The following is a 144,179-nucleotide window of genomic DNA, read 5'->3' as shown; positions in this document are numbered from 1 at the left end:
AACTCTTAGTTTGAAGGAGAGTTTAAACTACTGTTTGGGAAAATCAATGGTCTATAAGCCAGTTCCTGTCTGTCTACCTGTCCCAGGTCACTAAACTTAGGAACTTAAAGTTCCTGATAAGAGATATAATGGTTGAATCCATAGTTTGTCTGCTACAATATGATTTAACAGGAGAACCATGGACTGTGAGACTATGCAAAGCAATTTAATATCACAAAGGAGACAGCAAAAACATGTAACACCAGGAATGTTCCATTTGTTAGCGACAGTGTTGGCCTCTAAGACTTTAGGGGAAAACTATTGAAATATTGACTTTGAAACATCCCAAATAACCATTGATGGCAGAGAAGTTGAGATATCAATTATGTTTTTCATTAGTATATAACACAGATAATCTGCCAGCAGATTCACATCTCATATATATGATGATGTGAGTGACCGGGTTGTTTTCTGCCTCAGCCAGAATCTTTACCATTTCTTAAATGAGAACCAAAGGCGCACAGTGGCGCACGCAGGGTTTCTGAGTCTCCAGTAACCCCCCCCCTGCGCTAACTAAGTGGCCACCATAGCGTCACTGTCCTATACATCAGCCGCAGCGCTGTCAAAGAAGCGTCCACGGCGGTGCTGTATTGTATACAGCACTGCCGCAGACGCTTCTTTGACAGCGCCGCGGCTGCTGTATAGGACAGCGCTGCCGAAACGGAGCTGCTGCGCATGCGCGCAGCTCTCTCTCGTGTTTTGTTTTGTTTTGTTTCTTGGGTCGGGGGGGGGGGAACCCCCCCTGACAATCCTACGTGCACCCCTGGTGCAGTGCTGCGCTATTGATGTAAGTAATTGCCCCTTGTTATCTGACATAATTTCGACATACTTAGTCTTCAACAGAATAAAGAAATTAAAGATATTTTATCCCAACACTCAGTTTGAGAATGTTTGAGTGGAGAATAGATCCTGAGCTGTGTTCCCTGAACAGCTGATCCTTGAAGGCTGCTTCCCAACCTATTTTGGAAATCTCTGTGAAATATTTCCCACGAGGTTCTTGAAGAAGACATCTTCTGCCAGGATCACATAACTTTGCCCACCAGAATATTTCCCAGTAATCTCAGAGATGGTCCACTTTGAGGAAGGTAGATTTGTTGAGGAATGCTCAAGTGACCCCTGAACAATGATACCTTTCCAAAGTGAATTTCATTTGTCCCAGAAAAAGGAAAAATTTGTGCTTGGCTATGGCATTGAGATTAGAAAGCTTATACAGTTGACATGTGGATTGGAAATTAACTTCTCCTTCTACAAAATGAAGTATCATTTGAAATCATTAGTTTACCAGAAAATGAAAATAGACATTATAGTATAGGTAAATAGTCAACATTGTTAACTACAGAAGTGACTTAATGGAGTTAATGAATTTCATCTTGAATTTCTGTGGGACAATACTCTCTATACAAAGTAGATTTAAACCAGAATGAGCCCAAAGGTCCAAAGTGGCGTAGAGCCATGTTCTTAAAACTGCTTAAGTGTGGCCTCAACTCTTCTTCGTCAATAAAAATCTGTTTAATAGGAGAATGTAAGAAAGGACTTCCCTTTCTAAACATATTGACAAATATATTCCCTTTTGGGACAGTAACATCTTGGAGTGAGACCATAACATCTGGCCAGTGCTACAACTTCGTTACTGGAAGGTCTGCAGTATAGAGCTTTGCTAGATTGCCTCTTATCCTGATGAAAGAGTCATTTTCTAAATATAAAAAGAATCCCCTATCTGCTTGAATATTTTTTCTGGGTTCAAAAAAGAGTTGACCATGAGAAGTCAAAATATATAAACCATTTTTTCTGGTCTCCAAGAGGAAAGCCAGATAGGTTCTTTGGCAGACTCTGATGAGGACACCGGTCCTGCTGCCTTCTCCACATTATTCATCCACACATACAAGGCACTGTCTACAAATAGCCCCAGTGACCTTATACACCTTCTTAAGATCTGCTTCCATACATTTTTCCATGAGGTTCTTAAAGGTCATTATGAGTACAGTTTTTTGCCAAGCTGAATTACAGCAGGTGCAATTCTTTAAAGGGATTGTATCATGCTGCATCTATTAACTCAGCATCCTACTTTAGGAGAGCAAAAGCTGAAGTAGATTTCCTTGGAGAAGGTAGAGGTCTCCTATGTTCATCAAATACTGACAGTCTCAAAACTTCTTTAATGACATCAATGAACCAATTACAGCAAAATTCTCTTCTTTATAATTTGGAAAAGTCAGGTCTGATAACTGAAAGGCTTTTACAGAGTAGTAAGCGTAATATGGCATTGCAAACGTCACACAATTCTTAGTGACTTAGTAGTGAAACTGGCCTTAAACAATAGAACACCTAGGAGGGGATGTATCAAAATGTGCTTTATTTTGTAATTTTGAAGTCACCATGACCATCAATCGTATTCAGAGGTATTTAAACACTAAAGATCTTATGTATTAATCTGTGGTTTCCGTAACATTACATCCAACATGTTTTAAAAGACTGCTGGTTTGCAAAAGCATACATTGTGCAAAAATTGTTGGGCACTAATTTAACCCTTTATGCTTTGACTAACATATCTTTAATATACGCCATTTTAGGAGGTATATATTTCTGTGTCCCATTTAACTGGGCCAGTTTACCTAGTCATTATGATTATCACATCTGTGCACTGGATTCATCTGTCTGCTGCATTTAAAGCATACTTACCAACTTGATGGCGCTGTCTTCCGGGAGCCTGCCGAGGGAGGTGGGCGTGAGGGGGCGGGGCACCAACAATTTGCGTCATTTTGGACCCGCCCTCTGTGACATTAAGCATTTGCGTAATTTTACACCAGGGGCGGGGCCAAATGCCGCGATTCACAGAGAATCGCGGCATTTTGGACCAAATTCTGCCCACTTCACTAGGAAGTGGGCAGAATTTCTATACTCTAATACTCTATAAGTGTTAGCACTTCCGGACACTCTTGGCTCTCCGATTTTACAGGTGAACATGATCCCTGTTGAGGGGGTGTGCTGGTATTGTTGACAGTACAGTTAAGCTGAGGACTGACTGAATCCCTTGTGGACCGTTTTGGAATATTTAGGCCCATTGAACAGTATGGTGGTATCGTGTTCATAGCATGACTCCTGTAATCTGTGAAAGTACCTTTTACCTGCAACTATCCTTGCTGGGCTGCAACCAATCAAATGAAGCTTAAAACGTTAAATACTTATCTTCACTTATTGTGAACATGACTCAAATCTCCATTCTTTGGCCACCGATCCAGTTTACCAGAGCTGAGGAGCGAACTGTCTAAACCGCCTTGTACCACCTAAAGCAGCTAGCGGCAGCAATTTACATAATACTTCTGGTGTTCTGATGTAGACTATGGACCACTGAAATAGAGAGATTCAGGTAAGCCACATTTAGAGTTACATTATATTGATCAGTAAATCATCATCATCATCATCATTTATTTATATAGAGCCAGCAGATTCCGTAGCGCTTTACAATTGGGAACAAACAGTAATAAAACAATACTGGGTAATACATTCATAGAGAGGTAACAAGGCCCTGCTCGGAAGCTTACAATCTATGGGACAATGGTTTGATACACAAGGATAAGTGCTACATCATATTGAATATTTGTCCAGCTAGAATGCAAAGGTTACAAAGTATTTAATGGGCTGTATGCTCAGTCACACAACTATGTTGGTCAGAGGGTTGTTGTCTTGTGTTAGCTGTGAAGAGGGTGGTAGTAGTATAAACTAGGAAGATTAAGCGGGTGGTAGAGGAATACTATAAGCTTGTCTGAAGAGGTGGGTTTTCAGAGAATGCTTGAAGGTTTAAAAACTAGAGGAAAGTCTTGTGGTGATTTCCATAAAGTGTGTGCAGCCCGAAAAAAGTCCTGTAACCGAGAATGGGAAGATGTGACGAGAGTGAAAGAGAGACGCAGATCTTGTGCTGAACGGAGGTGTCGAGTTGGGAGATATTTTGAGACAAGTGAGGAGATGTATGTTAATGCAATTTTGTTGATGGCCTTGTATGTTAGTAGAAGAATTTTATATTGGATTTGTTGAAAAACAGGCAACCAATGTAAAGAATGACAGAGTGACTCAGCAGATATAAAATGATTTGCAAGGAAAATTAATCTAGCCGCAGCATGCAAAATAGATTGTTGGGGCTTGAGTCTAATTTTGTGAAGACCAGTAAGGAGGGAATTATAATAGTCGATGCGGGAGATGATGAGTGAATGAATTAGTTTTTGCAGTGTCTTGTGTGAGATATGTACGCATTCTGCAAAAGTTTCTTAGATGTATGCAGCATGATGTAAATATAGAGTCGATGTGGGGAATAAATGATAGTTGTGAGTCAAGGATTACATCTAAGCAGCGAGCTTGCAGGGTGGGATTTATGGTCATGTTGTCAACAGAAATAGAAATGTCAGGCAGGAAGCTTCTATTGTTGGGTGGGAATATTATTCTGTGTTTGAAAGATTGAGTTGGCGAGAAGACATCCAAGATGAAATGGCAGATAGACAGTCAGTATCGCGAGACAACACAGATGGTGAGAGATCAGGGGATGATAGATTTGTGTATCATCCGCATATTGAGGATACTGAAATCCAAAGGAGCTTATTAGTTTTCCTAGAGATGTGGCGTAGATAGAGCATAGCAGAGGACCTAGGACTGAGCCTTGTGGTACTCCAACTGATAATGGAAGCGGAGCAGAGGTTGTTTCAGAGAAATTAACACTGAAAAGGGGGTATTCAATTGTTAGCGAGATCCCCGGAAAACGAGCGCTCTAAAAATATTAGCGTTAATACGGTAATTACTCGCTGAATTTCATCTCCTAGCTCCCTGAGCTGCGAGATGAAATTCAGCGAGTAAACTACCGTATTAACGGTATTTACGCGCATATTACCGTATTAACGCTAATATATTTTGAGCGCTCGTTTTTCCGGGGATCTCGCTAACAATTGTGAATACCCCCCAAAGAGCGATTAGATAGGTAGGATGAGAACTAGGATAGGACAGTGTCTATAAAGCCGAAGGATTGTAGTGTTTCTATGAGGAGAGAGTGGTCAACATGTCACGATTTGCACTCTGCAGCTGCTGTCTGCAGTGACTCTATTGGATTTGGTATGCTTTCCACTTGTAGTACCACTGCCCACCAAAGGGGCCACTGTGCTACTTGATTATTCTCCTTGATCACTGGGAGTGGTTTCAGCTGCATGAGGCCTATTTATACCTGCCTGCTTCAAACAGTCTGGGCCAGATTATCAGGTCATTCTGAGGAGCATTCCCTGTGCTCAGCTTCTATCTGCTATTTGGACTCCTGCATATTTCTTCGTTGAAATCCACTATTTGCTGTTACCTGTGTCCTGGACTCCTGCATCTTCAACCATTATACCTGGTACTTGTAGTTCTACGCTGCCTGTTGAAATCCACTATTTGCTGTTACCTGTGTCCTGGACTCCTGCATCTTCAACCATTATACCTGGTACTTGTAGTTCTACGCTGCCTGTTGAAATCCACTATTTGCTGTTACCTGTGTCCTGGACTCCTGCATCTTCAACCATTATACCTGGTACTTGTAGTTCTACGCTGCCTGTTGAAATCCACTATTTGCTGTTACCTGTGTCCTGGACTCCTGCATCTTCAACCATTATACCTGGTACTTGTAGTTCTACGCTGCCTGTTGAAATCCACTATTTGCTGTTACCTGTGTCCTGGACTCCTGCATCTTTAACCATTATACCTGGTACTTGTAGTTCTATGCTGCCTGTTGAAATCTACTATTGCAGTTACCTGTTTCTCATCTGCACTTTGAACTGTCTCATGAGTTACCTTGTCATCTCTGTTTATTAATAAACTCATTATATTCCTTATCTCCTCTCCGTGGTCATACCTGGGAAATCCTGACAGTATGATCTGGCCCTAAAACCAAGCCTGCTGCTGCACGGCTTTCATCTCTTTTGGAAAGGATTTCCAGGGAAGTGACCTACTCCGTTTTCAACATTAAGACCATGGCTGCTATTTCCTCAGAAAATTCCCTGTTCCAGTTGCTCCAAGTGGACATTCTTCAACTTCGCACTCAAATAGCGCAAGTATCTTCCTTGCTGAACCAAGTGCTTAAGCAACTTCCAGTTTCCACCCCTAATACATCCTGCTGTAAGGAGTCTAACTATGCTGCTAACATTTCATTACCAAATTTGTCTGCCTTTGACTCTCTGCAAGCAGTACCTCCCAATATTCCTGTAACAAATTCCAGGTTTTCAGGTGCTCCACGCCCTCACCTGACCGAAGAGGAGCGATGGCGCAGGATGACCCACAAACTGTGTCTTTACTGTGCCAGTGATGTACATTTTTTACAGGATTGCCCGCTCCGTAGACTCCGACCATCTTCAACCTCTATCTCCAGCTCTAAATTACAAGCTTCTGTCTTCATTCCAGACATGTTATCTGCTCCCATGAGAACCCAGGTTCCCCAGTTCAACCCAGAGGGGGCGCTGCCCTTAAAGTCTGCTCCAGAGGGGGCGCTGCCCTTAAAGTCTGCTCCAGAGGGGGCGCTGCCCTTAAAGTCTGCTCCAGAGGGGGCGCTGCCCTTAAAGTCTGCTCCAGAGGGGGCGCTGCCCTTAAAGTCTGCTCCAGAGGGGGCGCTGCCCTTAAAGACTTCTCCAGAGGGGGCGCTGCCCTTCCAGTCCGCTCCAGAGGGGGCGCTGCCCTTAAAGACTTCTCCAGAGGGGGCGCTGCCCTTCCAGTCCGCTCCAGAGGGGGCGCTGCCCTTCCAGTCCGCTCCAGAGGGGGCGCTGCCCTTCCAGTCCGCTCCAGAGGGGGCGCTGCCCTTCCAGTCCGCTCCAGAGGGGGCGCTGCCCTTCCAGTCCGCTCCAGAGGGGGCGCTGCCCTTCCAGTCCGCTCCAGAGGGGGCGCTGCCCTTCCAGTCCGCTCCAGAGGGGGCGCTGCCCTTAAAGTCCGCTCCAGAGGGGGCGCTGCCCTTAAAGACTTCTCCAGAGGGGGCGCTGCCCTTCCAGTCCGCTCCAGAGGGGGCGCTGCCCTTCCAGTCCGCTCCAGAGGGGGCGCTGCCCTTCCAGTCCGCTCCAGAGGGGGCGCTGCCCTTCCAGTCCGCTCCAGAGGGGGCGCTGCCCTTCCAGTCCGCTCCAGAGGGGGCGCTGCCCTTAAAGTCCGCTCCAGAGGGGGCGCTGCCCTTAAAGACTTCTCCAGAGGGGGCGCTGCCCTTAAAGTCTTCTCCAGAGGGGGCGCTGCCCTTAAAGTCTGCTCCAGAGGGGGCGCTGCCCTTAAAGACTTCTCCAGAGGAGGTGCTGCCCTTAAAGACTTCTCCAGAGGGGGCACTGCCCTTCCAGTCCGCTCCAGAGGGGGCGCTGCCCTTAAAGACTTCTCCAGAGGGGGCGCTGCCCTTAAAGACTTCTCCAGAGGGGGCGCTGCCCTTAAAGACTGCTCCAGAGGGGGCGCTGCCCTTAAAGTCTGCTCCAGAGGGGGCGCTGCCCTTAAAGTCTGCTCCAGAGGGGGCGCTGCCCTTAAAGACTTCTCCAGAGGGGGCGCTGCCCTTAAAGACTTCTCCAGAGGGGGCGCTGCCCTTACAGTCTGCTCCAGAGGGGGCGCTGCCCTTACAGTCTGCTCCAGAGGGGGCGCTGCCCTTAAAGACTTCTCCAGAGGGGGCGCTGCCCTTAAAGACTTCTCCAGAGGGGGCGCTGCCCTTCCCGTCTGCTCCAGAGGGGGCGCTGCCCTTCCCGTCTGCTCCAGAGGGGGCGCTGCCCTTCCCATCTGCTCCAGAGGGGGCGCTGCCCTTCCCGTCTGCTCCAGAGGGGGCGCTGCCCTTCCCGTCTGCTCCAGAGGGGGCGCTGCCCTTCCCGTCTGCTCCAGAGGGGGCGCTGCCCTTCCCGTCTGCTCCAGAGGGGGTCCTGTCCCTCCAGTCTGCTCCAGAAGAGTTGCCAGTCCATGCGGTCCAGCCCGAGTTGCCAGTCCATGCGGTCCAGCCCGAGTTGCCAGTCCATGCGGTCCAGCCCGAGTTGCCACTTGGTGCTGTCTGCCCTCAGGCTTCTCAAAGTGCTGTCTGCCCTCAGGCTTCTCAAAGTGCTGTCTGCCCTCAGGCTTCTCAAAGTGCTGTCTGCCCTCAGGCTTCTCAAAGTGCTGTCTGCCCTCAGGCTTCTCAAAGTGCTGTCTGCCCTCAGGCTTCTCAAAGTGCTGTCCCTGCCAGGCCTGCGGCCCAGTCCGGGCCTGCTCCCAAGTCTGCGGCCCAGTCCGGGCCTGCTCCCAAGTCTGCGGCCCAGTCCGGGCCTGCTCCCAAGTCTGCCGCCCAATCCGGGCGCCCTGCCAAGTCATCTGCCCAGTATGGATTGTCTTCTGCCAAGGGGGTCCTACCCAAGTCCCAAGGGATGTATGTTCAACCCGAGCTGGTCGAGTCTCATGCTAATTCGAATTCACCTTCTGTTCAAGTCTTCCAACCACCTACTTTCAATGGGGATATTCAGCAATTTCGTGCTCTTATTAAATTCTGTATATCCTATTTTCCCTCTGTATCCAACCTCCTTGATACTCAACGAAAGCAAGTGTTTTACATGTTGGCCAACTTTACAGGGGAAGCTCTGGAATGGGCAGAGCCCTTAATTGAAACCCAAGATCCCATTCTGTCTGATTTACAGCTTTTTACTGAGGCCGTGATCAAAGAATTTACACCAGCACCTGCTATTCTCACTCCCAGTGCTTCATCTATGCCACATGTTCTATCTCCAGCTACTCCCACTTTGAGATTATCGTTTTCTTCACTCCATTTCCAGCAACCCTCTAAAAACCATAAAAAGAAAGTGAAGAGGAAGAAGAAGAAGAAAGATTCTCCTAGATCTCAACTCCCCTGTGGTGTGATTTCTATACCCTTCCCGTCCTTGCATGAAGACTTCTCAAATACATGCCCAATTCTGGACTATGACTCTGACTTTTCTGACCATTTCTAGTATTTGGGCGTCTGGAATCCGCCCTTCAAGGAGGGGGTACTGTCACGATTTGCACTCTGCAGCTGCTGTCTGCAGTGACTCTATTGGATTTGGTATGCTTTCCACTTGTAGTACCACTGCCCACCAAAGGGGCCACTGTGCTACTTGATTATTCTCCTTGATCACTGGGAGTGGTTTCAGCTGCATGAGGCCTATTTATACCTGCCTGCTTCAAACAGTCTGGGCCAGATCATCAGGTCATTCTGAGGAGCATTCCCTGTGCTCAGCTTCTATCTGCTATCTGGACTCCTGCATATTTCTTCGTTGAAATCCACTATTTGCTGTTACCTGTGTCCTGGACTCCTGCATCTTCAACCATTATACCTGGTACTTGTAGTTCTACGCTGCCTGTTGAAATCCACTATTTGCTGTTACCTGTGTCCTGGACTCCTGCATCTTCAACCATTATACCTGGTACTTGTAGTTCTACGCTGCCTGTTGAAATCCACTATTTGCTGTTACCTGTGTCCTGGACTCCTGCATCTTCAACCATTATACCTGGTACTTGTAGTTCTACACTGCCTGTTGTAATCCACTATTTGCTGTTACCTGTGTCCTGGACTCCTGCATATTTCTTCGTTGAAATCTACTATTTGCTGTTACCTGTGTCCTGGACTCCTGCATCTTCAACCATTATACCTGGTACTTGTAGTTCTACGCTGCCTGTTGAAATCCACTATTTGCTGTTACCTGTGTCCTGGACTCCTGCATCTTTAACCATTATACCTGGTACTTGTAGTTCTATACTGCCTGTTGAAATCTACTATTGCAGTTACCTGTTTCTCATCTGCACTTTGAACTGTCTCATGAGTTACCTTGTCATCTCTGTTTATAAATAAACTCATTATAATCACTTATCTCCTCTCCGTGGTCATACCTGGGAAATCCTGACACAACAGTGTTGAATGCAGCAAAGAGATCCAGGAGAATTAGAAGAGAGTAATCACCTTTATTTTTTAGCTGTGATCAGATCATTTACAACCTTGGTCAGTGCAGTCTCTGTGGAGAGCAAAAGCCTGATTGAAGAAGATCCAATAGGTTGTTTGAAGAAAGGAAGCGTGTGAGGCGAGTGTAGACAATTTGCTCAAGAAGTTTGGAGGGGTAGGAGCTGAAAGATGGGGTGGTAATTTGAGAGAGAGTTTGGGTCACAATTTAGTTTTTTTTAGAATAGGAGTAATCACTGCATGCTTGAATAGTGATGGAAAGATACCAGTAGAGATAGATTACAGATTTTAGTTAGATGGAATGGGATCAAGAGGACAGGAGGTAACGTAGGAAGATAAGAAGAGAGTAGACACTTCCTCTTCATTTGTGGGATCAAATGAAGAGAGGGTGTCAGAGGGTACTGGGAAGGAATTGCGCTCATTGCTAGTCGAGGGAGATGATACCATTTCAAGCCTGATTTTACCACTCTTGTCCTTGAAATAGGAAACAAGATCCTGGGCACTGATGGTAGTCGAGGGTTTGGGATGGGAGGATTGAGAAGAGATTTAAATGTGTTAAAAAGGCGTTTGGGGTTAGAAGCCTGATGTCACTCACCGGACCGTGAGTGCCTCTGCGCTGGTGCGTGGTTCTCTATCCTTCCTGCTGGCGCCTGTCCTGAGCCGCGGCCGTCCGCTATCTTGATGGACTGCGCATGCGCAGGATCCATGAACTCATATGACCTTGCTTTTAACCTAATTGGTGGATCATTCACCTCTCCCTATTTAAGGCACCTGTGGCCATTGTATCGTTGCCTGATCTTGAGTCTCATTCTCTGCGAGTCTCTGAAGGTGTCTCCTGTGTCCTGCTGGATTACCTGCTCTGCTCATCGGCGGTTCCCATACCCGCTACTGACTCCTGTGTCCTGCTCGTATCTTCAGCTTCCTGCTGGATTACCTGCTCTGCTCATCGGCGATTCCCATACCCGCTACTGACTCCTGTGTCCTGCTCGTGTCCTCAGCTGTCTGCTGGATTACCTGCTCTGCTCACCTGCGGTTCCCATACCCGCTACAGCCTACCAGCTCTCCTGCTGTGCCTGCATATCCTCGTTGGACAAGCTTCTCTACTCCGCAGTGGTATCCATACCCGCTATAGACTATTAGCTGTTACGCTGCATATCTGTTTGAACAAGCTTCTCTACTCAGCAGCGATATACATACTTGTTATTGACTATCAGTTATTATCCTGCATATCTGCTTTGGACAAGCCCCTCTACTCAGCAGCGGTGTACATATCGTTATAGACTATTAGCTGTGACGCTGCATATCTGTTTGGAACAAGTTCCTCTGTGCTCCCATTGTATTCATACAGTTATAGACTCTCATCCTTCCTCCACTTATCCGCACCTGGACAAGTCCTCACCTCCTCGCAGTGGTACAACTTGCTATCCGCAGACAACTGACTCTCCCGCTACATACCTGCACCTGGACAAGTCTTCTCATCACAGCAGTGGTACAACTTGCTATACGCAGACCACTGACTCTCCCGCTACATACCTGCACCTGGACAAGTCTTCTCATCACAGCAGTGGTACAACTTGCTATACGCAGACCAGTGACTCCCCCGCTACCTACCTGCACCTGGACAAGTCTTTCCTCCACAGCAGTGGTACAACTTGCGGTACGCAGACCACTGACTCTCCCGCTACCTACCTGCACCTGGACAAGTCTTCCCATCACAGCAGTGGTACAACTTGCTATCCGCAGACCACTGACTCTCCCGTTACCTTCCTTCACCTGTTCACGTCCACTCTGCTCTCCTTGGTTGAAACCTGCCTTTCCACTATAGCTGCAAGTCGCTGACTCTCCTACCAGTATTGCTGCAAGTCACTGACTATCATCTATTCCATTGGCATTCTCTCTCCATCTGCTGTTATATACGTTCCTACTATTCACTCTACTGCCCAGAGGACCGCTGTGCAAACTCCGTCCCTCTGGTAAGCATTATCAACTGGTGAATCCTGGGCAGAACTCCTAGTGCCCGTGACAGTAAGATCAGGCGATGACAGACCCAGGATCAGAACCAACAGCTAAAGAGATGCTGCAGTACCTGGTTACTCGGATTGAGCAACAAGATGTTCGACAGCAACAGTTGTTCCAATGTTGTCAGGCTTTAGCCTCCCGAGGAATCCCTGAGCAAAATGTAGCAGCTACTGTTGACCCTCAAGTACCTTCTTCTTCTTCCCCAGTGCCATCCCAGGTGTCTACCGCTTCCACGCTACACCTGCCTACTCCCTCTAAGTATGATGGAGACCCAAAAACCTGTAGGGGTTTTCTTAACCAATGTTCCATTCATTTCGAACTCCAACCTCATAACTTTTCTACTCATCGTTCTAAAGTGGCCTATCTCATCTCTTTGTTTTTCGGACAGGCTCTCGCATGGGCCTCCCCTCTATGGGAAAGAAATGACCCCTTATTGGAAGATAGTGCCATGTTTATTTCTACGTTTCGAAGAATTTTTGACGAACCTGGTCGTGTTATCTCTGCGGCTTCCAGTATTCTCCGACTACGCCAAGGATCCCGGTCAGTAGCTCAGTACGTCATCCAATTTCGGATTCTTGCCTCCGAGCTCCAATGGAACACTGAGGCGCTGATAGCTGCCTTCTGGCAGGGGCTTGCCGACAAGATCAAAGACGCACTGACCTCACAAGAGTTACCCTCCTCCTTGGACGATTTGATTTCTCTATGCTACCGTGTAGACATGAGGTTTCGTGAGAGAGATTCCGAAAGAGTAACTTCTTCCAAAGCGCCTGTTCGCTCAGCATCTCAAGTTCATCATCTTCCACCTCCAGTAGAACCCATGGAGGTAGGATGTTCTAAACTAACATCTGAAGAGAGGGAGCGACAAGTGAAAAATAGACTCTGCATCTATTGCGCTGACTCTACTCACATGCTGAACTCATGTCCTAGAAGGTCGGGAAATGCCAGGCCCTAACCAGTTCTGGAGAGGTAAGGTTAGGGTCCCTGAAGTCCTCTCCATGTTCTATGGATTCTAAAATCTGTGCTTTTGATGTTACCGTTTCCATTGCTACCAAATCGTTTATGTCTCAAGCGCTTCTAGACTCTGGAGCTGCTGGAAACTTTATCTCTAGTTCTCTAGTGAATCAATGGTCCCTACTAGTGATTCCTTTAAAAGCAGCTATAGCTGTCACCGCTATCGATGGTTCACGCATAATTAATGGAGTCATCACTCAATGTACGACTCCATTGTCCCTTCAAATCGGAGCCTTACACCAGGAGAAAATTTCTTTGCTGGTCCTTCCTGTTACCACCAGTCCCATTGTACATGGCCTTCCATGGCTTCAATTTCATTCTCCTCAGATTGACTGGAACACTCCTCAAGTCACTTCCTGGGGTCTGGATTGTCGTCATAGATGTCTGTCTCAAGTTGTTCCACTCAAAATAAATCAATCTTCTTTTACACCCTGTCCGCCGGGCTTTCCTCCACAGTATGCTTCCTTCGCGGATGTGTTCGATAAGATCCAGTCTGAACACCTTCCGCCCCATGGGGCGTGGGATTGTCCGATTGATTTACAACCTGGCAAGAACCCTCCTAGGGGTCGTGTGTACCCTCTCTCGCTACCAGAGACCCAAGCAACATCTGATTATATCCAGGAGAACCTCCATCGTGGATTTATCCGTCCTTCCACTTCTCCCGCTGGAGCGGGGTTCTTTTTTGTTAAGAAGAAAGATGGGTCATTACGACCCTGTATAGATTATCGTGGACTTAATGCCGTTACCATTAAAAATCGGTACCCTATTCCGCTAATTACCGAGCTCTTTGGTGAATATCCGGGCTCCCTTAATGCGGTCAAACTTGATCTCTGAGGCGCTTAAAACTTAATCCGGATCAAGTCCGGAGACGAATGGAAGACAGCTTTTAACACCAGGGATGGACACTATGAATATCTTGTTATGCCTGTCACTCACCGGACTGTGAGTGCTACTTCTAAGGTAGCTAGGAACCGTGTCCATCCATTATAATGAGGTACTGCGCATGTGCAGTCCCTTTTAACCTTCAGTTCTGTTCCTTTAACTTAATTGGCTGATCAGGCAACACTCCCTATATATAGCACCTGTGGTCAATACCACGTTGCCTGATTTTGGAGTCTCATTCCTCATGAGTCTCTGAAGGTGTTCCAGTGCCTGCTCGTGTGTTCAGTTGATGCTGATTCCTGTTTGCCGTTTGTGGTTTCTAGACCACTTCTACCCCTCGTGTTCCTAGTGTCTTCAGCAGCTGATTCCTATCCGCTGCCTCCGTATATCTTCAGTTACAGATTACTGCAAACTCTCCTGTGTTTCATCGTGACTCCAGCAGCTGATTCCTATCCGCTGCCTCCGTGTATCAACAAGTTACAGATCTCTCCAACTCTCCTGTGTTACATCGCTACTGTTCCAGCTGATTCCTGTTAGCTACTTCAGCGTGTCTACAGAGTCCTGCTCGTCCCAGCGCTCCAGTCTGCATTCTACCTGCCGTCAGCCAACCCGCTGCCTACTGCTTCTACAGTGTGTCCATTGGTGTCAACTTGCCTGTTAGCATCGAGTCTACGCTCCTCGGCTTCCAGCTCTGCTTCATCGCTTCAGCTCTCCCGTGGTCTCCTGCTGTTCAATTCGATATACTACTGCTTCCTGAGTATTTGTCGTCCTTGCTGGCCTACCTACAGTGCGCTGCACCTACCTGCCGCTTCCATTCTGCAAGGACTTCTCATCTCGTCAGTTCCCTGCCGCTCAGGTATCCCTGCAGCTATCTCTAACAGCCTGCTCATCTGAACCACGGTATGCATACTTCTCATTGACTGTGCTGGTGTATTGCATATCCATCTGGACTGAGTTGTTCTCCTCCGGAGTTTCCATCCTCTGAGACTATTGCTATTATTGACTGTGTTTCCTTTTGCTGGACTAGTCTAGTGACTTTGTTTATCTGTGCAGTGCTGTTCATTCATTATTATTATTGTGTGCAGTTCAACGTGGGATCAAGTTCAGTGTACCCGTGTAGACTCTGCATAGCATTTATCTCCTCGTGTCCTTCCTCACATATATATTCAGTGGTACAACTTGCTAGAGGCAGACCACTGATTCCTGTTTCCCTGTGTCACCAGTTGCATATATCCTCTCACATAAGCAGTGGTACAACTTGCTACACGCAGACCACTGACTTCCCCGTTACCTTCACCTGGATTCCAGTCCTTCACTACAGACAGCGGTACAACTTGCTATACGCAGACCGCTGACTTCCACCTCCTTATTACTCCTGGACATTCTTCTCACTATAGCAGTGGTACAACTTGCCGTGCGCAGACCACTGACTACCCTCACGTGCCCTTGTCCATCCAGATCCTCGTGTTCAGTTACCTATTGTTTACCAGTGCTGCTAGTCATAGACTTTCTGAGCATTCTCTAACCATCTGCTGTTTCCAGTTCCATTATCACCCTGCCATCAGAGTATCATATACCAACTCTACTGCTCTGATAAGACCATCAGCGGGTGATACTGGGTAAAGACTCCTAGTGCCCGTGACAATGCCCTTCGTGTTGTGTAACGCCCCAGCTGTCTTCCAGGGTTTCGTGAATGAGATCTTCCGGGACTTGTTGTATGTCTGTGTCGTCGTCTACCTGGACGACATATTAATCTTTTCTCAGGATCTGCCCACTCATCATCAACATGTGGCAGAGGTCCTTTCCAGACTCCGGAGAAACTCATTATTCTGCAAGTTAGAAAAATGTTCCTTTGAGTTATCCCAGATTCCGTTCTTGGGATATATTGTGTCCGGAGTTGGTCTGAAGATGGATCCGGAAAAGGTGAACGCTGTACTACGTTGGCCCCAGCCAACTACCCTCAGAGCAATCCAACGCTTTTTAGGGTTTGCAAACTACTACAGACGTTTCATTCAAAGTTTTTCCTCCATTGCTTCTCCAATAGTGGCTCTGACCCGGAAGGGCGCTAATACTAAACAATGGTCCTCCGAGGCCCTTCAAGCTTTTCACTTCCTCAAGAAGTCCTTCTCTACTGCTCCTGTTCTTCGACAGCCTGACGTGACCCTTCCTTTCTTTCTGGGAGTAGACGCCTCTAATGTTGGTCTAGGGGCCATTCTATCTCAAAGATCGGAGCAACAAAAATTCCATCCTTGTGCCTTCTACTCTCGAGGTCTTCTACCTGCGGAGAGAAACTATACCATCGGGGACAAGGAGTTGTTGGCCATAAAAGCAGCATTCGAGGAGTGGAGATATCTGCTGGAGGGGGCTCGTCATCCTGTAACTATTTTTACCGATCACAAAAACCTGTTATATCTGCAGTCAGCTCAGTGTTTGAATCCTCGTCAAGCAAGATGGTCACTTTTCTTTTCCCGTTTTGAGCTTATCATAACCTTCAAACCAGCTTCCAAGAATAGAAAAGCAGACGCCTTATCTCGGGCGTTTGTGGCGTCCTCTGACGCTGAGGATTGTCCTAATCATCCCATATTGGATCCCAAATGTGTGACTCTGGCCACTTCTTCCACCAAGGTGCTACAATTTGGGAGAACCCTCGTGCCTCCATCTTTACGTAAAAAAATATTATCGTGGTATCATTCTTCCCGTTTTTTTGGACATTCGGGAGAACGCAAGACATTAGAAATCCTTTCTCGAAGCTACTGGTGACCCTCTATGAGGATAGATGTCAAAGAATTTGTGGCCGCGTGTGAGGTTTGTTCCCAGTTTAAAAACCCCCGCAGAACACCGGCGGGATTACTTCAACCACTACCCATTCCTTCCAAACCATGGACCCATATTAGTATGTCACCGATCTTCCCCTTAGTAAAAGTTGCAATACCATCTGGGTAGTGGTGGATAGATTTTCGAAAATGGCACATTTTGTTCCTCTGACCGGATTACCTTCCTCATCTACTCTGGCTGACCGTTTTATCAAGGAGATCTTTCGGATCCATGGATGTCCATCTGAGATTGTTTCGGATTGAGGAGTGCAGTTCGTCTCCAGATTCTGGCGAGCCCTTTGCAAGACCGATTGTCGCTATCATCCTCCTACCATCCTCAATCAAATGGACAGACCGAGAGAGTCAACCAAGATCTTGAGACTTTCATAAGGATGTTCTCCTCAGCCAACCAAGACAATTGGGTAGATTTACTTCCATGGGCTGAATTCGCCCATAACAATATGTATCACGAGTCATCTTCAAAAACTCCATTCTTTGTGGTATACGGTCACCATCTGTCTCTCCCAGAATTTCCTGCCCTCCCTCCCACCCAAGTTCCTGCAGTGGAGCGTTTATGTCAGAGCTTCAAAACTATCTGGTCTCAGGTTAAATCCTCCCTGAAGAAGACATCTGCCAGATACAAGTGTTTTGCTGATAAAAAGAGGCGAGCTATTCCACCACTTAAAATTGGAGATCGCGTATGGCTTTCTACCAAAAATATTCGCCTGAAGGTTCCGTCCATGAAATTCGCTCCCCGTTTCATTGGTCCATATAAAATCACTCATGTGATAAATCCGGTATGCTTCAAACTACTATTACCTAAGAACCTTCGTATCTCCAACGCCTTCCAAGTGTCATAACTCAAGCCTCTTATCATCAACCGTTTCTCTGTTCCTCCTTCAGCACCTCGGCTAGTACAAGTTCATCAAGAGGAGGAGTTTGAAATTACTCATATTCTGGATGCCAAAATTTTGCGAGGAGTTCTTCGCTTCCTAGTGCATTGGAAGGGCTTTGGTCCAGAGGAGCATTCTTGGATCCGCGCAGATGATCTCAACGCTCCAGCTCTTCTAAAAAGATTTTACTCCAAGTTTCCGGGCAAACCCGGCTCCAAGTGTTCTGTGCCACCTTTAAAAGGGGGGGGGGGGGGTACTGTCACTCACCGGACTGTGAGTGCCTCTGCGCTGGTGCGTGGTTCTCTATCCTTCCTGCCGGCGCCTGTTTTGAGCCGCGCCCGTCCGCCTTCTTAATGGACTGCGCATGCGCAGGATCCATGAACTCATATGACCTTGCTTTTAACCTAATTGGTGGATCATTCACCTCTCCCTATTTAAGGCACCTGTGGCCATTGTATTGTTGCCTGATCTTGAGTTTCATTCCCTGTGAGTCTCTGAAGGTGTCTCCTGTGTCCTGCTCGTATCTTCAGTTTCCTGCTGGATTACCTGCTCTGCTCATCGGCAGTTCCCATACCCGCTACTGACTCCTGTGTCCTGCTCATGTCCTCAGCTGTCTGCTGGATTACCTGCTCTGCTCACCTGCGGTTCCCATACCCGCTACAGCCTCCCAGCTCTCCTGCTGTGCCTGCATATCCGCTTTGGACAAGCTTCTCTACTCAGCAGCGGTATCCATACCCGCTATAGACTATTAGCTGTTACGCTGCATATCTGTTTAAACAAGCTTCTCTACTCAGCAGCGATATGCATACTTGTTATTGACTATCAGTTATTATCCTGCATATCTGCTTGGACAAGCCTCTCTACTCAGCAGCGGTGTACATATCGTTATAGACTATTAGCTGTGACGCTGCATATCTGTTTGGAACAAGTTCCTCTGTGCTTCCATGGTATTCATACAGTTATAGACTCTCATCATTCCTCCACTTATCCGCTCCTGGACAAGTCCTCACCTCCTCGCAGTGGTAAAACTTGCTATCCGCAGACCACTGACTCTCCCGCTACCTACCTGCACCTGGACAAGTCTTTCCTCCACAGCAGTGGTACAACTTGCTGTACGCAGACCACTGACTCCCCCGCTACCTACCTGCACCTGGACAAGTCTTTCCTCCACAGCAGTGGTACAACTTGCTGTACGTAGACCACTGACTCTCCCGCTACCTACCTGCACCTGGACAAGTCTTCCCATCACAGCAGTGGTACAACTTGCTATCCGCAGACCACTGACTCTCCCGTTACCTTCCTTCACCTGTTCACGTCCACTCTGTTCTCCTTGGTTGAAACCTGCCTTTCCACTATAGCTGCAAGTCGCTGACTCTCCTACCAGTATAGCTGCAAGTCACTGACTATCATCTATTCCATTGGCATGCTCTCTCCATCTGCTGTTATATACGTTCCTACTATTCACTCTACTGCCCAGAGGACCGCTGTGCAAACTCCGCCCCTCTGGTAAGCATTATCAACTGGTGAATCCTGGGCAGAACTCCTAGTGCTTGTGACACTTGAGCATAGATGAGAGATTGGAAGTACGCTTGTTTAGCAGTGTCCAGAGCATTTTGATAGGAGTGGTAGATAGCAGTATATGCGCTGAAATCATTAGCGGTACAAGGTTTACGCCAGTGATGTTCAGCTTTACGAGAAAGTTTATGTAGATTTTGTGTTACTTTAGTGTGTCACGGTGGACAACGAAGTCTACACGGAGTAGGAAGAGTCGCTGGAGCCACTTGATTAAGGGCAGTTGCTAGGGTTTGGTGAAAATGAGGAACTTCCATATCAGGGGAGGAGCATGCAGAAATTAGGGAGATAAGGTGTTGGAGAGAGGTGGAAAACTGTTGAAAATCAAGAGTTAATATTCCTGCGGGTATGAGGAGGCTTTGAAGAGTTTGACAGCAGGGAATGAGCGAGTAACTATTAAGGTGATTATCCGAGAGGGGGAAAGGAGCGTTAAGGAAATTAGAAATTAAGCATTGTCTAGAGAAAACAAGATCAAGACAATGGCCATCCTGATGCGTAGCGGATTCAATCCACTGGGAGAGGTCAAGTAAGGAGGTTAGAGAGAGCAGTTTTGAAGCAGCTTTGGAACCTGGATTACCAATAGGGATGTTGAAATCACCCGTGACGATGGTCGGGATGTCAGAGGATAAGAAGTCAGGGAGCCATGCAGAGAAGTGTTCAAGAAATTGTTGGTGGGGTCCAGGGGACGATAGATGACAACAACATGCATAGGAAATGGTAAATGAAGAAGAAACAAATCCAATGGCAGAGGCCAAAATAAATGAACAGGATGAGTAGGTTGGGAGCTTATGCAGAGAGTTATTAGGACTCACAGACATAGCAAAACTTATAGAGTAACCAAGTGCCAACAATAGAATTGTCAGGCAGGCCAGGTTCAGGAGTCCGGAGCAGTCAGTTATAGAGCTAACAGTCAAAACATCTAGACAGGCAGGAATCATTACCAAGGAGTAATTGTATCAAACTAAGAGTTTCCGGCAGGTTTGAAAAGTGTAGATATTGCCTATAGCAACCAATCAGATTCTAGCTGTCATTTTGGAAAATGTACTAAATAAACGATAGCTAGAATTTGAGTGGTTGCTATAAGCAACATCTCCACTTTTCAAACACGCTGGAAACTCTTAGCTTCATACATTTACCCCCAGGAGTCAAATGAAAACATGAATAAGAGAGAGACATGATATATATACAATATATATATATATATATATATATATATATATATATATATATATACACACAATATATACTATATATATATATATATATATATATATATATATATATATATATATATATATATATAATGTGTCAGGCCTTATAGACTCCGAGAGAGTGTTAGGAACTCATTACAGCTTCCTTGTTATAGTGGAGACAAAATGATGAAACTCTTAACTTATCAGAGGTGAGCTACATGTGTTACCTATAGATTACAGTTTTATTTTATTTACAATATACAGCCAATTTATGAGAGATAAAAGTGGCACTGCCAGTCGTTTTTGGGGTGCAAATGTGGCAGCCTGTAATTGTCAGCACAAGCGGAGTTTTTCCTGTCCTCCATCATAGATCATCTGCTGCTGGCGGTGGGTAGTTGCACATCACTCACTTGTTTAATCAGGGTTCAGAAGTTGGCACTACATGCAGGAATTTTATCCCTGCACTGGGACCAATGAAAACTGTACATATTTAAGAGGGAAAATTGCCTGAGTACCATACAGGCTGCTATATGCAATATCTTCCCAGTCTATGTCCAACTATGATTATATACCATCCCTTCTATTTTAAAATGTCAAGTTTACTGGATAATAAGTGTATTCTACAGATGCCCAGTACACAGGACAGTTCCTCTGGCAGCACCCAGAGAATTAAAGTGCGAACAAACATATATCAAAATACTCTCCCTCCTGCCCTCTTAGATCTACCTCTGACCTGCGCCTTGTCTCGTCTTTGGTAATCACCTCTCAATCCCGCCTATAAGACTCCTCCCGTGCTGCTCCCCACTTATGAAATTTCTTACCGCACTCAATCAGACTTTCCCACAGCCTTGAAATCTTAAGATGCTCTTTGAAAACCCATCTCTTTTTTAGAGGTGACCTTATCCCCAAAAACACTATTCACACTAATGCACCCTCACAACTATCCCAATCTAAACCGAGACACACTTGCTCCCAAGGCTGGATTAACCCGAGGTCTAACTGGGCTACAGCTCAGGGGCCTCGGGCATTCAGGGGGCCCTTGAACGTGCTCAACAGCATTATTAATCGGCGCGGGGCGGGGGCGCCCTCGGGCCGATCAATGCTGCTGAGCCTGTCTTTGTACTCCTTCCGCGGCGCTCAGTAATCTCCATACTGAGATCTCGTGAGAGTGTCACGAGATTTCCTCAGTAAGGCGCTTACATCGTGCTGCGGAGGGAGTACAGTGACAGGAGGAGGTAAGCGCTTGGGGGGGCGAACAGGGGGGACCTCACGGGGGATGGCAGGCGGCAAACAGGGGGGACCTCACGGGGGTGGCGAGCGGCTAACAGGGGGGGCCTCACGGGGGAATTGGGGGCCCCCTTAGCCCAGGGGCCTCCATTCCCTTAATCCGGCTCTGCTTGCTCCTCTTGTTTCAGCTGTGCCCTCTTCCACTTAGAATGTAAGCTCTCTAATGAGCAGGGTCCTTCATATCTGCAATTATTTTGTCTACCTTGTTTTCTACTCTACTGTTTTCCCTACAATACTGAAGGGCACTGTGGTGCCTTACAAATATACGATAATAGTAAACAAAAAAAATAATTGTTTTCAGAGCAAGACAAATATCGGTTTTGCCAATGAACACCACATTTAATAAATATACAGTGCTGGGAGAGGTATATCACTGCTAATTATCTGATGCTGCTGCCTGCAACAGACTGAATGAGCAGATGAAGCAGGATATCCTACATAACTATGGCAAACTTAACTGCTATACAAGGCATTGGATGTACACACAATAACAAACTAATAGAAAAAAAAAACATGTAAACTCAACTTTTTTTTTTTTTTGATGCAACATCAACCTTAAAAGCTTACTATCCTATATCTAAAGGCCCACAAGTGGTGAAAAAATGTGCCTATACACTCCCTGTGTCCAGAGATGCAGTACAGTGTGCTTGTCTACAGTTTGACAGGTGGGACAATGTTTGTAGTCAGCTGCTGGGGGTGAACATGAGACTCTAAGCACCTGCTGTGGACGTCTATACAAAAAAGGACTTTGCTTAGCATCCCCGTCCCAGAGTCCCCGTTACCAGTCACAGATACCAGAGCTGCATTTGCATCTAAACGGGAGCATTGCAGAACATTTACAGCTGGTTCACTTCTACCCTCCGCTGTTAACTTGCTTATCAACCGATAACGCTTCAAAACGAAATAAGATGAATAGATTCCTTTGGACTTGTTCCTAACATTGGTTTCTGAAATCTGAATGTTGCATTTAATATTTTATAACACAGCGTGACCTATTTTGTAATGCATTAACATGCACTGCCAGTATAATAGTGTTAGTAAAAGTACAATGTATGAAAAATGAGTGGGAAATGCATTACAAACATAATCTGAAGTGTGTGCGTTTTCCTGCCCTTTTCCAATCGAAAATGTGTAAACCAACTCTTACATTCACATCAAACACAAGCTGAAGGCATTCAATGAACAAATGAAACCGTGACTGTTTTCTTTTTAACTATTTATTTTGGAAAATAGCATTAACAAACAAACAAGAATCAAAACTGTGAGTGTTTAATGTATGTTTTTTTTAGGAGATCTGAATAATAAGTTGTTTATACTGACCAATTGTATCTACATTGCTTTATAAATATTGATAAATATATTGATACATTTAAGATTGCCTATGAATACTTAAGGCCTTAGTCACCTGGTTTGTGTACACTGTATTCTACAGCGGTGTAACTTGTATTTGTGTTACCGACAACGACTATATAGACAAAGAAATTTCGATTAGTAGAAGAGCGACAATGATTAAATGCCGACATACATTAAAACACACAAAGAACATTTCTAATGTGTCTCCATCCAGACTGCACGAAATTGCAGAGATACTGCATGCCAGCACTTGAGTTGTAAGTCCTAAAACAGAGCGACATGGACATTTCTAAATTTAAAGCGGCAATGGCAAGACCCAGTGCCTAACCCTAAAACTTACATTAAATGGTACAGTTGGAGAGATTTATGCATTACTAACTTTAAAAGTGCAATCCCAAATATATGCAACATATTTTATTTTTTAAACTGCAAGTTTTGTACCTATTTCTTGATTTTTCCAGAAGGTTCTCCTATAATTTAGAGTTCCCTTTGCAAAATGGCTGCCACAGCATAAAAAAAAAAGTGTTTTTCTCTTGAGCCAGTCAGTCAGGAAGCTCCTCGGTGGTAACATGATAATAAAGGAAGGAGTTGTGGTGTTGGTTATGCTATGAACGTACCAAAGCCTCTCTGCTCACTACATCTATAGTAGTTAAAGACAAAACCCGCTAGGTTAGTCTTTACTAAAACTGCCATTTTAAAACTGTCTGACAAAACTAACAAGAATCTATATTTTGATAAACACCCATTTGTTATGTGACTGTGGTTGCCATGGTATTTGCATGATGTAAATCATTAATATGAGCTAGTCAAAACCCTGAAAAGTTAACAATTCATTTTGCAGGTGCTGTGGTTTGGCTTCCTACAGGGTGAATTATGTAAAAACAAACAAACAACATTTTTTTTTTAAGGGATTGAACCTTTAAAACAAAACATGTATTTTGTATACCATTCCTTGGTCAATAAAGCTTTTGCAAACACATATGTCTTATAATAAAATTATGACATTCTGGAGGGTACACCCTAATCCAGGGTCACACCACTACATTTTAAGAGGTAGGTCCACCTAAGTCGAATTGTTTTTCTCTTTGCCCCTTAGATGCAGAATTGTTGTTGTTTCATCCTTGGGATTGCTCACAGTCATCAAGATATGGTCTCCAGGAACTTAGAAATATCAGCTATCACCATCACCTTTCACAGACGAAATTAATGCATTAAATTAGTGCATAATATTAGTGCATTAGGGCAGCAAGGTGGCTCAGTGCTTAGCACTGCTGCCTTACAGCAATGGGTTTGATCCCCAACCATGGCCTAATCTGTGTTCAGTTTGTATGTTATCACTGTGTTAGCGAGGGCTTCCTCCGGGTGCTCCGGTTAACTCCCACACTCCAAATACAGGTTAATTGACTGCTGACAAGGTTAGCCCTAGTGTGTGTGTGTGTTAGGGAATTTAGACTGCGAGCTCCAATGGGGCAGGGACTGATGTGAATGAGAAATATCCTCCGTACAGCACTGCAGAATTGGTGGTGCTACATAAATAAATGATAATAAAAACACAAGTTACAAGTCTCAGGAGGATGCCATAATTTGCTGCTGACAAGAATGAATGAATATTGTGCTGTCATTGTCTAAAGACTAGAGGACCAGATGAAGGATCAGATCTGAAAGTAAATCGTGTCAGTTTGTACGCATGAATTGTCAGACTGATTGGACCTTCAGTCGTAGGTTCAATCGTTTGAGATAACAGGTCGGTCGGAACATTCTTCAGTGTGTACCTAGCCTGAGGCTGTGTACACACTACAGAATTTTACGACCAATGTCTTATCTACGATTTTACTTACAACTGAAAAAAAGTCCTGATCAGCATGCCAGTTCATGCGTACACATTATATATGTTTTGAAAGATCTGTGCTCAGGATTGGAAGGATATCGTTCCATAGCTGAACGATATTTATAGTTCTGCTGAACAATCAAAACAAACAATGGTCGGTGCTACGGAACCACTATCGTTCATTGTCTAAGCGCACAAACTAATGCAATATCGGGCTGAACAATCATTTATCAGGTCATGGGTCCGATAGTTGGCTGAAAACGCTGTAGTGTGTACCCAGCGTAACTTGCAATAGCCAGATAAAAGCTAATTGCTGGTTGCTTTCTGGAAATGGTGCACTTAAGCACAAGGTTAGAGAATAAGCCCTATTATTTCTGTTTGAGTTGTATAATGCTGTTGCTTTGTTACTACAACGTCTATCCCAGTTTCTGGGAAAATGTTTTCAGTAAAGGTTGAATATCTGTTTAACACAGCTCTAGTAACAGCCTTCCAAGGTTGGTTGTAGTGAACAAGGAAAATTAGGACTGGATGTAGAATTCCAGGCTATTCATCACTTTCACATCTTAGTGGACCTGTCTTTTAGTTTCAAAAAGTCTAACAATAATAGTACAGGCTGAAAATTTTCAATTTAAAGTTATAAACTCGTAGAGCATTCCTCATAAAAACAGAACAAATACTATAATACCGTGTCCCACCATTTCTGTATTGTACTTTCTACACCAGGCCTGTCCAACCTGCGACCCTCCAGATTTTGTGAAACTACAAGCCCCAGCATTCTTTGCCAGTAGACAACCTGTTGATAGCTGGAAGGGCATGCTGGGACTTGTAGTTTCACAACATCTGGAGGGCCGCAGGTTGGACAGGCCTGTTCTACACAAATCCTTGAGGCATTATTTAACATAGTTGTTGGAGAGGGCTTCAGATCCTGACACACCAATCCTGTAAGGGGTCACAGCCAATCAGGAGCCTGTCTTGGAAGCTGTAATACCTCCTCTATGTTGGTGATGTCACAGAACATTTCTAAAGAGCTCTGACAGTATATGGGGTGTTCAGTCTTATCAATGCTTCTAACAGACCAAGACATATCTAACTCCATGCAGATATCCAAGTGTGAAATTTCAGAAACTATACAGATGTAACACTCATATGTATATCTATGTGGTGTCAGTTTAATGTGTCCTTTTGTGTAGGTGACAGATCCACTTTAGAATTCAACACAGGGAACATTGTCACATTGAAAACATAGGTCTTAACTTTGAGGTGCTGTGATATTGAATCAATATACTAAAGACACCTGTGTTTTCAAAGCACTGTGCATGCCGTCATTATATATTACCACAGCACAAGTATACAGCATATTAGTGAATATATCCAATTATGCCCTTATGCATAGTTGGCTCTATTCCATTCCAAGACTACCTCAAGAGCATGTGGAATGTTACCACAGAAAAACATCTAGGACCTGAGTCATTCCGTTTTTATAACTTTGCACATGAGCAAAACCATGTTGCATTGGAGGGGGAGGTAAATTTAAAATGTGGGGACAGATTTATAGTTGAGGTAGGGCATTCCTAGATCAACTTTAAATTTCAGTGTAAAAAATAAAGCTATTAAGCATTTGTGTGCTACTTGAAAAAACAGCCAGTCTTTTCTTTATGTGTAAAATAATAAATTAATTTGAACCCCTTGCATTGCAACATGGTTTGTCCAGGATCACATGTACTTCTTTTTTTTGCCTTGCTCTCCTTAATGACTCGGGCCCCTAGAGTGTATATCATGTGAAAACTACCCTGAAACTTTGCTAGCAATTCTTGATGAAAGCACTTTGGATTAGCTTTCAGCTTTGTCGGAGTGAATAAACAACTTATTTGACCACAGAGTGGAAGCAGATTTCTCAAAGTTAAAGATAGCTCCACATGAAAGTTTAGATTAAGGTGGAGTTCACGATACAATTTTTTTTCTGGCACCCCAGAAGGTGAAGACTCCATTGGTTCAATGCTATGACCATCTATCTTGCTTCCACATGCTTGATTCAAACTAACAATAGCATTGGCAGTGATCCTCCCCCATGAAATTCTCATACGGGCTCCTAAAACAATGAATAAATTGCATTATATCATCATCACCATTTATTTATATAGCGCCACTAATTCCGCAGCGCTGTACACAGAACTCACTCACATCAGTCCCTGCCCCATTGGGGCTTACAGTCTCAATTACCTAACACACACACACAGGGGCAATTTGTTAGCAGCCAATTAACCTACCAGTATGTTTTTAGAGTGTGGGAGGAAACCGGAGCACCCGGAGGAAACCCACGCAAACACGGGGAGAACATACAAACTCCTCACAGATAAGGCCATGGTCGAGAATTGAACTTATGACCCCAGTGATGGAAGGCAGAAGTGCTAACCACTTAGCACCGTGCTGCCAATTTATATCAATCTAGTGTTTTTAATGCCCTTGTGGATTCCCCACACGGAGCGACGGCTGTGGACCAATTCTAGAACTAGAGGAAGATACTCTTGGCTATGTACCCACGGAAACTGTGCTATAACTTACATGTCATTTCATACAGTGAATTGTTGGAAGAACAATTTTCCGTGATCAATGTCCTTCCAATGTACCATTCTCCTTAGAGAACAATTCCTTCTCTTTCACAGCGGATGTAAGGTGCGTTCAGCAAGAGGTTAACTGCAGCAACCTGTCGTACCACAGTAACTGTGATTATGCAGCCCAAGGTAACATACACACTTAAGCTATGTACATGCATTTTATTGCATGGCAAATGTATTAAACCTGATACAATAAAATGAATTCCAATGTGTCTGTACATGTTGCTGATTATATTTATGTATGAAACTTATGGATTGTAAACTGGTGAAAATGCATGGTATAATCATACATTATAAAAAATCCATACACCAAATCCAACACCTGCAACAAATAAAATGTTAAATGAGATTCATAAGCAGGAATTAGTATAAGAAGGTTTTCAAGAAAGAATTGTCCTCTAGAGATACAATATTCTTTGCAGAATGTACTTTCTTAGAAGAATGAACTGAACTGTCACACACCAGCCAAGGTGTACATAGTCAATGGGATTATTAAAACTGAAGGATACGTTCCTGCCTTAGGTGTGTTTCAGCTGTCATCGCAATCAGGATATTTTGTTTCCCAGGCTATTCAAAATTACTACGAAAAAAAGGATGATGTGAGATATCTTAGGGCTTATCCAAATGACTGTTTATTCTCATTGTATTGTGCTTGCAAAGCGAGACGATAAAAGATTCATTTGGATGGGCCCTTAAGCCTTACATTCTGAGGATTCAATAACAAAATCTCATAATCTGTGTCTAATATTGAGAGGTCCTAGCAGGCACAGCCAGCTTCCAAGGTGACCAAGCCAGATAGAGAACCAGGAAGAACAGCTTACACACAACGTTAACCCTTAGGTGCCCAGTGCCATACTACTTGTCCAGGAAAAATAATTTACCTGAATTAAACATACTTTTTATGTCTATTATATTTTCTAGAACAATATAATGTTGAAATTATTGCAATTGAATATACCAGTATTATTGTAAGTAACATATAACCGCCTAATCACACATAGGAGGGAGCAGAAGAAGAAACGATATACAAGCAAAAAGTAATATCATGGCAACTTGCCAAATACAGAAATGAGTAAAGAGAAATGTTTCTCCAGTTTGGTTTCAGTTGCAGAGAAAATAAAAAGCTAATTGAAACGTGCCTGCTGAAGCCGTATCTAGGTCTAGTGGAGCTGCTATTTCACATACCCTTCCTTCCCTATATCAGTCTGTAAGAAGAGATAATCATTCATTCGGTGTCGTGTACTGTGGCGCCCTGGACATGCGATGGTTGGTAATAAGGCAAAAGTACTGTAGCAACAGATAAATATTTACTCTAATAGACTATTATGAGATAGTCTTTACTTATGATTATTTACTCTCATGAAGTCTTGTAGTTCATGCACGTGACAATCACATACAGTCCCATGCACTGGTGAGTTTTACTATGTGCTGCACTGCAGTTAGCCCTGACAACCTCTCAGTGCTGATAATCAGCAAACAGCAGTTTCCTAGGCAACTATTTATGCTTAATTATTATCTTTTACCCTGGTCCTTTCAAATTCAGCCCAGGTGACGGGTTTGGTGGTTTCGGAGATATCCTCTGAGGTTATGAGAAACCACAATGCACTGAAGCGTATTTTTGCCAACTGTTAACTGTCTACTTGCCCAAACATAAAAAGAAAACTAAATATGTTATAGAAGGTCCAGATTCATTTTATTTTGTATAAATTCTCATTTAATTAGCAAAGCCTACTTACAAGCGTTCCACTGCTTGTTTAACCTAAATGAATAGTCCACCTCTGAAGAATTATTTGTTTTTATAGTTAAATGCTGTAAGCCAATAGGGTATATTTTGCAAATGCCCCTTTACTGGTCTACAATGTTTAGATATACTCTCGGGAAGAACGTATCTAATTAAAAGATACCATCATAATTCGGGTAGCTGCTAGATACACTATGCAAGATTGTATCTAACCGACAATTGTTAGATAGACTAAGGGCCTATTGTACTTAACTATAAAGAAAAAAAAACCTAGGGGTAAATGTACGATCCTCCGATTTTTTCAACTCGCTGGAAATCGGCGACTTTGCAGGTAAAATTTAAAGCGGCGATGGCTTGTAAAGGCAAGTTTGCCTTTACAAGCCATTGCCGTTTTGAATTTTACCTGCAAAGTCGACGATTTAAGGGGATTGTAAACGTGACATCTGGGACTAGAAAAATCTACTTAATTCCATTAAAAATCACAATAATGCAGCACAAATCAGTAACTATAGAATGTGCATTTGTTTCTAATGAAATACACTGCAAAATCTAATAATATTTACATTTTACAGTTATCTTAAAAGCACTAATAAAAATGTGGGTTTGTTCGGTTTTTTTCTTTTAAGAGGCGAAAGGACAAACATAAGTGATGTACCCAACATAGTAGCCTAGAAAAATGAATTGTCAGATATTAAAATTTGTAGGACTTTTTTTAACTTGAGGGTGTTACTCGTGTTTTAAATTCTTGCAATAACGCATAAAATTCCAGGCCTAAAACAAACAATAGAACAACAAACAAAAAGCTTTCTGGTTCTACCCGTTTGTGGTTTTCTATTACCTGAGCTGTGTATATTTTATGTCACCTAAGGTAACTGAACACTCCCAGCAGGCAGTCATTCTGGTTTTATCCGCTTTCCTATCTCTATGCTCTGGCTGTACAGCATGAATGACTCACTACTTTATTTTAAAACAACATGTTGTGCTGAAAAAGACCAGACAACAGGCGTGCTTCAAATCTTTTGTCTATGTGGTGCCTGTTCTGAAAACCACATTTTCAATTTTACTTCCAGCTAAATCGTCTATCCCACATTTCTTTCAAACCGTCTAATACAGGGAGAAAAAAAATAATATTTTCTACTTAGTAGTTTTAATAGGATATACATTACATTCCATTTTTATAAATGTAAACATAATGTACAAAAAGGAAAATTACAGTAGTTAAACAATGCTTTAATGTCCAGACCAGTTGCCAGCTGCCTAGGCAAAACCTTTTTGACTTAAAGATCAACACATAAATAGATTACCTCTAGCAGCATTAAAAAGGAAGCTTACATGTTGTAGTATGTTTTGTGTGTGTATATATATATATATATATATATATATATATATATATATATATATATATATATATATATATATATATATATAAAATACATGAGCTTATACTTAACTATAGATATAGTTAGGAGTGGTAAGGGTTAAACAGTTGACTCCAGGCAGCCAGCATACTATGCTGACTTCCCTTTGTGATCTGCAGGGCCTAGCTCTGACTCAGCATTCACATAACAAGCACAGGATACGCTGACAATACATGAATATGTATCAAATGACAGCCATCCAGACCTGTACACGCAGCAACGAATGCTGTGTACAACAAAGTATCAATAAAGTGTTGCCCAGAACCTGGCCTGTTATAGTGTATTATGTTATAGTGTGATGACGTCTGGCACAGGCTCTGCTCTCACTGCACTGCGTGCTGCCATCTTCTAGCTACAACGTGTTGGGTGGGGACTGCTCACAGAAAAAGCCTTTATATGAAGATCTAGACTGCAATCCTCATATGTACACGTCGTGTTATTGATTTACAGACAAACCCGAATCTTTTTTGGTTAAAAAACAAGCAATGGCTTTATGCCATCGTGTTATCTGCACTCACATGGGTTTGGTAGGTTCAGTGCTTTTACATTTATACCATATCAATCCATAAGGTATATTGTATATATGCCATCATATATATATGGGCATTCAGATTTTAGGTGTCAGACCATTTAAATGCTGGATACTTAGACGAGAGGCAATGAGTGTAGTTGTTATATTACATCTGGTTCATAGGCCGTTCCCTTCGTTCTTACTGAAGGACAAAAGCATTTACTTACCTGGAGAACCCAGCTTGCAGATTGCTGTCGGTATATATTTGCTGTATATAATAGATCTTGCATCTGGCGTGTTTTACAAGCTTTCCACTTTTCAAAAAGTAAAAAAACAAAAAAAAAAAAAAAACAACTTCCAATTGTATTAGAAAAGTTAAATTAAAAATTTCGACATTGTCTGGCACTTGGTTGTACTGGAAAATCAGTTTGTTATGAAGGACATAAGTTACACTTTAATATCATTACTACTGTTAGGTAATCAAAGCAAATTGGTTTATATCAATATAGATGTGGGTTAAGAACCTAAAAAGAATGTCAAGGATCAGGCTAACTATTGGAACTGTATTACACATATAAACTGTAATACTGTTACACTTGGCAAAATACAAAGTATGAACGCACATTACCTTCACAGTTTGCACTTAAGATTCTCTAAGTGACTATACAGTTAATTTTCACAAATGATCAGAGATTAGAAAAATCTGATTAATTTCTAATTTATTGTTCATCAGCAATCAACAGGGACAACTGTAACTGCAAATCTCCAACCTTCCCCAAAAAAAAATAACAAAAAGGAAAGGTTTACTTATTTCAGACTAGGGTGTGCCATGACCTAGATGTTACCAAGATGGATTCCAAGTCATAGGGAGAAAATCCAGACATGCTGTGCTATTTATACTTTTATCTTCCTTCTTCAAAAACAAAAATATCCTTTAAAATGGTAAACATAAAGAGAACACACACACAGCTGAGTCCTGAGAGGTGGTGGATGATTCAATTAAAAGGATCCCTTGTTTGCAACAAAGGAAAAAACACCCAGAGTCAGTGTGCACACTGTTGGCCATTTCACTCCATGGCAGGATAATAGCTGCCTGCTCTCCTTGGCTGTCTGATGAAGGATGGTTCGCAGAGTACTGTAATAACTCAAAGGCGGATGCAAGCTGCGCGCTGATTGGCCACAGTCTCGGGAGAGTCTCTCTGCCAGCCCATTACGTCACTGTGGCCCGGACCCCAGCCAGGGACACCCCCTGCTCCCCCCCACCCGGCACAGTGATCCCAGGGCCGCTGCACCCTCCTCTGTGCCTATGGAGACATGTATCCAATGAGTGGTTCTATAAGTCATGACTTCAGTGTATGCTGTCCTGTGGTACAGGCAGTGCTGTGCGACTGCACATACATGTAACCGGCAGCCACACATACATGCATGTGACGGTTATGTTGTGTCAGTGCGCGGCCAGTATAGTCCCCCCTCCCCCTCCACTAACGGGTTAAACACAAAATGGAACCCGTCCTGTGATTGGCGGACTCTACACGGGGAGCTCGGTCTGAATAAAATGGAGGCGGGTTGGTGCTGTTTTCTCCCATGATTAGACATGACATGAACACGGGTGGCGGTTCCCCGAGTGACTCCCCTCCACCCACGAGTGCGTGAGAGCCCTGACCAGGTCCATCTTGTCTGGCGACTGTTTGGAGGCGCCATGTAAATGTATGGAGCAGATTCCACACACACAGCTTCCCTCTCACACCAAGGGAATCCCTAACCCATCGTAATAAATAGACGGGTGTAAGATAAAGTGTGGTCACTGTCACATCTATACATAATATGTCTGCAGTATATAAGTGGTACATATACCAATAACGTGAGAAACACGAATAGTAATTATACAAGATGTGGACAGATATTGTGAAATATATATAGAATGTATATATGACAATAATTAATAATGACACCAAGAAAATAAACACAGTCACAGCTAAGTAACTATTGACAGGAAAGATATTCGTTTGTCATGTTTGGAGCTCAGAGCAGCGGTGTCGAATGTGCGTGACGGAAGAGGAAGGCTGATTCCAGGCACTACTGGCTGGCTGGGGACAGAGAAGGGAGGCGGAGGATAGGGAGGCCGCGGTGCATTGTGGGCTGCCCCAGAGCGAGCTGAGGCTGCTCACACACACAATATGTGTTGGCTCGCCAAAAAGGAGCAGGCAGGGTGCCCTCCACAGCATGTCATGTAACCGAGGAAGGGGCCTGTGAAGCGGCTTGGCCTTTCCTGCGGGGCAAGAAGACGACCCTGTGTGCAGGGAGCAGGGGCTGGGGGGTGTGGGAAAGGCGGGCAGGCATGTCTTTCAAGGAGGCCAAGACTGGGGATAGAAGCAAGAATCCAGAAGACCATGGCAGAAAGCAGACTACAAGTGAGCCTGGACTCTCTCTTATGCCTTCCCCCCCTTGCAGCTTGCAGGGATGGAGGGCTAGCAGGGTAGATGGCAGGCTGGGGCTCTGCATGTATTCCTGGTCTCTCCAGACCCACTATTTATGTCTTCTTGTTTATGGCTTGCAGGCTGGATCAACGGCATGGAGGTGGGCAACCCAGCCGGCACTTCTGGCGAGAAGAGAAACCACCATTGGAAGAGTTACAAGTTGATTATTGACCCTGCTCTGAAAAAGGGGCAACACAAACTCTACCGCTACGATGGACTGTACTTCAGCATGCCTGTATGTGCTCTCCAGGGGGGTTGTGAGTTGTTAGCATTTGTAGACATCACCTTATTGCTACTGAATGGTTCCAAGCTGTCAAGATCATAGAAAGTTGTTTCCTGCAGGTTATCCTGCGCTTCAGGATGTTAGTCCATCTGATCTGCTTCTTGAGTGTTTCCTGAATGAAGCCGGCCCCCTATAGTAAAATATCCATGTGTGCATCTTGACAAGTGTGTCATGTGTACACAGCCTCCCACTGCTCTCATCATTAATATCTGGCTTCTTTGTTTATTTATTTGCAGAACTCGGGCGTCCCCCCAGTCGATTCCGTCAGAGATCCCCGGATCGGAAGGATATGGACCAAAAATAAAGAGATCGATTTAACTGTGCCGAAACTCAAGGTATTTTGATGGCAGCTGCTTCCTTCATAGTGATCCTGGCACTTCCCACTTAAACTGTTACTTTGTCATCAATGTCAGCACTGAGAGATCGGTGGATAATAAGTATCAGTAATGCATGTGTTGTTTACAGCTGCTTGTGCACAACGTGCTGCTCTGCTCCACCGAGGCTGACAGTGTGTGCGCCCTATTAGTGATTGTTCTGACAGATGGCTCCTTGTTATCTCTGCTAAATAGTAATAACTGTTTAATATCACGAATCGTGTGTGCATGTGAGGGTGCATGTCGTCTTTATTCAGCAATCTACCCTTATTTTCATTCTGATCTCAGATCGACGAGTTTTATGTCGGGCCAGTACCCCCCAAGCAAGTGACTTTTGCAAAACTCAACGACAATATACGGGAAAACTTTCTGAGTGACATGTGCAAGAAATACGGGGAAGTGGAGGAGGTGGAGATATTGTACAATCCCAAGAACAAGAAGCACCTGGGCATTGCCAAAGTCATGTTTGCCACCGTGAAAGGCGCCAAGGACGCAGTGAAAAACTTGCACAACACTTCCGTGATGGGCAATATCATCCACGTGGAGCTGGACACGAAAGGTGGGTGAGCTGGGAGAGTGAGGGGTCCCGGGATCGGTCCCCCTGTGGCATGCATGTGTGATGGGTACAGAAGTGTAATGCCGGTGTGGATAAGAGCCCACTGACAGCTGTGTGCACATTCCCTATGTCCCCTGCATGTCACGTGTGGAAAGTGTTTCCAGTTGCTAGGAGACTGCAGACCTGGGTTGTCTATCTCTAAAACTTTATGCTGCTGTCAGTTTCCTACTCTTGCATTTCCTTACACTCTTTATGTTATCCAGTCACTCTTCCTAGTTCCAACTGGTCCACACTGATTTTTAGATGTTTTAAATATATTTCTTTGCAATGCATAACTTCCACAAAGTGACAGACTAGACAATGCAAATAGAGATTGGATATTGTTACACCTGACAGCTCATGTCTGTTGCCTGCTCTATGGGCTGTTTTGTTTTTGTCTTTAGTTATACACTCAATTGTGATGCAGTGTAGATATAACATTTATTTTAATTAGTATTGTGCAGTGTAGGCTGGCTGTGTTTAATGGTATTTGAATATGATGTCCCTCACATATGCCTTTTTATGGCTGTTCTGTTTCAATATAATTTTATGTCACTGTTACGTTTGTTTTTTGTTTTTCTCTTTTTATGTGTCAATATTATATTACTCCAATAGGCATTTTTATTTGGGATTTAAAAAATAGTCTGTAAGCAAAAGACTGTTTAGTTAAATCTTAAAAATGTAGTGTCAAAATATTTTAATGATTCATAGCTTGTTTTTTAATATATACTTTTCCAAGTGAAAGTGAATACTGGTAAAGTGACAAGTTCTGCAGAACAGGGAAAATAAAAAGGGATAGAACAGTGTAGTAGGAGCACATCTGAATAATAACACATTGTCTATAGGATAACTAAGTGAAGTGATAGTATACACCAAATAAGACTTGTTCTCCTTCTAAATAGTAATATGATTAATTTTATTAGAAAAAGTAGCATAGTTTCATTATATTTCTTAACTGTTATGTGATTAATCTTCCACATGTTGTGACTCTTGCTGATTATAAAGATTCAAATATATTGATTACACAGTTGTGCATATTTATTTTATTGTTTTTTTTAAATGTGTCACCCGACAAGGTTTTACTCTTCTCTTTCCATCTGCAATTCTAATAAATACCAAATGACTGTCTGTTTTTACTTATTGGGTAACCTATAAAAAGTGGTGAAATGAGGACCATCAAGGCCCTGGTGCTGCTTCTTGGACCCACCACTAAGCTGCACAGCCAAAAGCTGATGCTATGCTTATAGCCTAGGGACGGTGTGACCGCTCAGGCCAATAAGTAGCTATTGGTCAGTGCTCTCATTTTGCCCAGTCATCAGTGTACTTCAGAGATGGGCTCACAGTCCCATCTGCTCCGCCATAATTTGACACTACCTGGCCCCAAAGGGAAACCTGGGTGTTTTATACTGGCCCTCTCCCTCCACCCCTCTTGGGTTTCCAGGATAAAACCACTTAATTATGAACAAATATTACTGCTTTAAAACAAGAAGCACAGTCTCTAATTAAAAACCAAAACACAGATGCTTCAGAAATAGTCACTGATAAATATTAAACAGCGAATTGTCTTAGTATAGTTGAAAATTGTACATTTTGAAAAATCAGCACTCGTACATATTGAAAATGGCACAATGAAAAAATAGTAATGTGCGTAGTCCTCCTTCATAGTCTTAAATGTTAATATTGTATAATAGAAGTTGTAGTACTACTACAGCTCTAAGCGTCTAAGTGAAAGAAATGTATAAATGCCTGCAGCTAATTTTTATCTGTCATTTATTCACAAATATTTTGTAGTATGGAAGCTGGAGGTTCTGAAAGTCATGTGATGGCAACTATTTCCATATTAGGGGTACATGCTTCCCCTGTTCTTTTACCACCAGCAATGACCAGGAGATACCTCTAATCCAAGATGATAGGGGTACAGTGTTGTGCAACAAGCACCCCAAAAACAGTCAGTTTGATCAGTGGAAGTGGCATGAGAGTGATCCTCTCAAAATTCTAATTTCTGCTGTTACTACTGCCCATTACAATAAATGCCAAATGAGAAAATGAACTGCTGTAGAAAAGTATAATGTTATAATTATTTATCGTTAACATTAGTGTTAAAATTGCTCATAAATGTATTTTTTGTTTTTGTTACATGTTATCATCAACAGAGAGAATCCTGGAAAACCTTTATTCACTTATTTACTTTAGTGATCCTTTCCCATTGTGCATGCTTATTACGTGTATTTTCCTTGTTTCTGTTAACTTTGAATTTTTAGACTTGGTCATAATAATAATAATAATAATATTTATTTATATAGCGCCCCTAATTCCACAGCGCTGTACAGAGAACTCGCTTACAGTCTAAATTTCCTAACACACAGACTAGGGTCAATTTATTAGCTGCCAATTAACCTACCAGTATGTTTTTTGGAGTGTGGGAGGAAACCAGAGCACCCGGAGGAAACCCACACAAACACAGGGAGAACATGTAAACTCCTCTTAGATAAGGCCATGGTCGGGAATTGAACTTATGGCCCCAATGCTGTAAGTCAGAAGTACTAACCACTTAGCCACTTATAACATACAGTTTTAGTACTTGCATGGGTTAATGTGATTAAAGGACCACGATACCCCAAGATTGAAATACATTGTTCAGTGTTATCCTGACATTCTACTGCAGCTCCGTTAAAACATTAGCCAGCTGCAACTCCTCCACATCTTTAAGACCGTGATCTGATGGGATCTGACACAGGTTAAAAAGCTGAGACTGAGTTGCTCTGACTGCACTGGCCCTGACCTTGTGTGTGACTCTACCAATCCACACTCTGCATTTCTGCAAAGCAAGTCTGTCTAGCTGTCAGTCACTGTCTGATTGTTAGTTAGAGAAGAACCTCCTTCCTAACATGTCAACTAGTTCCAGAGCAGTGATAGAGAGTATGGTGGACCTGTTTACTTATGTAAAAACGCCAGTTATTTAATGTATATTATTCAGCTTGGTAATGCACATCATTTGATATTTATTAATGTCATATTCTAGCTTTATTAACTCTTTAAAAATTGTGTCAATTAGCACTGTTACCTGTTGTAACTACACAATGGATCATTGCAGACAATATAAACATCTGTTATCCAAGAGGAAACTATTTTGAATCTGTCTCAGAACTTTCACTGTGTTACCAAAGAAAATGTGGGATTGGAATTTCAGGTCTAATCATAACATATGTTGTAATCGGTGCTTGCCTGCCCATTGTTTTTACACTAGCTTCCTTTAATTATTATTTAGTGGAAAACTGCAGATTAACTGTGGTAGCTTTTTCGCAAATACTGCAACTGTCATCTGGCTGATGATTTCAGTTGGAGCCTGTTGCACAGCACGTTGTTATGTTGGCAGAGTACTAACAATGAAGCCAACAGTGAGCTGGCATTAACAAAGCCGTTTCCTATTTTGCACCTACTTTTTTGTATGCGAGAGATGTTTGCTATATTTATATTGAGTATAACCATAATTATTTTTCATTTGGTTTTTCATTTGTGTGGTTATGATTTAGGCATTTTAATCTCTGTCCTATTTACAGATTATCTTTTTGTAAATATATGAAACATACGTTTCCAGTCCAATATACTTGTATTTTATTGGGCATTTGAAAACTGATATCTTTGAAAACTAGATTATATTGATAATGTACGTTACTGTTTAATAAGATAGCTAGGTTTGTGTCTGAGATGCTTTTCTAGAAAGTTTTTGTTTACTGATGCCTAGTTATTTGAAAACTTTGTGGCAAGCTTGCATTCTATATATTACCTTTAATGTGGTTTTATATCCTACACACGACTATACCTCGAACAGATGTTACATTTCCTCTTCTGTCTCCCCCCTCTACCAATCCCTTCACTGGCTCCACTTACCCTACAGAATCCTGTTCAAGCTCCTCACTCTTACATACAAGGCCCTCGCCAACTCCACTGCACCCTACATCTCCTCCCTCCTCTCTATTCACGCTCCATCCCGCCCTCTCCGATCGGCCTCTCTTCCCCCCTGATCACCTCCTCCCACGCGCGTATCCAAGACTTCGCCCACGCTGCCCCCTTCCACTGGAACAAGCTCCCTCCCGCCATCAGAACTTCCCCCAATCTGTCCAGCTTCAAACAGTGTTTAAAAACCCACCTTTTTCTTAAAGCTTTCCAGTCTCCCACTTAACTTCCCACCTGTTCTTCTGCCTCCGTCCCCTTCATTCCCCTCCCCCTAGCCTTCACGCCCCTTCATTCCCCTCCCCCTAGCCTTCACTCCCCTTCATTCCCCTCCCCCTAGCCTTCACTCCCCTTCATTCCCCTCCCCCTAGCCTTCACTCCCCTTCATTCCCCTCCCCCTAGCCTTCACTCCCCTTCATTCCCCTCCCCCTATCCATTCCTCCTTCTTTCCCTCCCTCCCCTGTGTCTCTCTGTCAGTCTACCCCACCCCTTAGATTGTCTGCTCCTTTGAGCAGGGTCTTCTCTCCTCCTGTCTTCTCCACTTTTTTTTTTTGAACTCTTTATTTAAAGAGGAAACAGGAAAGACACAATCAACACGTCTGACATTAAGATATTAATATTCAGGATGTCTCCTCTATGTTTTATACTTTTATATGATGGGGAATGGAGGGGAAGGGGAAAGAGGAAGGAGGGATGGGAGGTAGTAAGGCACAAGTACTGTTAACAATATTGTTGATAAGTAAATAAGCAAACTTGGAACATTGCTGGGAAAAGCTAAGCCACACGGCTACATTGGCTACCAAAAAGAAAACTAGCATACAAACATTACTCACCGGCAGCGCGCCGTATCCCGCCCGGGGGATCCGGGGGCGGCCCAAAAGCTATATTCCGTCTGCAGGAGGGGGAACCGTACTGGAAAGGCAGCTACGGCTTTCTAGAAAAAACGACAGGGCCCACATCTTATCGAAATTATATGATTTATCATGAAGGTAACACGTTATACTCTCCATGCTTGCGACATGTCCTATGTAGGACCGTAACTCCTGCATAGAGGGAGCCCTAGGGCAGTGGTTCCCAAACTTTTGCAGTTCACGGCACCCTTAGAGTCTCCAAATTTTTTCAAGGCACCCCTCCAAAATAATTACTGAGCAGTCCTGTTTTAGAAGTAGTTGGGTCAAAAAATTGTAATAAGTATTTAGGTCACGACAGAAATACTTATTTAGTTGTATGCAAAAATGCCCCTCTGCATCCAGAGACACTGCCCCCTCTGCATCCAGGGACACTGCCCCCTCTGCATCCAGGGACACTGCCCCCTCTGCATCCAGGGACACTGCCCCCTCTGCATCCAGGGACACTGCCCCCTCTGCATCCAGGGACACTGCCCCCTCTGCATCCAGGCACACTGCCCCCTCTGCATCCAGGCACTCTGCCCCCTCTGCATCCAGGCACTCTGCCCCCTCTGCATCCAGGCACTCTGCCCCCTCTGCATCCAGGCACTCTGCCCCCTCTGCATCCGGGCACTCTGCCCCCTCTGCATCCGGGCACTCTGCCCCCTCTGCATCCGGGCACTCTGCCCCCTCTGCATCCGGGCACTCTGCCCCCTCTGCATCCGGGCACTCTGCCCCCTCTGTCACGCTGTCCCCTCCTCTGCCCTCTGTCACGCTGTCCCCTCTGCAGCCCTCTGTCACACTGTCCCCCTCCGCTGCCACACTGTCCCCTTCCGCTGCCACACTGTCCCCCTCTGCTGCCACACTGTCCCCCTCTGCTGCCACACTGTCCCCCTCCGCTGCCACACTGTCCCCCTCCGCTGCCACACTGTCCCCCTCCGGTACCACCATCCTTTTCACTCTGCCCCACGCCAGACATAAAAAAAAAAAAAAAAAGAGAAGACAGAAACTTACCAATCAGCGCGGCGCCGGGACCCAGCAGCCTCCTCTCTCCCGCAGCTGTCACTGAATATAGACGTCAGTGACAAGCTGCTGGGAGAGAGGAGGCTGCTGGGTCCCGGCGCCGCGCTGATTGGTAAGTTTCTGTCTTCTCTTTTTTTTTTTTTTTTATGTCTGGCTCGTGGCACCCCTGGGAGCCGCGGCGCACACTTTGGGAACCGCCGCCCTAGGGTCTTTCCAATGTTTCGCTATTAGGGATTTAGCTGCTGCCAAGATGTGGGAGATAAGCTTATTAGATGGCGCGCTCTCCCTCTTCTCCACTTTTAACTCTGCTCGCCAGCTTCCCTGCCTTCCTCCTTGAAGACCCTCTTCTCCCGTCCCCTCTCGTTCCCTCCTCTTCTCCCTGGGGGTCTCCCTCTCATCCGTGCCCTCCCTCCTTGGGGCCGTTGTTTCCTGACGTTCCCCTCTCCCCGCCCCGCTAGCTGTGCCTTGAGCTCACTGAGTTACTGTGATTATTGTTTACTGTACTGTGCTGTCTCACCTCGTATTGCAATTTCGTTTGTCCCTGTACGACGCCGCAGACACCTAGTGGCGCCCTATTAATAATAATTAATAATAATAATAACATTTGCTGTATTTTACATGCCTGCATAAAGATTCCAATCTCTGCATATGCGCTTTTACCTTCTCTTCTCAACAAGTAGAACCTTTGGTGTCTAACTTCAGATTATCGGACCGGCTCTCTTTAAAGCCTGGAAAATACCCCAAGCAGGAGAAATCTGTAATCCTTTCTGTGTCGGGGAAAAGGCAGCGGTAGTTGGCTTCCAAGTCTCCTCTGTAATAAACTAAATGTGCAGATTACATGGATTATCTCAGAGGATTGTTCCTATAGATGTAACAGGAAGCAAACTGACATGCTGTACTTTAGCATTTTAACTTTTTGTCTTGTCAATACCAATTTAGGTGATGTGAGGGAAGGGTGAATATAGGCACATTTGGAAATTATTTAAAATAAAGCTTCAATTGAAATTCAGGATAAGAATTAAGCATTTAGCCTTCAATGTTGGGGGAATTAATTGTCCTGTTGCCCATTTATATATAAAATCCTGTTTGTAATAGAGCTAAACAAAATAAGATTTAAATGAAGTATGTACACCTATCTGAATTTGTCCATCGTGTCTTTGCCAACGGTTACTTTGTTTGAAAAGCTGGTTAGTAGGGTTGACGTTCCTTGCCTTGCATCATGCTGCGGGAGTACAGGAGACTGACCGACTTTTGTAAAGTCCTATAGGGAAAAAAAATCTTGTGTATTCACACACATTTGTAGGATAAGTGATGGCACAGCAAGTAGGTGAAGTTTTTGTCCTTTATTGGCAACTTTATTAGCCATTGTTTGAGGGCCGTGGGGTGTATCATTTACTGTTTGTGATGTACGGATCAAGACTTGTGCTATTATGGTTTACTATCATGTTGTGGATTGCAGTAAGATTGAACAGCACATTTACTTTTACAATATATTATGTTTGAGAAATCAGTTAAATCTTGACTTGAAAAGATTTTACAAGGTTCTATAGTGTATATCTACTTAAAAGCAAATAATTATGTAGAGATAGACCAGAGTAGTGGGTGAGTGTACACCTTTTGAAAAATGAGCAATAGTTTGTAAGTTAGGGGTGTAATACTGGCCAAACAAGCGCTTATATTAATAAACTGTACCAATATGACAATAAGTGTGCCTCAAAAAATGTGCTGGCTGCCAGAAAATTATTCAATTTAAATGAATTGGACTATCAATGGACATGCCCATAAATCCAGTTAGCCACTATGGCTGTGTGCGGTTGGCCAGCTTTCAATCACAGTAGGGCCCCATTTGAACTGGTCACTCTGCTCAAGTGCCTAAAGACCAGGGGGTAAATGTATGAACGTGCGGGTTCTTCAACACCCGCGTGTTCGGCGATTAAATTTTAAGCGGCGCTGCATTGTAAAGGGAAACTTCCCTTTACAATGCAGCGCCGCTTGAAATTTAATCGCCGAACACGCGGCTGTTGAAGAACCCGCACGTTCATACATTTACCCCCAGATCTTTCCAATTTGGCCACTAACGTACGCCACATTGGAAAGTGATCCAGGAACTCGGCTGGATGGCGGGATTGGCTTTACAAACAATCCGTCCGAAAACTATCTGTGTCTTTTAATATTAATCTTTTACTGTTTAAAAATAAAAGCTATATTTCTTTAAAAAGCACACATTAAATACAGCAAAACTCATTTTGTTACAAAGAGCCCACTCTGAATCATGGATAATTGTCATAAATGCTTAATCTGAGTAAGAACCCAAAACATGAATGGCTTGTATCCTTTTTAATGCAAATTAATTATCTACTACCCAGTAATAAACTCATTTGTAATCTGTTGTAAGATTATAATTGGTCTTTTCATTATGTTTATTAGCTTATACTAATTTGTACACAACAGTAAAGTTTCTTAAAATTAGTTTATAGAAAACACAACCATTATGATATGTATTTTGCAATACTGGATTGATTTGGAGATCACCAAATTTGAAAATACATCTCTTTATAAGCTGCTGATTCATTGGTTGTGTATGCTGGCCACTTTCTGTGAGAGCACCTCCCAGAAGGCAATGCTCAGACAGAGAGTCTCACACATCGGATGCCGCTCACATCCCAAAACCAGGAGCAGTCCAGCACTACCTAACAGACCGCTCATTAGTAAGCACACAGTAGGAGGAGCAAGGCCAAGTTTATCCTAGATGATTTCCTTTCAGTCAACCTTATAAGTGATGGTCTGGATTACCTGGATGCCAATAGAACCGGTGCAGGGTGCAGTAATGTCTTTGGAAATGGATTGCCCTTGGTGTACACTTAGAAATGTGATATCTTTCTAATGGTGTTTTATTTTATTCTGCAGGATACATTTTAATGTATTGTTCCTCAATACCAATATTACTGGGGCCCGAGCATGGTAACATGGTTTACAAACCTGAATACATTACAGACACAAGTTGTTTCAGGGTTGGATTATGACTTGTGGGGGTTCTGGGCGTGTAAATTGTGGGTCCCCCTGCCACATTTATTTACTCAAAGTATCACTCATGGTTAATTGAGCTGCTAGTACGGTTTTTCCTGTAAATTCTATTACAGCGCATGCTGGTGCAGCACAAGCACGTGTTGTGTGAATGTGATGACCAATTGGAAACCTCAAGATCTCGGAAGCTTTCTAGTGGTAGCACAGTGGTTAGCACTTCTGCCTCACAGCGCTGGGGTCATGAGTTCAATTCCGGGCCATTGCCTTATCTGTGTGGAGTTTATATGTTCCCCCCGTGTTTGCATGGGTTTCCTCCGGGTGCTCTGGTTTCCTCCCACACGCCAAAAACATACTTGTAAGTTAAGTGGCTGCTATCAAAATTGACCCTAGTCTGTCTGTCTGTGTGTGTGTGTGTGTGTGTTAGGGAATTTAGATTGTAAGCTCCAATGGGGCAGGGACTGATGTGAATGAGTTCTCTGTACAGCGCTGCGGAATCAGTGGCGCTATATATAAATTGATGGTGATGGTACGCATTATTTTGTGGCAATACCCTTGCTGTTGCTCCGCCCACATTTCAGCTCTGGTCTGGAGTCTTGCATCCCCTCCCTTTCACTACAATAGAACATGACAGACAGCCAGGACTAGTGTTTTTACTTTGTTCCAATAATGTTACTGTATCATGTCAAACACTTACTCTTTGGTGATGCAGTTCATCTGTAGATTCCAAGGATTACACCAGATAAACAATTTGTCATATAATTTAGTTGTTATGAAAGAAGAGCGAGAAAAGCATTCCAAAGGTAGCATTAGGCTCTGTGATTGCTCTACTTGCTGCGCAGGTATGTGCTCGATTCACGGCTTGTAGACCTTCCATATATTGTATTAATTGTGCACTAAATACTTTTACAATAAAACAAAGGTTTACTTATCCCTTTGAAAGCAGAACATAAATAATGTTTAGGGTTTTGGTATGAATTAGAGAAAAATGTGTGATTTCTCCTTTTAAGATGTAAAACTATTGCTGCGGTTATTGATGGTCTTTTATGGTGTGCTTCATATATTTGTATACTACCCAAGTAACACAATGTGTAAGCGATGGTAGCACATAGTAAATAAAAAAAAAAAAAAAAATTTGAACAAAAGTGACTGAATGAAGTTCTTCATCTGCGCTGTAACGCAATACATTTTTTTTTTTTTTTTGCCGTTTTAATAGTATGTTTCATGATAAAATTAGGGTTGTATTTTTCAGTTTGACCTGTTTAATAACCTAATTTATGTGTAACATTTGTTTTACGTGGCCCTTGTCAATGATGATTGTATTCACATCAATGATATGTAGTCTGAATTTTACATATATTTGCGTTGGTAGATTATAGCACTGTGGGAAATTTAAACCCCCTTTTTAAACCGGGGTTAATTCTGAAGTACTGTTGTGACTGCATTTTTGTGCCTTAATTTAGAATTAATAAATCTACACCATATTTAATATTAATAGCTCTTCCTTGTATACAACCCACTTTCTGCTAGTAAATAAATATATATATATATAATTATATTAGACCTTATGAAAATCACAGCAACTAGAATATTGCACAGACTATAATGTACTGAAGCTGGAATATACCAACTGCTAGAATGTATTGATATGGAGCATGGCTTTTGTGTTAGTTTTAGCCACTACTGTAGGTTGTCCTTTTAGATCAGGCCTGGCCGACCTGTGGCTCTCTAGGTGTCCCAGCATGCCTGTCAACTATCGGCTGTCTGTCTATTGGCAAAGCATGCTGGGACTTGTAGTTTCACAACACCTGGAGAGCCGCAGGTTGGCCAGGCCTGTTTTAGATGCTTGCTAGGGCCCACAAATAGCAATACACCTAATTAATTTCTCATTGTATTCTTAGGGGAGACTTTGGAATAATGTCACAATTTTTAAAACAGCTCAATGTAAAATAGGTTAAGTAATATTAGATTAATGGCTCTATGTTCTCCCCAACAATAAAAACCATAAGCACTCAACCTTCAACCAATGCAGATTATTATCGGAATGTCCATATAGGTATAACTGAAATTTGATGGGGGGTTTTCTGTTTTGTTTTTTTGTTTGTTTGGTTCTTTTTTTGTTGTTGTTTGTTTCTTTTCTTCCACCTCCTATGTTGTAGTGAAATATGATTTCATTTATGACGTTATTTCATGCTTGTTTTTCACTGTTGTCATATTTCACTTGCAGGTGAGACACGAATGCGGTTCTATGAACTGTTAGTTAATGGTCTCTACACGCCCCAGACTCTTCCAGTTGGATGTGACTTGGATACTTCGCCCAATGTGAATGAAACTCCACCGGTAAATAGTATAATAATCTGTTATGTAGTATAACTGTAATCATATTTTATATAATATACATATAGGCAGATTCCCTGCTCTGTGGTGATTACAACCTTACTCCCATAGGTCTGGAGGGCTTATGAATACTAGCACTCTTCTAGTTGTAGAGTGTCTGTCTGACACAACCCTCATGCTGTCTTAGACCAGTGTCAGACTTTACAGCTGGCTGAAACTGAAGCTACATTTTTGAGTGTATTTACTGTGTATTAATCCTGACAGACTTGCCAGAAAAATGCCCCCTCCCCCACCAAAAGGTTAAATGTTAACTACTTCTGAAATACACTGTAAGAATGAAAACAAGTTGTTTGTTACCACCACAGAAGTTTACATTCTTCTAAAGCTACAGTATGTGTTGTCGGTGTATTTCTGCACTAGCCCCAAATACTGTAGGCATTTTATTGCCATTTAATCATCGGTGAAAACAGTTGGCACTAAATATGCTTGTTGTTGCCCTTAGAATTTATTGATTTTTACTAGGTATGTTTAGGGGAATATTCAATTAGACAGGATGTTACATCTAACATCGCAGCTGTGCGTGGTTTCTGATACTATGGTACCTCAACATCGTATCATTGTGGGGCTTGAGGAGAAATCTGCGTGGTTACATGGCTGCGGAGTGCCTTCGTGATCATTCCTGAGGCAATACGCTGCTAATTCAATATGCCCCCCAAAGTTTTAATTATAATATAACTGTGAATCAAATAATTGAAGTTTTTATTTTCTTTCATTTTATTTAAAATAACAGTGAGGAATTGAAAAACAGATAATTAAAAATTCTTAATGAAAATAATTTTTGGGGTCAAATATTGTTTGTTTTATGTTATATTTATCAGTTTTCTTTTCATTTGAACGTAGGTAAATGAAACGGCGAAACGTACAAAAGAAACTGGTGTGGGTGCATCAGTTACCCCAAACAGCAGTACTCCATTTTCCCATGATACAGCCTATTCAAGTTGTCGACAAGATACCCCCAACTCTTACAGCCAGTACACCCCACAATCACAAGGAACCCCTCACACCCCACGTTTAGGAACACCTTTCTCTCAAGACTCCAGCTATTCCAGTCGGCAAACAACGCCAGCTTTTCACTACGGGCAGGACTACAAACCAAGGAGACATGAATCAAAGTTTACGGACGCTTACAACCGGAGGCCAGGGCACCACTATGTCCACGGCTCTGGTGCTTTCCGGGGCTCAGACCACACTTTTAACGCAGCACGGTCCCAACCAGAGACTCCACAGCCTTCACATACACCACCCTTAAGCCACTCTGGTTTGAACTACAAGTCCGCTTTTTCTCCTTACCAGGCCTCTTCAGTTTACCCACTTCTCGATGAGACTCCATTCCCCCAGACATCAAGAGAACTGGATTACCGGAAAACGGCTGCACCACCACCATCTGAGCCCTTTTCTGATAGTGGGTGCAGTTCTATAAATATTGACTTTATACCAGTTAAAGAGAAACCAGAGGAACCCCCCCCTCCTCCAGAGCCAGAATGTGTCCTGGAGCAGAAATCCACATCTCGTGCTCGCACACCAGAAGGACGCGACACACCAGGGACTCCTACTTTGGAATCAGAAATGCAGCACAATAGTTTAGATTCAAGAATTGAAATGCTTTTAAAAGAGCAAAGAACCAAATTACCTTTCCTCCCTGTATCGGACAATGAGTTGAGGATGGAAGGAAGTCCTATATCTTCCTCTTCATCACAGCTTTCACCTATACCTCCTTTTAGCTCGAACTCTAAGTTTCAGGATGTTACACCTTCCTCTCGACCTTCTAGCACAGGGTTAGAGGACATCAGCCCAACTCCATTGCCAGACTCTGATGATGACGATGAGCCAATTCCTGGCACTTTGTCTCTTTGCCAGAACTCTAGGTCAGGAACTCCCACTAACCAATTGAGTCAGCCTTGCAGGACAGTGGAGTGCTCTGATGTGGCGGAACAGATGGCAGGTGATGAAACCCCAACATCTGAGAAAATGGAGGAGGTAAGTAAAGATCTATTTAGAAAATGAAAATGAGTTTGAAGTGGTTTATTAGAGTTACGGCACATGAGGAATGATTTACCCTACTAATGAACAACTATCTACTGCTTACTATATGTGTAGTGAAAGTAATTACCTGCAATTATGTTCATTTGAAGAAAAGAAATGTTTTTTTACTGCTAAGTTGGTGATTTGTTTTTGAGATGTATCATGATGGACCCATGCTTTACGACAGCCCAGAGCTGTAACTTAGAATTCTAGCGCCCGGGGCAAGATAGAAAAATGCCGCCCCCCTAGCCCTCAATTTTAACCAAATTAACCTAAATTATTCCTAAATTGCGTCCCCCTTCAGTGTTGCGCCCTGGGCGGTCGCCCCTGTCGCACAGCCCTAGTTACGGCCCTGACACAGCCTGTACTCTGCTACCTTAAGCTCTTTTCCAAAAACATTATTTGTAAGGATGGCCCACAGGCTAGATCATTGTTCTCATTGGTAATGTCACAGCTATGCAGGCAAACACAATATTAATATTGTACACACATGCTTTATCCTTTGCTGATATATGGTAGGAACATTACCATGTTATACCTTACCAATATAGTGGCTCATGTGCAGTTGGATGCAATTTCCCATCTAAAATGCAAGTGTAAATTTGCATAATAAATGACACGTTTTCCACAGGTATGTTGAGCTGGACGCATCTAAGCTGATCGTCCTCCTCATCCTTTCGGAACTGACAACAGTGGTATAGCACCTGTAAGTTTCCCATGTCCTGACAGTGTGTCGGGAGTCTCAGTCTATATAAGCTGCATTTTCCACAACACGTCCTCTTGCGCCCCTTTCCCTTTTCTGCCTTATGGATCCTAAGGGGCCACAAGCAGCTGTTCGAATAAGAAGCGACTCGGTCTACATATGGCCACAACCCTAACTAGTGATAATTATACGTAGCCTAACGTGTTTTCCGTCTAACTTTACACCACAACCATAATCTGCAGAATAAAAAATTCAGTTTTTCCCATAAGACTTCAGTCTCCAAAAGAATTTTAAATAAGACCATCTTCCCACAACTAGTTGAACTGCGTCAGGCCAGATACTCATCCCTTAGTACACCTCCGTACCTAGAGAAGTGTGAATAGCACACTTTCGTGTATTATTATTGCAGATTGTAATGTGTGGTTTAGCACACTTTATCAAATGCACATTATCTTTACATTTTACCCTGTTGTGCAAAGTTAATCTGTATTACAAATACTAGGACACTCGTTCTTGAAAATGGCATAGTTTGGGATGTGGTGGTGACAGAACATACCCTGTGTTTTTAAACTACTCATTATTAAAGGGAATCTTTTTTTATTATCCGAGGGAATCATTATGGTGCCATTAACAGCGTGTGAAAAAAAAAAAAAATCTTAATTTTTTTTTTTTGTTTTAGAACTAAATAAAAATCCGTTTTTGTTTTTATATTTTAAATTTTAAGTCTGATTTTATTTATTTTTATTATTATTTAAATCAGATTTTTGTTTTAAAAAAACAAAACACAAGTTTTACAGGATTGTCAGTACCGAAGCGGTTTCTCAGTTTACACTGCACCAAACCAAATTTGGAAGAATTTTGTCCCACTTGGCCCCTATATAAGGCAGCTCCTCCTCTTCCTCAGTGTCTTTTCTTCTTGTCTCAGCAGTGTTAGGACAAGGTAGTGTAGTGTGTGTTTGTTGATTTTGTTTATTATGTTAGCCGAGAGGGCTTACCTGAGGTGTCTTCCTTTTTCCTCTGGGCTGGCTGTATGGCAGTTTCAGCTGGGCACGGATGTTCTTTGATTGAATCTTGTGAGACTCCCGGGGGTTGTGCACGGACAATGCGCGCGCACGCCCCCGCTATACGTTGCCAGCAGCACTGGCAGACTCGCCTGTGGAAAGAATCAGGTGACAAGTATGCTAAGACTCGCTATGATGATGTTGAGAGCAGGCACCATATTAAGCAGCTGCAGCCCATTAGTAATGAGGTTCAGTCTTTGCTTGGTGTTGGAAGCTGCAGTATTTGGCAGCCATTGGATAGTGCACTATGGACCAGGAACCCACCCCAAAAAAGCCGAAGGACACCCCAAGGTAAGCCCTTGGTAAGGGGTCTTTTTTATTCTTAAGGATAGGTTACTTAGTTCTTTTTCTATGTGTTACAGTACCTCTGTGGAGCTTGTGCAGGGAAAAAGGAAATGCAAAGTGAACAATCGTGTGTGTGTGTGTGTGTGTGTGTGTGTGTGTGTGTGTGTGTGTGTGTGTGTGTGTGTGTGTGTGTGTGTGTGTGTGTGTGTGTGTGTGTGTGTGTGTGTGTGTGTGTGTGTGTGTGTGTGTGTGTGTGTGTGTGTGCAGCTTGTGATGGCAGATTGCCGAAGGATTGTACTGACCCATTATGTGTATCATACGCCCTGGAAACTGTAGAGGAGCCTGCCCCCCCTGAACAATTCAGGCAGTTCTTTTCATAGATGGCTAAAGCAATGCATGAGTTTCAGGCCCCAGAACAGCTACAAGGGCCAGGAAGATATGGAGGAAATAAGGCTAGGGCCGTCCTCTGAAACATTCAGCTCTACTCAGGAATGGGATTCAAACTCGCATAGGGAGGTTGAGGTGAAAGAGGAGCCCAGAATGTTTAATTTGGATACTGTAAATATTATACTGAAGCATATTAACAAATCGTTAGGTACTGAAGAGCTAGCAGTGCCAATCAAACCGCAGGATGCATTGTTTGCAGAGCACCGAGTAAAATCTAGAGTGTTCCATACGCATAAAGAAGTTAAAAAGATTTGATTGCTAAAGAATGTCAGGCTCCAGACAAAAGTAGTCCTAACATGGGGAGGCTAAATCGCATGTACTCTTTTCAGGATGAAGATATGCTGAAATGATGTTTGGTGCCTAAAGTGGATTCGGCTATAGCCGGCCTATCCTCAAGGACCACCCTCCCATGGGATGATGGGGGTCCATTGAAAGATGCTATGGATAGGAGAATTGAGACTTCCTTCAGGAAATTGCATATCTCCTGAGGAATAACCCTAAAATCTGGGGTAGTCATGTCTTCGGTAGCTAGAGCCCTGAGACTATGGGCCAATACTCTATATATGGATATCGAGGATAAGATAAATAGAGTGTACCTTCTCAAATCCTTACAGATTATGCAGAAAAGCATTGATTTCTTGTGTGAAGCTGCGTTGGATACGATTGTGTTTTCTTCTAGGAGCATGACTTCAGCCGTAGTAGCCAGAAGGGCGCTCTGGCTATGTCCGCGGACGGCAGATCATCAATCTAAAAGCTGTCAATTTCCTGTTTGGCGAAAAACTGGACAATCTAATGCAGAGGTTAGCAAGTGGCAAAGCTAATCGGTTACCACAGGACAGAAAGATGAGACGCTTCTCTTCTTATTCTCCAAAGCAGCAGTTTAAGGAAGCCCGTACCTATAGGCTGGGGAGACAATATTCTAGACAACAGGATAGTATGGCAAGACGGTCCTTTCGGCCCTTCAGACCAAGAAGTGGGAAGCAAGGACAGCAAAGACCCCAATGACTATCTACGGATCCAGTCCCCACTAGCTCCAGTTGGTGGCAGGATATCACGCTTTGCAAAAGTTTGGATTCAGACCACGCAAGACAAATGGGCCCAGGAGATAGTCACCAAGGGATATGCTATAGAATTCCATACATACCCTGTAGAGAACAAATTAATTCAGTCAAGAAGTCCCTCGTCTTCCCTAGAACGGCAAGCATTGGAGGAAAGTCTCTAAGAGGTCTGGTGAAAACAAGAGCTATCGTATCAGTACCGTCAGGTCAGGAAAAAAGGGGGTTCTACTCCAGACTGTTCCTTGTCCAGGGAACCATCAGGTGCCTTCAGGACAGTGCTAGATTTAAGGGCTCTTAACTGCTATGTGCGAGCAAAACATTTCAGGATGGAATCTGTCAACACAATTCTCAGCAGTAGAAACAGGAGATTTTCTGATGGCAATAGACTTAAAAGATGCATATTTCCATATTCCGGTCACATCACATCACCAACAGTTTCTAAGGTTTTGTATTCTAGGGCATCACTTCCAGTTCACTTGTCTTCCGTTTGCCCTTTCCACGTCTCCAAGAACATTCACCAAGGTCCTTGTAGTTCTCATGGCGGCACTCAGGGAAAGAGGAGTGACCTTGTGGCCATATCTGGACGATATTCTAATTTCGGCAAAATCAGAAGCAACAGCCTTGGAAAATACATCTCAAGTGATCCAGTTTCTGCAACAACACGGTTGGCTAGTCCATATAGAAAAAAGCTATTTGATACCATCACAACAGATTTTATTTCTAAGAGTGCAAATAAATACACGTACAGACAAAGTCTGCCTCTCTCAAGAAAGGGTCTTTAGCACACCTAATTCAAATCCAACCTTGTGTGTCAGCGCGAACATGTCTGCGCCTCCTAGGAATGTTTTCCTCAACAATAGGAATACTCCCATGGGCGAAGTGGCATATGAGAGTTCTTCAAGCAAACCTCTTTGCGCAGTGGGATCATACAGTGGGGTTCCTAGACTCCAAAGTCATACTCTCAAGGTCAGCAAGGCAGTCCTTACGTTGGTGACAGCTCCCAGGCCTGAGAAAACAAGGTGTGACTCTTTCGGTACCAGACTGGTATCCTTACCACAGACCCCAGTGCACTAGGTTGGGGTGCTCACATGCAAGGTATGGTCACGCAGGTCACTTGGCAAAACGAAGAGAGAATTCTTCAGGGCAGATGAGAGCAGTCTAGCAGGTGGTTCAGTACTTCTAGCTCTATCTACGAGACAAGCATCTACGGGTTTTCTCCAACAACAGGACTGTGGTTGCCTTCATAAACAAGCATGGTGGTACCAAGAGCAGAACAATGTTGGCAGAAATAACAGCTCTAATGGAGTGGGCAGAGGCGATTCGGAGATCCCTCTCAGCCCTTCACGTAGCAGGCAAAGACAACACAGTGGCGGATTATTTGAGCAGACACCAAGTCCACCCAGGGGAATGGGAACTGCACGAAGAAGTCTTTCAACTTGTACAATGCAGATTTGGAACACCAGAAATAGACCTTATGGCCACAGGAAGCAAAGCCAAGGTACCCCTCTTCTACTCCCGTCACAGAGACATCAGAGCCTTAGGGATAGATGCCCTGTAAATGCAGTGGAACTTCAAACTGGGGTACGTGTTTCCTCCGTTTCCACTCATCCCTCAGATACTCAGAAAAATAAGGAAAGAGAAAGTGGTGGTGATAGCGATCCTCCCAGCGGGGCCAAGGTGTCCCTGGTTCGCTGTAGCACAGAGAATGGTGCTGGAACATCCATGGCCGTTACTGATCAGTCCAGACCTCATACATCAGGGTCCAGTTTTACATCCAAATCCAAACTCTCTGAGTTTGATGGCATGGAGACTGAGAGGCAATTACTGAAATCCAAAGGGGTCTCGGATAAAGTAATAGACATTCTAATTCATGCCAGGAAAAAGAACTCCTCTATGATTTATTACAGAATCTGGAAAAAATGTATTTGTTGGGCAGGGGACATGGCGAAGGATCCCATGTGTGCCCGTTGTGTTAGAATTTCTCAAAGATGGTTTTGTTAAAGGACTAGCACCTGCTACGCTAAAGGTACAAGTATCTGCCCTTAGCATCCTTCCATTTTTTTCAAGCACTAAAGAGGTTACACCCAAGAAGGAAACCATTCTTAGCCCCTTGGGACCTTAATATTGTTTTGGATGCCTTAACAGCCGATCCTTTTGAGCCGTTGCAAGACATATCTCTTAGATGCCTCACTCTAAAGGTACTCTTTTTGGTGGCTAGCACTTTGACTCGTCGAATAGGAGACATACATGCTTTATGGTGTGAAGAACCCTTTCTGAATATCTATGAAGATAGAGTGGTGCTGAAGACGAAACCGGATTATTTACCCAAGGTGGTTTCCTCATTCCACATCAATCAGGAGTTGATTCTGCCATTTCTCTATCCTCATCCCCCTAATAGTGACGAAACACGTCTCCACACTCTAGACCTAGTGAGGGCTATCTCTACGTACATCATCAGAACAAAAAATCTGAGGAAGACAAAGCAACTATTTGTGCTTCCGGAAGGTCCTCGCAAGGGACAGGCCCCATCCAAACCCACATTGGCAAAGTGGATCAGAGAAGTGATTGCACAGAACTACAGGGGGAAAGGGCATGAGGTACCTAGAATACTGAAAGCACATTCAACTAGGGCGGTAGCGACCTCCTGGGCACATAGAACACATGCATCGACAACAGACATCTGTAAGGCAGCCAGATGGTCGTCTGTGCACACCTTTTCTAGACATTATCTTCTTGACGTTTCAGTCTCTAAAGATACACAGTTTGGGAGAAAGATTCTCCAACAAGCACTGTGAATACATTTTCTGTTTGACCTTATTAAGGTTTTGGTTTTATTGCCCTCTCAATTATTTTACTGCTTTGGTATATCCCATTGTAAGGGCTGCCATGGAGTAGGGAAAGGAAAATTGAGAATTATACTCGCCGTTAATTTCCTTTCCTTGAAATACTCCATGGCAGCCCTATATTTTCCCACCCTTGTTCTGCAGTTATGTATAGGATGGCTTGGGAAGTTACGAAAGACACTGAGGAAGAGGAGGAGCTGCCTTATATAGGAGCCAGAGGGGACAAAATTCTTCCTGTCTACACTAGCTGATCAGGGATTAACCCATTGTAAGGGCTGCAATGGAGTATTTCAAGGAAAGGAAATTAACGGTGAGTATAATTCTCAATTTTTTTAATGGTGATTAAAATCAATTCTTTTTCTTAACAAAAAATGTGATTTTATTTTATTCTTTTTGAAAATATATTTTTTTCTATTCTTATCTGAGGTAGTGTGCTTGAGAGAGAGAGTGCACACTCCTTTTAATGCAGCCTGCACTACAGCTGTCCTACTGTGAGAACCGGAGTGCTCTCATTGACAGCACCTGCAGTGTCTCAGTGCTGACAGGCAGCTCAATGAAGCCTCTGTCACACTGACAGCTTCCCGACATACCGGCACTGCCATCAGAGGCTGAGAGCGCCAATAATCGGATTGATGGCGGCCGTCTTCTTGCTGGAAGATACCAAGATACCAGAAAAAGGAGGGGGGAATCATGTATAGCTGCATAATTCATCAGGAGATAAATGGAGGACCAGGAAATCGCTGTGGGCTTTTTAAAATAAGAAACCACAGCTATCTATTCCAAGTACAGGAGCAGGAAAGCTCGGGGTGCGGAACTATTGCATATAGAGCTCTCCCAACTCAGCTTGGACTGTTTTGTATTCTCCCATATACGCGACAAAAGATTGCACAGGAAGACAGCGGACTCTCCTAAACCTGACAAAGGAGATGCTGCTGACAGGACTCCTCTACTGCATACCTGTCTTAGCTGGAAGGCTAAATACCAAAGGAATTACTATACTTCTATACTTATTGCTATTAGTAACTGTAAGCAAGTAGCATAATATATAGTATTCTACTTACAAAATCTCATTTCACATAAGCTTGTTACAAGATACTACTTTTGACTGTCATAGCTTAGTATACATGTATTTATACCAAGCCTGTAGCTTGTGTGACACAGAGGTAAGCCCTCCTACTCTACAACGCGTCCTTCACCCAAGCGTCCGGGGGAAAAAAGGTAGCCTGACTGTCATCCACCCCTCCTAGCATCGGCAGGAGTGGGGGGACGATTGTGTCTGTTCAAGGAACCAGTGGACAGCGTCTTCTGAACTCCATTGGATTTGTGAACTCATGACTAGGGAGTGTACATGATAGACCTGTCAGGCCCAGCCCCTCGTCAGTTTTTTGCAACCGCCCTGCCCCATGACTCAGAAAGGAGACAGGCGATGCGGCTCTGTCTCGCCTCTCTTCTTTCTGCCAGAGTCATCTGCCCAGTGCTGGGCAACCAGAAAAAACAAGGTTTCTACTCCAACCTTTTTCTGGTCCCAAAGCTGGATGTCTTATTCAGACCCATTTTAAATTTAAAAATGTTAAACCTTCACCTGCCAGTCGACAGGTTTCGCAGATTGGTAATAAATGGATTGGAAGCAGACAAATGTTTGTCAATAGCCATCAAAAACGCCTATCTTCACGTCCCCATTTGGGAGGGACCTCAGTCCCTTCTCAGATTTACGGTGGAATTGGCTCACTACCAATTCCGGGCACTACCCTTCGGCCTCTCCACAGCGCCAAGGGTGTCCACAAAAATCATGTCTGTAATGGCAGCATGTCTTCGTTCCAGAGGGGTAAAAAAAATACCATATCTGGACGACTGCCTTATCAAGGCCACATCATCTCATTTGTTACAACAGCAACTGACACTTACCATCAAGATCCTGGATTGCCATGGCTGGTTAATAAACCTGCACAAATCACAGTTGATCCCCTGCCAGCGGATGACCTTTCTGGGGCTCATCATGAACACCAGAAAAGAAAAAGTATTCCTCCCAGAGGACAAGACACGGTCATTACAGTACATAAGTGCACTGGGTCTGGCCTGTCGCAGACCATCCATCCACCTATGCATGCAACTTCTAGGAAAAAATGGTGTTGACCTTCGAGACAATTCCTTACAGTCAATTCCATTTCTGCTGCATCCAGTGGGACCTCTTAACAAGTGGTCAGGATCCTATCAGCATTTGGAACGAAAACTGATCCGCTTGTCACCCGAAACGAGAATGTCCCTTCAGTGGTGGTTGGTCCAGACTTCAGGGTCTTTGGTCGATTCAGGCGTCTTCCCTATCAATCAACATTCTACGACTGAAGGCCATGCTAATGGCCCTTCAGGGCAGCATGACCATCTTTCAGGGATCCTCGGTCCGTTTGCAATCGGACAATGCCACTAGCTTATGTCAACAGACGGGGGAATCAGAAGTGCAGGAGCAATGTCAGTGGCAGCGCAGATCTTGGCTTAAGCGGAACATCACTTTCCCTCAATCTCAGCAGTGTTCATCTCGGGCATCCAGAACTGGGAGGCAGACTATCTAAGCCGACATGCTGTAATGCTGGGGTAGTGGTCACTCCATCCGGAGGTCTTCCAGTCACTGGTCCTAAGATGGGGTCTCCCGTACCTGGACCTCATGGCGTTGAGGCATAACCAGAGTGTACCCAGTATCTGCGCAAGGTCAAGGGACCCCCTGGTGGCGGCTGTCGACGTCATGACAATGGGACTTCCGTTTGGAGTATCTGTCCGTCCCCCTCCCCTACAATATCCATGATTCACTGCGTTCCCAGACAGGACAGGCAAGGGGGGGTCCCATTGATACTGGTGGCTCCTGCCTGGTCGCGTCTAGTGTGGTATGCAGACATTCTTTTGATGGCAGTGGGTCAAAGGGTTCATCTACTACTTTGAGATGACCTCCTTCTCCAAGGACCTTTTCGACATCAGGAGCTGCCTCAGCTGATTTTAACAGCATGGTTGTTGAAGCCAGCCTTTAGCGGTCTAGAGGGTTCTCTCTCAGTCGTAAACACCCTCTTGCAAGCTTGTAGACCAGTTTCGGCTCGTATCTGGCGCACCTAAATTAGATGGTGTGAAAATCGTCCATGCCATACGGCTTCTTTTTGTCTACCACGCTTCCGGGCATTCTTCCAGGATGGCCTGGATACAAGTCTTCACCTGGGCTCTTTAAAAGTACAAGTCTCTGCCCTTTCTGTATATTTTTCACCTTCAGCTAGCAGACATGCTGGATATTAGGACGTTTTTGAAGGCAGTTCTGCATTTCCAACCTCTGTATGTCCCATCCACAACACCCTGGGATTTCAACCTAGTACTTAATATGCTACAGGGTCCTCCATTTAAACCATTGCATTATGCAGAATTGGGGTTCTTAACATGGAAATTATTGTGTTCCTGCTGGCGATTACATTGGCTCGCAGAGTGTCGGAGTTAGGAGCCCTTTCATGTCGTGAGCCATATTTGGTATTTCACAATGACGGAGCAGTTCTCCGTAGGATCCCTTCGTTTGTTCCAGAGGTGGTTTCGGCTTTTCATATGAACCAAGAAATTGTGGCTCCAGTTTTCAAAGAGGGGGTGCCGTCTTCCGGACCGAATTTTATGGAATACTTGGATGTGGTTAGGGCTCTCCGAATTTATGTACGGAGGACATTCCACATTCGTAACACAGCTTCTTTTTTTTTTTTTTTTTTAGTTCGGTTCCCGTAATCGAGGATGGCCAGCCTCAAAGCAGTCCATTGCTAGATGGATTACTTCTACCATTAAGCAGGCTTATGTCAGTGCTAACCGACCTATGGCAGATCGCATTGCTGCCCTTTCCACCCGCTTGGTGGGGGCGTCTTGGGCATCACGGAATGGGGCCTCAGCGGACCAGCTTTGCAGAGCAGCCACCTGGTCCTTGGTCCATACTTTCAACAAATTTTATCAATTCTATGTCTTTGCATCTACGGACGCCAGTTTTGCCATAGTGCTCTACGTGCCAGGCTGTCAGAGCGGTCCCTCCCTTAAGGGGGCTGCTTTAGAATGTCCCCCAGATAGGATTTCTATACTTGCGATAAATCTGTTTCTCTGATTCCATCTGGGGGACACAGCGTTCCCTCCCTTCTTTTCTGCTGTATGGTCTTCGGTTGTTTGGCTTATTTTCCTTGGGGCTTTATAATTAAGCTGAGGAGCTACAGGGGGTTGCAGAGGGGAAGGTGTCTGTCAGTATTGATACATTTAACTAGTTAAGTGCCAACTCCACACTCCCCTCGTACAACCCCATGGTAGCAGTGTCCCCCAGATGGAATCAGAGAAACGGATTTATCGTAAGTATAAAGATCCTCTTATTTGTCTGAAACGAAAATCTTTTTTTTGGGCATATTCTGATCGTAGCACTGGTGCTTTTACATTTTCTTGGGTGAAATCATCCCCTCGACTTCTTGATACTATTACAAAAATATGTACCTATGTACCTGCCCCCTGTTCATTTACCTTAAAAATTATAAACAGTATATAAACTCATAAAAGATGGTCATAAAAGTTATCTAGATATACTTTTGTGTTCTCTTTTTGGTGTTTGTAACTTTCTGCTTTGTCCAACCTGGTGATTCCCCCAGGAAGGCCTAATAATAACACTAGGCCCCAGCACTTGTACTTCAGTGACCCTGGAGGTGCCAATGCCCCAAACCATTTGAGCATAAAGTAATATGTACTTAACAGAGGGTCACAGAGAGAGAGAGCTCTGACCAATATATTGTTCTTCACAAGCAAAAGACCTCTTACAACATGCAAATCCTCATACTCACTGAACTTCTTCATTCTGTGTGATGTTTTGTCTTGCCCTGGTCATAGTGTTATAGACCCTTGTCTATTACATAGAGCCCTGCATGGCATAGTTGCTGTATCCAGTATCCTACTCACTTCCACTTGCTGCCAGTGTCGGGATGAGCCTATGCTCATAAATCTGACTGTAATATTAGGGTAGTTGTTTTGTGTGATTTTTTTTTTTTTTACCTTTTCAAAAAAGCTACCAGCTATTACATCAGCTGGTTTTATCATTAGAATATGGTCCATATGAAACAACATGATTATGGAATTGCTGGAGTGGGACAGTGTGTTAATATACGTTGTGAAATAGTTGATGCAGTTGCTTCATATTCACACATTGTCACAGACCCTCTCCTTTGTGCAGTTACAACAGGATTACAATGCTTTTGTATGTGTCTGGTAACTAAGGATAAAAGAGACCAGCTGCTATCTGGTAACAGAAGGGTTTGGTGAAACGTTAGATTTCAAAGAATGAATAACAGGTGATGTCATTTATTGCTATCCCTCAATTCCAGCTTTGCAACCGCTCTGCACATTGCAGGTGTGATTTCATTTGACTGGTTTGGAATCCCGTTTTGATGAGTAACTGATTTTTGTGTTAAAAATTGTAATAAATCCTAACCAGTAACTGTACATGTTAATTTACTGTAGATGGCCACTGTGAACGTTTCATCTTGCACGCTCTTTCCTCTCTCCCTACTCTATATCTTTGTTAAAAAAGCTGATTGAGAGTATAAGCAAGGATATAGAGGGGAGGAGCAAAGTATAAAGTGGCCAGACTCTAGCGGAGCTTCTATAGCCAGTGTTCCCCAATGGACAAGTTAAATCCTTTCTCCAAGTATAAAAATCCTGTTATCCATAGTACTGTGTAGCAATTACTATGATTTATGTAATATATTGAAAGCTAATGAATCTTTGTATTCCCATCACTTTTGGCTACAATGATTATCTTACTGATGCCTAACTGTTTTAAATAGGGTCATCCATCTTCAGGAGAGGACATGGAGATTTCAGATGATGAAATGAACACCTCTCCCATCACCAGTGAAGAATGTGCCAAATCCATTGTCATTAATTCAGCAGTCACCAGTTCCAACGTCATGACACCAGTCATTCCTATCCTACCTCCTGGATTTCCTCCACTTCCACCACCTCCACCTCCACCACAGCCTGGGTTCCCCATGCCACCTCCTCTTCCTCCACCTCCTCCACCAACCCACCCGTCAGTTACAGTACCGCCTCCTCCATTACCTGCTCCACCTGGGGTTCCACCACCACATATATTGCCGCCACCTCCACCATACCATCAAGGTATGTTCCCCATGATACAAGGTGACATGATGAGTGCCCTTGGTACGCAATGGGGTGGAATGCCTATGTCCTTTCAAATGCAGACTCAGATGCTTAGCCGCATGATGCAGGGCCAGAACTCTTACCCCTACCATCATTTCATGGGGAATTCCATGCAATTTGGCACCCAGCATCCTTACCGCCCTTTCACAATGTCCACACCTCTGTCACGTGGGCAGCCTTGGCCTCCTTTTCCGAAGTTTGACCCATCTGTGCCACCACCAGGCTACGAGCATAAAAAGGAGGATCCACACAAGGCCACTGTGGATGGGGTGCTGCAGGTCATCGTTAAAGAACTTAAAGCCATAATGAAAAGAGATTTGAACAAAAAGATGGTTGAGGTGGTGGCATTTAGGGCATTTGATGAGTGGTGGGATAAAAAAGAGCGTTTAGCAAAGGTAAGTGTTATCACAATTAAAAAAAAAAAAATTCAGTTTTTTTTTTGTTTGTGTTTTTTTTGAAAGTATGTCTTTTGAAGGTAATTAGAAACTTTCCTCCATATTGTTGTTTATAACCTCAAAAGTTCCTTGACCAATGTAAAATAATTTCTTTGGTGACCTTGTTCCTCTGTCACAAACTAATTGGGATTCCTAGTGACTTTTTCTATATAGGCCCTAACAGTGAGTTTGAGGAGCACCTGTCACTTTTTAGTTAATTTTGAATACACTGTTTAAGTGGGGGGAATGAGATTTTGTATGCTCTGCCTATTCAGAGCATTGAAAAACAGCATGCCCTATATGCAAATGCATAAACTTACATCACAGATTCCCTTCCTCACAAGCATATTAGAGACAGGAAAGCTGATAGACTATCTAAGCAGAAGAACATATTCACCTCCATTAGAATACCATGGCAGGTATATAATTCTATAATTTGTAATTTCTCTTCTTTCTTTTTATGACTTCTCTGCAAAACATAAAACCTTTTTTCACTACTTGATTTGTTAAAGGAAATAATATGGAATTTGCTATATCTGTTTATATTTTTTTCCTTCCCATGAACACATGGTCTAACATGGCTGTTTACCCTCCTCCTTTCTCATCAATGTTAGCAGTCTCTGACCCCAGTAAAATCCGGGGATAGCAAAGATGAAGAGAAACCAAAGCCAAGGGACCAAATAACATCTAGTCTGCTAGAAAGCTGGAATAAAGGAGAAGGGCTTGGCTTTGAAGGAATAGGACTGGGCCTACGCGGAGCAATCAGACTCCCCTCATTTAAGGTAAAGATTTAACAATAAATACGCGTGTCTCTCTGGGTAGCTAGACCATTGCCGTTCTCAAACAGAGATGATGCTTATGTCAAAGTACCTTATTGGTGTCGTCAGTTTTTGCATTCTTATGAATATTATTTGAAGCTCACAAATGACTGCATCAGCTGTGTCTAGGTGACCGATACACTTCCATGTTTATATAGTTTGTGGAGATGTACTGCAGCAATGGAAGTCCTGTCCTTACAGAACACAGTGTATGGATATTTTTCTAAAATAATGTTGTCATTGATGAAAACCATTCTTTTGAAGCTCCAAAGACATGCATGGAGATCATTATGCACATACAATTTTATTTATTTGCATATGTACTCCGTGGGAGAGTCCTTGTTTCCTCTACTTAGGTAAAACTAAATGCCCTCTATAGACTTGCATACAACAGTACTTTCTACTAGTCAAAGTCAAATTCTAGAAGACTTTTTAGACATCATTGAACGGTAAGTATGTCTCGGATGCAGAATTACTGTATATTTGTTTTATCCAGCAATCATAACCTTGCAAAGAATATGTTTGAAATTAGATCTTGTAGGTTTTATACATGCAGAATTTGGAAGGAGTAAATATTTGAAAAGATCAACATTGACAGGAAGCATATAAGCTATGTCCAGTTATAACATCTTTGGGAAATATACATGTGTTGTCAGACAAGGCATTTATAAGTCTAAAAGTGCCTTAACTGAACAGAACAGGTGATGCCAATTTCTTGTACCAGCAGTTTAACTGGGCATTGACACTTGTAGATTATGGGCAGCTTATCAGTGATCAGTATTGGCAGTAGGTATAATCCGGCCTCATAGTTCACACGACCCTCTTTGGTCCTCTTTCTGCTGCAGGCCTGGACATTTTTATACAGAAAATAGGCCTAAGGATTAAAATGATAAAATCACTCATTTTATCGTTAACATTTTACAAGCTGTACAAAATGTTTTTTTAAAAGGAATATAGAAGGGTAACATAGCACCATACCTAATATTTGCCAAAGATTTTCCAAATATGTTATGGTTGTACTACCTAAATGGCCAGTCCTCATCACCCTAATGAGTATATCTAATACACCCTGTATACTCTCTACTATTGTGATATCACCTGGGCGTCTGGCACAGAGGTGAAGCTGTAATAGCATAGTGCGGCGGTTCCCAAAGTGTGCGCCACGGCTCCCAGGGGTGTCACGGGTCAGCCATAGAGAAAAAAAGCAAAGAACACAAAACTTACCAATCCGGGCGGCACCGGGACCCAGCATCCTCCTCTCCCTTCACGCAGCTTGTCACTGATTTGACAAGCTGCGTGAGAGAGGAGGATGCTGGGTCCCGGCGCTGCGCGGATTGGTAAGTTTTGTGTTCTTTGCTTTTTTTCTCTATGGCTGGCCCGTGGCAGAGGTTGATTTGTGTTTAATGTTTAGTACTATCGAACAACTGTCCCAGAAAGAAGCAAAATCCCCAGCACACCGATTTCTCCAGCAGAGAGGAGGGTTGAAGGATGGACCCATTTCAAAATTAAAATGATTATTAGCAGATGGTAATTATCATTTTTGTAGTAGTGCCTATGTCATTTATGTATGTTTTTAGTAAAGCAAGCAGTACTCCTGTTTCCTATTTTTAAGGGGATGGTAATGACCAATCTTGCACACTCCTGAATTCCGGGCAGGTCTGACTTCCAGGAGAGCCGGCCGTTCTTAGTTTTTTTTCTATGGATGGCCCGCAGCAGAGGGGGCAGAGTGAGAGGGATAGTGAAAGAGAGCAGCGTGAGAGAGGGCAGAGGAGGGGGGACATCGTGAGAGAGGGCAGAGGAGGAGGAACAGCGTGAGAGGGGGCAGATGCGGGGGGACAGCGTGAGAGGGGGCAGAGGAGGAGGGACAGCGTGAGAGGGGGCCGAGGAGGGAGGACAGCGTGAGAGAGGGCAGAGGCGGGGGGACAGCGTGAGAGAGGGCAGAGGCGGGGGGACAGCGTGAGAGAGGGCAGAGGCGGGGGGACAGCGCGTGAGGGGGCAGAGGCGGGGGGACAGCGCGTGAGGGGGCAGAGGCGGGGGGACAGCTTGTGAGGGGTCAGAGGAGGGGGGGACAGCTTGTGAGGGGTCAGAGGAGCGGGGGACAGCTTGTGAGGGGTCAGAGGAGGGGGGGGGACAGCTTGTGAGGGGTCAGAGGAGGGGGGGGGACAGCTTGTGAGGGGTCAGAGGAGGGGGGGGGACAGCTTGTGAGGGGTCAGAGGAGGGTGGACAGCTTGTGAGGGGTCAGAGGAGGGGGGGCAGCGTGAGAGGGGGCATTTTTGCATGCAACTAAATAAGTATTTCTGTCCTGACCTAAATACTTATTACAATTTTTTGACCCAACTACTTCTAAAAATATGACTGCTCCTTAATTATTTTGGAGGGGTGCCTTGAAAAAATTATGGAGACTCTAAGGGTGCCGCGAACTGCAAAAGTTTGGGAACCACTGGCATAGTGTGTTATAACTCATGAACCCGTTCTGATTTATCTTTTATATTGTATCATCTTGAGCTTTGACAATAGTTTTCCGTTTGGAACTTTTGGATTATCATGGTATTGAGTAATTTAGTATGTGTAACATTGTAATAATATCATAATTACACATAATTATTTTGATGGATCTGTTAAATGAATTTTTTTAATTATTTGTTGGGGGGTTTTTCAGGTTTTTTTTTTTTTATTAAAAATGAAAAATCAATATACAAGTATTTACTTTCCACAGAGGTAACAGTACAGTTGATGATAATTCCCCATTTCTGTACGGTTTATGTTTACACCGTTTAGTTGGTTTATTGAAAAACAGATGTTCAACTATTTTGTTCTCTCACAAAGGTGAAGAGGAAGGAACCACCTGAAGCTGCACTGGTTGGAGATCAGAAGAGGATTCGTCCCTCGCCTTCTGTGGATGAGGAAGATGAAGGTTTGTAATCACAATTTAGAAATCTAAACCGATCAAGTTTACACTTTGCACTGAGTGTTTTTCCCCTTTGATCGCATGAATGTGTTTCATGGAACAGTTTACCTCAAGTGCTTCATTTGTTATGGCTGGGCATGTAAATGAAAATTCTATTCCTAAGCATTATATCTCCTGCTAGTGCTTTGCGCACCACAGCGTGATAAACAAATCAGTGGGTGAAGTTAGTTGTTTTAACCCGATTTTGCCGTTTCAGAGTGTGAACGAGAGAGAGATGTACTGGATACTCTGTCGGATCTAGCCAAGAAGGACACAGATTCAGTTAATGTCCACAGAAGACCAGCAAGACCCCTAGACAGTGAGGGTGAAGAAGAGGTGGAAAGTGAGGTGGAAGAGCCGTCCGATAAGGAGGACATAACATCTGAGAAAGATGAGGAACAAGATGGTCGTTCAGAGGGAGTACTGTCCAGTAAGGTATGTACCAGTTTGTTTTTTTTCTTGAGAGGGATACAATGTTATAAAAAAAAAAAAATGTGATGTCATGTTGATCAATATAGGAGAGAACCATTAATCATTATAGACACTTCTGTAAGAAGATATTGTTTTATATTTAATTTCCATACACGACCATCTGTCTGCATTAAACTACCATCTTAGTGACAAATATCATTGAGACGTGTTGAAAATTCTTCCAGTGCCATCTATGAACATTCTTCCACCATTAACCTTTAATTCTGAAGTAAACACTCAAGTTTCTGATAGTCAAACACTGGCAAGCTATTCACTAGATGGTTAGTAATTGGCTGTCCTGTAATGAATAGTGACGATCAAAATTTTCATAACTCAGTTGTAGAAGGGTATCTCCACCACTCTCCACTCCTTCACTGGCACTTGGAACCGCTTGTGTTTCTTGGTGTTGTGAGTATCTACTGCACCACTTCTTTGCTAGCCCCCAATCCAGATTAAATCCTTTATCTATGATGAGCGATAAACCTGTAACGTGCTTTTAAGTTTCACATTATTTTCAGTAGCAGGGTAAGGGTCACTGCCTTGTCCATACACCATAAGGGCCAGAGAGCGCAGCCAGTGTCTGACTGGGGCATGAAGGGCCCACAGGGGGGACTGCAACGCTAGGAGCCCACCAGAGGGGGTCTGGCCAGCCATCAAAGAGGCGAAACCAGACACTAGAGGGGGAGTGGTCAGCCCTGAAGGACAGCTAGCGCCATAGTGTAGTATAAAAAGAATGCAGTGTGTGTATATAAAGAACACACAGTCTTGACCTGCCCCTTAGATTGGGCAGAACAGTCACCAAAAATCAGGATTGTCCCACTAGACTCGGAACATTTGACAGACTGTCCTGGCTGTAGTTTCTTTCACCACCTGTGGCTGTTTCTTTAGTTGCGGCTTGTCTGGATCCTGGAATGTTGAGGGCCCTATTTGGGGAGAAAAATGGGTACATTTAGAAAATTCCAACCAGCTTCGGCGTTAAATCAATAGGACCCACAATTAATACTTAGGCCTTCCTCTGGGTATAGTACCTATTTAAGGTACGGACTACCCCGACAAATGACAGCACGACATGAGGAGTCCGACTGAAGAGTAGGCCGACCTGGAAAAAGAAGTACTTACTGGAATGCAGATCTGTTCAGATGACGACTGGGTGTGTTGCCAGCTCCCGAAAATGATGTCCTCCTCAAGCGCGACTTGGATTAGGGTTAACCCTAATATCCCTAACACCCCTAACCCCGAAAATAGTACTTACCTTTTCTATTGGCTTCTCTCTTCTCTTCTTTTGTCTTCTCTCTTCTTGCCAACTCCTCTCTGCACCGCTCCTCGCTGAACATCAGGCGTGATGACGTCATGCCCGACATTCAGTGCGAAAGTTTTAAAGTTACCCGCTCTCCCCACCAACGAAGAGGGGAGCAATCAGGGTCAGGGCCTACTGGGGGATATCCCGGCCCCCCGGTGGCCCAGTCCGACCCTGGGCACAGCCCTTTTCTCGCTCAGGCTGCGTTATATTAGGCTGGAAGTTTTCATCTTTAAACCTCTCTCCCAATTTCACTTTCTTCTCTGGGTCAACCTCTAAGTTGTAATCCGTTCCAGGGAAGCTGGACAGCCAGAGTGCTTGGAGTGTAGCTGTAGTCCTTTGCCTCATAGAACACCTCCCTAAGGGGCAGCGCATGATCCGTAATTATTTGAACCCGTCCAGTGCTATCTGCCCTACTATCCTCATGTGGAGAATCGGAGTGCAGTAGTTCAAATACTGCCGGACCCATCTCTTATTTTGCTTGTGTAGGGTGCATTCAAATGCTGCCTAGATTTACTGAGGTGATTTTGAAGTGACCTTCTTTCATTCCCCATACTTGGTAATGGAGAAGACAGTCAGACTATCGAGATCCACACTAGATCATCAGGCTAATTGGTTCTCTTTAATATGTATTTTAGGAAGTTAAAAATAAACAGCTAACACTTTTTTTTTTCCTATAATATATTTTACACAGGTGCACTCAGGGCTGCCATCAGAAACTGTGGGGCCTAGTACTAATTAATCTTGCGGGGATGGGGCCCCCCCTCCCCACACATGTGCCCCCCCCCTCCCCACACATGTGCCCCCCCCACACATGTGCCCCCCCCCCACACACATGTGCACCCCCTATCCCTCTTCACAGTACATTCTCCCCCATTCCTCTCATCACAGTAAGTATTCCCCTCCCCCCAAAGTAAATGTCCCCCTCTCCCCTCCCTGCAAGCACAGTTATTGTTCTCCCCCCCCCCCCCCCCGCCTCCACAGTTAAGGTCCCCCTCTTCCCCCCCCCCCTCTCTCCCTCTCCCCCCTCCCTCTACAGTTATGGTCCCCCAGGCTCTGCCCTCTCCGCCCTCAAAAAAAACACAAGAATAGCTAATTTACTTACCTTCTCATCCGAGATGCTGCAGCTCCCGGTCATTGATACAGTGGGAGCACGGCGCGCAGTGATGACGTCGCCGCGCTTCCAGCCTATCAGAGTCTGGGAGACAGAGCTGCAGCATCGCGGAGAAGAAGGTAAGAAAAAAAAAGGGGCAGAACGGTCGGTAACTGCGGAGCCCGGACAGTCCATGGAGTCCGGACAGACGGAGAGGTCTGTCCGGGCCCCTCACAGCAGTACTGGCCGTACCCCCCCTGATGGCCGCCCTGGGTGCACTGCTGATTTTGGGAATGATGGGGACTCGGCCACATAGTGCTTTTGCCGGTTCTTGTTCATAGTTTGTGTCCTTTCTGAAGCAAGCTACACCCACATTTATACCATACCCACACCCTCATCAACATCATACAGGACTGTGTCCTATTTTTAGTTATGTTTTTGTATTTTAGCTCTTTAAGAAAAGAAAAATGCTGTGTTCTTTATACCAGCACCCAATGGACAACTTAAACTGTTCCTTACTGCCTTGGTAACAAAGTGTAGTACACCCCTGTGGTACTACATTGACACCATCAATAAGGACAGGCCCTTGCCCAGGAGTGTGCAAGTGTAATATATGATCCCAGTACTCACTACTGTCCCCTGGCCTTAGCCATGGGGCAAATGTACTTGGGGTGTACTATTTGTGCTGCGGACTCTCCAGTTTTCTGTCCTCTCATCCTGGGCACTGCAGTGTGTCTATGATAAGAAGGGTTAAATGGCATACTCTTCACCCGATGTGCAGTATATTCGGTCCTGCTTGCACATTGGCTGTAAGAGAGGCCTTGGAGACAGCTGCTTCCTGCTCTGTTTCTTCCCATCAGGGGACTGAACTCTAGGGGGTATATTTACTAAACTGCAGGGTTGAACAGTGGAGATGTTGCCTATAGCAACCAATCAGATTCTAGCTGTCATTTATTCAGTACATGCTACAAAATGATGGCTAAAACCTGAATGGTTGCTTCAGGCAACATCTCCACTTTTTCAAACCCTCAGTGTAGTAAATATACTCCTAGGAGTAATGTCATGGACAGTACTGCAGGGCATTCCTCACATCTTGGAAACAGTGGAGCGCATTAAAGATGACACCCGGCGGATTAGGATGCTGGTTACCCGGGGACACTGACTGGATATCCTGCATAGATGATGGTCATATTTTCAGCTAATCACAGAAGGTGTTGTGTGAAAGCTTTACTCTGCACAGCAGTAACTTGCAACAACAGTTTCTTTAGTGTTTGCCGACTAAGGGCCTATTAATAGCCGACGTACAGCCCTCGGTATCCCCATTCTTAAGGACATCGATATGTCACTGAGAGTTTTTGGAACACCCTTTTCAGGGTTAGGCACTCATTGACCAGAAAGACCATGCTACTGCCTGTAGCGTATCTTCTGTTCCCAAATGGGATGCAGACCTCAGTTGGCCTGTAATTCTGAGGCTTTTTTCAGTTTGTCTATTTGTTCACTATGACTTTGATGACCCCTCCCAAATTCAGTGGTCTAGTTGCATTTTTTGCGTGACCAATTGAAATAAACATATGATTGTATCTCCTTTAGTGAATGTGTTCAGGACTAATTCATTGAAGATTTATAAATTAATACCTACAGATGGACTGTGTCTGTGTAAGACAACAGGAGTGATTAGCCAGCCATTGCCAATCACACCGCATACCACTAGCCGCACCGCGCTTGGATAGAAGATTACGTGTGGGTAGGGCTATTGCATTGCATTTCAGCACAGTTACATCTGTTACAGAACCATTGGATCTCGCACATTTGTCTAAAACAGACACCATTTATACATAGGTTCAACAGGGTTTATTTTAAATTTAATAAATGTATGCATTTAATAAACCTTTTTTTAGTTGAAAACTTTATATTATTTATTTGTTTATTTATTTAGTGATATACATTTTTTGTGCTGCCTGTTGACTAGATTAATGTATTCAGAGTGGTATGACGTGCTTTTGTGTCTAGACTGTTAGGGGAGATTCAGTTCAACACAATGTGTCTACAGAAGGTCCACGGAGACGCATCGCGCCGATGCTCTGGCTGGAATCTCGACTCCTTTTTCCTCGCACCCCTAAATGAGTGGAGATTCCTTACCATAGTGATCGGCAGTGTGCAGTCAGAAATTGAATCTGCCCTTTAGTGCTATAAGTAAATCAGAAATTGCATAAATAGATACGGTTCTTAACAAAGGAATGGGCACTTAAGCATCTTCATCTGTTACTGTCTTTGTAACCACTTTATCGATGCTGAATTTATTTTTCATATATAAGAAATCTCCTGGTCTAGAAGTATTGTATAATGTACATATGAAACAATTACTACACCTACTAATGTCAAAGCTTTTGTGTCTTTTATCTATTCACGTTATTATTTTGTCTATGGAACAGCATTATATTGATGCGGAGGAGGAAGATGATGATGTAGAAACCAGCGGTAAGGAAGAGGAGCAAGACTCAGATGATGGTAATAATATTTGCTACTGAGCTTTTGTGTATTACCAAGTATTTGATGACATGATTTCAGTGGCATATACATTCTCAGACAGAGACAATGTTAGTGATCACTGCATTGTTGTTCAGATTAATTGTTTTGTCTGGTTAAACCTGAAATGCAGGTATCCTTATTTTAGCTTTTATTTGTGAAATTTTAACAATGATTCAACAACATAACAGCAAATCTGCACAAAGATGGGAAACAGTCAATACAACACAGAGACATGAACCTTTATTAATGCTGTTCATGGAGAAACCATTCAACCAATAAGGACGCCTATACAAGCTGCATTTTTGTTGGACTGTTTTTAAACCGAATTGGCTGTGAATCACTGCATGTATGGGCCAAAAAATATAGTTGATCCTATTCAGCAACAGACAGTAAATGCCGGTGGGCCTTGACCTCATCTAACACTTTTGGGTTATCATCTGACAATGCTAATGGCGACTATTTTCTATGAACAAATCTGCCAGAGATTTATTTGCTAATAATATTTTGCCCTTATTAATTCTGAAATTTGATATGTCACAAACGCCAAGAGAGGTTGGTGTTTTTTTTTGTTTTGGGGCAGATATTTAAATAAATATTCCATACACAGTCCGTTGTAAAATAAAAATAAATGATGGAAAAATGAGCCTCTCTCAACCAGCTTTATCGCTAGACAGTCTGGCCTTTTTTCCACTATAACAAGGAAGCATGGGGGTCCTCCAGCTATAGTGTAAGCTGTTATGGCCACCAGTGCGGCATAAACTCATACAACAGGTAGAAGAGGTCTTCACCTTTAGCAGCCGCCTTTCCCGTAGAGACTGGTTATGCTCACAGGTACTCGGATGCCCCCAGGTCTTATGCTCAGAGTAGTATGAGTTTATGCTAACACGGCAGCACACAGGTACAGGAGGTAGTGGCAGGCCAGGGATCAGCGGACTGGACAGAGCACCAGAGAGAATGTCAGGTACAGGCAAAAGGGTCAAGGTCACAGGCTCAGGTTCCAGGGACAGGCAAAGGTCATACACGGGTAATCAATCTCAGGTTTAAAATAGTACTAAGAGCCAATCAGGACAGAGGAGAACAGGGCTGACAATCGGCCTCAGGAGGCTGCTAATTAATTACTAGCTAGAACTGGCATAGGTAATAACATAAACCAGGAAGCATGTATAAAAATATAAATGAAACCATATGAGAGCTCCCCCTGGAGTTGGAGGATGTCCCTACACCCTCCTACATCTATGCCACAAGGATAATCCCAAAGAAAAGTAACAGAGCATAGAAACTAGAGCACGTGCCCGGCTACTAGATCACGCCATGATACGGCGTATCGCAGCGGCTCGTGACACAAGCTGGCACTTGTCTGTCTCTCCTCCTCTTATCTCATCCCCTTGTTGCCGTCAAGTTGGCACTAAAAAGCACTTGGAGTGTTCTTTAAATAAAATGCCTGAGTAGAAGGCTTCTTCCTTGCTCCATCTCTTTATTAGTTTCTCTAATGTCCTGTGTTGCAGACACAACTCCTTGGTCCAAGTGCGTGACACACACACATTTTCTGTGAGTGACTGATCCTATGCACCTACGTGCTGTTGCCCTTTGGACAAAAAAAAAAAAAAGTGATTCAGTGATGTTGCAGCCATTGCCCTTTACCCAACAGTCTTAGAAGGCACAACCCGGGATCCAGGGACATTGGGGAAGGTGGAAAGATATTTAAAACAGCCATTACCTCTGGCCAAAAATGTATTATCTGGGGACATTAATGTTATAAAATTTCGGGTATAAAGGTTCTGCAGCAATGATAGAATCTTTAAGAATGCAGCATAAGCAAAAGAAAGCCACAAAGTATGACAAACTGTGCATAAGTAACCAAGCCCATGCTAGAAGTAATGGGTAAATGTTTTCAAACATTATTTTGCGCGGTACCGTGAGTTACTAGAATTCCTTATACTTAAAATAGAACTTCTCAACTTTTGACAGACAACTTCTAGTAGAAGTGCACTGTTGCCGCCATTTTACAGACTTATTGTAAATACCTGACTTTCCTTAGCACATCTTTAAGCTATGAAATAAATGGTAGACTACACTGATAGTTTTCACGGTGCAGAATTTGTTAAGGAGGGTCCGATATTAACAACAAATATGTCAGAAGGCAGCAACTGCATGTTTCTGAGATTTCAGCAAGTGATTTTAAGTGAAGTCTTAGTTCAAGTATCAGTAGTTATTACACTAAGTTTTTAATACCCAGCATGGTGATTTTAATTCGAGGAAATCATTTTTGACTGGAGGTACCCAGTAACCAGCAGTTACAAGCATATATTTTATGTATTATTGATCAACCTTTTTTTGTTTATAATTATTTCTTCATTAGACATCAAACATTATGACTTCTGTTTCTTGAGATTTCTATACACTTTATTTTAAATGTATATGAAGTATATATTGCACAAGCCTGCTGTTATGTTTAAGTGTTTACAAAATATGTTTAATCTTTTTTTCTGTAGAAGATGCCACCAGTATGACGTCCTCAAAAGCTGAAGCAGACTCATCTGATGAAAGTGACGAGTCCTCAGAGTATGAATCCAGCTCTGAATCTGATGAAGACGAGGAGGAAGATGAAGAGGACGAGTCTGAATATGAGGAAATAGATGTGGAACAGGAAGATGATGTTGAGGTTGATAGAGATGATGACCTGTCAAGAGTCCCATCTGGACAAAGCAGTCCGGCCAAAGTTTCAGTGGATGAAGAGTTGAGAGATCTTGAAGGTGAAGCAGTTGAAGATCCAACACCATCAACGGTGGAGGAAGTTTTAACATTGAAAAATCGAGTTTTGGATGCACCAGTGGTCTATTCCAAAGATTTACTTGAAGAGGAAACCTTGGTTGAGAAGCTGTCCGATAAACCTTTGGAAATTATTGAGAAGGCTCCATCACCATCAAATGAAGGTATTGCATGTGGTTGTGCATACATGTGTTTGCTTACTTGTCTATTATTAAAGCTATAGATTTGAGATGGCTGAGTAAACCAAAAGTACAGAATTAAACCTCTTTTCTTGACTGACGGGATGAAAAATCAAGTTCACTTTTGAGAACTAATGATATTTAAGGTTACCACTTGCTTTAAACCAGTGGTACATGTTTTCAGAATGTCCTGGAAAACCTGAGCTTTCTGGGATTTGTTGGTTTGAAAAATCCTTGTTTATATGTAATGTAATATTTAGTTGTAAGTTCAACCATTTTTAACCTTAGATATGCCATTTTGGCTTTTGACATGTTAATTGATACTCAGAAATATGGTAAACATCATGAAAAATTATGAATATCAGTCAATTATTTTAATCAATAATAATGTTTGTGCTTACATTGCAGTAGACCAATCAGAAGTGTATGTTGAACTTCATTTGGAGCCTGTTTTAGAGAGTCCAAATACAGAGGCTCAGGAGACTGTAGTCGTTCGACCTCTAACACCTACTGGAGCTTTTGGTGAAACAAATAACCTTCTAAAGCCTGAAGAGATTTCATCTGATACTCGACAGCTACATGTAAAGTTGGCAGCATTCATTGCAGAGGATGAGGTACTCTGTCCTCGGACACCTGGACGAGATACAACTGCTCATTCGGATTCAGAGGTTCCTTTTCCAGCTGTCCCCAAAGCAGCTCTTGCTGCACTTCCCCTAACACAGAGTTACAATAAGGAAGAGGAGTCACAGGTTCACCATGAAAAGAACTTTGGTCACTTAGCAGTCACAAAAATGCTATCTGAGGAGGAACTTCCACGAACTCCTGGCAGGGAATTCTCTGTGAAAGTTTCACACCTTGGGAAGTCCCAGAGCACGGACACTGTACCTGCCACACCTGGTAGTGATGCTCCCCTGACGGGCAATAGCTTGATTCTTGCGTCCCCCCACATTCCTGGCAGCCCATTCTCCTACCTTTCTCAATCACCTGGAATAATTAACAGTGGTATTCCAAGGACTCCTGGAAGAGACTTTAACTTCACTCCAACTTTCCCTGATTCTAATGCTACCTTCCCCTGTCATCCGTCAAGCAAGAAACCCTCAGTTGACGAGCCGGATGAAAAGTCATTTAAAGAACCGGCCAGTGCTTCCTTAATTTTGAACAGTGTTCCTTCTCCCATCCCACTTGCAAGCCCTCCAAGAGGAGATCTCCAAAAGGACATCAGGTTAACGGTTGATGATCTGGAATCATCTGTAACTCCAACATACCTTTCTGATGATAAAATATTAAGTGAAGAGAGCGAGTCTGAGCTGCCTAAGGGACAGCTGCCTTCCATAGAGGAATCTGCACCTTCACCTTCTCTTCCTTCTACAGGTAGGAGGAAACCTGGACGGCCCAAAAGACCCCTTCCTTCGGCCCTAGCAATAGATGATGATGATGTTGAGAAAAAATCAGAAACTCTCCCAATTGTTGCATTAACAGAAATTGCCCTAGGTAAAGGTGTGTTCATTGATGAAGCTAGTGAAATCTGTGGCATTAAAGATCCTGCAGCAGTTCCATTAGACTTCCGGAATGAGGAGCACCCTCCTATCCAAAGTTATGAAGCCATACACCAGAAAGTCCCATTAAAAGAGTTGGAGAACCAGTGGAGGGAGCAGATAAAGGAAGAGGAGGAAATTACCAAACTAAAGAAACCAAGGAACTGGAGACTTAAGAAACAGTTTGCTGATATTTCAGGTTTTGCATCTCCTGAATTTTCCCCACCCCGATCTCTCTTCAAGCCTCGTTCAGAGTTTGAAGAGATGACCATACTGTATGATATATGGAACGGAGGAATAGATGAAGAAGATGTCAAGTACATGTGCATTACTTACGATAGGCTGCTACAACAAGATAATGGCATGGATTGGCTCAATGACACCCTGTGGGTCTACCATCCTCATATCCTTTTCTAAAAATACACTAATCTGTGGTATGGCTGTACTGAATAGTGAAGTCATAAGATATTTACAGCAAATGGCTGTTTAGAGGATAAATATCTTGGTCAAGCAGCTTTACCTGATCTTAAAATACTATTGATTGAAAATAAAATCCATAATTAGTTGTACAAGTCAATGACCCAATCTGCAAACCTCTGCTTTTCCTCTATTGCTGAGTAGGGGCGGATATAGAAAATGTTTGTACCCCGGGCGAATTAGGGGGGGGGGGGGGGGGGGGGGATTTAGGCCCCGCCCCCTTTCTGACTTCTGAGGCTGCCGGCGGCTGTACACTATGTGCAGGTCCGCTCGGCAGTCACAGTGTGCTGCTCTGATTGTGTTTTAAACACAATCAGAGCAGCCGGGCAGCACACTGTCACTGCCGAACGGACCTGCACATAGTGTGCAGCCGCCGGCAGCAAGCCCCTGCTAGGGGGGGCGATTGCCCCGATGGCCCCCCCCTGGATCCGCCACTGTTGCTGAGCTGGTTATTAATATCATTAGCCCTGTAAGACTCACCAAGTCAGATGAGCTGTTGGTGTGGCAGGACAGCAGAAGTAGGGAGAGTATAATGAGTAAGAACTATCTTTATAAAAATGGCATTGCCCTTGTTCATGGAGCAAGTGTTTAACCCTAAACCCACCCAGTGCTATGTCCTGCTGTGATGGGCCTCAGAATAACAATGCATACATTTAAGTGCTTTGACATTTGTGCTCTCCTGCTAGGCTTGTAATGGCTGTCAGTGACTGTTACAGTTGCTTTCAGTTTAAAGGATGATTATAATTGTAGCGTAATAGAGAAAGGACTGAAACTTTGCTAATTGTGGATGCATGTGCATTTGTAGATACATTTTTATTAAAACATGCTGGTGTGAATGAGCCCTAAGACTGTCCTTGAATTTGAGTGACACTGATGCATTATGTTTGTCATGTGCATGCAAAAATGCATGTGTTTCCTTCAGAACTAATGTTGACCTGGCCCCAATGAAATGGAGTTACACCTTGGATATTGTTCCACCACCACCAACCGGATTATTTCTTACTCCCACCAACTCTCAAATTTAAACTATTTACCTTTTTGTTTCTGTCTGACCTTGAGTACAGTAAACAAGTCTGGTACTTGGGAGCACAAGCTGATTTACATTTTGGGCTTAAGCAAAATATTAGCTAACAGACTCTCTTGGATTATTCCCTCATTGGTCCATCTAGATCAAGTGGGATTTATCCTGTCAGACTGCGGACAACACTGGGAAGGCCATAGATTTAATATACATGGCTAACAAATGAAAGATCCTGGCTGTGGTGGTGACCCTGAAAAAGCATTTGACAGTCTCTTGGCCATTTATCCGTCAACACTGCAGTATCCACGGACCCTTTCTTAAAGGCGTTGCTTCTTAGTACTTCAACCCTATGGCCTCCGTGTTCGTATATGATTTTTCTTCCTCCCCATTCCTGATCAGTAATGGCACGAGGCAGGGCTACCCTTTGTCTCCCCTTCTCTTGTCTTGCTTAAGGAGCTACTTGCAGCCAGAATACGGAACAATTCTAATTTCACCAGCATCCCCACCGGTTCACAGACCTCAAAACTCACTTTATGCAGATGTTGTCCTTCTCACACTTACGAATCCCTATGTGTCCCTTCTGACCCTAATGACTGACATCCGAAACTATGGCCTGCTATCAAATTTTAATATTAAACCCAGATAAAACCAAGGCCCTTGGACTCAACTTCACTCCTGACATACAACAACACCTAAAAACTTCCTTTTAATTTTAATTGGCAACCTCAGAAAATTAAATTAAGTACTTGGGTATTTATTTAACTAAGCACTATGACAAATTATTTGTGGCTAATTCCCCCCTTCCCCCCCCCCCCCCCCCCTTCCTTATTTGCTACCCTAAAACAGGACCTGATCGCCTGGAACACTCATTTTATATCTTGGATTGGTAGAGCGGCAGCAGTGAAAATGAATTTTCTACCTCGACCATTTTTTGTTTCAGATGCTACCGGTCCCTTCCTCCTTTCTTAAAGATATGCAGTCCATTATCTCTCGATTCATTTGGTCTGGTAGACGTCCTAGGGTCATACAGAAAGTACTCTTCCGGCATTCTAAAAATGGGGGCTTGGGTTTGCCTACTTTACTCAACCTGTACTGGCACATGCCAACCCCCACACTAAGTTATGGGTGGAAGTGGAGTATTACGCATGTCTACCCCCTTACACCATTTACTGGCTAGATCCCAAACATCTGCCCCCTGTCCACCATCTTTCCCCCCCATGGTCCATTTTCCCTTTACTGTCTGGAAGTGTTGTGTCCACGCTTTTGAACTAATAGATAATCCTAAAAGTATGATCTGTGGCTTAACCCATCTTTCTCACCTGGCATTAACCCAAAGGCTTTTTTAGACTGGACAGAACACAATTTTTAATTTCTGCTGGATATAGTCCCATCAAACTTCTTTCCTAAGTTTACTGAGCTCTGTGAACACAGGGTACCCTGTGTCACAATTGCACCTGCCTTAAAATTGATCCATTTTTCCAGGTGTCAGATTTGATTTACAGGGTTACGCACCTAAACTTCCCCCTCTGCCTCGTCTACCTCCCGGAGTCCATAGAGTCTGGAAGCACCCTAATCACATTCTCACAGCAGCTAGAGGCCTAATTGCACGGGACTGGAAAAATCCTGACCCTCCTTCAATTTCAGCCCTAATTAACAATGTTTGGCAAATATATAAATTGGAGCATATCACTAGCATAATATATGATCAATCTTTGTCGACATGGCAAACCTGGATGGATTATTTTTATACTTGAGATCCCTTTTTCTTACTTTTAATCCAAAATTAAAGAGAACTCAACTCAACCTTTCCTATATTCCTCTCTCCCTGCTTTTCTTCCCTTCTCCCTGTACTAATATTCCTCCATCCTTCTCAGACCACTTTACCCTGTTTAGTGCTAAATTATACAAAGGAATATCAAGTTTACTGGTAATTATACGTCTTCTTCCCACCCTCATTTCCTCTCCTTTTTTTTCCTGTAACCAAACCCCCTTCTCCCCAAAGTTATGTATTTTATTTATATTTAAAAAAAATAACAAAAAAAGGGAAAAGAATCATTAAAAGTTGCCTTGTTTTCCATACAAAATATATTATTAGACTAATCCTATCATTCCACAAACATAAAATAAATCTGGGAGGAAAATATTATTCCCAGTGATACCGATACATTGCATAATAGTTGAATTTAGCATTGTTATTAATGGGTTAAAGCATTTAAATTGGGATAATACATTTAAACTAGTGATGGATAAACTAATGTATAATTTAGGACCCAGCAGGAACGTTTTAAGGAACAATAGAACAATCCTTTGACATCAATACAATGGCCTCCCAAGTACATTGGCTTCTGGCCTATGTCCACCCCTGTTTTAGACTATGTAGCTGATCTGTGTAGTATATATTAACATAGCCGCTATTGTTTTGGAGCACTTTGGATTAAACTGTATATTTGTATGTGCTCAAAAACAAGTGTTACCCACTTATATAATTGACCTCAATGAGAGCATTCCATATAGTGCAACATGCAGAAGTTGCTTCAGCAGAACAAACATATGAGGTGTACTTTGTATACCATATAACCAACGTTGGTTACTATAATAATATATTATGACCACAGTATATCCTAATGTCCGCATACCCTTCATTATTATTTTCATATTGTAGAATAAAGTTGAGTCAGGAGCTGAAGATCCGATACTTATGTTGTGTAAAAAAATGAGAATATGTGCAAGGATACTCTTTGGAAAGGAAAGTCTTTTAAAAGATAGTCATGACTTTTGTTATTATATAGAGCAAAGCATTCTGTTGTATTTTCCCTAACTTCTCCCCACCAACCAGTGTTTATTCTCCTAAGAAGAAAAAGCGTGAAGATGGGTTAAGGGAGCACCTCACCGGCTGTGCTCGTAGTGAGGGTTATTATAAGATTGATAAGAAGGACAAACTGAAATACCTCATCAACAATCGCTCTTTGACGGACGAACCTTTAAATGATACCCAGGTAGGAATTTATTGCACAGTGTATGGAGCATGTGGTCCCGCGGGCACACAGTTACATGTCTATCTGGATAGGTCTTTGGTTCCAATGAATGGGGGCTTAGTCAGAGAAATCAGGACGTGCGTTGGATAGATCTTATTTTGTTTTATCCTGCAATTGTGGTGTAAGTTGTGTACCAAGCACATGCTGCTTTTAACCTGATGGGTGACAGCAATTTACTTGTGTTCCTCTGTATACATGAAATGGAGAAGCATTCCTCAATAGTTTAGCATGTTGGGTGATTTGACAAAACGCAGGTTTATACATTTATCTACGATGCTTTTGCTGTCCGCCTGACAAATGTTGCTGTTTCCCACTATCCAGGGGAAGAGCATCCCAGCTCAGCCTCACACCTCCACCCGAGCAGGCTCTGAGAGAAGATCAGAACAACGCAGACTGCTCTCTTCCTTCACTGGAAGCTGTGATAGTGATCTGCTGAAATTTAATCAGCTAAAGGTATGGTAATCCTGTCACTTTGTGTGTTCAGTTCATTCTGGATTCTTTCTTCAAAATGTGCAGAGTGGTTTTTCTGTATCGCTTCGGGCTTGTCTCCAAAAATACATTCTATCCACAAACTCAATCCTAGTGGTTATTTTTCATATCCTATGATTTCTCTGCATGGCAGTGATATACGTATACCATCTGCTACCTGAGCAATATGCCTGCTCAATGTTTAAAGAAATTGTACGAATTTCGTTTTTTAGGGTTTTGGTTTTTAAATCTAATTTTATTTGGGAATGACTTCAATTGTTTGACTAGAGCTTTCAGGCTGAATTTTGTTTTCATGTAAATCATGTTCCAGTAATGTAGCTAGACCTACTAACAAATGGCACATGATCATGTAGTCATCTGCAGTGTGGTAAATATATATATATTGTTTCTTTCAGTTCCGCAAGAAAAAAATACGTTTCTGCAAGAGCCATATTCACGATTGGGGCCTTTTCGCCATGGAACCAATTGCAGCGGATGAGATGGTCATTGAATATGTGGGACAGAACATTCGTCAGGTAAGATGAACCTATACTTAGGACACTTCTTGTGAGGAAAGATTCATCCCAGGTGCATTTCATTAGATTGTACAATTTGATTAATTTTCTTTCTCTTCCATTAGGTCATTGCAGACATGCGGGAGAAACGATACGAGGATGAAGGGATTGGAAGCAGTTATATGTTTAGGGTGGATCATGATACCATTATTGATGCCACGAAGTGTGGGAATTTTGCACGGTTTATTAATCACAGCTGTAATGTAAGTTGTTCTACTCTTACCAATAATACAGTCAGGTCTAGAGTCGATGTACGCGCATTTTACAGCAAAGATGTATTATTTTATTGTAAATTGGGCTGTTTTCCCGGCAGACCAGTGTTGAGTACACAATTCCTTATATGGGTGTATTCAGTCACTATGGCCTATGCCGGACTTTAAGTACAACAATAGAAACGGTAGCAAAGTTATACATTTATATTTTACTGTAGGCAGTGCAAGATTAAATGACAATGACTGCAAACTTTGCTGCTTGCAAAAATATTTTGAGCTTTATTCGTGCATTTTATCCTTTTATGAATCTTGTGTGGTCAACCAACTGTCCGTACAGTTGTAGCCTCTTAGTGATAACTGCATGTCTGACAATACTATAATTATGACGACTAAATCGTGTTACATTCATTTGGCCTAATTTCTGAAAACTGGTGGACAGGTAACCGCAGTAGAGCTGCTGTAATCAGTAGCAGCCAATCATATTGTCACTGTCTTTTTTCTAGTATAAGTTACAAAATGACAAAATGTCTGGTTTGTTGCTACAAGTTACAGCAGATTTTGCAGTTACATATAAATCATATTTCGGGTCATTAATAGGAAGAGTAGAATTATGTATGTATGTAGTCTGTGCTTCCCAGTGACTGCTAGGAGTCTGGTAGGAATAGGAGCAAAAGACGTTTCCCCCTAGAGGGAAGGAAACAGCAACTGGTTACGGGGTTGACCAAAGTGGGGGCAGAAGTTAATAACATCTTGGGGGATTCATATTCTGTCATGTTGTAAAGTGTACAACGTATAAATGCTGACTTGTCATACCATACATTCTGCAGCCTAATTGCTACGCAAAGGTCATCACTGTGGAGTCTCAGAAGAAGATCGTCATCTACTCCAAACAATATATCAATGTGAATGAAGAGATCACATACGATTACAAGTTCCCTATAGAGGATGTTAAGATCCCTTGTCTTTGTGGAGCAGAGAACTGCAGAGGGACGCTGAATTAAACGCCTCTCTGGTCATTGCACCTTTCAGCCATAGTGGACTGCAAGACATAGGTGTAAGTTGCACTTTTGCCAAAAAAGGAAAAAGATAATGTTTCGCACTTCTCTTGGGCTTCTGAGCAACAAGAGCACATGTACATTAAGACATTACTTCTGATTGTAAGGACCCTGGTGCTTTTTTATTTTTATTATTATAATTTTTTTATTTTTTTTTTCCCCCCCAAACCTAAAATGTAAAAAGGTGATTACCACTTAGTGGCACAAAAAAACTTCTATGTAAGGAAAGAAAAAAAAAATCAAAAAAAAAATCAATGACTTTCTCCTGTCCGTCACCAACATTGTTTCTTGTTGGAGGTAATTCGGTACCTTCTCCTTTTATGCCATAAATGCTGCTAGTTTCCTCATCAGATGATCATCATAAATATGAAGAGGAAATGCTGTAATGGTATCCATTGGAAGTAGTTGTTGTTCCCTTTGGCTTTGAAAAGGGACTCCCTTTTATATATTAAGAATCTTTGTAGAGAATTCAGCTTTTACTTGGTATAATTTCCATCTGTCTGTTGTAAAGGTTTTTGGTTGGTTTGTTCCTCCTATTGTCAGCGAAGACTAACAAAAGTGCAAGAAAACTGTGATTAGATCCGATCCCTCTGTGATGTCTGGAGACTCCCATGCCTTGATCTACACAGCAGACTGTAATTATTTACTCATTGTTATAACTGAGGAACGGGTATGTTGTCTTACACTCCCTGAGTTCAGCTACACATACAAGGGCATACTCCTGTTGTGTAAAGTTTCCATACACAGACATTAGTGAAAGCTCATGGTAGAGCCCAGATGTGTGGTGTTTCTTTTCAGGCTCCAACACGCACTTTCACCAAAGTCTGTGAGTATGAACGTTTGCCTCTGCATAATGATAGATCATTACATTGCTGTCAGCTTAGGCACAGGTCAGATGCCTATGTGTATGAATGTGTACTCAGTGATGTTGGAGTGAGCACAAAAGCAGATCTTGTCTAACGCTATTTGCATTCTAGAAAACCAATCATGGTGCACTGTAAACTGTCAAACACGTCGTTCTTGACATCCTTAGTTAATGCCACATCTTCATTTTATTGAGAGCAAAGATTGAGAATCCTACTGATACCATTTTTTTAAAGTACCATTAATTAGACAAGGCCTACTCCTTAAACCACTTGGTATCCCAAGTGCATTTGTTGCCCGCACACAATGGAGGCTGCCATTTGTGGATCTAAACCAATATTTGTGAGAATGCAGTTCATGAATCCACTAGGAACCACCTCAGAGTTACTGCAAAGATTCTACCATGTAAATCCGTGTCTCCGTAATTTCGCCTTATTCTAGTCATTTGATAGGCTGCATTCTGACAGATATGTTTCAGGCCACACAATGTCTGACATCACTGTGTGTAGACTTTAGGTGCACTATAATCAATCATTTTAGCTAAACAATATAAATCTGCAGCAGACATTATTTAGAGATTGCATTATATTGGACAATAAGCTGAATACATTTAAAATGAGTGATGACTTTTTCAAAATTCCAAAAAGATTTTGGTAAACTATTCTATTCGGTATCACCCTAAGGGAAAATGCAATTTTAGGTAAATGTTAGGAGTGAATAAGTCTGTTGGATGATTTTCTGTCAAATTTATAAATATGTGCAACATTATAGCATCAATTAGTTTCATTATTGGGGGAAAAAAATGTTATTGTCCTGCTATGATGCTATTTCTCTTCTAGTAGCTGGGATAGGACCAGCTTTCCACTCTTTAATACTATAGCCTTTTGTGTTAGTCAATGCAAAGCTAAGATACTCCATTTATTACTATTAAGTCTGCAATCCATTAGCACTGCATTTCGATGATCATCAGTTTATTGCATCTGAATTGTGCATAGATTGCACCAATAACCTTGTTAGGAATCCGATTGCTAATCAAGAGGTTTTCATTCCAGTCAGCGTCATTTCAGTCTCCTGTACGGATATCAAGTGCAGTCTATAAGATGCATATAAATCATCCACTATCATACCATCCGTAACTGATCACCATTTGTAGTAGTAAAATATAATCTCTGAGGACATGTTTGGACATGGAAAGATATATTTGAATCCAGGAGATCGTTTTTAAATGGAAAAAGATTAGTTGTAGATTGTGGACAGTTTTCCATTCCTCCTAACCTTTATTGTCAATGTTCTGGTCATTATGTGGCTGAATTCTACTCCTGCCTGTTAGTGGGCAGGAAGCAGTCACTCACTGATGAGTAGTAGAAGGGGATAGTTGGCATTAGCGATCGGTCAACCTCCCATAATGTTTCTTAAAACACTAATGAAGAATTTGATAAATGTGTTCTTCTGGTCACAATCGGAAGCTGAACTAATGTTTTAGTTAGTGGAGCAACAAGATTTTATTATGACAATGCATTATGGGTCATTTTCCATCAGGATCTGCATGTGTTGGCCGTCAGTATCAGTGGTGCAGTTGGGCAAGTATGTGCATTAACCTTCAGAATCTCTTTCATTGAAATGTTATGGTGTGTCACCAGTACATTCATATAGGTCTCAATGCTTTTTTTTTTATTAGAGCCATGCCACATGGTACCTTTTTTTTTTTTTTTTTTTTTTTTAAGTATTTTTTTTTTTTTAGCATCACTACTTTAAGCAGAACAAGTTCTGAAGCATTCCCATTTGACAGGGAAATGGCATTCCTCATACAGTGTAATTGTTTCACTAAGGGAATGTTTAACAAGTTCAGGATGCTGTGGTTTTCTAGATGGAAGACTGCAGCATGCTGTGGCAGCTGTGCACCAGAGTGTTGGTGTCATTTGAAATCACCCCCCTGGTCTCATCCACCTATTTTCAAATGCTTCTAACAACTGTAGAGCGTCTACCTGGTGCGCTGAGCCACTTCAGGCTTCTCCAAAGCAGAGTGAGTACTAAGAAAACAAAGGTCATTAAGAATTACTGTTGCATCCGTATTTGGGGTAAATTTGGTGCCTGAGAGACCTTTTTGTTGCCAGAGTATCCCAGATAATCATGCTGAATAAAAGGTTAGTGCTGCATTCTGACAGTTTGTTGTTGCTTGGTGTTATGATTGAAATATATAATGGTCACATTTGTAGTTCCAGTGAAAATGTGCACTAGGAGCTTAAATTCCCCGTGCTCTCTCTGCATTAACATAATCTGTCGCGTGTACTGCTGTAAGCTGGAATTCATTTTAATTAATGAGATTCATGTCTTCCAAAGCTTTGCAGTTAAACACGAACTGCACAGTAAAGCCATCGTGAACACCGGAGTATAGCATTTGTCAGCATTTGCAAAGCAAAATGTGTGCAGGAATTCAGGGTAACAAAAAGCACTCAAAATCCCAATGTCCTTCCATGCTGAAGAATAACTTCATCCAGGACATTGAACCGCTTGCGTTTAAATGGTATGAAATGCACTTGTACTTTGTGATGTGTCGCTGTCTGGCCGGGGGCAACCTGCAGTGTAAGCTCTCACTATAGCACTCCGCTGAACTGTCACGTATTCAAACAAGACCCACTTTTCTTTACTTCTGCACTTAAGACAGCAGGTGAGAAAAACACCCTCTGAGTTTGTATTGAGATTTATTGAACAGACTTCTTGATTTTGATGAATTATAATGCGTCCTAAGCTGACTGACACCTTTACATAGTACCCAGTACAAAGGCATAGAGTGGACAGCTATATTATTTTTATTTTTCTCATTTTTTTTTCATTAGGTGAGATACCTAAATATACTGTATTCAACTGAATATGCGTCTGCACTTGCCCTCAATGCAGGTTCTAAATAGCAAGAAAATGAATTCATATAAGATAGGTTTGTCTTGTTTGACATCATATTTTTGTCATTTAAAAGCTGTGCGAAGGCCAAGGAAAGCTCTTCATGTGCTAAGGAGGTGAGCAAAATGTGGTCTTCTCTTCAGTTGCATACAGTAAATTTTCTTTTAAGCCTTCAGCTTTGAAAGGTAAATGTGAATGCTCAATTTGTACCATAATAACTTGTAAATTAAGAACTGTATGTGTTTGTTTGTCTCGAGTGTACATAAGCTAGCAGCCCTCCTCTCTTTTATATAAATGCACTAGCACCATCAACCAGAATTGTTCCCTGTATGATATTTTTATAGGAACGTTTAACAGTTCTTCCATTCTTGCTGATCTACTAAATAAAAACCATCTTTTAGACTAAAATTTCAACCACCAAAATTTCAGCTGAAACTCTGTGAATATCTCCCAGGGGTTATTCCTGTGCATTTGTGTAAAAAGAAACCTAAGATATAAATGTATGTGTGTGTGCCTGTGTATATATCTATGTATAAATGAAGAAAAAGTTTTCAGTGTACCTAGAAACTGCATCTTCTGTACAAAGTCTCCCTTAAACTCTCTAAACGTTTGTTTCTTGTAGAAACAAGTTGAAATTGGTTTATCTGCTGATTTCTTTGTTTTTTGAAAAGTGTGTAAATAATTTAAAGTGAATATTTTGAATTTTTCTGTTTAAGTTACTGCTCAAGACATAATGATTTCTATTCAATATGTTGAAACGTCATGTTGGGAAAGTTTGTATTATAGGGATGTACTACACCCTCTGAATTTAAAAAAAAACAAACAACTTTCTACCATATTAATAGAAATCTGAAGCGATAAGGCATTGTATATTGGAGTGAACGAGTAGCATATTTTAGCTTGTGTCAAGCTTTATAACATGTACATTCTGTATAAATGTTTTTGTCAAGCTAGGTGTAATTTAGAAGCATTAACAAATTGAATAGAAGAAAGCGGAGACTCCCCTGCAATATAAACGTTGTGTATTTATTAGAAATGGAGATATTGCGTCACATGACGTGATGACCATAAAACATAGGCAACACTTTTGCTCTTGGGAGCATTGCAGAGCAACAACTTCCAACTGCAAAAGTGTTGACCAACTTGGCCTATTTGTTTGATCTTTAGCGTGGTTGGGTTTCAAACCGTGACTGCAAGGAGCACATGCAAAAAATTTGCAACAAAGCATTTCCAGCAGTTGTGGCAAATGACAGGATTTTCAGTACTTGCATATATATTTTTGTTTCATTTGTCAAATAAAAATTGCCATTGTAGTATTTCTTCAAATAAAACACTATAAGGAGCATTTTAAAGGGGTTGTTTAAAAAACATAAATCTAATGGCACACTGCTGAAAGTTTCACGGGATTATTTTGTATATAAGGATATTTTTAATTCACAAAAGTCTAAAATAAAATTAACAAAAAAATAAATAAAAAATCCACCAGAAGCCAAGTTACAGGTTTTGCAATAAAAGAACTTATTTTTTCATTAGCTCCATTGGCTTTTGTTTTGGAATCTCTGTTCAAGACATTTTGCGGGTTCTATATAATTATTTTTTAAAAGACTTCTACATTTAGGGATTTTTTTGTGCATATAAAACTGCCTTGGATATGTACTTTTTTTTTTTTGTTTTTGAAGAAAGTGTTTTTTGTGGGTGTGTCTTGCCTGTATATATTTGTTCATATTTTTGTGAATTCAATACTCTGTACCATTGTATTATAGTAACTTTTATAAAGCGAACCATAAATATACTCACTTTTCTTACAGAAAATCAAAGTATCATTGTGTATTCTTTCTAGTGTTTGTTGTGTTTATTTAGAATTAATGTGTAAGTTTATTGATTTTAAACTGTCAGTGTGTTAACCATATTCCATTTTTCAATACCAATGACCGGTACAGAATTGAAATTTATTGTATCATGCAGGTCCAAATCTTCAGGGTTTGTTAACACACATGTGCCGAGAAAATGGATATGAACACACATGGATATGTACACGTGAAAACTAGTACATGCTCAGAAAATGCTAAAAAATACAATCATTGGATGCACCCAGATAAGCTAGGATCCCCAATGGCTCTAATGGTCCTATTGTATGGGGACCCTTAGAATGAAAAAGATTGATTAAAGAGCTGTACGGTCATATGTACATTTTTAGTCCATACCCCCTCCGTTCTTTGTCCTCTCCCGTGTTCAAATCCAGGATATTTTAAATTCAACAGGCAGAGTGAGGAAGTCTGCTCCAGATATCCTTATTAACAGACATGGACTTACATTCATCTGCCTTTGTTAGTTGGTATTGGATATGTTGCTGCTGTAGTTACAAGAAGAACATTAAAGGACTTGACCTCTACAGTGCTAAGAGCTAGAAATATTATGTATAATCCATTTCAACAACAAATGAGGTTTGTGTGAGGCCTTATAGATGGCAGTTCTGGACCATATATACCCTGTGTGGTACTTCAGGCTGTATAAATATAGGCATAAGGGAGTGACCTAGAGACAATGAATATTTACGGTCTTTCATCCCAAAATAAACTCCAATGTCTTGGTTGTCTATTGATTATTCTTTCTTTTAGTATAATTGTAATTTTTGGCTCGGAAAAGTCAATTCCTTTATAATTATGAACTTTCACCAATTTGCTGTTTTTCTCTCAAAAGTGTAACGTTTTTTTTCCAACACTATATTAATGTTGGTATTTATTTATTTTTTTATTTGGATTACAGCACACTTCCATACTTTACAACAAAATAGTATCTGTCATTGACTGTGTAGGTCATCATTGATTTATAATAGATGCACCCAACAACACAAACATTTACCTGGGATGTATTGATGGAGATAAAATATTGCCAAGCTTGCAATGGTAATACAACATGTACGTTTAATGGTGCACCATGCAATAACATACATAGAGCAATGTCCAAACAAGCTTAATGATTGTGCAATTATAATGTCTTATCCATTAAATGAAAATCTTTGTAGATTTTTAGAGATCTAGACAGATAAGAATTTTTCAGAGAATATCAATAGGTTTCACAATGAAGACTAGGGAGTACAGAATTGTAAGAGACACAGACATTTCATTGAAAGAAAATTGAAGATGGAAGCATTGCACTTGTTACCAGGTCTAGATAGCAACACTGAGGTCTATACATTCAGCTGGCTAGGTGCTATAAATATGTTTTACATAATACTGTTTGAGCTGATGTGCTTAGTACAAAATGAACCATATATTTATAGCCCACGTCCGATTTGTAATGGTATAATTCTGTTCTTGTAACACGCTTGTAATATTGCTGTATACACTAATGTAAATTATAATATACAATTATGAAACTATTTGTAAAAAGGCCTCTAAGCATTATCTTTAAATTGTGAAGTCATCACTGTTCATTATGAAAACATATGTTATTTCCTACAGATATTTGACTCTGAACTGTATAAAAGCAGTTGGCCTGTGGCCTTATGTCTTTATATGGTTGCAGAAATCCGCAGTAACTTCTAATAAATGTCTAGGTAATTAAGAGGAGGGTGTGCAATATGCCATATACAGGATAATCTTGTACATCTATTAGGAACTGGTAATGTTTTATAGAAGTAATATACTCTCCGCTATTGATAAGAATTTAAAGGCCTATGCCCTGTATAAAAGTATTGATAATCTCTCTATACTATGACATCTATATCATACAGGGCCCAGTATTACAACTATACAATGCCTGAATGTGTACATAGCCCTCTGACTGGACAGCATCACTATCTAATACATTATACCACTAAGAAAAGTCCTGCCCTGGCAATTATCAAACTACTGATCATACTCTGCACTAAGAGAGCTGTAGAAAACGATTAGTCTAAAGATGCAATAATTTGCTCCATTAGATATTACCTGGTTTCATGTTTGTAACTATTTAAATATTGTTTTTGTTTTTTTCCCATTATATATTAACCTTAAGACTTTCTTGTAAGTACTCCAGTTGCATTTATTTTATACACATGGTAAAGTCTCTTCCACCCCATTTGGAGTGAGCACAGTAAGGTTTCCTCGTGCATCCTGATCCTCTTCAATGGCTTGAAATAGAGACTTAAAATTTCCAGCACCAAAGCCCTGAAATATTACATGAAGATTTTTTACTGTTGATATAACTTTTAAGAATATTTTATTACAACATTTAAACAATGTTATGTAAAGTGATTGTGAGAAGCAAGCTATTTGTTCATGTAATGCAGTTTGTCAGTTTTCCACCTAATATAAAAATATACCTCTGAGATATAGAAAATGTTAGTAGTGTACCTCCTATATTTAATAAAGATTGTAGTGTACTGTCATTAAGGTACGTTAACATTTCTGAGAACCTAAGATGTACAACTAACCCTCCTTCACTGTTTGTGTGGGCTGAAGATCATGTGACACTAATATGGCATCTTTCAAAGCCAATCAGGAGCCTGTGTTTTAAGCTGGCATATTCCGCCATTTTGATAACACAGGATGAATAAACTTTGGTTGTAACATAGTAAATAAGAGGATTTATGTACTTGCGTTAAATGCGTTTCTCTGATTCCGTCTGGGGGACACTGCTTACCATGGGTTGTGGAGGGGAGCTTGGGAGTTGGCACCTAACTAGTTAACTTTTAGTACTGCCGACAGACCCCTCCCCTCTACAATCCCCCTGCCCCCTCTTGTTCAGTTAATTAAAAAGCCCAAGGAAAATGCCAGTCAAACAAGAGCACACAGAAGAAAAGCAGAAGGGAGGGATCGCAGTGTCCCCCAGACGGAATCAGAGAAACGGATTTATCGTAAGTACATAAATCCTCTTTTCTCTTTCATCCAGTCTGTGGGACACTGCTTACCATGGGGACGTTCTAAAGCAGCCCCTAAGGGTGGGACTACTCTGAAAACCCCGCTCGTAAAGCGCTACGAGCGAAATTTGCATCCGCAGAGGCAAATACATTAAACTGGTAAAATTTGGTAAAGGTGTGGACAGGACCAGGTGGCTGCCCTGCAAAGTTGATCTGCAGAAGCACCATTTCTCGCTGCCCATGATGCCCTCACTGATCTGGTGGAATGGGCCGTAAATCTCTCTGGCACCGGACGGTTAGACCTTATGTAAGCTTGCCTAATGGTAGCCGTAATCCATCTTACAATGGACTGTTTTGAGGCTGGCCAGCATCTCTTATTGGCATCAGACAGAACAAACAAGGAATCAGAACGCCTCACTTGAGAAGTTCTCTTAACATAAATGCGGAGAGCCCTAACCACGTCTAACTTTTCCATAGCCTCTGAGTCCGAAGAGGAAGAGGGAGAAAAGATAGGAACTACAATTTCTTGGTTCATGTGGAGAGCCGAAACTACCTAAGGAACAAAGGAAGGGAGGGGTTCTTAACACTGCTCTGTCTTTGTGGAAAACTAGGTATGGTTCCCTGCAAGACAGAGCACCTAATTCTGAAACCCTACGCGCAGATGCAATAGCCAGAAGAAAGATAACCTTCCAGGTTAACCATTTCAAATCAGTCACAAGTAATGGCTCAAAGGGAGGCCCTTTAAGCATGTTCAGCACCAGGTTAAGATCCCACGGTGCTGTACGCGCTACATAAGGAGGCTGAATATGTAAGACTCCCTGGAGAAAGTCCTAATGTCTGGCAAATCCGCTAATTTCAGGTGAAAAAAAGACTGAAAGTGCCGAAACCTGAACCTTTAGTGAACCTAAGCGCAGCCCAGCTTCTAGGCCATCTTGAAGAAAGGCCAATAAACGATGGAGACGAAATGAGGATGTGTGACATGATCTATTCTCACACCATCTGATATACGCTTTCCAAATACGGTGATAGATACGAGCCGAGACTGGCTTTCTGGCTTGCATCATGGTGTTCACCACGCTGGAGGAAAAACCTCTAGCCCTCCAGAGGCTGGCTTCAACAGCCATGCCGTTAAACTGAGCTGAGGTAAATTCTGGTAACGGAAGGGACCTTGCATAAGGAGGTCGTCTCGGGATGGAAGACGAACCCCCGGTCCTTCTGCCATAGAGAGTATGTCCGCGTACCAGACTCGGCGAGGCCATGAGGGAGCAATCAAAATTACTGGCAGACCTCCTTGTTTTACTCTTTTGAGCACCCGAGGGAGCATGGGAATCGGAGGGAAAAGGTATCCCAACTTGAAGTCCCATAACATCGACATTACGTCCACTGCCACCGCTAAGGGGGTCTCTTGCCCTTGCGCAGAACCTGAAAACCTTTCTGTTGTGTCTGGAGGCCATAAGATCTATATCCGGAAGACCCCACTTCTGAGCCAGAGACTGGAACACTTCCGGATGGAGTGACCACTCCCCTGGCATCATCTGATGTCGACTTAGGAAGTCGGCCTCCCAATTTTTTATTCCTGAAATGAATACTGCCGATATTACAGGAACATATTGTTCTGCCCAAATCAAGATTTGAGCTGCAATTTTCATTGCAGCTACACTCTTGGTTCCTCCCTGTCTGTTGACATATGCCACAGCCGTGGCATTGTCGGACTGAACCCTGACAGGATGGCCCTGGAGGAGTGCCTGGCCTCCCCTGAGGGCCAGAAGAATAGCCTTCAACTCAAGCACGTTTATCGATAGGGTTGATTCTTGAACCGACCAAAGGCCCTGGAGCCGGAGGTGTAAGATTACCACCCCCCAACCCTTCAGGCTGGCGTCTGTCGTTGCTATGATCCATGACCATGGAGCGAAAGACCTGCCCACCGACGTGATCCTGAATCAGCCACCACTGGAACGACTCTCTCATCCTTTGGGATAAAGAGATCTTCTGAAGGTCTAAGCGTAGGTGGGATCCTGACCATTTCTTCAACAGGTCCCACTGAAAACATCGAGAATGAGCTCGACCAAAGGGAATGGTCTCGAAGGAGGCCACCATCTTTCCCAGCAACCACATGCACAAGTGTATTGAGGGGCTGGGGGAAGATAAGACCTGGGCTATTATGCTTTGGATTGAACCAATCTTCTCGACAGGTAGGAACACTTTCTGCTGGCTGGTGTCCATGATGAGGCCTAGGAAAACCATGCGTTGACACGGGACCATCTGAGATTTCTTTAAATTGATCAGCCATCCGTGGTCCTCAAGAACCGCCAAGGTGAGTGACAAGTGATGACGTAAGCAATTGTCTAAGGAGGACTTGATAAGCAGGTCGTTCAGATAAGGTATGACCTGTACTCCCAGAAGGTGAAGGCACGCTGCCATCACCGACATGACTTTCGTGAAAACCCTCGGCGCTGTTGAGAGGTCGAAGGGGAGGGCCCCAAACTGATAGTGGGAGGATCCTACTGTGAATCTGAGGAGGGACTGATGATCCTTCCAAATAGGAACGTGGAGGTATGCGTCTTTTATGTCTATGGATGCCATAAACTGATCTTTCTCCAGTCCGTTTATTACCGACCTCAGGGATTCCATCCGAAATCTGTCCACCCTTAAGTGTACATTGAGGCCTTTTAGGTTTAAGATAGGTCGAAAGGAGCCGTCCGGCTTCTTGACAAGGAACAGGTTTGAATAAAACCCCTGTCCCTTTTGGTAGTCTGGGACCCTGCATATAACTCTTTGGGAAAGAAGAGAGGCAACACAATCCTGTATGGCTTGTCGTCTTGTTGGATCTCGGGGTAGTGGGGTAACAAAGAACCGCTGAGGAACGGGGCCCAGCAGGCCTATCCTGTACCCCCTTGATATAATGCCCCGAATCCAAGAGTCTTGGGAGGACGCTGTCCACTGTTCCTGAAACAAGGACAGACGACCCCCCCACTGGCGCCCCCTCTAGGAGCGCAGAGTGGTCGTCAAGACGCAGGTTTCTCTTGGGTCTTGGAGGCCTGTCGCTTACCTGAAAATTAGGATCTCCCCCTAGAAGAGGAGCCACGGGAATTAGGCTGTCTACTTCTAAAGGGCTGACCTCTAGACGAGGAGGTCCCCCGAAAGGGCTGACGAAAGGAGCTGACCCGAGGGTTACGGCTCCTGCCAGAGAATATGGGCAAGGAAGTGCTTTTGCCCCCCCCCCCCCCCCCGTTGCCTGGGAGATCAAGGTATCTAATTCGGGACCGAACAAACTTGCTGCTGAAAAAGGAATGATTTCAACTGACTTTTTTGATTCCGCGTCTCCTTCCCAGGATTTCAGCCATAGCGTTCTTCTAGCTGAAATGGATGCAGCCTGTATAGAGGAGGAGACGGCTGCTGAATTTTGGGCCGCCTCATAAAGGTACCCCGATGCCTCCTTCAAATGTAAGGCCAGGGGAAGTAATTCAGAGTCCTGTAAGGCCTCTGCCAGCTGGTCTGCCCATACTTCCATGGCTCTAGCAACCCAAGCTGAAGCAAATGTGGGTCTAAAGGAAGAACCTGCAGCCGCAAAAATTGATTTCAGCTGGGATTCAACTTTTCGGTCATTGGCATCCGGAAGGGACGCTGAACCGGGAGCTGGAAGTAAGGTGTGTTTTGCCAAACGGGCCATGGGAACATCCACTTTTGGAATACTCTCCCAACGAACTACATCCTCCTCCTGCAAAGGATACAAGGAGGAGAACCTTCTGGGGACCGAGAACCTCTTCTCAGGTTGTTTCCATGCTCCTTCTGCAATGTCTTTAAGTTCTTTAGAAGGGGGGAAACGGCTAGCCTTCCTTTTGGCCTTCTTAAAGAGATTTCTGTCTCTAGGGGTAGGATCCTCCGGTTCTGGGAGGTCCAACGCCTGTCTAACAGCAAAAACCAAATCATTAATAAATTGGCTTTTTGAATTTTCATCCTGCTCCAGAGATTGAACCTGGTCAGGAACGGAATAATCTGCCCTCTCGTCCTCAGAACACTCCTCAGAATCTGAAACTATACCATGACCGTAACTGACCATAAGGGGATTTTCAGATCTAGGTCTCTTTCTTTTAGTATGCGGGATGTTAGGGGAATCAAGCAACTGGTTAAGTTTATTCAGACCCCTAATAAAAGCTGTAGACCATGCCAGTTCTGTGGGGACAGGAACTTGGTCTGAAAGAGAAGAGGAAGGTCCTGGGGTAAAGACTTTCCAATAGACCCTGCGGTAACAGGGAGGCCCAGCTGAGTACTATTATTATTAGCCACCGAAGTCGCCATATTAGATAGCAATTGGTTAGATTGTAAAACCATCTGAGCTAGCGAGGAAACCGACTGTGTCAGGGAGGCCACCCAGGCCGGCTCCTCCGTCATTGGGGCTGAAATCTGCTGGGCAGGGGCAGGGGGAGCCCCTGCTTCGCAGGCAGAGCAGAGCGCCAAAGGGTCCTTTTGCCCACAAGGTAATTTTACATGACATTTTGAACATGTGAAATATTTTGCCATAGGGCCCTTTCCCTTATCTGTCATTATTATAAAGGAAGGCACACCAAGCACACAGACTAAATTGAAAATCTAGCTGAGTAAATAGAGAGAGAGAGAGCGAGTAATGTATGCAGAGAAACAGAGTTAAATAACAAGTAATCAACTAATCTATATAATAAAAGTTGAACTTGTAATGGTAAACACAATAAATATTTAGGCAAGTAGACTATAATGTAAACCTCACTAGCCCAATTTTTTTACACAGAAAAAACGATATATGTGTTTAATAAAGCTGATACTTAGCCCATAGGCCACAAAGGGGAGAAGTCCAACAGCAGTATCCTGTGCCTGCTCCCTCAGCTCTGTTCTCTCTTCCCGGGCTTCTCTTGGCGCCAGAAGACTGGGATAGACCATCTCTCTCTCAGGAAGGAGGGGGGAACTCTATGCTTTAGCTCCCCCCCTTCAGTAATTTGCTGTCTGCAGCTATCTCTCCAGAAAAAGTGAAAAAAACTGGAGCGTGGCAGAGTAGTGGAGACCTCTAATATAGAGGTCTCCGCAGCGAAAGATACCCGACGCCCCCCTCCTATGTATGAGGGGGGGATCGTGGTATAGCCCCCATCCTCCTCTCTCCGTAGCGCCGAGTGGCTGAAAAACAAAATGGCCGCCGGCTTCTTCATTATCCGATAACCGGCACTCTATGCCAGTAATGGCAGCGCCGGTTATCGGGGAGGCTGGAGGAGTGACAGCGGTCCCTGAGACCGCTTGTGACGCCTCAATATCAGGCACCGTTCTTCCAGTCCCTGTCAGTGAGAACCGCTGGCTCTCATCTGACAGGGGAATGCCTGTGCTGCTGGCTGTGAGTGTGTTCTCTATATTAGAACACACTCCAGCGCTGCCACCTGTAAAAAAAAAAAAAAAGAATAAGAATAAAATTTGTTAAAATTACACTAGTACTAAAAAACACTGCCCAACTCCTGGGCACCTGAAAAAAACTGGACAGGAAGGGGCAGGGGGATTGTAGAGGAGAGGGGTCTGTCAGCAGTACTAAAAGTTAACTAGTTAGGTGCCAACTCCCCAGCTCCCCACCACAACCCATTGTAAGCAGTGTCCCCCAGACTGGATGAAAGAGAAATAATGTTACATATGTTTATAGATATCTGCTCAGACACCTGTTTTAATAGTATGTGTACAAGTATTGGTGTAATGTTCAGGTGAGCTCCAGCTGGTAAGTAGTAATGTCCCTAGCACATGCTTATGGAAGCTACTTGCACACGGTGCTGCTATTTATGCCCTATAACAGCCCGGTGTTAAGGATATCCATGCTGGAGCAAAGGTGACCGACTAAAAAGGACTTTGGTCCAAATGTCTTTATTTTAGGCTGTTAGGACAGTTGGGATAACAATGGGTGTAATTGTTGGCATTGCCACAATTGGTGGGTAAATGTTGCATTTGGCACTTCTGCCATACACACATACCTGATGATTATGACGTTGAATGACCTCAAGAAACAAAGTAGGTCTGTCCTGGACCGGCTTGGTAAAAATCTGCAGCAAATAGCCTTTGTCATCATAGTCCACCAAGATTTTCAACTCCTAAATGAAAGTGATTAAACATAGATATATAATGGAACGCGTGTGCAGAGAACTATATGAACACAACAGCCGCACTAACCTCCAGCTTGTCAATGTTTTCTGTAACTTGTATTTTTGCTGTCTGTAACTTTTCTCTCAGCGCCTCATAGTAGGTGGACGGAACAGACATGAATTCCATGCCCCTTTCTTTTAAATTGGTAATCTGTAAAAAAAATAATTATAATTTATAGTGTCAATTATTTTTATAACTAAATGTAATGTTTATGATTCAGAGACACTCACCGCAGTGATAATATCAGAGGTGTTTAGGGCAATGTGCTGTATTCCAGGTCCACCATAATACTCAACATATTCCTAGGATGAGAGGAAATAAGAAATTGACGCATGTTAAATATCACGTTTATTACCGATATATTGTACGCTTGCTAGCTTAACACTCTTACTTCTTTGTCTGCTTCTTAATATCCACTCTTGTTCTATTACTGTGTTTGTTCCCAACTATAAAGCATTGTAGTGTATGCTGGTACTTTATAAATCAATCATTATTAACATTTATAAAGTACTGATATCTCCCACAATGCTGGGAAGCAAAAAGTCCATACAGGACTTGTAGTAATTATGTAATTTATACAAACATAAGGCACAGGGACCCTGCTCTAAACAGTATAAAATCTGAAGGGAAACCAGTAGAGTTGTAAGATATCTGAGTGCACATTGTAATTTATACAAATGGTGGAAAACTGTTTTGACAGATCAGGAGAGTAAAGTGAATTATCATGTCATCAGGCTGTGTGGTTGTTGTCCCTTTAACTTTTTTTTTTTAAAGTTTTATTTATTGAAATTATTTTATTCAATTAAAGTTTATATTCAAATTGTGTGAATTTTTAATTATTTTTACTGTTTTACTTTTCTTTCTGTATCATGGGCAGGGCTCTTATGGACCGTGTCAATTTTATTGGGACTGTTGGATTGACAAAGTTAGCAGAGCAGGGGGTCTGGATGAGATCCCGTGCATGTCAGAATTTGTATCCTCTGGGGAGGGGGTTGTGTATTTTTTTTGTTGCGCTAGTCCTTTTACCCCATAGAGCTGTAAGCCCTACTCTATCTAGCATGGGGCTGTTTTTCACTATAGCACAGGGGACCCATGTGTGTGGTCTAAGGCTTGCTCTGGTTTATGAATTGGGGGAGGGGGGGTTTGCTACTCTGCCCCCTTTTTTTTTTTTTTTTTTTTTTCTTTTTTTAAAACTGTGCTGGCCTAGATATGTCAATGATGTTTCTGCATTTAGTACATACACTGGAAATACCAGTGAAAGGAATGTACCATTGATAAGAATAGGTGAAATCACCAGTGTCAATGGGACTATTTAAATTACTCATGATTACAATAGGGATGTTAGAGGAGAATAATATTCCTACCAGACAGAAAACTGATTCCAGAACTGTAGAAGAACAGCAGATTAATACAATATGCAAAAGAAAGGAGAGTAAATCCATACTCTGAACTCCAATAAAGGGATAGGATTGATCAGTTGGAAGAAACATATTTCGGACAGTATGATGTTTGATCCCAGGTCTAGGGGTATGGCTGCACTGAATGTCTTCACAGGAAAGTGCAAAAGAAGAGGTAATGACAGTGGAAGTGAGACACATTGCTGCAAGGTCCAGGAAAATTAGATATAAACAGATCATGGATAGTTGTCAATATGTAAAGCAGTGTGCAAATATTACATAGACTGCTTATAGGGGCAGGTGTAATGAGAAGCATAGTGAATTTAATAAAGCTGTTTATATTAAGAGGGTTAGAAGAAGTTAACCACATACTAGGATTAGGTTTCACTTTGGCAATATTTGTGGAGTAGGGTAAAGCCTGGCAGAGGGAACATAGGTCAGAATAGATCACCTGCAGCTAGGAGAAAGAGAAGGGAAGAGAGGGATTTGAAAATGCCAGAGAGGATGAGGGCAGGAGAGCAGCTCAAGAGAACAGATAGGGAGAGGGACAAGAGCAAGGTTACTAGGAGCCCTAGGAAAAGCTTCAGCCTGAAACCTCCGCCTCTCCCAATCCTCCTCGCCAGGGCCTGATCAACCACTAGGCTGACCAGGCTGCAGCCTGGGGCGCGCGGCACTGTGGGTATTTTTTATTTTATTTATTTTTTTCGGGGGGGGGGGGAGGGCTCAACGATCAAAAGCATTGGTGGTCAGTGGTTAGCAACACACAGCCAATCGCCAGGCTGCCTCTTGCTGTGCAGCAGACAGGAAGCAGGACGTCTTCACTTCCTATCTGCTGATCTGAGAAGAGGAGCGACGCTGGCACAACTACAGGTAAGTGAAGGGGGGAACTGCCCTGCATATCTATAGGGAGGGGGGGGGAACTGCCCTGCATATCTATAAGGAGGGGGGGAACTGCCCTGCATATCTATAAGGAGGGGGGGAACTGCCCTGCATATCTATAGGGAGGGGGAGAACTGCCCTGCATATCTATTGGAAGGGGGGGGGGAACTACCCTGCATATCTATAGGGAGGGGGGGAACTACCCTGCATATCTATAGGGAGGGGGGGGGGACTACACTGCATGTCTATAGAGAGGGGGGGGAACTACCCTGCATATCTATAGGGAGGGGGGGGGGACTACCCTGCATATCTATAGGGAGGGAGAGGGGGGACTGTCATGCATATGTATAGGGAGGGAGAGGGGGACTGTCATACAAATCTATAGGGTGGGAGGGGGGGGGGCTGCCATGAAAATCTATAGGGAGGGAGAGAGGTTGATATGTATGAAGGAGGGCAGAGGAGGGGGGCTGATATATGTGACTGGGGGAGTTTTGATGTGACGGGAGTAGGGGATAGCTAGCTAGCAGAGTGGAGGTAAGGAGAATAGCTGCAAGGGGGATGGATGCAGGGTGGGAGGTAAAGAAAATGGCTGCAGCAGGGGTTAAGGAAAATGGCTGTGGGGGGGGGGGGTTGTGGTTAAGGAAAATTGCTGCAGGGGGTATTTAAAAAATAGAGCAGCTTTGGGGGGCAGAATCTCATGATTGTGTGGTGGTCACATGGGTGGTCTCAGCAATCACTAGAATACTAAATATTAGTGAGATGGGGCTGGTAGAGGTTTGTATTTGATTGCAACAAATATTCAGATATTGCTTACATATGCCTGTCCAATGGGGTACTTTTAGCTGGCCATAATGGAGTGTTTTGTTTTAACTAAAGGGCCTAATCATTCAGGGTTTGCATTATAATACATTTTTGCATTTTCAAAACAGGACGCCAACTTTCCAGAAGCCAGCGAGAGGATAACAAAGTTGCAAGAGAGAAGAGCAAGAACAGGTAAGAGACAATGGCACAATCTGTCTAAATTTGAATGCTGGAGAATACACCTGAACATTCATATTCAGGAGTGTTCCTATACACCTATATATTCGGAGGAGGGGGGGGGGGGGGCGCTGCGGCCGTATTAGCCTAGGGCAGCCAGAACCCTCAATCAGGCCCTGCTCCTCGCCATATATAATGATGTACTTTTATTAATACAGTATAATGTACAGCTATATAAAGCTACTTTAATGCAGAAATAATGGCAGTTCCTCAGTTAAATATTTTATGAGTTTAATAGAACAAAATAGATCCATTTGTTTGGTTATAAATGCTATATAATTATTCTAAATATTTTATGTTTATTTAATGCTTTTAATTTTATATATTGACAGAGCATAACATACACCTACTTTTCACTTATTAAACAGTATTTTGGAGATTCTTTTCTTTGAGGCTACCAGCAAGGCAGTTGTCCTGAGTCACTGTCACTCCGCTTTTGGCGGACACACAGCTCCCCAAGACCTGGAGAGGTAGATCAGGGCAAAGGCAGTACTCCAAGGACCGATTGTCCCTTTCCTGTCAGGGCAGAGACCGGTGCCTCAACACCAGCCTGACTTCAGCTGTGGGCAGCACAGTGGCCTAGTGGTTAGCACTTCTGCCTCACAGCGCTGGGGTCATGAGTTCAATTCCCGACCATGCCCTTATCTGTGTGGAGTTTGTATGTTCTCCCTGTGTTTGCGTGGGTTTCCTCCGGGTGCTCCGGTTTCCTCCCACACTCCAAAAAAACATACTGGTAGGTTAATTGGCTGCTATCAAAAATTGACCATAGTCTCTGTCTGTCTCTGTACAGCGCTGTGGAATTAGTGGCGCTATATAAATAAATGATGATGATGATGGTAGTGAATGCCCATTTGCTGTCCTCTGGAGCTCTCTTTTAAGTGGAAAAATGGCCTACTCAGCAATTTCAGGAACTGCCTGATTGGTACTTTTCTGTGTTTTCCTTTTCACAGGTAAACAAACAGACAAAGGGATAGCAGATGAGCCACTCTTGATATAATTAAGCACAGGTATTGTTCTGTGGCTATACAGCAGAGTTCATTTAAACAGAAGAGATCACAATCCAGACACATTACATTTAAATACACAATGCCGTGGATCTTTTCCCTATCTTAACACATGAGACCTCCTAGTGTGATGTACATTCATAGAGGACTGGTGGACAATAATCCTTTGCCTAGGCTGAAACAATGGACTAGTCTTCAAGATAAGAAAACCGTGCTGGCGGACAATTTAACTACTTACAAATATAATATATACAAGTTTAAATATGACTGACAAATATGGGGAATCAGAGGTCTAGATAAAGTATATGTTTTTATAGTCCACTTGTGAGAAATGAGATGCAGACTGGTTGTGATATTAATACCTCGTTTCACAACAGCTTCTCCCCCTTATCTTACCTTGTTTAGCAGAGCAGGTGATAGTAGACCAAGAGGGAGAGATGGCAGGCAGAGGAGCATAATGTTTGTCTCAGGGCCCTTAGTGCTCCTCAGTGACAGGCTGGCACTGCACGCCCCAGGATGTCACTGACTCCAAGGAGCGGCAGCGGAAGGAATCACAGGCAGCACTGTCACTGACTCTGAGGAGCGGAGAGAATCACATTCAGCACTGTCACTGACTCCGAGCAGCGGACGGAATCACATGCAGCACTGTCACTGACTCCGAGCAGCGGACGGAATCACAGGCAGCACTGTCACTGACTCCGAGCAGCGGACGGAATCACAGGCACTGTCACTGACTCCGAGCAGCGGACGGAATCACATGCAGCACTGTCACTGACTCCGAGCAGCGGACGGAATCACATGCAGCACTGTCACTGACTCCGAGCAGCGGACGGAATCACAGGCAGCACTGTCACTGACTCCGAGCAGCGGACGGAATCACATGCAGCACTGTCACTGACTCCGAGCAGCGGACGGAATCACATGCAGCACTGTCACTGACTCCGAGCAGCGGACGGAATCACAGGCAGCACTGTCACTAACTCCGAGCAGCGGACGGAATTACAGGCAGCACTGTCACTGACTCCGAGCAGCGGACGGAATCACATGCAGCACTGTCACTGACTCCGAGCAGCGGACGGAATCACATTCAGCACTGTCACTGACTCCGAGCAGCAGACGGAATCACATGCAGCACTGTCACTGACTCCGAGCAGCGGACGGAATCACATGCAGCACTGTCACTGGCTCCGAGCAGCGGACGGAATCACAGGCAGCACTGTCACTGACTCCGAGCAGCGGACGGAATCACAGGCACTGTCACTGACTCCGAGCAGCGGACGGAATCACATGCAGCACTGTCACTGACTCCGAGCAGCGGACGGAATCACAGGCAGCACTGTCACTAACTCCGAGCAGCGGACGGAATCACATGCAGCACTGTCACTGACTCCGAGCAGCGGACGGAATCACAGGCAGCACTGTCACTGACAACCCCCTCCCAAGGACCAGGCAGAGTTGGGTAGTGGCACGGGAGGGAAAGAGAATGTTTGACCAGTGCTGAGGGCAGTGACACAGCAGGGAGAATAAAAATATTGATTGAGTGACATAATGTCACTCTGTTAGGCTGACGGTCTGTTCACAAACTTACAGAAATAGTTGGCAGAGATCTTCACCTTTAGCAGCCGCCTTTCCCATAGAGCTTTATACGCTCACCGGTACTCAGATGCCCCCAGGACTTAACTCCAGACGAAGTGCAAGTTTGTAATACAGAACCGTAGCGGCAGACCAGGAGGCAGAGTAGATGGCAGCGGATGGTCAGACGTAAGCCGAGGTCAGAGGTCACTAGCAAGCAGAATGGTCAGATAACACGCCAAAGGTCAGGGTCACAGGCAACACAGCTGGGTCCAAGGTACAGGCCAAAGGGTCAGGGTCACAGGCAAGCAGGCAGAGTCCGAGGTACAGACAGGGGTCATACACAGAAGACAATCCAGAAGGCTTTCACCAAACAGCATAGGAGCAGGTTAGCTAAAAGGAAACTGGACACTATAACTGGCAGGGAGGCTAAGCCCTGCTTTATATACTGATACTAGCCAATCAGGGCTTTGCCCTGTAAACATCATCAGGCCCCAGGTAATTGAAGAGGTACCTAAATTAATCAGCCCACAGGCTGTGACAGTATTAGCACATGCTCCCGTCTGCACTACTTGACGGGGCGCGCTGATTGGAACACTCGGCGTCCGACCGTTGCCTTGGCAGGATTTAAAAAGGCTTTATATCTTCTTGCTCTGGGCAGAAATACTCTCGCTCTGGTCTAAACAATAACCACAAACATCACAAAAGTTACGTTGCTGCAAAGTAATAGCACAAGTAGGTAGTAATAGGGCTACTGCATGTTGTGGAAGATGGATACACACTGTGGGGTTTACAAACTGTTCTCATGCTTCCTAACAGATTTACAGGCAGGGGCATAGCAAGGAGCCATGGTACCAGAGCATCCCCCCTCGCTTCAATTCTTTTCTCTCCCTGTGTTATCTCTTCCTTTCAGGTTTGTCGTACTTCATTCATGTGCAAATGTAACAAATCTCGTAGGTGCTTTTATTTATTTTTCTTAAGCATCGCGCACGTGACATAATGCTTAAGGGAGTTGGAAGGAGGATGGAAGAAGAATAAACTGCTGGCGCTACACAGCTCATCTAGCACTCGGAGCACATGCTCCACTTGCACTGCCCAAGCTACACCTCTAAAGATAAGTACATGCTACACCTCTGCTTACAGGTGGCCCAAACAGTGGCTGGCTGACATACTTTAGCCCGGGAGTGGGGTGGGGGGTCGAGACTTGGCTCAGCAACCAATTAGGAACATTTTAAAAGGAAAAAAATGAAGGTCCTGGTCTCTCCTATCACAGTGGCCCAGTGTGCTCATAGCCACAATTTAGTTTAGTAGCCCAAATGTGTAGCATTGGAGACCCAGTGGTATATTTACTAAGCTGCGGGTTTCAAAAAGTGGAGATGTTGCCTATAGCAACCAATCAAATTCTAGCTATCATTTATTTAGATTTTACATGCTACAAAATGACAGCTAGAATCTTATTGGTTGCTACAGTCAACACCTCCACTTTTTCAAACCCGCAGTTTAGTAAATCTAGCGCCCAGTGTCTTAACTGAGTATACCCAGTGTGTAGTATGATATACCTATTTCCCATCTTAGTATCCTTGGTATACAGTATAGTAAACTCAATGTCCTTATACTAGCCCCCATACATTGACCGATTACTGGTGCAGTACTGACTGTTTACTAGGCTGTGCTACTGCAACTGTCCTGTTCATATCAATTCCTACTCACTCCTACCTGGAAGTAGCTAGTGAGTGCTGAGCAAGGTTCATAAGCACTAGGAGCCCTAAATCTACTTGAAAGCGACAGCAAAATTAGATTTGATGCTCTGATCCTAGCATCCATTCTCCATGCCTCAGATGTCCTATGCTGGACAACACCACTGTCATATACATAGCTTTTCAATGAGTTGAGGACAGCTTCCTAATCATTATGGTGATGTCACTCAGCCATGATAAGCAAGTTATGTCCTACAACCACACACTAATAAGAACACATACTTTATAGTAATAAACAAAAGGTAATCGTAGTTTAAATCAGTGGCGGATCCATGGGGGGCAGGACCATGTTTTCCATTGGGCATGATAGGCAGGTGCCCGGGGGCTTCACGGGCAAGGGGGCCCCATAGGCAGGGTTCTTAATTAGAATAAATAATCCTGCAAAAGAAAAAACCTGCAAAAAAAAACCTTCAAGGGTCACTGAGCAAGTACATCTATCTCTATCTCTATATATCTATATCTGTATCTCTATACATCTATATATATATATATATGTATGTATGTATGTATGTATGTATGTAGGGGCCCGGGTGCACTGCTTTGCCCGGGGGCCCATAATGTTGTTAAGATGGCCCTGTATGGGGGGGGGATTGGGGCGATCACCCCCCCCCCCCCCCTAGCAGGGGCTTGCTGCTGATGACTGCACACTATGTGCAGGTCCGTTCGGCAGAGACAGGCAGGGAGAGTGTGCTGCCCGGCTGCTCTTATTGTGTCACAAATGCTTTTAATAAAAAAAACAATAAATTAATTTGTAGTGACCGCAGTTTGGCATAAAAACACAGTCCAAATTCCTTCTTCCCAAGTTCCAAATCTTTTTCCCCCACTAGCAAATGAAAATTTGTCAGAGTGTAAAGTGTCCTTGCCAGCTGTCCTTATTTTCCAGGAATAATCAAAAGTTTTAAATATTTGACCTACTGCACAATTTAATTCCTATTATTATGTATATCGAATGCAATTATCTGCATTTGTTCTTATTCGCTGAACTTTTTAATTGAATGTGCATTGAAGAAAAATATTGAAAATGCAACCATTACCTTTACACCAAGCAGTAAACATGCACCAACCTAAACAGTTGTGTGTATGACGTGCTTTGGTGCACCTGCTCAGCTGCAAAGTGTCTCTGGAAATTATTTTAAAATGCTGATAACTATGTGCACAGTAATAGCTACTGGGATCAAATCTGATATGCTATCTACAGAGGATGATGCATTGGGTGTCGCATTTCCATCCCCACTTAAAGCAGCAATCCCACGAAATGAGGTGTGTTTTTTTTAACATATATCAATGTTGCAAGCTATAAGAAGAATCTTGGTAATTACCATTTCTCCTTGGTTTGTTTCTTCAGGCTGCTGTTAGTGATTTATAACTCTGCACAGTTTCATGTGTGCCACTATGTTAGGATGGACGCTTCTCTTACAGAGCATACTGATGATGAGTGACACATTTTCTTTGCAGAAATGCACTGTGTGGATTGGTGGATTCATACAGGGGGCAGGGCCAGTGATGTCACAGTAGCTCAAATTACTTCAGTCCCAGTTTTTTTATCTGTATCAGATCCCTTAATGACACTGTCCTGAAGAAGGTGCCCCAGCTGCCTATCATGCAGCGGGGATGTAATATTTTGCAGGGCAATGTATGATTAACACTGAACAATGTATTTACCTTCATGGTTCAAATCGAAATATTTCAATTTGATCCTTTAACTGGAAATACCCCAAGAAACGTACTAATGTAGCTTAGGTTAATCTGGTTAATAGTTACTTGAAAATGTAAAAATTGCCATATATAGATACGTTCAGATAAATGATCTAAAATATAGAGGCTGCGGATGAACAATCCATATTCTGAAGCGCCAAGGGATGTATCATATGATGAGGCGCTAAAACATTACTGTCAGTCCAATCTTCTGAATGTACATCATAGTCTCTGCATGTAATGTAATGTATATGCATCATTCTGTAGCTCATCGGTAATATTGTATGATTGTCACATCTTCTTGTTCTTATTTTCCTTTACCTCTTTACCTTCACTCACATAATTAAAACAGTAAGAGTTTAATTTACTAATCAAGAGTACAATTGCAAAATAATGGGCTCTCCTGGTCTAAGGGACATAGATTTCAGAGCAATTTTCAGTGAAATGGAACATATTTATAAATAGGAGTAATATATGATTTGTACTGTCTTGATGTGTTTTCCAAGGGAAAGGGAAAAAAGATGTACAATATAGTCAATTTGAGAAAAATTAACTCCTTCAAAGCACAAAAATAGTTAATCACAGACCCAGGGTGGTTCTACATTAAACAAGTGAAATAAAGTGTATCATTATTTTTTCACTTAAACTACACCTAATAAAAATATGTTCTTCCCAAAGAAGTGTGGTAAGAAGTTATCTTCTGCCCTCATTTCCTCAGTCTCAGGTTTTAACACATTTTATTCTTTATGTAATTTAATGTACTATAGGTTTGTACCATACATTATTTGAATTCACTCATATTCATATTTATTTTTGTCCCTCACTAACTACCACCTTTCTAATGTACCTGGGAAGGATGAGGGGTAATTGCAAATGAAGGTTTGTTAATGGAAATGTCCATATGGTGATCACCAGATTGGTACATTGACATCAATAGAGTAAGTTTGCCAAACACAGCTGAATGTATTATTTAACCATGAACATCGGGGAACAATGTATTCATTGAGTATGGTAGAAGTGAGCTGTAACCATCGTCACCTTATTGTTTACAATGTATACATTACTATGGACCATGTACCTGTATCTGAGATTTCTTTTTCCCTGCCGCGGGCTCGTTTATTGGCATCTTGATGGTCTCCTCATAGTTGGTGACCACGATAGAACGGAGGGCACTGAACTCTGTGTGAAGTTGTTTGTCGTCCACAGACCAGAAACGGTGAAACAAGAGGGTTTTCTGGTACCTGCGCAATGATGATAATGAATATTACTCTAGTGGAGGATTTCTATTTTTTTTGGTCTTCCAAATTAGATAGAGGGAGTCGGGGTTTTAGGTTACACAGTATTAAAGGACAATCAATATTAATGATAGCTTACTGTATGTGCTACATTTAATGGTATGATCAATAAATCAGACCAGCATATAGGTTGGCAGCTGCCCCGGTACAAGACATAGGTGCGGTATAGCAACAAAATATTATTATTGTCAAGTATTTGTAGCGCACCACCATTTCCCCAGTGCTGCACAGTATGGAGAACTGTTACAGTGGTGGAACCATTGGTGCGGCAGGGGCCGTGCACCGGGGCCCATGGAGGTAATGGGGCCCCGGTGCATGGCAAATGCAGAGGATCGGGGGGGTCCCGGAACCCTCTTCCCCGCCTCCCTGCACTGGGGCCTACAGCTCACTAGTTCCACCTCTGAATCGGTATATGATCAAATCACAATAAAAACATAAACTGAAACAAAAGGTAAAGAGGCCCTCGTCAATATGATCTTATATATATATATTAGATATATATGTGAGGAGACAGGAGGAGATCTGATTCAGAGGAGTTAGCACAACAAGGAACAGATCAGGAGCAGAATAATGCAGAGGGAAGGAGGCTACACAGAGTAAGTGAACAGTTGTCAGTCTGTCAGTCATTGGTGTTTAGTTCTCAGTAAACCTATTTTTCATGTTATACATAAAATATATTTACCAATCAACAACTGGGACCATTTCATCATCAGGCTGATTTCCCACCACATGGTCAATGAAACTTAGTTTACAGGGAGGCCTGTGATATAAACAGAAGAGAACAGCATGAACATGAGTCCTGAGGTGGCGACAGGTTGTTTTAGTGCATCCAGACAGGGGGAAAACTAAGCTAATAATTATAATAACAAAATAATTAACATTTAAGTGACATCTGGAGAGTGAACTCTTCACACATTCCCTCTCCAACCCCTTCCGCCCCATCCTCCACATCATCCACATCCTCCCCATCCTCCCCTTCCTCCACATTCTCCACATCCTCCCCATCCTCCACATCATCCCCATCCATCCTCCCCTTCCTCCCCATCCACCCCATCCTCCCCTTCCTCCCCATCCTCCACATCCTCCCCTTCCTCCCCTTCCTCCCCTTCCTCCACATCCTCCACATCCTCCACATCCTCCCCGTCCTCCCCATCCTCCCCATCCTCCCCTTCCTCCCCATCCTCCCCTTCCTCCACATCCTCCCCATCCTCCCCATCCTCCCCATCCTCCCCTTCCTCCACATCCTCCACTTCCTCCACATCCTCCCCATCCTCCACATTCTCCCCTTCCTCCCCATCCTCCCCATCCTCCCCATCCTCCCCTTTCTCCCCTTCCTCCACATCCTCCCCATCCTCCCCATCCTCCCCATCCTTCCCATCCTCCACATCCTCCCCATCCTCCCCATCCTCCACATCCTCCCCTTCCTCCCCATCCTCCCCATCCTCCCCATCCTCCCCATCCTTCCCATCCTCCACATCCTCCCCTTCCTCCACATCCTCCCCATCCTCCACATCCTCCCCTTCCTCCCCATCCTCCCCATCCTCCCCATCCTCCCCATCCTCCCCATCCTCCACATCCTCCACATCCTCCACATCCTCCACATTCTCCACATTCTCCACATCCTCCCCATCCTCCCCATCCTCCCCATCCTCCCCTTCCTCCCCTTCCTCCACATCCCCACCGGTCCTGTTTTTAAAGCTGAGAGACATCTCCATGTTACAGTCATATGCAGTGTACCGTCACTGATTTAAAATAAATGATGAACACTGCTTTCCACAATACCCCTAATGACTTGGGCCACCAGATAAGAGATTTCAACAAAGTTGTATTGTTGATTAGTACACACTACACATGAATGCCCAATTTGGGCCTCTGTTTATTTCTAGGTTATAATGTATGAAGAATTGTCCACAGTAAAATTCTATACTCTCCTTGTACAACTACAAATTTGCACAACCAGATAAACATTTACAAACTATTTCAAAGTACACAGCAATAACTGCCCCATTCACAAGATTTAATATACTAGACTATTCACAAACAATGATATCACCTACTGAAATCCCACAAGGCAATCTGTAGAGAATGGAGCGTCCTGGAATATAGCAATGACACATTGTCCCCTCCTGTATAAAGTGCAATGTGACACTGCTCTTGCAGAAAAAGAATTAACAACCTCACTAGGTATGTGACTAATTGAACATCCCTAAATAATTTCTTCACATATATTCTGTTACTCAGGACATATTGTACATATATTTTGCCTGAGGTGCACCCTGTCACCTAAATAGGATCTAAAAGCATAAGACAGAATAAAGAGGTGTGTAGAGGGGCACTCTGGAATGTCCAGTAAATTAGGTTAAAATAAATAATCTTTATTGTATCAATAAAATGGTAAATTATCCTAATCAAAGAAAGCCAGCGAAATATTTAAAACAAAAAGGGGAGTGAAAAACGTGCAATTAAAATTGCAGATCAACTGCAGTTGTAACTAAATATTCACGTCTCACATATTCAATAATGGTTATTGTTAGGATATGGCTTATATTTTTTTATACTATTCTTTCTGTCAGGCGCCGTCTCCGCACATTCAGGAAGTACGGGGACGGACGCCTTCCTATGCTGAGCAATTGCGTCCCGCTGCTAGGCAACAGGAAGCGTCTGGATCACTGCCCGGTGGGTGTCGGCGCATGCACATTACTCGTGTCTGTTACTAGGCAACGGGACGTTTCTTTTGACTTCCAGCTCACTCTGACCGCCAACAATCTCCCTGCCACTAATGAGGAAGCCTATATATCTATTTAAAGCAGACTCTGGCGCCATTCTGGTGCCAGAGTATCAAAGTCTACCTTTGCTCCAGCACCGTTGTTCTATATCCTGCATCCTGACTTACTTTTGGCTATTGACCCCGATTGTCTGACTCTGCTCCTGAAATTCCCTTTGGCTTGTATTTGATCCCCTGGCTGGACTCCTGCATTCCTGACTCTGCCTCTGTCTGCTCCCATCTCCTGCACGGTTCTGCCTCGGATTGTCCGACCTGTCTATATCAACCTCTCTGGTGGCTACCTAGTAGGGCCGCAACCTGCGTATCACTGCTGCGAAGCCCAAACCTCCTTGCGGGGGTCCCTAGCGAAGACCTAGGACACGTTAGACTCCACACCTCCAAGATTAGCTGCACTAATACCAGTAGGTGTTTCTCACGGCTAGTGTGACCATTTCAATCTTTGGCACCATTCGTATAGCTTATTAACAATTGTACACCCAGAGGTAGGTAAAATAGACTCTGCTGGTAGTTGTAACAGTTACAATTGTAAGTATTATACACAATGTTAAGTTGGCTAATTACTTTAGTCCTTTTGCAGAGATATATTATCCCTATATTCGGTTATAGTAAATATCCTTATAACCAGGTAGGGTATGTGTATGATAGCACTTCAGTTAGAAAATGATACTGAAAAGATCAGCTATAATTGACCTATATTCCCAATAAATCATAGGGGATAGTAAATTAGCTCAACAGATTGTATGTCAGCTAATCAGACTGAAACGTAGGAGATATTATATTACTCTGTATGGATAAATAATTCCCTATAAATCGTCTTATAAAACTGCGAAGGATCAATGCCTATAACAGGGGTACAGCCAGTGGTGCCGGACCCCTGAAGGATACAGGTTATAGAAATGGTGCAAATCCATATATAATATTAGGAGAGAGGAGGGCAGCATGGTGAACACCAACACGCGTTTCGCATGTACAGCTTTATCAAGGCCTTGATACCAGCTAAGTGTTTCCCTACCTGGTTATAAGGATATTTACTATAACCAATATAAGGATAATATATCTCAGCGAAAGGACCAATTAGCCAACTTAACATTGTGTATATAACTTACAACTACCAGCAGAGGCTATTTCACCTACTTCTGGGTGTTCATTTGTTAATAAGCTACACGAATGATGATACAGATTGAAAGAATGGTTTAAACAAATATAAGCCATATCCCAACAATAACCATTATTGAATATGTGAGACATGAATATCTATATATAAACAAATAAACACGGAGAACAATTAAGAGACACAATTTTAGTGTTTATATGAGTTTATTACTTGGGACAACAGGGTTATTGCAGTTGATCAACAAATTTAATTGCACATTTTTCGTTCTCCTTTTTGTTTTAAATATTTCTATGGCTTTCTTTGATTAGGATAATAATACATTTTAGTGATACAATAAAGATTATTTCTTTTAACCTAATTTACTGGGTATCCCAGAGTGCCCCTCTATACACCTCTTTCATTTGTGACACTGCTCTTATAAACTTTACTTCTGTTTATAACAGAAATAGATTCTTTGGTTACTAAGGAAAGTTAAACAAACACGACTCTTGAAAGCCATACCCCCACTATTATCTTACTACCCAGACAGACACTTACAGCTTTGGTAGCAGGGGATCCTTAAACAGGGGTGGATGAAATCCAGGTAGGAAAATGCCAGTGTAGTCCAGATTCTCCACCAGTGTGTGAGTTGTGTCTCCGTACTGAATGAACAAAAGAAAGACTGCACTGTGTGACAAACCATTGCTGTGGTCAGATCTATCAGCACTTCACATCCATCAATATGAAAAAAGCCTCATGGTTATAATTTTTTTTTTTTTAGGGGGGGGGGGGGGGGGAGGGGTAGATATTTTCAGAGGAAGTCTCCAAAGTCTCATCAATTATGCAAAATGAGGTTCACACAAATAGTATTTTTGTCGAAACAATGGTAATGGTTTGTTCCATGAGCCATAGAAGTCAGAACTGAGATCTGACATTTTTACTACAGTGCTCAGACCCGGTGCTCCCATTAGGCAAGGTTAGGCAGTTGCCTAGGGCGCCGGGCTCTGGAGGGCGCCACAGAATAAAAATTACTTTAAAACTGTGCCGTGACGGCTGACCATACCTTCCACGGCCGCCGCACAGCTTCCGATAAATCCACGGGGAGGGGGAAGGGGCTATGGATCATCACTGCCGCCTCTCTGCTCCGTCTCCTCCCCTCCACTCACTGACTGTCGGGCGTGACATCATCCTCACGGCCCGACAGTGTCAGTGAGTGGAGGGGAGGAGACGGAGCAGAGAGGAGCAGCTTTATGGCGGCAAGTAAAGGTAAAGAAAGACGGGGGGAGGGGGGGATTGTGAAAGTGTGCCGGGTGTGAGGGGGCGCGGACGTGAAAGTGTGCCTGGGGGGGGGGGATGTGAAAGTGTGCCTAGGGCGCCAGGGACCCTAGCACCGGCCCTGACAGTGCTAGATATGGTCCTGCTAAGTGTCTGCCCAGTGTCACATGAGCTCATTTCTCCAAGATCTCTGCGATTCATGGCGCATTTATTGTGGTTATGAATGACCCTTTCTACAAAATATTTAACTGTAGTAAAGCAGAAAAATGACTATAGCAGATCACACTTATTTTACTCATTTTAGATATGACAAGAATTAAGACCATCCGTTCTGTTTGTTCTGAGTAGATTAATCTGGGATTCCAGAAGGAGATTGCAGTGCGGCACTTTGTAGTTTCCTGCCTTAAGAGAGACCACTAATATATGCAGGACAATATTTGAAATTCTAGCGTTTATAAATACATAGTATAAAAGTATAGGATTATGAGTCATAAAATCATTAAAAAAAAATCTTGGGTCTATACTTCAGTGCTAAGATTAAATTGTAATCTCTATGAGACAGTTTTCAGCACCATATAAAATGAAATAGATAAACATTTTAATACCGTTTGAATGACTGCAAATTTCACTCTTCCAAATTTGTCTTCTTCAATCCAGGGCTCCTTTACTATTATCGCTCCTCTTGCTCTGGCTTTCTATTAATAGAAGAGTGCACAGTATTCAGACATCTATTTAGTAAAAGAGGTTACCCTTGTATTATAATGTGTGACTTTGCTGAGGATAGGTTACAAGTGTTCACCCTATGGAAACTTTCACACATTAGGGTATAAGTTACAGTGTTCTATCATTTTTAAATAAAAAAAACAACAAATTAATATGAATTTGTTTCTTTGTTATATATTAGCATAGGGGCTATCTATAATGGTGCCTTAGAATAAACATTACGTTTTTTGGATTTTCGATAACTGACTGTGTAAGGTTTTTTTTTAAGTTAGATATTTTATCGAACACTGAAAATAAAGAAAACTTCCATCCCAATCAAACTTTTGCTGGTGCCCATGCACTCAGGTGGCATCTTCCATGTTTTTTGGACGTGTCCTAGCTCTTCTTCACATCTCCCCATCCTCTGTCCCTAAGCAGGACAGATATGTTCTGGGACATATCCTGATAGTGTCTAGGCCCGTGATAGCCCAAAATTGGAAATCTCCTGCCCCTTCTTCTCTCTCCCGAAATATCTCAAAGATCCAGGTCAGTTTTAATATGGAGATGACAGACATGACCTAATCCACATCTGCATCGACTCCTATTAAGGGCCCTCACCCGCAGCCCTCATTGAATCTCCTCAACATGACTGACAGGCTTCGCTATACTGCTTCCGCTGGTTTGCCAAATAGCTCTCCCTATGGTACCCAATAACTGCACAGTGCATTACTGTTGGTTTTCTTTTGTTTTTGGTTTTTCAAAGTTGTGATTGTGTTCTCCCATGTAACCCCCCCCATCCGAGACTGGTTCCAGGGACTGGAATTTTATAGAGCTATGGACGAGTTAACACTCAACGGGCGACAAGTTTACAGACTACTGCGCCACCTGGTGCCTCTGGCTAGAATTCCAGGGCTTGGAAAAGTTTGCTTCCCTAACTAACCCAGCTACACCCCCCCCCCCCCAATCCCCCCTTCTCACACAATGCAGCTCTTGAGCCTCACTCTCACTCTGCAAGCCTGAGATCGGAGTCCCCTGAGTGAGGATGGTCAATTTCTGATTATTCTGGAAACACCCCCCCTTCCCCCAGCAGCTCCATTCCCACCTCTCTTTCTTACTCACTGATACCCTGGAGGTATCGTTTCTCTTACTTTCTTCTTTACTTCTTCCTTTGAAATCATATACTGTTTTGTATTGCTTTATTAAGCCATGATGCACTTACTTTGGTGTTTTTGCCAACCTTGTCTATGTTTGTTATTCAATTGTTAATACTGTCTTTAAAACTTAATAAAGAAAAATTACATTAAAAAAAGTAAACTGTTAGACCACCGTCCCAGTATAAAGCCTGGTCGCTGTATTTTACAGTCATGGTAGATTTGCGAGAAAGGGTGTACATAACTGGATTGCTGTGGCTTCACATGCTGCTTTCTTTAGAGAGGTCACCCCCCACCTCCAAATTTACAGTGGTCTATTTGCTCTCAAATATAGTGATCAAGTGTATGGCAAGAGAAACCATTTATGGGGCATATTTTATAAAGCACGATAGTGCTTTTAACGGGTCATTAAGGTCCCACAGTGTCCTCCGCAAATTTATTAAGGGGGCATCGCAGCAGATATCATGGATATCTGCTGCTTTGCATTCCTCTTCGTTTTTGGAAGCAGTCACCATTCAACAGAATGGTGACTGCTCCTGGCCACAATCTAACAAGTCCCGAAAAAACATTTTTTTCGGGAACTTGTCATGTTAATGTACGCCAGCTGGCGTACATCATCCGAATTGAGGAAATCTAATGCTGTCAGCTCTGCTCCGGAGAACAGAGCTGGACAGCGCATGTGTGGAGGTATCACATGATCCCTCCCTGTCACTCAGCGCTCTCTCTCTGCAACTATCGTTGCAGAGACAGAGAGGGGATCTGTGTGCGCATGTCCAGTTCTTGGAACTGGACATGCGCAATTCAAGAGTGAAGAGAAGACCCGAAGACAGCGCTTCCGAAGAGGGGGGTAAGTATGATTTTTTTTATCACTGAAACAGCAGTTTTTCGGAACTGCTGTTTCTGTGCACGGCTGTACATAAATGTGAGAAGTAGTTCAATCCTTATCATTGCGATAAGGATTGAAAACTACTTTTCACTTTATGTGAATATTGATAAATGTGCCCCTAAGTCTCTATAGTACAACTTCCAGCAGTCATACGTATCTTCTGATTTTCCATAACGCCACTTCTAAATTTTTTCTACGACCACTAATAATATTCTTATTAAAATAAATAGGAATATTATCAGGAGTGGCGGAAAATTAGATCAGGTGTGGAATGAAATCAGCCTGCGTGTGCGGTCATATTCTGATAGAACCAACAAGCAGAGGTGGAACTGGAAGTGTTCCGACAGATGTGTCCAAGCATGAACATGACACTCAACTCTTCAGCGGAATCGGCCAATGTGTGGGTAGATTTTTTTTGTATAGAACAGCTCCCAATGCATTGCTGACATTACCTAATGCTGTGATTAAACAGCTATGGCCATGAAACTGATCTCAGAGCTTTAAAGCTGTCCATATTCCAGAGGCCATTTACTGAGTATATATGTATGGCACCTAGGCAGCCCTATTGCTTCAATGCAGTCATCATTGCAGGTGAAACCATTTGGATGGAGCACTATATTGGTACATAAATGTCAGCACACCGGCTCACTTATTGCATTTATGGAATTCAACTACACATACTAGGACTGGGTGAATTTACGTTTTCTCCATTCAGTAGCACTAGATATTGTGCATATTGGTAAGGTTCTTTATATTTATTCAACTATATTGTCAGTTGTTGTATTTTTGGCACATTTAGTAATTTTTTGGAACAATCCTTTGAAGACATTTTAATAGTTCCAATAAATGTTACAATTTAGCAGCTGCCCTGACGTCTTCATTCATTAGACCTGATATTTCGGCGGCCATAAAATCACCATCATACTTCACTTTGGGTGCCAAAATAACTAAAACAATTATAGGCACATATTACCATTTAATCTATTAATTTGGTGGTATCAGTAGTATGAATTATGAGAAAATAATGCAGGATTTTCCTGGAAAACGTGGAAGCACTAGTATGAATATAGGTACAGTTTGCCTTACTGGTGATGGGCCCAATCAGTGAAGGTTAACTACATGTAGCATGAATTGGAAATGCAGACACCCATAAGAATTGTTGGTCTCTACAACAAATGCACCAAAATTGGATTGTCCATTCTTAAATGATCCGTATTTGTTGATGGATGTTGGCGCATGGGAATTCTAATGATCTCTTACCTCCAGTCCAATAAGTATCACTACTAATTACTTCCTCCTATCTAGGTGGCTCTCACTATACCCGCATGCATGGCAGCATTTACCACATTCATAAACAAAGCGACACCATACAAATAGTTTTATGGAATTATTTTAGTTATTTGTTATGTGGTCTTTACCACACTCTTATTTTGCCTTTGATTAATTAAGGGAGTGATGTAAAATAAATGTATTATTCACAATGCCATCAGCACAGCTATCAGCCCTGATTATATGCCCCCTGCACAGTGGATACTAAGGCTCTTCTTTCCATATTACATCCTCTTCTTCACACTTACATTGTTGGTAACTGACAGGCTGGCCACTACCATACTAATACCATACTAATATCCCAAACTATGCATCTATGGGACATACATGGCTTTGCCATTATACTTAAAGCACTTCTATCCATTCTCAAATCTGTGTGTGTGTAAACCACTGGGAACATTATACTCACACCTCCCACTGTCACTGTAGGTAAGTGTAGTGTGCGCTTTGTTCTATTACTGTGCAGCTCTGTGGAATATTATAATGCTTATATGAACACTAATTACAGTCACCTGAACAAGAAAGTCACAGTCTTTAACCTCAAATGCTACGTCCTTCACACCATCCCCGTGCTTCTGTAAATGGGCTCCAAATTCTGTAAGAACAAGAAAACATGAAATTCTCTCTAGACTGGATGTGTGACAATAAAGGGTATTTATCAATGACAAAGATGATCTTGAGGGCAGAAACTCCAGCTAGGTCTCATGAGGGTTGTTTTCCTCTCTTCTTGATACAGACAACCAGCAGGCCAGAATAACCTATACAGCAACCAAAGTTAGTTCCTAGGACCTCAGAGGTAGTCTATCACTTGTGGTCGGTGTGTATGATCTGGCTTTTCTCAACCACTTTATATTGAATATCACTAAAATATCAGAAGAGGCTCTACAGACCATGGGCTATTGGGCAGGTGAAGACTGCACCTACAAGAAATATCTGACCACTTTACATGATCATTTTATTGTGTTCTGAATATTTCTGTTATGTAAATCAGACTGTTACATGGATAACTCGGTAGAAGATTTGCTCTTGCCTATATCAGACAATCAGATGTTTGCTTTCATTTTTTTGTAAACTGTACTAGAAAATACTTAGAAGTATCAACAAAAGGGAAGTAGTACTATGTAAAACACACACATGTATTCAATACAATGGGTTGTGCTACAATAGATTGTCCATGGAAACAAAAGTATTTGGCTATTGTGCAGCAGTGATTCGTTATAATAGCAGAGCCAGTTCTATAGATGAGAACCTTAATGGGGAACTCCAGGCAATATATGGTGCTTGGAAATCCTTTGTTGCAGCCATCATCGTTTGTGAGTACCTACCAGACTGCAGGGCTCTCAGATACCAGAAGACGGTAGTTCTCCAAGATGTGAGGAGGGGTGTTAAGGTTACACTTCAATATTGCCTGGAGTCCACCGTTAAAGGTACAAATGGATCTAAGCTGACATTGATTAACTAACGTCACAGAAATATTTGCAAAAAATATATGTTAGGTGCTCAAAAGCATTACCGTGCCTCAGGCCTCCTACACATGGACATTCATTTTAACCTTTAGCGTGTGTTCTTAAGGTGTATTAAAAGTGCTATGACACTGAAGAAATAATGTAAGTGAATGGACCTGTATGCACACTTTCTGGCGAGCTTTCTCTTTCCTTTGAATCAATTTTGTCCTTGTCTGCAGCATTCAGAAGTGTATAAATAAATGACAATGATAATGATGATGATGATAAACACTTGGTAAAATACAATGAATTACCTTCATTTCCAGGGGTAAGAGCAGAAACGAATATGAACATTATCTGCATGGAAGCATAAAGGTACATTAAAGCCACACTATTAGACGGTATCAATCCAGTGGTTCTAGGCATGACTCTGAGCTGTATACCTTGTCTTGTTTCACAACATGAGTCACCAGCTCCCTGCTACCAGTCTCTAGACCCTTGTATGCCAATGGCTCGCATCCAAGTTTATTGCAGTAAAAAGAGGCGGCCTATGGTTAAAAAAAAATTAAATCAGTCAACTGCTATTACCAAACAGAGGATGTATGATAATACATGTAGATTGTAAGCTTGCGAGCAGGGCCTTCTCACCTCTTTGTCTTTTTTACCCAGTTTGTTTATTAGTTTACTATGTTTGTCCCCAATTAAAAGTGCAACGGAATATGTTGGCGCTATATAAATAGATGATGATGATGATGATGATGATAATTGTCAAAACACATGCTTAAAATGTAGATCTATGGAACACTGCACATAACTGAATTGAGCCAAGGATGTTGGTGATCAGCAGGATTTGGAGGCAGCAAAATGTTTAAAATCCAATCATAAAAAGAAGTTTCTTTCTGCCAGATGCTGCCAATTATTTGTACGTATCCTTTAAATTGTAGCACATTATAACTATGTCTGTGGGTGCAATTTCTATTCGGAATGCAGAGAAATGTAATATACTAAACTTCTAATGTATTATTAAAGAGTTAAATGACCACTGTTACACTTTCTATTTATATGGTGTTACATAAAATAGGCAGCACCTTCCAGCATATATGGTGTACAAATACATTAGGAATGAATTTCCTACTCAAAAGACCTTTCTATGTAGCAAGGTAGAGACATGCTCAAACTGATTTGTACATTATATCAACTCACCAAAAATGTTAGGGGGAGACATGATACAAGTCTTCCCATCAGGCACCAATGTAACGAGAGCAGGGTGGCCACTTGGCGTTCCCTCTCGCCAGCCACTGCTAAATAACACTGATGTCAGTGAGTTCTCTGTACAGCGCTGCGGAATTAGTGGTGCTATATAAATAGCTGTTGATTATGATGTTACAATGTATTGCCATATTTGTAGTTATGTTTCTACTAATTATACTGCTCTTAAAAGTTGCCAATAGGTTCCATAGGAATAAACTTATTCCTATCATTGGCCCAGCGTGCCTTCTGTATATTGTCATATAAAGAAGGTCTTGGGTTCTAAGGTGGAATGCCAAGACCAGGGCAGTGTAGAATTGAGATAGGGGAAACAATGTTAATTATAAGAGGAGAAAGGTAGCACAGTGACAACTGCATTCCTTCCCATCAGGAGCTCCTGGATGTCTGCTTCTGTGCTGTGTGCTTTAGAAATCTCCTGTAGAAATATCCCAATGTTAAGCTACATTGTTAAAGCAGTTATTTGCAAATAATAAATTACTGTATATTGTGTTTGAATACCAATTTTAAATAATGCATTACTCCCTGTGATTAGAACTACCCCTTACTGCTAAACATTAATATGTAATATTGTGTAATGTTAGCTACCCTGTTACCTTGAACAGAGCACTGCCCTCTTAGAAAGCTAGGGATTCAATGAACTGGGCATGCTCATAACGATTTTACACATTGATGCAGTCAATCTAGTCCTGATTAATGGGTCCAGTGTAGCTTACCCCCTTTACCTGATTGGCCAAACGGCTCAAACATCCACTAGGATTGGCACAGTATATCAAGTGCTTATTTGAATTTAGGACAGGAGTGGAAACTGCTTTTGGCTTAATATAAAAGTTACATGTTGATGTGCTGTGTATGCCTTATCTCTTACTTCAAGACACCACTGTCTAGAGGTCACAGCTTCAAGTCCCACGTTGGACCCATCTAGCTGTTTGGCTAAGTGAGGCTGTCTGTGGGCAATCCACCTAATCTTAGAGGCAAAAGAGCTATCACTAGCCCAGTATCATCATCATCATCACCATAGTTTACTTATACGGTGTCACGGAATCAGCAGTACCGAACAATTAACAAGATATAAAGAGAACAATATACAAACACGTTTAGTTAAGGTAAAGAGGGCCAGACTTGTGAGAGCCAGCATTCAAGAGGGGCAGGGAAGCAAAGAAAGGCAGAGAAATAAAGTGGAACAGTTAGTGTGAGCCAAAGGAGGAAGTTGTGTAGGATGGGGCGGGATAGCAAAATGAGACAATGGTAGAGGAGGGAAAGGAGTGGAAGGGGCAGGTGGAGCATGAGAAGGGAATGGTCTTAGGATACAGGGTAGCCAAGCAGGAAAAGGTGAATTTTGAGGGTGCACTTGAAAAATTGGAGGCTGGGGGCAAGTCTGAGAAGGCATGACAGGGAGTTCCAAAAGTGGGGAGCAACATGGGCGAAGCCCTGCAGGCGGGAATGTGAGGTGGTGGTAGGAGAGGTGGAGGTCATTGACAGAGTGGGCAGGTTGGGGACTATTTCTTGAAAAGGTCGAAGATCAAGGAGAGGGAGGTACTCACAAAGATTGTAGGTGAGTTAAGCAGCTTGAACTGTATTCTGCAGAAAATGAGGGCTTTGCAGAGAGGCACAGCGGAAGAGGAACAGGACAGACGGTGACTTAGTGGTTAGCACTTCTGCCTCACAGCATGAGTTAGATTCCTGACCATGGCCTTATCTGTGGGGAGTTTATATGTTCTCCCCCGTGTTTGTGTGGGTTTCCTCCCACACTCCAGAAACATACTAGTAAGTTAATTGGCTCCTATTAAATTCACCTTTGTCTCTCGGTCTGTCTGTGTGTGTATGTTAGGGTATTGTAGACTGTAAGCTCCAATGGAGCAGGGACTGATGTGAGTGAGTTCTCTGTACAGAGCTGCGGAATTAGTGGCGCTATATAAATAAATGATGATGATGATGATGATCATGGGAGAGAAAGATTAGTTGTGATGCCACATTCAGGACAGATTGCAGGGGGGACAGATGTGTAACAGAATGGAGGAGACAACAAAAATCAAGGTGGGAGACGACATGTATGGTATCCTAACAGTTGTTTACCCCAGTAAGCAACAATTAGGGGTGTGATGACATGATTAGCAAAGGTGTCAAGTATGGTTATATCAGATTATAATAGCATGGGATCTGTATATAGTTTATTTAACTTTAATTATATTCCTGCATAAAGCGTGCTCTATATCTCACCCCTTTATGTAATGACACAAAATATAAACTGCAACACAACTTTGATGACTCACACAAGCAGCCCAGTATTTGGGTAGCTGGATCCAGTAAAGACAAAAAAAAATATTTTCTCAAATAACTACTTTGCGCTACACAATTGTGATACAGGGTTTGTAACTATTTTTACACTGCCATTGTGACCTTGAGAAACCTATGTGACACATCCCAGTGTCTTTTTCAGAAAATTTCAGAATGTGTTCCTGTTATAAGCCCCAGATGTGGCAGGCATTATAAGTGGAAACAGACTGCGTAGGGGGATACCAGACTCTCCCCTTCACTAACCAATCACAGACTGCAGCTATAACTGATACACACACAAAACCAAGAATTCTTTCATCTCCACTTAACTCATTTTGCACCACAAACACAGCACTTACATACCTGTTTTGCATTGTTAACCCACAGTGTTATGGAATGAAAGCTGAGAAATTGCCCTTGTTCATGCTGAATGCAAAAAAAACAAAAGGTAGATATTTTGTATTATTATTTGAATACATACAAATACTGAACACTGACTATTGGCAGTACCTTTGTGTCTGTAAAAGGGGTCAGCGGTGTTGGACATGGTATATGCAGGTACTCACAGAGTTAACTGTTGCAGCAGTCCGGCAGTAGAACAGACTTATTATGCACTTAACACTGTATATACCCATATATAAATGGTAATCTTGTTGGGATGTTGCCCATCCGTGCAGAATATTATGTGCCATGTTTGGACAGGGCTCTCACTTCTTGTATAAGCCTCCGGTCACTTATTATACATAGAAGAAGGCAGCTATATATGTATGCGTCTTGTCTCCTTAAAGTAAAAGGAACTGTTTTGCAAATATATTGCAGCTTTCAAAGCCTAGTATGTTATACATTATATTATAATATCAATGAGAAATATAATGACAAAATAATTTCTTTGAATATCTAAAGACCTATATCCTAATTCAGATCTCCAAATGGCTAAAGCTTATTAATGGTTAATAAGGAGATGACCTACACTGAATGAAGCAACATCCATAGATGGGTGCTCTAATAGTTATGTAATTTTCTCAATGCTGCAGGTTTTCATACAATATCTGCAAAGTGACAGCAATTTTACTAGCGTCATATGTGGTGGTGCATTGTATTTTTAAAATACACAGATAGCTCTAAATATATTTAGTTGATGGAGAATACACTATTTCTAAGGAAATGCATTGTTATATGAAATGGGAAATGAAGACTGTGTACAGTATTAGATCTGTCACCACGACCCCATCACCACGCGTGTGAGTAGAGGGCAGGACTGAGGACAATTGATCTAAAGAATACATATGAATCCCCACTTGAATTAAATGAAATATATGTAATCTGTTCTCACACAAAAACAATCCATCAGAATATACATAGTTACATACAATAACGAACACAGAATAATCACTTTAGGGAAGTCTCTATGTATTCCTTCATTGTATAAATATTATATAAACCTTCCAAATGTATGCTTCTTATTTAGATGCATTACATAGTATTGATAATATCCCATGTATATTTATGTACTATTTGCTTTAGATGTACATAAACTGTGACTCACTCTTACTAATACTCTGTTATTTTATATGCTGTACGTATACAGTATCTACAATATTTATGTATTGATGACCATGAGTATACATGAGATAGACAGACATTTAATAATAGATGTTGCTTATAATAATACAATCCCAATTTCTATGTACAGTTGATAATATGATGCAGACTAGAACTATTTATTGCATTGGATAACAATATACAGTTTAGCTGTGTCTTTGACATCAGAGCTCTACAAACATCTACTAGGATTAATTAAGTAACGCAATTATACCTTTTCTCCTTTGACTGTATATGATGTCTAGAAAAAAGTACAAAATAATATACAAATTATTTGTCTATATAATTACATCACAAATTAATTGAATTTAAAATGAATCATCATTAACTAAAATCTGATACTTTGCATTTATTTGAATAATTGCCATATTATGGTAATAAATACATCTAATAACTTACCATGTTTAGCAGATTCTGTACAATCAGTGAGGGAAGCTGATATGTCAGGATTGTGATGTTGGAAGCACCTCATATACAACTTGAGAGCTGGGACGCCCATTTCTGCTCCTCCTTATCCTTGTGAAATGAGGCAACATTTTTTCTGCACATGTCTATTGCATAATGTCATTTATTTAGCTTTGGATAGGTGCGAATAACAGCACATGGAAGACATAATACACATATTGGGAATAATATAAACAAAATATTCGGAAAAGCATACACAAAATGCATTTCTAGGGGTATATTTACTAAACTGCGGGTTTGAAAAAGTGGAGATGTTGCCTATAGCAACCAATCAGATTCTAGCTATCATTTATTTAGTACTTTCTACGAAATGACAGCTAGAATCTGATTGGTTGCTATAGGCAACATCTCCACTTATCAAATCCGCAGTTTAGTAAATATACCCCATGATCTTTCCTCCTCTATACCTCCTGTAACAACCATTGGTAATGTTAATGCTTTATTGTATAAGTATTTTTTTCAATAAAAACAGGTTGCATAACTCAGATGATAAAATGAAGCGGGTAAAACTCAATAAAAGCCACATAAGTTTTATGAGTTATATGCTTCATTCAGAGAAAAGCAACTTTAAATTTGTTTAAAAAACCTTTTACACCCTTTACAATTTTGAGATGCATCTCACTCAACCTAATCGCAAAAATAAGCCTTTTAAAATGTGTCTTTTGCTACAGAAGTGCTGAGTGCATATGTGTTCAACTGATGAACAGTGAGTTGTGATCATCAGTTCAGCATTCATTAGGAAAAAATGTGTATTATCGGGAATAATGCAATCCTTACTGAAAATGATTACATATATTAGATATCACTGAGATTTTCTGTGAACTGTAGAACAGCAGTTGACCTAAAGCCTTGTCTTTTTACATACAGAACTTTAAGTGATATCTAACTTCCACACACGTCTAACAAGAAGTATTAATATAGGTTCATTATTTTCATTCTACTAACTTTATACTGATAGTCTAATGAGTATTTAACAATTGGGAGTTGTCTAGGGTGTCAATGGTTAGGGGCACCTAAAACACGTCACTCATCCAGTGTTTTTAATGCCCCCACATGGAGCGCTGGTCGCTGACATGAATGAGAAACAGCCGACATCTTCTTGCCTGTGAAGCTGCCAGCAGCTGCTCCTCCATCTTTGTAATGGGATGAGAGTGTGGCGCATGGTTATGACATCACAGCTAAGTGTCACACTCCCAGTGAGGAGCAGAGGACGCCGCCCCAACCTGCCATCTGCTAAGGTAAGAAGCATCATGGGTGGGGACACATTGCCCAAGAGGGGGTGCAATTTCCAAGGGGAGAGTGGTGCCGCCTAGAGCCCCCAGAGCTAGTGCCAGCACTGCCTGCATGTAAAATGTTAGGAGATATGGGCCTGAGTCATTAAGGAGAGCAAAGTAGACAAAAGGAGTAACTTTGCTCCTGGGCAAAACCGTGTTGCAATGAAGGGGGAGGTCAGAGGATTTTTAAGGGGGGGGACTTCCCCTCCCAAAAAACATAGATAGAGCTGCTGCGCATGTGCAGCAGCTCCATTTCAGCGGCACTGCACTGAACAGCAGCCGCGGCGCTGTCAAAGAAGTGTCTGCAGCGGTGCTGTATTGTACTACAATACAGCACCGCCACGGACGCTTCTCTTACAGCGCCGTGCCTGCTGTATAGTACAGTGCCGCTATGTAGGGACACTGTTCTTCGCGGAGGGGAGGGGTTTCTGGAGAACCAGAAACCACCCCTGCGTGCGCCCCTGGAGGTCAATTTAAAATGTGGGGGATTTATAGTTGGGGTAGGGCCAGGGCCGGTGCTAGGGTCCATGGCGCCCTAGGCATTTTGACAAAATCGGCTCCCTCCTCCCCCCTCACCCCGTCTTTCCTTACCTTGTCTCACCACCACCGCCTCTCTGCTCCGTCTCCTCCCCTCCACTCACTGACACTAGTGAGTGGAGGGGAGGAGACGGAGCAGAGAGGCGGCGGTGGTGAGCAATAGCCTCTTCCCCCCCCTCCCCGTGCATCTGAATGCTGTGCGGCGGCCATGACAGGTATGGTTAGCGGTCGCCGCACAGTTTTTAAGTCATTTACATTCTGTGGCGCCCTCCAGAGCCCGGCGCCCTAGGCAAGTGCCTAACCTTGCCTAATGGGAGCGCCGGGCCTGGGTAGGGCATGTCCTAGATCAACTTTAATTTCAGTGTAAAAATAAAGCTATCAAGTATTTGTGTGCGACTTGAAAAAACAGCCAGTATTTTCCCTATGTGCAAAATAATAAACTAAGTTGCACCCCTTGCATTGTAACATGGTTTGTCCAGGATCCCATTTATTCTTTTTTTTTGCCTTACTCTCCTTAAGTACTCACACCCTATATGTTTTACAATGTAAAAATCCAAAATAATCCACATTTAGAACATTAATCAATTAAATGGGTATTGCTATAGCAAATAGGTATCAAACTGTATGTTAGTTACCAGCAATAGTGGCCCATTTGCAGGAATCATGTTTATGTTCACATTTAATTTGGAGAGAAAGGAAGCATAAATATTTTAGTTCTTCAACTCTACTGTCTGTGTTTAAGCTCTAAATATCTGACCACCTGCAAGTTATTGGAAAAATGCCATTGACAAAACACTGCACAGATACAGAAAACTAGAGGTTGCAGGACTAGGTAGAGAGTGATCAGCATGTACATCTGCCTTCTAATGACTTCAGGAGTGGGTGTTATCAGCACTAAAGATCCCATTGGATGTTAAAGTGGGATGTGGACCCAAACTGAAGTTTGGTGTATTCGATTAAAGACATAAAATAATATAGAATATTTGTTGTCACAGCAGAAAGCATTGACATGTTCTTAAAGAGCTCTCACCCCACAGCAATAACAAGTTTGTAGAAATTAAAAGAGAAACAGAAAATGTATCAAAGTTATTACATATGTGGTATGCAGCAGATGCCCCAAACATCTGATGACAGTGTTTTATCGATACAGGTCAGAGAATACCTAAGAAAATACGGGTTGGGTACTAAAAGACGATGATGTAATACAATTAGGAGGGATTCTTTTTAAGTATACCAAATAAAATATAGATTTTTTAACATATTATTGATATCGCGGAGTGCCTTCGAATACACATTTTCTCTCTATCCTTTCTTCCTCTACCTGTATACTAAGAAAATACGGGTTGGGTACTAAAAGACGATGATGTAACTCCCAACAAGAGTTACAGAAACATCTTTACTGCAAATGTTTATGTCCCCGACAAACTATTAATCCCGAATGTTTAAAACACTTACTTGGAGTAAACGCGATTCATTACACAGGCTGCCAGCACATAATGACGTCGCTCTGTCGGCCGACAGTAATATTAGTACAGTTAAGGGGGCAGTTAAAAGAGGCGCCGTCTGTGCAATGTATATTAGTAATGCTTACATAATGTAGCCTTAAGCATTTGCATAACATTCGCAGTAAAGATGTTGCTGTAACTCTTGTCGGGAGCTACAGCATCGGGAATCTGAGTACCCCCGTGAAAATACATTAATAATTTATTGCCTCTACTTGTTCAAATAAGCCTGATTTCTGCGGCGATAGCTGATAGAAAATCCGCCTATTACCACAATTTCTTGTTAAAATATTGCAGAGGCAGGTAAGCGATACTCAACAATACTGGCCTGGAGCAATAAAGGTTACGTTACAGCTTCACCGGGCCGGTCTCAGGGGGTCTGTGTCTGTGTGACCAGCTGGCCGTTTATTGTAAGCTTGTGAGCAGGGCCCTCTTTACCCAGTATTGTTCTATTACTGTTTGTTCCCAATTGTAAAGCGCTACGGAATCTTCTGGCGCTATATAAAGAAATGTTGTGATGATGATGATGGCCGTTTCATGTATGCACGGAAAAATAAATAAATTTAAAATATAAAAATATATATATATATATAATGTAATTAAAAACAGATGTAAAATCTACAAATAAAAATAAAAATAGGTTTTTTTTACGTCAATATTTCTTATTGAAACCTTTACAAAAGTATATGGGGGTACAGAAAGGAAAAAAGGGGAAAGAGGGTCAAAACAAGGGGAGATACATGGGGGACCTCCACATGGGGGGGGGGGGTGTCACTCAAATGAAACAACGCTGTAATATCAACAGTATTTATACATAAAAAAAAAAAAAAGTACACATCAAGGCATTTTGTCCTACATTACGGCAGTCTGAAAATATTCATGGTATAACAGGAGTGCAGGGGGTGTCGTAAAAATAGTTTTAAGGTATTCCCTATTGGAAATATGCTATTTTTACATAATAAAGTATTTTTTCATTTCACTATATTATCACCATTCTATAGAAGAAGATCCTTATTTGCATGGAGAATTTATTTTTACTGAAGCTGTTGACATGGTTTGAATGTGTCATACTTGCGAACCCTTCTGGAATGTCTGGAAGACTCCCGAAATCCGGGCAGGTCTCCCGGACTCCCAGGAGAGCAGGCAAGTCTCCTGAATACTACCCACTTCCTAGTGAAGTGGGCATGATGTAAGCCTTAATGACGAGATTTGCGGGGAACTTCGTCATTTTGGCCCTGCCCCAGCTACAAAATGACATTTTCGGGGGGCAGGCCAAAATGACACGATTGACCACACCCCCTGACTGGGATCAAGTATGGAATATGTGTGTAAATCTGTATTCATAGGAGTAAATCCACAGTATCCACAGTATGCTTCAGAACAAACCCTGAACACAAAAACAGAGGCAAATTCCTTTACTGCCTGTATGTTCCCTACATAATTCTTCACATTATTATTTCTGATATAATCCAGTGACAAAATTATTTCTCATTGGTTTATAACACGGCCTCGTAAATCTGGATAAACAGAACAGATAAAGGGGGACCCAGGATGCTGGGACAGAAACACTACAGTAGTAATTTTGTCCCAGATCCCCCTGAATTTGTCCTGCCTACCTTACACTAGGTCTCACTGTGGGGATGGTGACGGTGACATCAGTCTGGCAGCAAATCAGAATTAATTAGCTGCACTGACTTTGATTTGCTGCTGTACAGTCATGCACTGTTGTACTGTGGAATTCAGTCTTCCCAATCAGACATGATGAAAGTCTCATTTCGTGAAATTAAGTTCTGCTGCCGCTACTTGTGACTCTTATTAGACAGATAATTAGAGTGATGATTGTACACAGACAGTGTCCTGGGTACAGGAGAGGAGGAATGTGTTGTAGGAAAGGGCAGAGGGCAGATAAATGCTACTGGTGAAGGGGGGATGATTTACAGTGCTGGGAGGTGGGGGGTTAAAGGTGAGGTTGGGACGTATGTATTACAGGGGAGGGGTGGAGGTAATACATGTGTTAAGGAGATGAGAGGGGGCCAAATGTGTTGCAGGGGAGAGGCACATGGCACACTCGGCCATGCCCTATATGGCAGACTGAACATGTTTCTATTCCCATGAAGACTTTTACAGTCTTGAGAGATATGACATTACTGCAAATAGATTCTTCAATTCCTGTAGTAAATTCTACATACGTTTACCTTTTAAATCAAGGGAAAGAAAATGTTTGCGGCCCTTTCAAATGAACACAATGTCCTTGAACCAAAATATTTTGTGTACCCCTGGTTTATAAGGTGTGATAGTCAGAACCAACATCAAGGACAGTGGGCAACATTAAATATTTCATCCAGTAAATAACTGTACTGGCTAAACTGAGCCCAGGTTACTGAAAGTGACAGCTGTCTGGGGGTGTCCATGCATTTGTTAATATTGTAGAGAACTTTATAGTAATCTACGGATGAGTCTACTATGCGAGAAGGGTTGCACCTTTATGAGCTTTTTGGGGAGCAAATGGTATGGGTGCAGGAAATAGCTTGTTTCTTATAGCTTAGTTCTTTTAGTATAATATTGTTGTTTAATTTGGATAACAGCATTGATATGCCACATAATCAAGGAATTAAGTTTGTCTTAAAGAGTGTTTGTTGTTTTTAGTGCAGTTTTTATTATATGTCTATATAGAGGATATTGGCATATGAGAGAGCTAATCTTGTCCTGACTCTATTTTTTATTGTAGATGCCAGTAAATGAATGTTTTGTACACACACCATGTTGTGGTATGGTGGATACCTTGCGAGTTGTTTTCTGCATGACACATAATTCACTGGGGGCAAATACTGAGGTTTAGATAACTCATAGGGCTTCATGTAGATTTAGGAATAAATCCAGCTAGACGATGCACATTGACAACACCATGTTGCACTGCACGGGGTACAAATGTAAAATTTGTGAACAGATTTAGAGTTGGGATGGAGGCTTTCCCTAGCTCAACTCTAAATCACATTACTGTGTCAGGAATCGCTATACAGTCGCCTGTCGGTATTCATTACAATAAATATTTATAAGGCAAGATAAAATAATATATAGTAAGAATTCCAACAATGTGCAATATTACAGTAATTGCCCATATGTGGGTGGTCAATTTTTAAAATCAGGGACCAATCTTTTAAAACTGAGGACAGTCCATCTTATTTATCAAGCCTTAAAACATGTGTAAGTGGCTGTTTCAGCATGGTTTAGGCATAGATTAATATCCTAGTAAATTAACAAAAGCTTAACATAGGAGATAACTGAGATATTTGGGATGAAGTATTTTCCAGAGCCAGAACCGAAAATTGGAATGTGACATATGTCTGTGCACCTATTTTGGTGCATTTACATATAATCATCATCATCATCAACATTTGTTTATATAGCGCCAGCAAATTCCGTAGCGCTTTATAATGAAATACATTGTATATCCACATTTTTTTAAATTACCTTTAGCAGTATTGACTGTATATTTATGGAAATGTTGGTATTTTGTGATATTTTTAATGATGTACATTAAGCTGTGTCCTGTGTTCATGAAAGGCAGCAGAGCTGCATGTGTGTCTCTGATAAAAGGTATTGTTATGCACGTATTGTCGCTATCCAATAACGATTGTCGAATCTCGATTTGTGTTTCCAAAGCACAAAGTAATTTATTATCCAAAAGTAGCAGAATAATTCAAGCGAAATAATAATAAGTACAGCCGTTACTTATCGCAGGCGCTCTGGATCCAGTCAACAGTTATTCAGGTCTGAAGGCTGTGGTCAAAGAAGACTGGTCACTAAGCCCAAAGCTCCTGCTTATATGCAGTCAGAAATACAGTAAAACAATGCAGATGAGGTGGCTTGCTTCTATTGGTCCAGGCTTCAGAAAGGTCCAGGGTACTGCAGGTCATTGGCCAGTTCAAACCAAAATATCCAAAGGTGGGGGTCATCTCTCCAGGGGATGTGCTCCAACTTTCCCGCCAAGTCAGTATCACTTTAAACATTTATTCCCTAACATCACTAACTAGAGTATGCAATGTGCGATCTCTTCGGCGAATGAACCGGACAACTGCTGATGAATAGGAGATTAAAATGATACTTAACATGACACAGGTCCTGCAACCTGAACCTTGTGTTTCACTAAACTGCATATTTTTTATCTTATTAAACATAAATACTACTATATCTCGACATAAATAACTATGTGTTGCAACTACAATTAATGTGTACTATTTACAAGTGTGTGTGTTCGTGCAAATGTAAGTATAAATGTAAAACCTTGTTATTGCCACGTGTTGCGGCTGGATACGCCCTTCCACGCCGTAACGTGCTCTACGCATAATTTCAGACAAGGACAACCAAGTTTGCTCGATATTAACTGAAATGACTTTATCCAATTTGCTGACTTCGACAGTATGTTGACTTATGAATTATCATCATCATCATCATCAGCAACTTATATAGCGCCACTAATTCCGCAGCGCTGTACAGATAACTCATTCACATCAGTGCCTGCCCCATTGGAGCTTACAGTCTAAATTCCCTAACATACTCACAGACAGACAGAGACTAGGGTCAATTTGATAGGAGCCAATTAACCAATTAAGGAGCCAAGGTTTCCCTCTTAAGCGGTCGAAAACATTGCAAGGTGTGGGCAGTTCCTACAAAACTAAAATGAAGCCACAAAGTTGAATATTTGTGAAAGTAAAGTAATTAGAATTTGGAGAAAGAAGAAGCTTTATTTAAGAAATCCAGTTACAGTTATAGTTATGAATAACACATTTGTTCACTCTAGATTTTACTTTTCTCATGTTCACAAATGTCTCCCATTGTGTAAATACAAATACTTATATAGATGAACCCTCAGGCAGGAGGTTTTAAGAAGTCAACACATAGCTAGAAAATTGGCCATAGTTGGACCCCCTGATGAAAAAATTGCTGAGATTGCTGGAAGTAAATGTTTTGTGAGAAAAAAATGTTTTACTTTGCTAGGTTAGCAAACACTTGTTGCATTTGGCATTATTCCCGCTCAGCTGGGTTTACTCATTGATCCTATGTAAACACTGGTAGAGTTACAAAACAAGAGAGCCCCTAGTGAGTCCTTCAGATAGAACTAAAGTCAAAGTAACAATACTTTAGAATTCCACGTTCATGAACATAAAACAAAGCTACCTATCTATTATACAGAGTCCCACAGGTAGGGCCATGGCAACAGAAAGGCAAGTAGCTTCAGGCAGCATTGCAGGAGAGTTGCCAGGTAGCCAATCAATTTCAGTACATTGACACTTATCATTCCTGGGTTGGCTGATGCAGTTTCAGGCAATTCTGATGCTGCTGGGGAATTGGATCTGAGAATAGAGAGACGTTTACAGGGGGCAAACAGCAAAAACACCGGACTGTGTGCAAAACCCATCCTGTGTACAAGCAGCTTGGGAGACTGATTTAGAGTTAAACTCAAAATTGTGACTTTTGCATACATGCAAAACTGTGTCCATACACTTCTGTTTTTTGAACTGCATCTTAAGATACATACAACTTTAAATCTAGTGTATAAATAGATTGAGTGTTGGATTCAGGTGGAGCACCAGGGCATGTGATCCCCCTGTCATTACTTGGTGATGAATGGGGGGCGGGGAAATGTGGTGATGAAGGAGGGAGCACAGTGTAGTGATGAAGATGTGGGGGGGGGGGAGCAATGATGAAGGAGGGGGACCAGTGTGGTGATGAAGAAGGAGGCACAGTGAGTAAGCGGGAGGAACAGTGTCATGAAGGGGGGGGGGATGTGATGATGTGGGGGGGAGCAATGATGAAGGAGGGGGAGCAGTGTGGTGAAGAATATTAAAGTGTATCGTTTTCAAATAAGCATTGCATAGGCGATTGTCACTCACCGGAGTGTGAGTGCCTCCACTCTGGTACGTGGTTCTCCATCTTTCCCGCTCACACCTGTGTGGAACCGCGGCCGTCCGCCATCCTGTCGCACTGGGCATGCGCAGGTCCCTTTAACAACTACACCTGACCACTAATGTGATTGATGGATCAATCACCCCTCCCTACTTAAGGCACCTGCAGCCTTAGGTAGTGGCCTGATCTTGAAGTCTCACTCCCAGTGAACTTCTATAGGTGTGTGCAGTTTCCAAACTGCTTCCAGCTCTACTCCTGTGTGCAGTTTCCAAACTGCTTCCAGTTCTACTCCTGTGTGCAGTTTCCAAGCTGCTTCCAGCTCTACTCCTGTGTGCAGTTTCCAAACTGCTTCCAGCTCTACTCCTGTGTGCAGTTTCCAAACTGCTTCCAGCTCTACTCCTGTGTGCAGTTTCCAAACTGCTTCCAGCTCTACTCGTGTGTACAGTTTCCAAACTGCTTCCAGCTCTACTCGTGTGTACAGTTTCCAAACTGCTTCCAGCTCTACTCGTGCTTCAGCTTCCACGCTGCTCCCTGCTCAACTCAGCGGCGGTTCCCATACCGCTACAACGCTTCACTTCTAAGCTGATTCCGGATCTACACAACTGGGTATGCTCTACTGACTATTGACTATTGCCTATTGCTCGCATACCAGTTGTATCCATTGTTGTTTTCTGCACAGGGTACAAGTACCCATATAGACTGTGTTACTGCATTGCTACATTTAGGACATACTTTCACTCAAGCTACGATATCTCCTCACGCTACTACTTAGCTTTATTGTGCATATCTGCTGTGACCAGCTTCTCCTCACTGCAAGGCATCTTCTCCATACAGACTATTCATTGTGCCTTCCATCTCTGCCTCACAAGACATTGCTCTACTCGCGCTGTTTCCATACAGCCACAGTTTGCCTTTCAACTTCACTCTCCTGCACCTGGACAAGTCCTCATTCCTTCTCACAGCAGTGGTACAACTTGCTGCACGCAGACCACTGACTTCCCTGCTACCTACCCGCACCTGGACAAGTCCTCCTATCACAGCGGTGGTACAACTTGCTATACGCAGACCACTGACTCTCCTATTACCTACCTACACATGGACCAGACTCCTCACCATAGCGGTGGTACAACTTGCTGAACGCAGACCACCGACTACCCTGCTACCTACCTGCACCAGTACTATTCTTCCCATCACTACAGTGGTACAACTTGCTGTACGCAGACCACTGACTCCTCCTCTACCTACCATCACCTATCCACGTCCACTCCTCGTGTCTACATTATCTTCAGCCTCCAGTTTACTGCTCCAAGTCGCTGACTTTCCTCTAACCATAGCTGCAAGTCGCTGACTTCCTCAGACTATCTCTACTCTCCTGCTGTTGTGTCGCTCCAATCATTCACCTGCCTGCTTTGAGGTGCGTGCCATAACCCCGCCTCTCTAGCAGAGTTCCATCTGGTGAAACTCGGGTAAGCAACTCCTAGTGCCCGTGACAGTAAGATCAGGCCATGACAGACCCAGGATTGGAACCAACAGCTAAGGAGATGCTGCAGCATCTGATCACTCGGGTAGAACAACAGGATGTTCGGCAGCAACATCTGTTCCAGTGTTTCCAGACTCTGGCCACCCGAGGAGTTCCTCTACAAACTATTTCAGCGACTGTTGAACCTCAAGCATCATCTCTTTCCCCAGTGCCATCCCAGGTGTCTACTGCTTCCACGCTACACCTGCCTACTCCCTCAAAATATGATGGAGATCCCAAGACGTGTAGAGGTTTTTTGAATCAGTGCTCTCTCCATTTCGAGCTTCAACCTCACCATTTTGCCACTCACCGTGCCAAGATTGCCTACCTCATTTCTCTGTTTTCCGGACAGGCTCTTGCGTGGGCCTCCCCTCTGTGGGAGAGAAATGACCCCCTATTGGAGGATAGTGCACTCTTCATTTCCACGTTCCGCAAAATTTTCGATGAACCTGGCCGCATTGTCTCTGCGGCTTCCAGCATTCTCCGACTACGCCAAGGATCACACTCTGTGGCCCAGTACGTCATTCAGTTTCGGATACTCGCCTCTGAACTACAGTGGAACACCGAGGCCCTGATAGCTGCCTTCTGGCAGGGTCTGACGGATAAGATCAAAGACGCACTGACCACACAAGAGTTACCCTCCTCCTTGGACGATCTAATTTCCCTATGTCATAGGGTAGACATGAGATTCCGTGAGAGGGAGTCTGAAAGAACAAGCACCTCTAAGGGGTTCACTCGCCCATCACCTCAAGTTCGTCACCTTCCCCCTCCAGTGGAACCCATGGAGGTAGGACGTTCTAAGCTAACATCTAGAGAGAGGGATCGACGAATACAAAATAGACTCTGCATCTATTGTGCTGACCCTACTCACAGCCTGAACTCATGTCCTAAGAAGTCGGGAAATGCCAGGCCCTAACCAGTTCTGGAGAGGTAAGGTTAGGGTCCCTGGACTCCTCTCCATCTTCTATGGATTCCAAAGTGTGTGCATTTGATGTTACCATCTTCTCAGCCACCAAATCTTTTATATCTCAAGCACTTCTGGATTCCGGCGCTGCCGGCAACTTTATCTCCAGTGCTCTTGTTAACCAGTGGTCTCTACCAGTGGCCCTGTTAAAAACCGCCATAGTGGTCACCGCTATAGACGGCTCTCGCATCATTAATGGACTTATCACCCACTGTACGACTCCTTTGACCCTTCAAATTGGAGCCTTACACCGAGAGAAAATCTCTTTGCTGGTCCTTCCTGCTACTACTAGTCTCATCGTTCTTGGCCTTCCATGGCTTCAGCTTCATTCACCACAAGTTGATTGGAGTACTCCCCAAGTCACATCATGGGGCCCGGATTGTCATCATAGATGCCTAACCCGAGTGGTACCACTCAAAATCAACAGATCATCTATAACACCTGGTCCTCCGGGTCTTCCTCCACAGTATGCCCCGTTCGCTGACGTGTTCGATAAGGCGCAATCTGAACGCCTGCCACCTCATCGGGCATGGGATTGTCCCATAGATTTACTACCTGGCAAAAACCCTCCTAGGGGCCGTGTATACCCTCTCTCGCTACCAGAGACACAGGCTATGTCAGAGTATATCAAGGACAACCTTCATCGCGGATTCATTCGACCTTCCAGCTCTCACGCTGGAGCGGGCTTCTTTTTCGTGAAAAAGAAAGATGGGACCTTAAGACCCTGCATTGATTATCGGGGGCTCAATGCCATAACCGTAAAAAATCGGTACCTGATTTCTCTTATCACCGAACTCTTTGATCATATAAAAGGTGCTCGGATTTTTACCAAACTTGATCTCCGTGGCGCTTACAACCTAATCCGGATCAAGTCAGGCGACGAATGGAAGACAGCATTCAACACCAGGGATGGGCATTACGAATACCTAGTTATGCCCTTTGGACTGTGTAATGCCCCAGCTGTCTTCCAAGGATTCGTGAACGAGATCTTCCGGGACCTATTATACGTGTGCGTTGTAGTCTATCTGGACGACATTTTAATCTTCTCTCAAGATCTTGTCTCCCACCATCAACATGTGGCAGAAGTTCTCTCCAGACTGCGGAAGAACCTACTATTCTGCAAATTAGAAAAATGCTCCTTCGAATTATCCCAAATTCCATTCTTGGGATACATCATGTTCGGAGTAGGTCTGGAGATAGACCCAGACAAAGTTAATGCCGTTCTACTTTGGCCCCAGCCAACTACCCTCAGGGCTATACAACGCTTCCTGGGGTTTGCAAATTATTACAGACGTTTTATCCTGAACTTCTGATCTATTGCTTCTCCTATTGTGGCCCTGACCAAGAAGGGCGCCAATAGTAAACACTGGTCCTCCGAGGCCCTTCACGCTTTCCAAAGCCTTAAAGAAGCATTTTCTACCGCCCCTGTTCTTCGGCTGCCTGACGTAAACCTTCCCTTCTTTCTCGAGGTGGACGCCTCCAATGTCGGACTAGGAGCTATTCTCTCCCAAAGATCTGAGCAACAGAAATTCCATCCTTGTGCCTTCTACTCCCGGCGTCTTCTACCCGCGGAAAAGAACTACACCATCGGTGACAAAGAACTGTTGGCAATAAAAGTCGCATTGGAAGAGTGGAGATATCTACTGGAGGGGGCTCATTATCCGGTAAGCATCTTCACCGACCACAAAAATCTCCTCTATTTACAAACAGCCCAATGTCTAAACCCTCGACAGGCGAGGTGGTCACTTTTCTTTTCTCGCTTTGAACTCATTATAACGTTCAAACCTGCTGCAAAGAACAGGAAAGCAGATGCTTTATCCCGGGCATTTGCTCTTCCTTCTGACATCTTGGATTCTTCCGATCATCCTATACTGGATCCCAAATGTGTGACTTTGGCCACTTCGTCCACCAATGTGCTACCGTTTGGAAGAACTCTTGTTCCGCCATCTCTACGCAAGAGAATATTGTCATGGTACCATTCTTCACGCTTCTCTGGACATTCTGGTGAACGAAAGACTTTTGAGATCCTTTCCCGGAGTTATTGGTGGCCTTCTATCAGAAAGGATGTCAGAGAATTTGTGGCCACTTGTGAGATCTACTCTCAATTTAAGTCTTCCCGCAGAACACCAGCGGGATTGCTCCAACCTCTACCTATCCCTACCAAACCTTGGACCCACATAAGTATGGACTTTGTCACCGAACTTCCTCTTAGCAAGAGATGTAATACCATCTGGGTAGTGGTGGATAGATTCTCCAAGATGGTTCACTTCGTCCCTCTCACCGGATTACCATCTTCTTCTACCTTGGCTGACCATTTTATTAAAGAGATTTTTCGAATTCACGGCTGTCCGTCCGAGATTGTGTCCGATAGAGGAGTGCAGTTCGTCTCTAGATTATGGCGAGCCCTTTGTAAGAACTTGGGTATACGACTGTCTCTATCATCGTCTTACCATCCCCAATCAAACGGCCAGACTGAAAGGGTCAATCAAGATCTCGAGACCTTCATAAGAATCTTTTCCTCAGCCAATCAAGATAATTGGGTAGATTTACTCCCGTGGGCTGAGTTTGCACACAATAACATGTACCATGAGTCTTCAACAAAAACTCCTTTTTTCGTGGTTTACGGTCACCATCCGTCTCTCCCAGAGCTTCCTGCTCTCCCTCCCACCCAAGTCCCTGCGGTGGAGAGACTTTGTCAAAACTTTAAAACCATCTGGACTCAGGTGAGATCATCCCTGAGGAAAGCATCAGCCAGATACAAATTCTTCGAAGATAAAAAGAGGCGAGCCATTCCACCACTCAAGCTTGGAGACCATGTATGGCTTTCTACAAAAAACATCCGCTTGAAGGTTCCGTCCATGAAGTTTGCGCCACGCTTCATCGGACCATACAAGATCACTCAAGTCATAAATCCAGTATGCTTCAAGCTACTATTACCAAAGAACCTCCGGATCTCCAATGCCTTCCATGTCTCTCTGCTCAAACCTCTTGTTATCAATCGTTTTTCTGCTCCTCCTTCTGTACCTAAACCAGTACAGATTCATCAAGAAGAGGAGTTCGAGATCTCTCAGATCCTGGATGCTAAAAGTTCGCGAGGAACTCTCCGATTCCTCGTTCATTGGAAGGGCTTCGGTCCAGAAGAACGCTCCTGGATTCGCGCTGAGGACCTCAACGCTCCAGCCCTGCTTAAAAAATTCTACCAAATATTTCCGGGCAAACCCGGTTCTAAGTGTTCTGTGCCCACCTTTAAAAGGGGGGGTACTGTCACTCACCGGAGTGTGAGTGCCTCCACTCTGGTACATGGTTCTCCATCTTTCCCGCTCACACCTGTGTGGAACCGCGGCCGTCCGCCATCCTGTCGCACTGGGCATGCGCAGGTCCCTTTAACAACTACACCTGACCACTAATGTGATTGATGGATCAATCACCCCTCCCTACTTAAGGCACCTGCAGCCTTAGGTAGTGGCCTGATCTTGAAGTCTCACTCCCAGTGAACTTCTATAGGTGTGTGCAGTTTCCAAACTGCTTCCAGCTCTACTCCTGTGTGCAGTTTCCAAACTGCTTCCAGTTCTACTCCTGTGTGCAGTTTCCAAGCTGCTTCCAGCTCTACTCCTGTGTGCAGTTTCCAAACTGCTTCCAGCTCTACTCCTGTGTGCAGTTTCCAAACTGCTTCCAGCTCTACTCCTGTGTGCAGTTTCCAAACTGCTTCCAGCTCTACTCGTGTGTACAGTTTCCAAACTGCTTCCAGCTCTACTCCTGTGTGCAGTTTCCAAGCTGCTTCCAGCTCTACTCCTGTGTGCAGTTTCCAAACTGCTTCCAGCTCTACTCCTGTGTGCAGTTTCCAAACTGCTTCCAGCTCTACTCCTGTGTGCAGTTTCCAAGCTGCTTCCAGCTCTACTCCTGTGTGCAGTTTCCAAACTGCTTCCAGCTCTACTCCTGTGTGCAGTTTCCAAGCTGCTTCCAGCTCAACTCCTGTGTGCAGTTTCCAAACTGCTTCCAGCTCTACTCCTGTGTGCAGTTTCCAAACTGCTTCCAGCTCTACTCGTGTGTACAGTTTCCAAACTGCTTCCAGCTCTACTCGAGCTTCAGCTTCCACGCTGCTCCCTGCTCAACTCAGCGGCGGTTCCCATACCGCTACAACGCTTCACTTCTCAGCTGATTCCGGATCTACACAACTGGGTATGCTCTACTGACTATTGACTATTGCCTATTGCTCGCATACCAGTTGTATCCATTGTTGTTTGCTGCACAGGGTACAAGTACCCATATAGACTGTGTTACTGCATTGCTTCATTTAGGACAAGCTTTCACTCAAGCTACGATATCTCCTCACGCTACTACTTAGCGTTATTGTGCATATCTGCTGTGACCAGCTTGTCCTCACTGCAAGGCATCTTCTCCATACAGACTATTCATTGTGCCTTCCATCTCTGCCTCACAAGACATTGCTCTACTCGCACTGTTTCCATACAGCCACAGTTTGCCTTTCAACTTCACTCTCCTGCACCTGGACAAGTCCTCATTCCTTCTCACAGCAGTGGTACAACTTGCTGCACGCAGACCACTGACTTCCCTGCTACCTACCCGCACCTGGACAAGTCCTCCTATCACAGCGGTGGTACAACTTGCTATACGCAGACCACTGACTCTCCTATTACCTACCTACACATGGACCAGACTCCTCACCATAGCGGTGGTACAACTTGCTGAACGCAGACCACCGACTACCCTGCTACTTACCTGCACCAGTACTATTCTTCCCATCACTACAGTGGTACAACTTGCTGTACGCAGACCACTGACTCCTCCTCTACCTACCATCACCTATCCACGTCCACTCCTCGTGTCTACATTATCTTCAGCCTCCAGTTTACTGCTCCAAGTCGCTGACTTTCCTCTAACCATAGCTGCAAGTCGCTGACTTCCTCAGACTATCTCTACTCTCCTGCTGTTGTGTCGCTCCAATCATTCACCTGCCTGCTTTGAGGTGCGTGCCATAACCCCGCCTCTCTAGCAGAGTTCCATCTGGTGAAACTCGGGTAAGCAACTCCTAGTGCCCGTGACAGTGATCGTATTGTGTTTCTAACGCACAAAGTGATTTATTGTAAATAGTGTAAATAGTCAACAGTTCAATACATTATTATATTATAATACAGTACAGTACAGCCAATACCAAGAGTTAAATACATACCGCTGCTATCGCATGCATTAGCTGCACTCCCACGGGACCCAGTGAACAGTATATCTGTTTAGAATACTGTGGTCAGAGTAGACTGAGGCTAGTGGGGGTGCAGCTATGATTATATATACATTCAGTGCTACAGAGTGAACAATAGAGATGACGTGGCTTGCTTCTATAGGTCCAGACTTCGGGTGGGTCCAGGGTAAACAGGTCATAGGCTAGTTCAGACTAAGGAATCCAAAGGTGGGGGTCATCTCTCTAGGGGATGTGTTCCAGTTACAATTAGTCCATTAGCATTTTATGGTCAGTATCATATTAAAGGTTTATTCCCTAACATCAATAACTAGAGTATGCAATGTGCGATCTCTTCGCCGAATGCACCGGACAGCTGCTGATGTAAAGGGGATTAATATGATATCAGACATGACACATTTCCTTTAACCTGAACCTTAAATAACACTGAGGTGTACATATAATCATAGAATATAAACTAATATTAAACTAAATACTATCTGCTCATAAATTACTGTGTAACGGAACCAATATGAATATGAATTACATAAATAACTAAATGTTGTAATGTGAGTGTGTACGTGCGTATTTAACCGTGCGATCGCAATATGCCACGTGTAGCGTGGCATACTGAGTGTAATCGACCAATAAAACAATATCAACCAATATACTTTCGTTCATCCAATTATACGACTTCGACATGAAGTAGGGGGCACAGTGTGATGAAGGGTTGAGACTAGTGTACTGAAGTCTTACCTTGCCTGCACCAGCCTCTCTGCTCTTCCCTTGCCTGCACCAATCTATCTGTTCTTCTCTTGCCTGTGTCAGGCGCCGTCTCCACACTGACTCTAGGTGCAGGAGACTGACGACTGTCCATTTCCGACAGCGTCATCCCATTGCCTAGCAACAGGATGCTTCCTTGTTCTTTAGGTCACGCAGGGCGCACGCATGCACGGAGGACCTTGCGTCCTGTTGCCTAGCAATGGAACACTATTACTACACAAAACTTAATTTATGGACATCTATTGTTTGATTTCTTTGCATGTGTGGATTGCAAGGGTTGTTGCTGACATTTGGTGTGAATTTCAATACAATAGCCACATTAAATATATATTTACTGAAAAAAATGTTGATGTGTTCAATACTTATTTCACCCGCTGTATATCCTCTGAAATATATTAATGTTACTACTTTGTCGTTAAGCCCTCCCATATAGATAGAATAAAACAGTTTCCAAAGGACTACAGAGTACTTTAATAAACTGTCAGCTAACCATGACCCTAAATTGTATAATAACCCTGACATAGAATAAGATTACACATGATGTAGACTAATAGACATATACATGTAAGATTATGATTATTTATTTATGGAGAAAGACCCAAAGTGTTTAACTGAATAAGAAAATACATATACATACATATATATATATATATATATATATATATATATATATATATATATATATATTTATATTATATTTCTGTGTATGAATCCCCTTCGCCCATAGAACAGCCTGAACTCTTTGTGGCAAGGTGGTGCTGGAAACATTCCTTAGATATTCTGGTAATAATGTCATCACACAGTTGCAGCAGATTTTTTGGCTGCACATTCCTGCTGCAAATATGCCGTTCCACCACATCCCAATGGTGCTTTATTAGACTGAGATCTGGGAGTGAATGTATTATGCTCCGATAAAGGGATGCACATGGTCAGCAACAATACTGGGGTAGGCTGTGAAAACTTTACCCACAATATTTTACCACCACCAGCCTGGCCCGTTTATACAAGACAGGATAAATCCATATATTCATGTTTATGCCAAATTCTGACCTTAACATCTGCACGTCGCAGAAGAAATTTGTCAGACCAGGTAACGTTTTTCCAGTCTTCAACTGCCCATTAGTGGTGGGCCTGTCCCCACTGTAGCCTCAGTTTCCTCTTCTTAGCTGGCAGGGGTGGAACCCAGAGTGGTCTTCTGCTGCTGTAGCCCATCTACTTCACAATTCAACATGATCTTCTGGATATCACAGTTGTAACACGTGGTTGTTAGAGTTACTGTTGACTTTCTGTCAGCTTGAATTAGTCTGGTCATACTCATCTGACCTCTCTCAGTAACAAGGCGGTTTCACCCACAGAACCGCTGCTTTACTGGATGTGTTTTTGGATTTTGTTTTGCGCACCATTTTCTGGAAACTCTGAAACTGTGCATGAAAAGCCCAGAAGATACTATCTGAGATACTCAAAATGAGCAGGTGTATACGCATAACTAATAAATGGCCACACAAAGCAGGCTTTATCTCACTATACCAAGCCTCAGATAAAACCTGTACAATACTTTCAGCCGTGTGTGTGATAAATTGTGGTTGGTCCTATAGTCAAGCTCTCTAGAACTTAGAAGGCATCTGATATAATATTGTGCATGTACACTGCAATAGCTCACAAAATAGGTCATTTAATAATACTTTGGTTATATACCTGTACAACTCAACCGTCCACTCAATGCACATCAAGGTGCAATGTTGCTCAGGAGCAGCCTCTGCAAAGTAATAATTCATCACAATGTGTGGAGAGGTGGAAAGTCTTTAGGAGGTACACTGTGCAAAATCCAACCACTTATTCCTTTAGATCCATCTCCTTCAAGTAGATAAACTTTTTTATTTTTGGACATAATTACTGCTCAGTTTAGCCTGATTTACGGCTTAAATAAATCAAGCCATGGAGGGGAGGACATTGGAGCCATTTTCAGTATGTGTCACTTTTATGTATGTGAGGTTTATTTAATTGTTTGGAGCAAGCTCAAAACTGCACTTCTCAACCCTAGATCGGGTCTCATCCTATATTTTTAATAGAAAATGTTTGGTGGAGAAGTGCCTATGGAAGTTTACTCCACATTATGTTATATACCGGTGCGGTGCAACATGGACGGCTGCTCAGGGGAGCAAGGCCGGGTAGGGAACCACCGCTGCCCTGCAATTTGCCCCAGATATATAAGAACGGTGGCACCATCCATATGCAGATTCCATCCATTGTAGAGGCGCTTTATTTTACTTTTACCTCCCTCCAGCTTCCTAAAGCACTAAGGATGTGTTGTAACAGTGGAGCAACACTATTAGTGGCTATATCTAACTGGTCAGTACTGCGGAGTTCCCACATCTTACAAACAATGGTGACGATGATGAGGGGAGGTGCGTTGCATCGGGGTCCAAGGAGATAATAGGGCCCACTGCACGGGGAACTAGCAAGCTGTGAGTCCCGGTTCCCTCCTCCCTGTTTCCCTGCATCGGGGCTCACAGCTCGCTAGGTCCACCTCTGGGCTTCCAGGTAAGTTAGGTAAGTACTGCAGGGTTGTTGGGAGGAGAAAGTTTAGGATTTGAGAATGTATGATTAGAAACAATGTGATCAAACAACTTACACTGTGTAATGCATTAGGCCAGCAGCTGAGGGGAGACAAGGACAGTCTTAAGGAGTAAAAGAGCATAGAGAAATGTACTAAAATTTGGTTTTCTCAAGCCACAGGTTTCCATGTGCTTTGATGGGCGATTTGTAAACTGTGCAATTCACTACTAGCCAAACCGCACTTCATAGAGCATGAATGAAAATCGCTCAATCTAAAATCACAATCCTGCTTTTTTTTTTCCAACTGGGAGTCATATAGATCAGACAACATAATAAGCAGCATCGTTTATTAGTTCAAATAAAAGATGGAGGTCTGACAGGCATGTTAGCTGAAAGCACATGGTGTTTGAGCTATCTTGCTTAGCACAACTAAAAAAAAATTTTTTTTTCTAAAATCCTAGCCTAATTAGCATGGGGCCCGAAAAAAAATATACAATTGTGAAGATATTCTCTTTAATAATACAGCTTGTCTTTGATTCTGTATATTTACTGAGGTTTACATGCATACACTTATATGAGAAGTGTATAGACTTAAATATTTTAGTTGGTATGATTAGTAATTATTAAACTCTCTACGATGTTGTCTTGTAGGAGTAATAACA

General features: G+C 42.9%; 3 protein-coding genes across 3 annotated transcripts in view; 2 read left to right on the top strand and 1 right to left on the bottom strand.

The window, feature by feature from the left end:
• Positions 1–33,237: 33,237 nt before the first annotated feature.
• Positions 33,238–84,219, top strand: SETD1B (SET domain containing 1B, histone lysine methyltransferase). The gene is made up of 18 exons (XM_075178068.1): positions 33,238–33,490; positions 33,637–33,791; positions 34,076–34,174; positions 34,502–34,772; positions 45,921–46,033; positions 46,931–48,067; positions 60,329–61,099; positions 61,753–61,920; positions 64,783–64,870; positions 65,121–65,338; positions 70,197–70,272; positions 72,786–73,226; positions 73,650–75,179; positions 79,104–79,270; positions 79,631–79,762; positions 80,194–80,313; positions 80,418–80,555; positions 81,392–84,219. The coding sequence occupies exons 1-18, from the start codon at positions 33,418–33,420 to the stop codon at positions 81,563–81,565; spliced, it is 5,871 nt and encodes a 1,956-aa protein (XP_075034169.1). The 5' UTR covers positions 33,238–33,417; the 3' UTR covers positions 81,566–84,219.
• A 4,066-nt stretch (positions 84,220–88,285) lies between these two features.
• HPD (4-hydroxyphenylpyruvate dioxygenase) lies at positions 88,286–123,367 on the bottom strand. The gene is made up of 14 exons (XM_075178032.1): positions 123,216–123,367; positions 123,031–123,057; positions 121,578–121,640; positions 118,115–118,219; positions 117,986–118,028; positions 116,739–116,821; positions 112,764–112,853; positions 111,442–111,545; positions 107,688–107,765; positions 106,789–106,951; positions 96,599–96,670; positions 96,396–96,518; positions 96,200–96,316; positions 88,286–89,532 (listed from the first exon to the last, which is right to left on the bottom strand). Exons 1-14 carry the CDS (start codon positions 123,216–123,218, stop codon positions 89,413–89,415), a joined length of 1,191 nt encoding a protein of 396 aa, XP_075034133.1. The 5' UTR covers positions 123,219–123,367; the 3' UTR covers positions 88,286–89,412.
• A 20,803-nt stretch (positions 123,368–144,170) lies between these two features.
• Positions 144,171–144,179, top strand: part of PSMD9 (proteasome 26S subunit, non-ATPase 9) — an 11,634-nt gene continuing 11,625 nt past the window's right edge. The window contains exon 1 of the mRNA XM_075178006.1: positions 144,171–144,179. This exon is cut by the window's right edge and continues 247 nt beyond it. The gene's annotated coding sequence lies outside the window, so the exon portion shown is untranslated.

The sequence above is a fragment of the Mixophyes fleayi genome, chromosome 1 (genome assembly GCF_038048845.1).
Source record: "Mixophyes fleayi isolate aMixFle1 chromosome 1, aMixFle1.hap1, whole genome shotgun sequence".
In the NCBI taxonomy this organism is placed as follows: domain Eukaryota; kingdom Metazoa; phylum Chordata; class Amphibia; order Anura; family Limnodynastidae; genus Mixophyes; species Mixophyes fleayi.
Note: the sequence above shows the minus strand (reverse complement) of the source record. Positions and strands in the feature narration are given on the sequence as shown.

Bases quoted from the DNA above. Each gene is read 5' to 3' on its own strand.
- SETD1B (XM_075178068.1), top strand. From the start codon at position 33,418: ATGTCTTTCAAGGAGGCCAAGACTGGGGATAGAAGCAAGAATCCAGAA. The intron at 64,871-65,120 runs GTTTGTAATCAC...TTGCCGTTTCAG, and splicing joins TGTGGATGAGGAAGATGAAG to AGTGTGAACGAGAGAGAGAT. The intron at 70,273-72,785 runs GTAATAATATTT...TTTTTTCTGTAG, and splicing joins GGAGCAAGACTCAGATGATG to AAGATGCCACCAGTATGACG.
- HPD (XM_075178032.1), bottom strand. The intron at 107,766-111,441 runs GTAAGTGTCTGT...TTTATATCACAG, and splicing joins GATCCCCTGCTACCAAAGCT to GCCTCCCTGTAAACTAAGTT. The intron at 96,519-96,598 runs GTGAGTGTCTCT...TTTTTTTTACAG, and splicing joins CCTCTGATATTATCACTGCG to ATTACCAATTTAAAAGAAAG.